This window comes from Enhydra lutris, unplaced genomic scaffold (genome assembly GCF_002288905.1).
Source record: "Enhydra lutris kenyoni isolate GAN:26980312 unplaced genomic scaffold, ASM228890v2 scaffoldscaffold3, whole genome shotgun sequence".
In the NCBI taxonomy this organism is placed as follows: Eukaryota; Metazoa; Chordata; class Mammalia; order Carnivora; family Mustelidae; genus Enhydra; species Enhydra lutris.
Window position 1 is genome coordinate 47,417,113 of NW_019154087.1, and position 105,429 is coordinate 47,522,541.

Genomic DNA, 105,429 nt, shown 5'->3' on the forward strand with positions numbered 1-105,429 from the left:
GTAACACAGATTGAGACTCTGAGATGAGTCTCACCAGATTAAAATCAAAGTGCTGGCACGGCTGCTTCTTTTCTGGAGGCTCTCCGGGAGAATAGGTTTTCCAGCCTTGTCCAGTTTCTAGAAGCTGCACACACACCTCAGTGATAACTCCTTTGCATCGTCCAAGCCAGCAATTCCTGGTCAAGTCTTTCCCATGTTGCATCACTCTGACTCTGACCCTGACTCCCTTGCCTCCATTTTTCATTTATAAGGACCGTTGTGATTACAGTATGCCCATATGGATAATCTGGGATAACCTGCCACATCTCAAGTTCTGTTGACTAGCAATCCTAGTTCTATGTGCAACCTTAACTTCCCCTCCCCCCTCTGCCTCGTGGCATAACATAGTCATAGTTTTCAGGGGTGGCATGGGAACCTTGGGGCAGGGAGGGCACATCATTTTGCCTACCACTCTATTTATTGATAACAAACACCACCGGTTTGAGAAAAAGTATAAACATTTCTGTCATCATTAGAATCTCTTAGAGTCGCAACTGCTTCATGAATGTCGATACCAAGACGAGACATTTAGGGACCCCCCAGCCCTATGTGGTCTGTTTTTCCTAATTGAAACTTCACATTCTTTTTTTTTTTAAGATTTTATTTATTTATTTGACAGGCAGAGACACAATCAGAGAGGGAACATAAGCAGGGGGAGTGGGAGAGGGAGAAGCAGGCTTCCCACCAAGCAGGGAGCCCAATATGGGGTTGATCACGATCTGAGAATCACGATCAGAGCCGAAGGCAGATGCCCAATGACTGAGCAACCCAGGTGCTCTTAAGATTTTACCTCTTTATTTGTCAGAGAGAGAGAGAATGAGAGAACACAAGCAGGCTTCCTGCTGAGCAGGGAGCCCTATGCAGGGCTCTATCCAAGGACCCTGGGATCATGACCCGAGACAAAGGCAGATGCTTAACTGACTGAGCCACCCAGGAGTCCTGAAACTTTCACATTCTAAAACAGACATTTTGGAGTACTAACACAGTCCCAGTAATGACAAGTTAGCAATGTGAAGTTTATCTAACTAGCTGTATTTAAAACAAATTGAAAGTAAATCATCTTAAGAAGAAAAGGAGGGGAAGAAGTCATAAAGAGGAAAAAGATAATGAAGTTATCATTCTTGTGTTTGACAAGTTATCCTGATTTGATAAACAGTACAGTCAAGTGGTTTGTCTGTTTGCTAAAAAATAAAGTGAAGTTCTTCCCCTGACATATTAAAAAAGTATACAATAATATTCAATGTTTTTCATATCTTCCCTCCTGCTACATTGCTCCCATCCTTGTTTCTCTCTCAATTCCCTTTGGTTTATCAATTTGTGTTTGGTTTATGAACTAGACCAAGAACCTATTAAAGATGAATCAATTAGTCCCATTACTTTATTAAAACTGATTTGGTAATAATTTCACAGAAAAAAAAAGAGAAAATACTAGTCCTAAAAATCTCTGGGTTTAAACAGATTCATTGAATCTCTTTCTACATCTAGCATACTTAATGTGTTGATATTAGATCAGTGCTTCTGAAACTGTAATATGCATAGGAATCAACTGAAGATTTTGATAAATGAATATTCTGATTCTGTAAGTTTGGAATGAGGTTCATAACTCTGTATTTCTGAGAGGAGGACAAGTCACGCTGATTCTGCTGATATGCAGACTACACTCTGAATAGCAAGACATTAGATCACATCTCTGGTTGCCATTGTCTTTGGGGAGTGTGAAAAGAATACACATTTGAATGCTTTTGTGCCATTGTCAGTTGTGGGCACAGGAAAAAAACCAAAGCATTTTTTTTTAAACCAAAACATTTTGAGAAGAAAAACTTGTTTTTCTGCCAAAGATGCCAGGGCTACCAAGGATTACTGTCAACCCAACACTCGTCCTTGTTAACATTTCATTAAGTTGTCATGACAAATTTCCTATTCTCAATAAAGTGGAGACCAGTGGGTTTTAACCTACACATTACCTAGAAGACAGAAGAATGGACCTGGAAGATGATGAAATATTCATATATTCATTCATCCACTCTATAGTTATTTTACTGAATTCCTCTTATGAACCATGTTCATTGCTAGGCACTTAGGCTGCAAAGATTCCTTCCTTAACAGCAAGGAACTCTTAGCAATTTTTTAGGGCATATCAAACATCCAGAGTAGAACATATGCTTCATGATCACCCAGCACCCTAGATTGGTTATTTTTCCCACATTCTGCATTGCCTGACAGTCACAAAGGATGGGAGAAGGAGAATACAAGCCCTCTCTCTAGCTGAGAGTCTATTCTTGGTAAAACTGAGTAGCCTGGGGGACAGAGATTACTGAGGATAAATGTAGTACTTGGGAAGGACTTTGGTGTGCACTGGGATATAAAGATGGTGAAGGCAGAAATGAATGAGTTAAGCAAGTCATGTGCCAGGATGAAAGGAATATTGATAAGAGTAAAGGAACACAAAAACAAAAACACAGATTTTATATAAGCTTACAGTCATGTAAGCTTGGCCCCAACTGATTTTTCCACTTTATCTTCCTAGACTTTTGTTTGTTTGCTTTTCATTTACTTCCTATTTCTATCTATTGACATCACTCTCTGTTTTTTGACTATTGGTCTTCATGCCTTCCCACCTCCATGCCCTTGTTCACAAGTTTCCCTCTGCCTGAAAACAAAACAAATAAAACAAGGAAAAAATCTCCTTTGATTAAGGAGTCAATTCCATTTACAGTTGCACCCAAAACCATAAGATACCTCGGAATAAACCTAACCGAAGAGACAAAGGATATGACTATAGAACAGTCATGAAAGAAATTGAGGAAGACACAAAGAGATGGAAAAGCATTCTGTGCCAATGGATTAGAAGAACAAATATTGTTAAAATGTCTATGACACCTAGAGCAATCTACCCATTCAATGAAAGTCCTATCAAAATAACATCAACTTTTTTCACAGAACTGGAACAAATAATCCTAAAATTTGTATGGGACCAGAAAGGATACTAAACAACCAAAGGAATGTTGAAAAAGAAAACCAAAGCTGGTGGCATCACAATTACAGACTTCAAGCTCTATCACAAAGCTTTCATCATTAAGACAGTATGGTACTGACACAAAAACAGACACACAGATCAACAGAACAGAACAGAGAGCTCAGAAATGGACCCTCAACTCTATGGTCAACTAATCTTCAACAAACCAGGAAAGAATGTCCAGTGGAAAAAAGACAGTCTCTTCAACAAATGGTGTTGGGAAAATTGGAGAACCAGATGCGGAAGAATGAAACTGGACCGTTTCCTTACACCACACACAAAAATAGATTCAAAATGGATGAAAGACCCTAATGTGAGACAGGAATCCATCAAAACCCTAGAGGAGAACACAGACAGCAACCTCTCTGATCTCAGCTGCAGCAACTTCTTGCTAGACACATCTCCAAATACAAGGGAAATAAAGAAAAAGAGAAACTAATAATATCTGATAGAACTAAATGTTTTATCAAATAAAGAACTGGTATCCAAAACCTATGAAGAACATATCAAAGTCAACACCCAAAGAACAAATAATCCAATCAAGAAATGGCCAGAGGACATGAACAGACATTTCTACAAAGAAGACATCCAAATGGTCAACAGACACATTAAAAAATGCTCAACATCACTCGGCATCTGGGAAATACAAATCAAAACTACAATGAGATTCCACCTCACACCAGTCAGAATGGCTAAAATCAATAAGTCAGGAAATGACAGATGTTGGTGATGATGTGGAGAAAGGGGAACCCTCCTACACTGTTGGTGGGAATGCAAGCTGGTGTGGCCACTCTGGAAAATGGTATGGAGGTTCCTTAAAAAGTTGAAAATAGAGCTACCCTATGACCCAGTAATTGCACTACCGGGTATTCACCCTAAAGATACAAATGTAGTGATCCGAAGGGGCATGTGCACCCGAATGTTTATAGCAGCAATGTCCATAATAGCCAAACTATGGAAAAAAGCCCAGATGTCCATCAACAGATGAACAGATGAAGAAGATATAATATATCTTATATATATATATATATATATATATATATATATATATATATATATATATAGATATTAATATATGAATACTACTTAGCCATCAAAAAAGGAAAGAGATCTGACCATTTACAAAGATGTGGATGGAACTAGAGGGTATTATGCTTAGCAGAATAAGTCAATTAGAGAAAGACAATTATCATATGATTTCACTCATATGTGGAATTTGAAAAACAAAACAAAGACAGGGAAAATAAAACAGGATGAAATCAGAGAGTGAGACAAACCATAAGAGACTTTTATTTTATTTCTTTATTTGACAGACAGAGATCAGAAGTAGGCAGAGAGGCAGGCAGAGAGAGAGGGGGAAACAGGAGCCCAACTGGGATCATGAACTGAGCAAAAGGCAGAGGCTTAATCCACTGAGCCACCCAGGCACCTGAGACTTCAATCATAGGAGACAAACTGAGGGTTGCTGGAGGAGAGGGGTGGGGGGGATGGGTAACTGAATGATGGACAATAAGGAGGACATGCAATGTGATGAGCACTGAGTATTGTATGATACTGATGAATCATTGATCACTACCTTTGAAACCAATAATACGTTATATGTTAATTAATTAAATTTAAATTTCAAAGACATCTTTTTTTCCTTTTTTAAAAAAAAAATTTAAATTTCTTTTCAGTGTACCAGAATTCATTGTTTATGTACCACACCCAGTGTTCCATGAAATACGTGCCCTCCATAATACCCATCACCAGGCTCACCCAACCTTGACCCCCCACCGCTTCAAAATCCTCAAATTGTTTTTCAGAGTCCATAGTCTCTCATGGTTCATCTCCCCCTCCAATTTCCCCCAACTCCCTTCTCTCCATCTCCCCATGTCCTTGTGTTATTTCTTATGCTCCACATAAGTGAAACCATATGATAATTGACTCTCTCTGTTTGACTTATTTCACTTAGCGTAATCTCTTCCAGACCCATCCATGTTGATACAAAAGTTGGCAGGTGCCTGGGTGGCTCAGTGGGTTAAGCCTCTGCCTTTGGCTAGGGTCATGATCTCAGAGTCCTGGGATCAAGGCCCGCATCAGTCTCTCTGCTCAGTGGGGAGCCTGCTTCCCCCTCTCTCTCTCTGCCTGCCTTTCTGCCTACTTGTGACCTCTCTCTCTCTGTCAAATAAATAAAATCTTTAAAAAAAACAAAAAACAAAAAACAAAAGTTGGGTATTCATCCTTTCTGATGGAGGCATAATACTCCATAGTGTATATGGACCACATCTTCCTTATCCATTCATCCTCTGAGGGCATCTTGGTTCTTTCCACAGTTTGGTGACCGTGGCCATTGCTGCTATGAGCATTGGGGTACAGATGGTCCTTCTTTTCACTACATCTGTATCTTTGGGGTAAAAACCCAGTCGTGCAATTGCAGGGTCATGGGGAAGCTCTATTTTTAATTTCTTAAGAAATCTCCACACTGTTTTCCAAAGTGGCTGTACAAACTTGCATTCCCACCAACATTGTCAAAGGGTTCCCCTTTCTCCACAGCCTCTCCAACACATATTATTACTGTCTTGTTAATTTTGTCCATTCTAATTGGTGTAAGGTGGTATCTCAATGTGGTTTTGATTTGAATCTCCCTGATGGCTAGTGATGATGAACATTTTTTCATGTGTCTGTTAGCCATTTGTATGTCTTCATTGGAGAAGTGTCTGTTCATGTCTTCTGCCCATTTTTGACATGATTATCTGTTTTGTGTGTGTTGAGTTTGAGAAGTTCTTTATAGATCCTGGATGTCAGCCTTTTTTCTGTACTGTCATTTGCGAATATCTTCTCCCATTCCATGGGTTGCCTCTTTATTTTGTTGACTGTTTCCTTTGCTTTGCAGAACCTTTTGATTTAGATGAAGTCCCAAAAATTCATTTTCACTTTTGTTTCCTTTGCTTTTGGAGACATAGCTTGAAAGAAGTTGCTGTGGCTGATATCGAAGAAGTTACTGCCTATGTTCTCCTCTATGATTCTGATGGATTCCTGCCTCACATTGAGGTCTTTTATCCATTCTGAGTTTATCTTTGTGTACGGTGAAAGAGAATGGCCAAGTTTCATTCTTCTACATATAGTTGTCCAATTTTCCCAGCACCACTTATTGAAAAGACTGTCTTTTTTCCACTGTGTATTTTTTCCTGCTTTGTCAAAGATTATTTGACCAGAGTTGAGGGTCCATATCTGGGCTCTCTACTCTGTTCCACTGGTCTATGTGTCTGTTTTTATGTCAGTACCATGCTGTCCTGGTGATCACAGCCTTATAGTAAAGCTTGAAATCATGCAACGTGATGCCCTCAGTTTTGTTTTTCTTTTTCAACATTTCCTTAGCAATTCGGAGTCTCTTCTGATTCCATACAAATTTTAGGATTGTTTGCTCCAGCTCTTTGAAAAATGCTGGTGGAATTTTGATCGGAATGACATTGAAAGTATAGATTGCTCTAGGCGGTATAGACATTTTAACAATGTTTATTTTTCTGATCCATGAGCATGGAAGGGTCTTCCATCTTTTTGTGTCTTCTTCAATTTCTTTCATGAGTGTTCTAAAGCTCCTCGAGTACAAATCCTTAACCTCTTTGGTTAGGCTTATTCCCAGGTATCTTATGGCTCTTGGTGCTATAGTAAATGGAATCGATTCTCTAATTTCCCTGTCTATATTTTCATTGTTAGTGTATAAGAAAGCAACTGATTTCTGTACAGTGATTTTGTATCCTGCCACATTACAGAATTGCTGTATGAGTTCTATCAGTTTGAGGGTGGAGTCTTTTGGGTTTTCCATATAAAGTATCATATCATCTGTGAAGAGAGAGAGAGTTTGACTTCTTCACTGCCAATTTCAATACCTTCTATTTCTCTTTGTTGTCTGATTGCTGTTGCTAGGACTTCTAATACTGTGCTGAACAAGAGTGGTGAGAGTGGGCATCCTTGTCGTGTTCCTGATCTCAACGGGAAGGCTGTGAGCTTTTTCCCATTGAGGATGATATTTGCTGTGGATTTTTCATAGATAGATTTTATGAAGTTCAGGAATGTTCCCTCTATCCCTATACTTTGAAGTGTTTTAATCAGGAACTAAATTTCAAAGACATCTTAAAAAAAAAAAAAAGGAAAATCTCCTTTATTTCATCTTTTCATAATGACCAAATTTTTAAGAACTAACTTTAATGTTGCTCCATTATGAAGTGTTTCTCCTATCAGAAGATATCTCTTCTTCCTCTGGGCTTTTATATCACTGAATTTATTTTTAAAAAATAGTAAGAGATCCTCTCTCAATTATGTTGTCCACTGAAAGAAAGCCACGCTCATTAGGTAGGTTCGTCAATGCGGTATTCATTGTCTCCCTAAGGACTATAGCCTGGGTAGTATTTCAGATTGCTCTGAAGAACTTCTTCAAAGCTTGTGAGCTACAGGGGATTATAGATACAAAAGGCGAAGGGTGCATATGTAGTTGTTCTCCAAATACTCACACATCATAAGGTATAATTCGGTTGTGAAAATATATATGCAGTTGTAAAATATAATACAGTTGTAAAAATTAAGTTTTTCTGCTTTCTAAATAGACACAAGAAAGACCCTTAGTCCTCTTAATACTTTATGTTTCTATCATATTTGATTATTTAAAACTATTGTTTGCATGCCTCTACTTAACTGGTTTTCTAGTTCTTCCTGTTCTTGATTTCTCCTTGAGATAACCTGAGACAATCCCACAAGGCTGACATAGTCACCTACTGCAGATTTAGTTAGTGCACAGTGGTGGTCCTGGGTTTAAAGAAGGAACACATAATAATCAAGCATTAATTATGGATTCACAATGAAACAGCATAATGAGATTTTTTTAAGTCGGAAAACTGACCCAAAATGAATATCAGAACTTACTTTTCTGTGCTGAAATTCTCTCTCTCTCTCTTTCTCTCTGTCACACACACACACACCACCACCACCACCACCACCACCAATAGAATTAAATGCACTGAACGAAGCAGAATCAGGACTTTACTGGGAAGATGCATAAGCTTTGCAACCGCAGAATCGCATTTGCAGAGGCATAGATTGGCTTTAAAACCTGTAAAACAGGAAAAGAAAACCATCCATTTGGTATTAACTTCTCAGTAGAAATGTTGGAGGTTTTAACTACTGTAAATGACAGTTTTTCTGGACGAGTGCATAGTGCAGATTTTTTTTTTCCTAAGTGAGTCAAATTTTCCTTGAGTTTCCTCCCTTTTTTGTTTCCTTTCCTTTGTCCCTGTCCCTTCTCTCTGTAACTGCTGGGCTGGCGATTGGGCGGCCGGAGAGAGGCCAGGACTCAGTTCCCCTGCCCTAGCCTGGGCGTAGTGGGTGGGACTCTAACACAGAGCAGATTTTCCAAAGCAGGTTTCTTTGCAGTTTACCAACTCTTTGGCAGCGCTAAACGCGAGGCCAAAAGGCCAAGAGCAGCCTGGAGCCGCCCCAGGCGACCGACACCTGTCCGGGGTTTGGGGGGCTGGAGGGTGGGGAGAGGGGGCAGGGAGCGTCGCGAGCACATCAGCAGGACCCAGACCCCAGTGACCTCACCATGGTTGGTTTTAGTCGCTACTTTCTTTTTCAGTCTTTCGGTGCAAGGAAGGGGTAGGATTCTGACAAGAACTTGATTGAATGCAGTAGGGAAAAGGATTATAAGGGATCGTTTGGAGTCGTCAGGGAGAGGGAGAGAGATACAGAGACAGGGAGGGACCGCGGCCAGAGCTGATTGAGTGGGAACAGAGCGGGGAATCCGGTTTGCAAGGCACGTCGCGTCCCGCCCAGCCTGTTGAGCAGGTAGACAGGAGTGAGCCCAAGTGTGAGTACCGCGGTCGCGCGTTTGGTTGATGCACTCGCGCCCGGACTGACAGGTGCGGCTGCAGGGTCCCTTCTCCCGCTCACCCTCTCCTGGCCCTGATGCCCACTGTCTTTCCGCGTTCGCAGTGGGGATTTGCCCGGCGCGCCCGGGAGCTGCCCGAGATCCGGAAACGCAGCCGCGGGGTCTGGGAAGCCAGCGAGTAAATGGTCTCTGCATGCCCACGCGGCTCGGGGTTCCCCAGAGAGGCAGTCCTTCTCCCCCGGCCGGTGGCCTGGGCTCATCCCCTTTCCCCTCCCTGGGAAGACTTCCTTGCGCTCCCAGCTGCTCGGCCCCTGGGGGCAGGAGCCCGGTTCCCACGCTGGGGAGGAGCGAAGGAGCAAAGGAGACGGCGCCCGGGGGGCCCTGCTCAAGGCCCGGGAGCGGGGGGGCGGTTTGCGGGGCCTAGGGAAGAGGACTGAAGGGGGTGGGCGCCGGGCAGTGCAGCGCCAGCGCCGGCGCTCGGAGAGCCGGGGCGTGAGAACGCGCGGGGCGCGCTGGGGCAGCTGCTCTCCCACGGCCGGGGCGCCGGGGCCTTGGGCGCACGCGAGGGTCAGCTGCGGCGGCAAAGGGCGGCCGGGACCTTAGAGCCGGCCGGGGCTCGAGGCCGCGCCCCGGCTTCACCGCAACTTCACCCCGCCGGCTGTTGCGTGGGCGAGCCATTCGCCCTTGTAGGGAGCAAACCGCTACGGTCGCGGAATTGCTTAGAGAAAGCAACCAGCAAACTTCCAGCGGGGCTGCTCGGGGCTGAACCGAAGAGTAAGTGTGTGTGTGTGTGTGTGTGTGTGTGTGTGTAAGTGTGTGTGTGTGTGTGTGTGTGTGTGTGTGTGTGTGTGTGTGTGTGTGTACGTGCGCGCGCGCGGTCTAATCTGGCAGACCAATTTTCTGTTCTCATTAAGACCGCAGCACTTGGGGAAATGGTGAGCTGGGGATAAGGGCTGTCTCTGCGCGTCGGGGCTGTGCCTGCAGCCTGTTCCTGCTGAGCTAAGCGGCCTCACGGTGGCATTTGTGTGAGGGGCTGCAGTGCTTCGTGGTCATGTGATTTCAGGCTATGGATTTCATGCGTGTTTCTTTTGCTCACTTATTTCCTGTGGTTCTTCCTTTTGCACTCGATGAGCAGTTTGCATCTTCCGAAGTAATACAGGTTGGACGCCTTCATGGTAACCGGTCAGAGGCACCGGGTTTCCAAGGTTCTGAAAACTCGTCTGAGTTTTAAATACAACAGGCCATATTGTGTGTGTGTGTGTGTGTGTGTGCGTGCGTGCGCATTTATTATGTATCATTAGTGATTTTCCAGGATCAGTCTTCTGATGGTGATATCATTAAATGTCTCCTAAGTAAGTATACTTGAACTAGTCTTGGTGGGAGCATCATTAACCCTCTGGTTACATACATAAACGTTGAAGCACTTAATGATAGAGGTTTTTATAGCTTGGTTCATAATGTGGAAGTAATCTGTTGCTTTTCCTAAAATGGCTGTATTTTTCTTCAGGAGTGGTCCTGTCAAGTGCTTTACTATGAAGAGTGGTAAAAAATCAGTAACAGTAAAAATATAACAACAATCTGAAAAATCTGAAATTCCAAAGCAAACTTTAATTTGTCAAAAAGCCCTATAAGCTTCATTACTCTTTAGATGAGACTATCTGTGTAGTCTGTGTTCGTTAAGTTCTTAAGCGACTGAGTCTGTAGATCTCTGTCAAGGAGTCATGAAGCCCTTGATACTGTATGTAAACATTTGAGTCCCTGCATTTTTAGGGCGATAGTCCAGAGTCCTCAGATATCCAAAGGGATTTTTGACCCAACAGAAAACTAACCACAAAGTTAAAATATAAAAGCTTTACTTTTTCTTGTCAAAACAATAGGCTTTCTACATAAAGCCTGCAGACATAAAATGGTAGGAAAAAATCTTGAATAACTCATGTTACAATAATTAAACATTTCATGTAAGATAGGCTGCCTTGTGTGTTTTTAAATGTATCAGGAAACTTAGGTAGAGGAACTTTATTTAGTAGAAATTTGTGATAGATAAATAGGTATATTCTGTTTCTGCTTGTACTGTAAGATCTCTTGCTAGTATGACACAGAAAATGTTAAAAAAAATTCTATTTTTCTCTATTTGAAACCAAACAGAAATATACTTATACTTGGTGTGGTGTTTCAAAGTGTGTGAATATAAGTAATCCCTTAGAGGCCTTGTTTTTAGATGTCTTGTTTTAGATGGTATAACGTATCTAAGATAGTTTTCTGTCATTTAGAGAATGTGGAAGAAAATGTAAAGGTATTTGACTTACATCTGGTAACAGCAAAGGAAAGAGAAATGTGGGCAACTTCATAAGCCTTAGTCCTTATAGTTCTTATAACTATGGTTTATGAAACAATCTTATTTTAAGGCATTATTTTGAAAAACTGTTTTAATATTGCACCAAAAACTAAAGAAGTAATAACTAAAATTAAATTACTTCTGTTATAAATACGTCAATAAAATATTCTTGTGCCTAAATGTCAACTGTTGTGTCATAGATAGTTTTGAAACAAAAAGACTTAAATCTTTAGTTAATACCAGGTTTGTCTGACTTCTTATAAATTAAAATTGGATAACCTTGAATTTTGTCAGAAACCATATCAGGGAGATTAAATCCTGTATTTACATTTGTAGATTACATTTGATAACAATTAATAATGACTGTAGGGAGGAGAATATTGATTTTTTAAAAAATAATATCAGTACCCAAAAAATCTCTAGTTAAAATCAAATTTGCCTTAAGAATTAATTTCTCCAAGGAAGGAGAAGTAGAAAGCTAAAGCAGTATTTGAATAAACCAAAAAGTATGTTACTGGTGGGAAAAATTTTGGGGGAAAATTAGATATTGAGAATATTTTCTATATGTCAGATCTGCCAACAAGTTGCTTAGCTTCTCTTTTTTTTTTGCTGAAATACATAACTTTTATGGCAGATTTTCATACCATTTAATTATAGATATTCACCCAAGCTACTTTTCTTAAATACTACTAATTTTCAGCATATTTGTAGGAAAAGATATTTTATTTCATAAAATAGCAATAATTTTAGGTTTTAGTCTCTAGGCCACCTGGATTTATTCAATAAGTACTTATTAGGTGCCCTATGCAATAGTTTTGAGTATCTCTACCTTGACCTGATACAAGAAGAATTTTTGACAATTTTTAGGTCTTTATATGAACAAATTTGGGTGTCCATAGACTCGTTGACTTATTTGGGGTTAGAATACTGTTTTGACTATCCTGAATCACATTTGCTTATTTTATTTCTCTCAAACAGTTTGGAAGTGTCTGACCTGTTTCATATTATTTTCTCTCTCCTGGGTTCAGGCCAACAGATTTTATCTTCCTATAGTCATGGGGGTTATACAGTATGAATAGAATTATTTGCAAGGAGTGAAGAGCTGTAGGTAAGCTCCCTCCTCAGCCTACAGTAGGAAAGAATGAATGCTTTATAAAACTTGAGGGTCTCTGGGGCATGGTTACCCCTTGCCACTTCTTGTAGTTACTCCTATCACTTACCCAAAATGCTTTCTGGCAATTAATACTAGTTTTATAAAATGAACCCTCCCTTTCAGAAAATCAAAGGCAACTCAATTTAATTAATTCACATACCACCTCCTCCTACTCATCACAGTAGGAATTAGCAAGAAGCCAACAGAAGACAATGGCTTTGGGAGTGAACACCCTGGGGAAAGGAAGTTGAGCAGACCAGAAAAAAAAAATTCTTAATCCTGAATTTCTTCCAGGTCTGACCTATCTACATGTCTCCTTTCTCTATGGGGCATTACATTAAAAATACCTATAAATATGCCTGTATTGCCTACCAAACTCACATCTCTTTCAGGATACTCATCACTGGGTCCATAGCCTGGCACACAGTAGGTGTCTAATAAGATTAATTGTGTTGTCTTTGTAATTGTTGCATTAAGGTGTTTTTTTTTTTTTTTTAATTCTGTTCAAGAATACAATTTTTTTTAAAGAAATACTCGTCTTGCACTGACGAGTGCAATATTGTCCTGTGGAATATTCTGGTCTTGATCATCCAAAGACTTTGCTGTGCTCTTTTCTCATATGGCTTTCAGCCTGTTCAGAACTGCTTGTAAACTGCTGTTTCTTTCACCATCGTCCAATTACCCTTTGTTTTTTTAATTTACATCTTTAACTTGTGTTACTCTGCCCCCATTACCAGTGCTTTTTGACCTCCTGAACATTCTGCTTTCCTTGGGAATCTAAAATAATGGGAGGTTGTTCAGGGCTTCATTCAACATCTACGATTTGGCTTTCAGAGGACCCTAACCTGCTCTACCTCCCGGTGGGGGTCCACTAGTATTCACCCCCTTGGGCCTTCTCATCCCTCAGGGTTGCCCCAGCTGGACCAAAAGCTAAGCATTTCATATTTCTTACCAACAACATCTTATCCCTCCCCCTCCCCTAATTCCACTCACTCATTACTACCCAACACCCTTTTCTCCCATCACTGTTAGTTGAGCACCCCCAATTTTCTCATGTTTTCCTCTTTACTTACCACACTCATCTTGAACGGCAATGTCAACTCTGCTCCAGACTTCAGATCTCTTGCCACCAGAGCTACCAGAATCTGATTTACTCTAACTTCAGCTTAAGAGCTGGTTAGTAGGGCACCTGGGTGGCTCTGTAAGTTAAGTGTCTGCTTATGACTCAGGTCATAATCTAAGTGTCCTGGGATTGAGTCCCACCTCGGACTTCCTGCCTCATGGGAGTCTGCTTCTCCCTCTCCCTCTCCTCCCACTTGATCTGTCAATCTCTCTCTCTCTCTCAAATAATAAATAAAATCTTAAAAAAAAAAGGAGGTGATTAACAGTGCTAGGAAGCTATTTTATCCTCTCTTGGATAATTCCATATCAAATTCTCCATAGTACTTGTTCCAGATTTCTCCAGATTTTCCAATCTGCCCACTTTAGCCTTACTCTTTTCATTCTTAGCGGATGACCTTATTTCCATATTCACAGAGAATATTAAGTTCAACTTAGGCAAACCATTTATCAAGATTCATTTGGAACTTAGGAGGCATTTCTTTATTTGACCCATCCTGAGCATAAGAACTCTCTTCTTATATTGAACAATACTATTTATCTCTGTAATATTTATGTGCTGATTATTATCTCTTAGAGTACTAATACAAAAGGCTTTTATATATGACAACTCTTGGGTCTCTACGGGTCCCATCCAGTTCCTTCAACTCATCTGTATTTGACATGCCTTGAAAGTCTCATCATCATCAGGGAATTTCTCTTTTGGATACCCTCTTATTTTTCTTAAAGTGTGGTCCCTAGAGCTGAACATAGATGAGTGGACTGATATCATTGAATATATCTGGTTACATCTTCTGGATACTGTATACTAATCATCCTAACTCTAATCTGTCTTTCCCCCACTTTTTTTTTTTTTTTTTTTTTTGCATCCACACTACACTGTTTAATTATGCATCCTTTTATCCATACTCTGATGCAGATATACTTCTCCCCAGTTGTGCATTTGGCCATTTGAGTTGGGATTTTTAAAAATACTTACTGCAATTAAATTTGATCTTTACCTTTAGTCTGTTGTTCCAAAAGGTCAAGGTATTTTTGGATTCTAATTCCTTGATAAAGATTAGCCATTCTTCCCAATTTGGTGGCATTAATAGATTTGATTAGGATACAGTTAAGATCTTCATCCAAATAACTGCAAAATGCTGCTCTGGAGGGACATCTGGCACGATCCTAGATCCTAGACACCTTCTTCTTGCTTTACATTAGTCTGTGAATTAGTAGTCCTCTTTATGAGGATGTCCCCCCAATTATATCCTCAACTAATTCTCTTTCTTTGGCATTTACATTCTTTGTGTAGCCCAGGAGTATATTGTGACAGATGCGATCAAATTCCTTGGAAAAATGCATTTCCACCTTCTGTGGAATAGATACCAAATTATTATTTTTATGTAATGATATGCTCCCTGTGACCCTTCACTAGCTTGTAGGTATCAACACCTCACATTCTGAATACTCACATACCATAGTTTTACAAATCTCTTGGGAATCATACCTATAGGGAATGTCAAGCTCTCTAGGCTAGAGTTCCTGGAATCACCTTCTCTATTTTGAAAATTGAGACAATGGCTGTATTCTTCCTTTTCTACCAACGCTTCTCTTCATTGTAATATTTTTAAAGATGATTTTAACTAGTCCCTTATTTCATCCACAGATGCTTTCAGTACTTTGTAATGCAGTTCCCTCACATGAGTAGATTTAAACTCGTTTAGAATATTTAATATCATTCTATACCTTGGGCCTTAAATTTGTTATTTTGATTTTGGTCTTACTTTTGCCAGTATGAATATTGCTTTCTTGAGGAACGGAGATGAAACAAAACAAAAATAGAGTAATTCTGCTTGACTAGTTCTGTGCCATCTTTTGAATTTCCTCACATCCCCTTGAACAAGTCCTTGAACTCTTCCTATAACCAAATAAATGCCATTATCTCCACTTTATCTGAAAGATAAATTAAAAGAATTGGAAGAACTTTTTTTTTTTAATTTATGATTTTTGGAGGCTTCAGTTTATTTTATATTTTATGACAGCCTTCTCAGAGTCTCAGTCTCTTTTTGGTACTTCTCGCAATAAGGTTTATTATGGATTATGTTCGTCACTGGGCTACATACCAGCACAGTTTATGACACAGTCGTAGCGCTGACTTGAGGGAATTTGAAGTCTGCATGCAGAGATAACAGAACCCAGAAGTAGTCTCAAAATTACACACAGCAACATTTACAAATGAGCTTAATATCAGTGGTGCCTTTTTAGGAAGGTCTGAAGAACTTAAAGGAGAGAACTTGGCAGGATGGAAATACTGAAGGCTCTCTAGAGAAGATCTGGCTCTTCGTTGAGATTTTGAAAGAGGACTGATGTGGGACTTTGCAGGACCTGTAGGATTTAAATATAGAGAAGAGTGGGAAGGGTGCTCTGGGCAGAGAACAGGAAAGGCACAGAGCTGCAAGCGGGCGAGTGGGTTGAGCGTGGGGTGTGCACGTGTGCGTCCACGTGCGTGGATGTCCATGAGGAACCGGGGTCTGGAGGGAGAAGGGGTAACAGCAGGTTTCCTCAAGCACAGCTTCGAAGTATTCCTTTGTGGAAAATACTAATACTACCTCTCCCTCCATTTCTAGATCTCTTTTTCCTTTGTTCAGTTTTCAGGAGGCCAATACCTACTCAACCTCGTAATCTCAAACTAGGCTCTACTTCTCAGAAACTTTCCTTGACCTTCCAGCCTGAGTTAAGTGCTTTGTTATGTTTTTCCTTCAATGCCCTGTGCTTTCCCATCATATTATTATACTACCCTGTAATTGCTTGTTGAATTGCCTGTTTTCACCAGGACCCTCCTATTCGTGGCAGGAGGTACCATTTCTGTCTAGTTCTCATTCTAGTCACAGACACCTAATAGAAGTGTCCCATGGATCCTCAGCACTCAGTAAAAATGAGTCATATGATACAGGCCTTCTTGGAGTGATGAGGCTATGTTGGGGCATATTTATAAAAATATTTAAGGTAAAGAGAGGTTAGATTACAAAAGACCAGGATGCCAGGCTGAGTTTTGGCTTTATTAGGGAATGTAGAACTATCTTGTTTTTTTGAGTTTAGGGACAGGATGCAGCACACGCATGACTTTTAATTAAACCTTCGTAAATCAATTCAAACTATTCAAAATTTGATATGCTTTTCTAGATTTTATGAGGAAATTATTTGGCTCCTTACCTTGCATCAGGTGTTTCCATGTGTGAGGTTGAGAAGACCCTGTAACTTTAATGCCATTCGTTTTATTAGAGAAGTTTTGTTCTTTTACTAGTCTAATTTTATTTGAAGAACACTGTAGCTGCTAATTGTTCTCAATTTTCAATCATTTTGCAGCTTCAGATACTCTCTATTATTAAAGTTGTTAAATGTTACATGGTTTATATTATTAAGTTAGTAACACACAGGGTGAGGAATTTCAGTGTTCCATTGATATAAACTTTTGAGTCGTATATTTGTGAGCATAAAATTTAATCAAGATAGCACAATGGGTGGAGGATTTAGGGGATTAGAACTGTAACATGGAAGAGATTTGGATAAACACATTAACCTTGTCAGTACTTGATATGTCAAAATTTAAAACAAGATATTCTTACAATAGATTAGTATTCATTTGTAAATGTGATTAACAAAAGACTTTTCCCAGTGAAGACTCTTTGGCTAAAATTCCATTTTTTAAGTGTTTTAAAATATTCACAGTCACTAATTGTAAGCAACATTCTTCTTTGTCCACCTCTACTCCCAAATAACAATTTAATGCGCTGTGCACCTCTATTTCTGGTTCTTTTCTCCAGTGACTGGCTTAGAGTAACTCTTAAGCTCTTGTCGTGTGTGTTGTCTTATGCTCTTGAAAAATCAGCTGTGGTATATAGGAGAGCTGCGATCTTTCTTCAGACAGTCTGTTCCTTGGATAGATAGCAAATTATCCGAACCTAATTTGTTAGCTTTCCCCATCTCCTCTTTCTCTGCCACCCTTTGAAGCTATAAGAATTTATCCTGATTTAGACTGGATTACCACCTGCAACTCATTTGATAGCTTGGCCAAGGGTAAGAAGGTTGCATTTGAGAGGTATCATAAGGCCATCTACCACAAAAGTTTTTCTTCCACTGGTTGATTCCTAGGGACAACTGCTTTGGATCAATGTAGTCCTTTGGATTTTATCTTTAGGAGGTCCTGGTATAACTGTTTTACTGGGAAGAAGAGCATTACCTTGTTTGCCCAACAGCAAAAGTCACATTTATTATGTTGCCTTCTATCTTCAAGCAAGAATATGGTTTCTTGGACCATAGACCTTCAAATGCAAGAGAAAAAGAAAACTGAAAGACCTAGCATGTAGCGCCTAAATGAGAAAGGTAGATACAAGTAGGGTACACTGGGGACAATATGGTGTTCAGACAGGAAGCTGAAGGTTAAAAAAAGTTTAGGGTCCTGAAAAGAGTTGTTTCTTTACACTTTTGTTCCCTGTCCTAACTGGGGGTGCTTAGGATGTTTTCCTCACCTACATCAAAGCAGATTAACATCAGTTTAGTTATATTTATCTTAATATTGGGTCTGTTTCAGTACATAGTGGAAATTGGTAGCTGTAGGTTGTCACAGTCTGTTTTACACACGGTAAAATGGTTTTTAGCTCTGTTTCTTTACATTAACTGTCCTTGGTAAGTAATCACTGGTCATTGTTTGAGTATCAAGAATTTGCTGCATGCCATGTATTAAAACCATGTTAAGTGCTGTAGAGATCATGCAGTGTTCATAATTTTAAGTAGTCTGCCAGCCTTACTTACTTTACTGTCTAACTTTGCTGGTCAATGTCTTGGTTATTCTCTTACTTGGATTCTGTGTTATGGAATTGGTCACCAGGCTCTTTTTGTTTGTTTCTGTCATTGTCTTCTGCACATCTTTTTCTTCTTCTTGGAATACCTTTCTTGTTTTCTATGCCTTGTTGTTTCATACTTATTCTAGAAGATGCAGCTTAAGTCTTTTTTTGAGGAAACCTTTACCAGTGTACTGTGTCATATTTAGATGCAGATTTTCTGGGGCACTGGGTGACTCCGTCATTAAGCATCTGCTTTCCAGCTTAGGTCATGATCCCAGGGTCCTGGGATCCAGCCCCGCATCAGGCTCCTTGCTTGGCAGGATGCCTGCTTCTCCCTCTCCCACTCCCCCTGCTTGTGTTTCCTCTCTCACTGTGTCTCTTTCTGTCAAATAAATCAATAAAATCTTTGAAAAAAAAAATGGGTGCAGATTTTCTGTCTTCCTATCACATGTCATGAGAGATCACACTTTAACTGAATTTGTGTGCTTTTAGTCTATCCACATCTGATTCCCTATATGAAGCATTCCTTAAAGGTCTAGGGCTGGTTTATTTTTATTGCTTTTTGTTCTGGGTTTCTGAAATCTCATCTCTTAGAAAGTAGTCATAGATGTTAAATAAATATTTCTAGGATATATGAACAAATGGATGGATGGATGGATAAAATGAAGAATTCAGGTAGAAGAAAGAGGGAAGATTTTTAAGGGAAGTTTAGGTCGAGTAATTATAAAGAAAGGTCCTAGAGAAAGCATGTTGTGATGGAGTCCAGAACAGTACATAGACTTTGAAGAGGAAATATATTTTTTTGTCCAGTATCAGAGACAAAGATACTGAATACAGAATTAGTGTGACATTAAGGTAAATGCTGTGGAAGAAAGAAGTGGTGTTACCCAAATGATTTGTGAAATATAAACCTAAAGTATATTATTTATAAGCACTAACTATGTATTTGGTAAAAGAACCCACAATCATTATATACTTTTTTGACGTAAAAAGTAATATATCTTTTAAAGATTTTATTTATTTATTTATTTAGAGAGAGAAAGAATGTGAGCGGGAGGAGGGGCAGAGGGAAGGGGAAAGAGAGAATCTTAAGCAGTCTCCTCCCTCAGCATGAGACTGATGCAGGGCTTGATCCCAGGACTCTCAGATCCTAACCAGAGCAGAAATCAAGAGTCAGACTCAACCAACTGAGCAACCCAGGTGCCCCAAAAGTAATATATTTTTTTAACATTTAACAAATTCAGGTTGTTTTTGTTGAAGTATATGAAAAAATTCCAGCCTTCCTCTGATATATAGTTGAAAAGGGAGGAGTCATTTAGTAGTATTTTTGGGTAATTATAGATTTTTCTGGTACAAAAATTTCAAAATTTGAAAAATGATCATAACTTAAAGGTTGCTTGCAGTATGGAACGTGAAACTATTAAAATCTATATTCTGTGAAGGGATCTTTATTAATGCATGATTTTGAAACATCATGGTCATTGGAAAATACTGTTTCACTGAGCTTTGCCAAGCCTAACATGTTGATACACTTTATGTTTTATCATATAGTAACCAAAAATCACATTCATCAATATCACCATGGATCTCATCCAGAAAAATTTTTAAGTATTGGGAAGCTGTCGAATTCACCATGGCAGATGTAGAAGGTATAGCTGTGGTGTGGTGTGGAGGCTGAGAAAGTCTTCAAGCCAAGAATCCACCCATAAATATATGAAAAATACCAATAAATTTTCCTTTTAATTGGAATACGTATTATTAAATTCTAACATAGCAGTTTAAGTGAAAATTTACAAGTTAGAAAACAACATAATTTAATATTACTGAAAAACAAAACAGAAAAGTGTAGTTATTTTTTGTGTTTACATGCACGTGCAAGAAAAACTCGGAAATTTCAAAATAGTGATTTGTTGGACAGTGATGAAGTTATTGGAGATAATAGCAAGTATAACCATTGATTTCTGGGAAACACAGAAAGAACACAGCAGAAGTTCTGAGAACAAACCGAGTTAATCCCTGAACATAAATACATTTTTATACTAAATCTACTACCTTACAGTATTCTACACAAGCACGCATTCTGTTAGCTGATAAAATGAGGACATTGTTAGATGTTGTATAGCTTCTGGAAAGCTGCACTCATTACCTTTGAGAGAATGAGAATGAAAAGGGCACCTGTACCTTAGTACTGTTTTGAAAAGAGTTGTGATGTTGCATATCCTTTAAAGGGCCTCAGGGCATCCACAAGAATTTGCAGATGATACTCTGAGAGCTACTGCTTTAGATCAACCAAGCCTGTAACAACGTAACATACAGGTGCTAGAATAGTTTTATACCTAATTTCAGAAACTAGAGTCAACATTCGTTAAATACTTATTATATTCCAAGCATTTTTAAAACTGAATTAAAATGAAAGCATTATTGAGCCCCTGAGAAATATTCTGTGTTATCACTTAATGTACAGATGGGGAAATGGAGTCAAAAGCAGAAAAGTAATTTGCCTTAGTGTCATACCTTCAGTTAGGGGTGGGTGGAACCAGTGTTTGTAGGCAGTGTCCATGCTCTTAAATACTATGTTTTACCACCTTTCCTGGCTATAGAAAAGATTTTCTGGTGGTTTGTAAATGACTTTTGCCTATGATCAATAGCGTATTCGCTTATACAGTAGTCTACTTAGACTCTAGAGCTAGGTTTCAAAGACTTGTGAACTTCCAAAAATATGCATGAAACAAGAGATAATTAAGGCATCTGAAAGAATTTTGATAGAAATTCGGTTAAATTAGGGATACCTGGGTGGCTCAGTTGGTTAAGCATTTGCCTTGGGCTCAGGTCATGATCCCAGGGGTCCTGCGATGGAGTCCTGGATGGGCTCCTTGCTCAGCAGGGAGCCTGCATCTCCCTCTGCCTGCCACTCTCTCTCCCTCTCTATGACAAATAAATAAATAAATAATCTTTAAAAAAAAAAAAAAAGACTCTCTTTTTCCCTCTGCCCATCCAACCCCACTCTCTCTCTAAAAATAAATAAATAAATAAATAGATCTTTAAAACAAAACAAAACAAAAAGAATTTCAGTGAAATTAAAATAATATATCTTTAAATTTTCCACCAGACTAAAGTTGCTATGATTGTAATGTTTAGGCTACTCTTTTTTTCATATGTATTAACTCTTAAAATATTTTTTTTGTTGGGTGTATAATTTAAGAGAAACAAACTTGTTTGTTTTCTTTCTTCGGTTCTTAAATTTTTGTTTCATTGTTTGCTACTTTCCATGATTCTCTGGCTGCCTTTTTTTTTTCTTTTTTTTCTTTTTATGTTTGAATTTCAGAAGTTTGGTAACTAAATGCTTAGGTGTGAATTTCTTTGTATTTATCATGCATGGATATTTGCTGAACTTCTTGGATCTGTGAGTTAATGCTGTTATCAAATGTGGACTATTCCCAGCCATTTCAAATATTTCTTCCTGCATCCCCTCACCTACCCCCCCACCCCGGGACTCTAAAGACCTTTTGATACTGCTGCATAGATTTCAGGTGCTCTCCTTTATTTATTTATTTATTTATTTGCTGTTTATTCTCTTTGTGATTCTCTTGTGGTTCTGTTCACCTGACTTCAAGTTCACTGATTCTTTCCTCTGATGTTGAGTCAATTAAGTGGAATTTTTTATTGCTAGTATTGTATTTTTCATTTTTAGTATTTCCAATTGTTTCTTTTTTTTTGCTAACCATTTCTCAATGGATACTCTCTATTTACACATGCACACATGTGTATTAAACTGCAAGTATGGAGCTGAGTCAATATAAATTCTGGAGTGTCACTGAGTTCTAATCTATCTTGCAACAGTTAAAAGGTTGGTAAACATTTAATCAGCTTTTCTTGACCTCTGCCCTGGGGAGATTCTGCCACCTTCCACCACTTCATCTGGGATGAAAATAGCCATGAGTTTCATCTCTCCCTAGGCCTGTTATTTTATTTATTTATTTTTTTGGAACCTATGTTATTTAGATTTCTCTGAGTTCTCCACTGAGTTTTTTTTTTTTTTTAAACAACTTAGCCAGTGTGTAACTTACATACAATAAATCTCACATATATAAAATACAGAGTTGGATGCGATTTGACAGATGTATACACATGTAAAACCACCACCAGCATCAATATAAAAAAGATCTCTATCACCCCTTAAAAGTTTTCTTGTGTCTTTTTCTGGTCAATTCCCCACTCCTCCTTTGTCCCCCAGGCGATCATTGATCTGCATTGTGTTCCTGCAGGTTTGTTTGCAGTATCTAGATTTTATGGAAAGGTAATGTATTCTTGTATGTGTGGTCTCATTCACACAGTTTGAGATTTATCTTCCTTGTTGTGTATATCAGCAGAGTAATAGTCTTTTACATGTATGGCTATACAACATTTCTTTTTATCTGTTGCCATGATCGGAGACATTTAAATTGTTTCCAGGTGTTGACTATTACCACCCCCCCCCCAAAACTGCTGTCATTGTTTGAAAATAAGTTTACCTTTCTTTCTGGGTGAATACTTAGAAATGGGATAGCTGAGTGGTATGAGAAAGCATGTTTAACATTTTAAGAAACCACCAAACTATTTTACAAAGTGATTGTTCCTTTTTACATTCCCACCAGCAGCATTTAAAAAATTCCAGTTATCCCACATCATCACTAAGTCTTGGCATTGTCAAACTTAAAATTTAGACATTCCAATGGGGTTTTGCTTTATAATTAATATTATTGAACTCAGGAAGAGATATTTATGGGCTATTCATATATATATATATATGTATATATATATATATATTTATATTTGGTGGAATATCTGTTCAGATTTCTTGCCCGTTTTTAATTGAATTGTTTGCTTTCTTAGCGGTAAAATTTATATATTCTGGATTTAATTACTTTGCATTACTTTGCTGATACATGTGTGGCAAATGTTTTCTCCCAGTGTGTGACTTAGCTTTCTGTTTATTTACCGGCATCTTTTTTTTTTTTTTAAGATTTTATTTATTTGACAGACAGAGATCACAAGTAGGCAGAGAGGCAGGCAGAGAGAGAGGAGGAAGCAGCCTCCCCACAGAGCAGAGAGCCCGATGCGGGGCTTGATCCCAGAACCCTGGGATCATGACCTGAGCCGAAGGCAGAGGCTTTAACCCACTGAGCCACCCAGGCGCCCCTAATGGCATCTTTTGAAGAGTAAAACATTTAAAATTTTGATGAAGTCTAATTTATTATTTTCTTTGATGTTTCATGATTTGTTTTTTTTTAAACATCTTTGCTTCATACAAGGTCACAAAGATTTTCTCCTGTTTTCTTCTACAAGTATTATCATTTTAATCTCCACATTTATGGCTGTGATCCATAGAGAATTAATTTCTGTATGTGGTGTGAAATATGGATCAATGTTCATTTTTTTCCATATGCATATCCAGTTGTTCCAACATCATTTATTGAAAAAGCCTTTTTTTTTCCGCCCTCATCGAATTGCCTTGATATGTTGGTTGTATAATTGAATACACAAATCTGGATCTGTTTTGGGGCTTGCTAGTCCATTAATCTCTATGTTACTCCTTTCAAACCAAGACCAAACTCTTTCAATTACTTCAGCTTTATAATAATTTTTAAATAAGGTATGTAAATCTTTAAGTGCTGTTTTTCTTCTTTAGTATTGATTTAGCTATTCTCTATATTCCATGTATTCCATTAAATCCTAGTATCATTTTTTCCATATCTCCTAAAACGATAGCTAGGATTTTAATTGGGATTGCTTTAAATTTATAGACTATTTAGGGAAATTGGTACATTAACAATATTAAGCATGATATACCTCTGCATTTCTTTGGCCTTCCTTATTTTATCTGAACACTGTTTGTAGTTTTCAGTATAGAGGTCTTGCAAACCTTTGGTTAGATTTATTCCTAAGTATTTCATATTAATTGATATTATTATATATGGATTTTTAAAAATAATTAGTTCCCAGTTGTCTACTATTAGTACAGAAATTACAACAGATTTTTGTAGATTAGCATACTTCCATGTGTAGTTGTATTTGCAGCTTTGCTAAATTCACCTCTTAGTTCTACCTGTTAAAGGCACATTTCACTTCATTGTGCTTCACAGATACTGTGTTTTTACAAATTGTAAGTTTGTGGCAACCCCAAATCCAGAAAGTCTTCTAGAGATATTTTTCCAACAGCATTTGCTGACTTTGTGTATCTGTGTCACATTTTGGAATGATCATAGTATTTCAGAATTTTTCATTATTATATTTGTTATGGTGATCGACTACAATGCACTGAAAGCTCAAATGACAGTTAGCATTTTTTAGCAATGAAGTACTTTTCAGGGGTGCCTGGATAGCTGAGTCAGTCAAGCTGCCAACTGTTGATTTTGGCTGTGGTCATGATTGTGGTGTGGTAGGATTAGGCTCTCCGTTGTTGGGGGGTGGCTCTTGCTCAGCAGGGAGTCTGCTTGGGATTCTCTCTCTCCCTCTCCTCCCACCCCTCCCCCCCAAACCCTGCCCTCTCGCTCACCTGCTAAAATAAATAAATCTAAATCTAAATCTAAAAAAGTAAAGTACTTTTCAATTAAGATGTGTACATTTTTTAGACATAATGCTTTTGTGTACTTAATAGATTATAGTATGGTATAAACATAACTTTTATTTGCATTGGTAAACCTAAAATTCACTTGACTCACTTTATTGCAATTTTGCTTTATTGCCGTTATTTGAACCTAAACTTTCAATATCACTAGATATGCTTATATTTGGTATTTACCTTGGGAATTCCTACATGAACAATTATCATAGATACATACAACAAATAGGGACAGTTTTACCTCTCTCTAATCTTTCTGTCTTTTATTTTTCTCTCTTATTGCAATGACTAGGATCTAACTTCAATACAATTGATTAGGTGTGGTGAGAGGAGGCATCTTTGCCTTATTTCTGATCAAAGTAGAAAGTGTTAAGTCTTTAATTGTGGTACGACTTTTACTGTAGTTTATGCAGACCCCCTCTGATAGAATTTTTAAAACTATAATTATGTAGTTTATCTAGCTAGTTTTCATTCTTGGGGCTGGAGTAGGAGGGTCTCTTGTGATTTTCTATAATCTAATCAGAGGTGAAGACACTGTACTTTGACTTTAAGCTAACTTGATACAGATGTGGATAAGTATTTCTATTTATAGAAGACTACCAGTATACATAAATAGAGAACAAGAGATTTCCCATTCTCAAAATCCTTCCTTCAAACTTGATATTTCTTAATGTCATCTGTAATCGATCACACTGTACTATCTCCTCACCATAACTCCTTGTTCCTTTCACCTTTACTCTACTATTTTTATTGGAACTTGTCTCATAAAAGCTATAAATGTCTTTTAAATCTAAAAATCAGATGGCGTTTTCTCAATTCTTCTGCTATGGGTTGAATTGTGTCCTCACCCAAATTCATACGTTGCAGCTCTAAAAATCCCCAACGTATTTGGAGGCCGGGGCCGTTGGGAGATAATTGGGTATAAGGTGAGGTCCTGAAGATGAGACCCTCATGATGGGATTAGTACCCTTAGAAGAAAAGAGAGCAGAGAACTTGCTCTTTCTCTCTCTCCTTGCACCATGTTAGGCTACAGTGAGAAAGTAGCCATGTACAAGCCGAGAAGAGAGCTTTTACCGAACCCAACCATGCTGGCATCTGATGTTGAGCTTTCAGCTTCCAGAACTGTGAAAAATGAATGTTTCCTGTTTAAGCCACCCAGTCTATGATATTTTGTTATATTGGACCGAGCTAATAGACCCCCTTTCCCTCTCAGACTAGCAAAATACACTTCTTTTTGAACATGTGTCCTCTTCTGTTTCCATTCTCATCACAGTTTTCTGATTGCTACTTCTCAGTCTTAGTCATAACAATTCTTCTCTAACTCTTAAATATGAATATTCCCCCAGGATAATGAATTCAGCAGTTTTCTCTCTCTACTTGCAGCCCTTGACATTAAACAGTTTGAATTGAAGTCAACTTTAAGAGCTTCCTCAGTGTGGAGAACCACACACTCATGTCTCTAATGCTTAATTAAAAATTCCAATTTTCAAATATTTCTCTAACTAGATGCCCTGCTAATAGTTCAAGATCCATGTGTACAAAACAGAATTCAATATTCCTTCTCTCAATCCTTCTATTCCCTCTTTCTATTAATGGCACCATTATCTTTCCAGACAAAACCTCAAAGTCATCCTGTTCCTTGGATCTAGTCATTTGCTGCGTGATGCCAACTTTAATTTTATAATATCTCTAGAACCTATCCTTTCCTGCTCCTTCCCACAGCTTCCTTCACTCCGCACATTCACTTACACTGTTTTCCCTCTCTGGGCTGAGTTTTTGCTAATGACTTTAGGGCCAAACCCTAGTCACTTTCAAAACTAAGCTCAAATTCCATGCATTCCAAGAAGTTATCCCTTCCTTTTTGCTGCCACTGCCTTAAAGCAATGTTTCTTATAAATATCATTATTTTTCTGCCTGTGCCTATCCTCCGCTTCTTATTATAGCCATTTATGAAAATATATTATCACCCGTACTAGACTTTGAAGAAAATTAAAGAAAGGAATAATTTTGTCTTTTTCAGAAACTCAATAAATATTGATTGAATTATAAGTTCATTTATTAATCTTTCATTTTAAAACTTGTTTTCAAGAAGCAACACATTTTATAGGCTCCAATCTATTAGCCTTATTTTACTTCAATTTTGTAACTTTTTTTAACTGTTTTGTCTTTTATATTAGATATAATAATGGCCTAATATTAGTATATTTTATTGACATTAGCTCATATTTATTGAATACCAAGTAATATATGATGCTGTGCTCAGTGCTTCTGAAGAGCAGTGAACTGTAGGAAACGTGTGGTTTTTCATTTAGCTACTCTCACAGAGAACTGGGAAAGAGGGTAGGTAATTACCTAAACCTTGTTGGCTTCTTTGTCACACTTTAGTAAACTTCATAAATTTCTATCTATAACAAGATTTCTCCTTTCCAAAAAAGGTACGCAATAAATAAGAAAAGAGAAAAGGAAAGAAATAATAAAAAATAAATAAGTTGGTGAAGGTAGAATAATAAAATAGAAAAGGAAAATATATAGGAAAACATTTTGAAACACTTTTCTTCTCAATTTGTATATCATATATATATATAAATATATAAATATAAATATAAAAATATAAATATATATATATATAAAATCTGCACAAACACACAAGATCCAGTGAAAATAAAATGAAAAGATTGAGTGAATTTGATAATAAAGATTTAATCAGCTACCCTAACCCTTTCCATGTTTATAACAGATGAGTTCAAGCCAGTCGTTCTGTCATTTGATTACAGCATAAAATAACTCATTGGAGGGACTCATGGGTGGCTCAGTTGGTTAAGTATCTGCCTCAGGTCATGATCCCTGCATCCATGGGGCTCCTTGCTCAGCGGGGAGCTTGCTTCTCCCTCTGCCTGCCATTCCCACTGCTTGTGCTCTCTCTCTGGCAAATAAATAAGATCTTTAAAAAATAATAATAATAAAATTTAAAAAATAACTCATTGGAAGTCAAAAATTGAATAAATTGCGATCTACATGGACCAGTTAGATTGAGTCTGGAAACATACCTACTTGTTATTTATTTATTTATTTATTTATTTTTGAAGATTTTGGGCACCTGGGTGGTTCAGTCAGTTAAGCATCTGCCTTTGGCTCAGGTCATGATCTCAGGATCCTGGGATGAAGACCGGCAACAGGCTTCCCTGCTCAGCCAGGAGCCTGCTTCTCCCTCTCCCTCAGCCCCTGCCCCCCACTCCCAGCCCCACCACCCTGCTCATGCTAGTGCTCTTTTTCATTTTCTATTTCAAGTAAATTAAAAAAATCTTTTTTTTTTTAAATTTTTAAATTTATTTTAGAGAGAGAGAGTATGAGAGCAGTGGGTGGGGGGAGAACTTTAAGCAGACTATGCTGAGTGAGGAACTGAGGTGGGGCTTGATATGACAACCCTGAGATCACAGCCTGAGCTGAAAATAAGAGTTGGATGCTCAACCAGCTGAGCCACCCAGGTACCGAGGTGCCCCCATACCTACTTTCTTTCTTTTTTTTTTTTTTTTTAAGATTTTATTTATTTATTTGACAGAGAGAGACACAGCGAGGGGAAGTAGGAGAGGGAGAAACAGGCTTCTTGCTGAGCAGGGAGCCTGATGCAGGGCTGGATCCCAGTACCCTGGGATTATGACCTGAGCTGAAGGCAGACGCTTAACGACTGAGCCACCCAGGTACCCCCCTCCCATACCTACTTTCAATTAAGTGTCAAAGATTGGATCATGAGTAAGGTTATTTAGAAAATATTTTTAGGTAATTGAAAAAGGGCTAAAGATAGCTTCTTGAGAAAGTGCAAAAGGTGATGAGAAAATCATGAAAAAGAGTCTGGGGAAATACTGTAGAAACTACAGACAGCCAAAGCAATGTTATGGTATGTTTTAATATTAATTCATTAATGTTATTAATAATGATGTATGGGTGAGATGTAAGCCTCTGTTTGGACTAAGTAAAAATTTTTTTTAAGCTGAAGTATTTTCAACTCTCAAATTATTAAGGGTGGAACTTGAACTAAAATTACTGTTAAAAAGGGGTGCCTGGGTGGCTCAGTTGGTTAAACCACTGCCTTTAACTCAGGTCATGATCCTGGAGCCCGGGGATCAAGTCCCACATCGGGCTCCCAGTTCCATGGGGAGTCTGCTTCTCCCTCTGACCTTCTTCCCTCTCATGCTCTTTTTCTCTCTCTTAAATAAATAAATAAAAATCTAAAACAAACAAACAAAAAACAACAAAAGAAAAAAAACATAAGAAAAATACATGGACAGTACTGTATCATATTTATTGAAAAACAAATCTGTGCATAAGCGGACCAGTGCAGTTCAAATTCATGTTTCTCAAAGTTCAGCTGTATATTGGAGTAAATTCTGGGCTGTCCATCTGCCTGAGTTCCCGTCTGACCCCATTACCTCAGTAACTTTGGGGTTTGGGCCAACTCATTGAAATCTGACTTCTGTTCTGCCATCTGTAAGTAGGAAGAGTTACAATACATAGTCTCTAACATCTTTCCTAGTTCTAATCTTCTGTTATGTAAATACCTATGTCTTTAGGTTCACTTTCACTTTTGTGTTCAAAATTGCTTGGGGCTTACTATGAACAGGAAGGCTTCTTTTAATTTTTCCCATTTTGAATCAATTAGATGTAAAAATCATTAAAATAATATGGTTGTGGTTTTGGATTTAATGGGAAAGAACTCAGCCTTTCTCAACATGCAACTTTGTGAGTATCTGAATATTTACCTGCAAAGGACACATTCAGAAGCCAAAATTTACTTCTGGTAATGATTTCTTTTCATTTCATCATTATGTAAAATTTGAAAGGAATAGAATCTGTGCTGGACTCTTGCTGGCCTGGTTCTAAGCATGAGCATCAAGGATCTGTACCCTATTGCTGGTGACAGAGGTCATATTCTGTCTCAAGAATCAGAAGATCTCAGCTGCTGAGCTGAGAACTCAGGAAGGCCCCTGACTATCCATCATGTCCCCAGGAGCTTCCAGGGGAACATCTTTCCTGGGGTCTCCAGGATGGGATTTTGGGGTGAATTGTAAATTGTAGAAGAGAGAGGTCTTTTCAAAATACAGCCTTTACATACCTTCTCCTCGCGTGTTACCCACCTAGCCCTTTCATGTGCTCACCATCCCAGAAGCTCTCCAAAACCCCTTTGAATAGGCTTTTTTACGGAGGCTTCATTAGATAGGGATGATTGATGAAATCATTGACCATTAGTGATTAACTCAACCTTCAGACTCTCTCCTCTCTCTAGAGACCAGGCTGGGATAGAGAATTCCGATCCTCTAATCATATGGTTGGTTCCCCTGGCAACCAGGCCCCATCCTGAAGCTATCCAGGAGCCTTATCACTTTGGAGATTCTTTGGGTTTCAGCAGTTGTGTGCCAGGAAACAACAGGCAGAAGCCAAATATATATTTCTTATTCTGTCCCAGCGTGGCTGTGTTCCAATGAAACTTTATGGACACTGAAATTTGAATCTCATATAGTGTACATGTATCATGAAATATTCTTTGGATTTATTCAACCATTTAGTAACATAAAGACCATTCTTAGCTCTAGGGCGGAACAAAAACAGGCAGCAGGTTGGATTTTGCCATTGTTTGCCAACCCCTGCCTTAAGAGGTCCCAAGAAGGGCACCTGGGAGTCTCAGTCACTTGAGCATCTGACTCTTGATTTCAGCTCAGGTCATGACCTCGGTGTCCAAGATTGAGCCCTCCCCCTGCCTCAAGCTCTGCGTTGGCATGGGGCCCGCTTAAGATTCTTTCTGCCCACTGTGTCCCCCCGCCCCATCCACTCTCACACATTCTCTTTCTCTTAAAAAAAAAAGTGAGGAGAATTCCTGAAAGTCCAGTGTTTTCCTGAGTGGTGGTTTAGCTCTATCTGACCTTCCCAGTCCTGGCCCAGTGTAGACCTCTTCAGTGCCTGTGCTTCTACTACTGATATATTTGTTCCTGTTCTTGTTTTTTCTCTTTGTTGAGAGAAGGTACTTACAAGTCTTACGTTTTCATGGCTTTATAGTTTGCAGCCCTTTTTCTCAAGGATCTTGAGAAAAGTTTCATGGGCTGGATTAGAAGACTCAGGAGAGTCACTATTGTGTTTTCTTTCAGAATCTTCTTTCCAAATATAACAGGTTAAATCTATTTTCCTCCACCAGAGGGTGAGTTCTGTACTAGTCCAGTTACCCCTTCCTTCCCACCAAAAATGAGGCCACTTTGATATGATATCTTCTCATTGTTAAAATGTTAATTCAAATGCCCCATAGCTGTGACAGTTAAAACCAGAATCCACTTTACTCTTGTTAGGAATCCCAACATCTCTTATTTTAATCAGACTCTGGGTGACTTAACTTGATTTCACAAATATCCTAAAATTAACATGCTAGTTAATCTCTCCCTACCCATCTCTTAAACCTTTCTACAAAAGAAGTACACACTGAGAAGTTAATACTGAGTCAATATGGAGAACAGTTAACATATGAAAGCAGTGATTGAAGGCAAGATTGGTCGTATAACAATATGAATCATTTGCCAACCTAGCATTCTAGGAAAGGAAATCAGATACCACAGAATTTCTATTTCACCTTGGTTGTTACAGGTTTATTTTGTTTAAAAATTTTCCACATTGGGAGTAAGGTGGGCTTATAGAAAATAGTATGTACTTCACTGATGTAAAGCATGCTTGATTTATATCACAGGTTTGGTTTCATGAGTGGAAAAACAGATTTAAAATTTAGCATAGTCCATCAGTTTTTAATTCTAGTATTTTATTAAAGAAATTTGGCATGCGACTCAGCTAATGGGATTATATATGATAAAACCAAATTAGAATCTTACTCTTCTGGACTATACTGTAAACTCTATTAATTTATAAACCAATAAAAGGCACCCTAACTACTGACATAGATATTATTTTCTTGGTATGCATTAATGTTCTTCAAGTGGAGAATGTTTTGCAAGTTTTTATAGGACCAAGCAGTTGGTGTATATTAGAGTTCCCTTAAACTGGCTTTGAAAGGTAATAGGAAAGGTGTCATAGGTATAAAACATGACTCAGTCTTTCTGAGGAAATAGAATAAATTTGTCAGTCTTTTATTTAGTGACTTCTTTTAGCAGGATTCTCTTGTACAATGCCTTTGCGTAGATTATCTTTCCTAGTCCTTCATACATCCCTGTTTCATCGTCATTTTTACCATTTTACAGTTGAGGTAACAGAAGCTCAATGAAATTAAGAAACCTTTCCATTGATGCGCTACTGCTAAGTAGGAATTGTGACAGTCAACATTAATCATTATGTGTTGGGCACCAGGCACTTTCCTAAGTGCTTTGCATTTATCATTTTGTTTAGTTTCAAAACACATTAATGAGACAGTTGCTATTAGGATCCCTATTTTCCAGATGGAGAAAGCGGAGGTGAAGTTAAGAACTTAACTAAGGTCACAGAGCTGATAGATGGTAGAGGCAAGGACCAGACACAGACCACCTGGTCCCAGAGCCTGAGCTCCGTCACTGCTCCACTAACTCTACTACCTGAGGGTACAGTGGTGTGAACTGATGTCTCCAGGCATGAAGTCTGTCTCCTACCACTCATCTCCAGAGATAGAGGTGTAAATATAAAATCTCGGGCACTTAAAAAAATCGGCATTGTGCAAGAGGGAAATAATTGTGTACATGTATGTATGCATGTATATGAAATGGAAGAAGAGTTTCCAGGTCTTCCTGGCTGGCCAAAATTAAAAAGAAAAGAAAGTAGAGAAGTTCTGATGTTAGATGGTCATTAGTTTTATTTTCCCACTTAAGTGAAATTTATCAGTCAGCCCAATTGTTTAAGCATCATGGACTTGTTTTCATTCTACAAGTTTCGTCAGGCTGTATTATCTATATCATAATGGATTCTGTAGGCTGTTCAAGAATGTGACCTTACCGAGTGCTTTTTTGCAGGTAGTTAAGGCAGCTTTTTACCTTACCTGCAAATTTAAATCAAATATCGTTGAGAGTACAGGCATTTCTAAAACAACACCATATATGTATTCCTGAAAAACCTTGTGTGCTGGAAAACTGCACTAAAAATAAAAGAGCTTGTGGGAGGAAAATGTGTTAGGGTGAAACCAGCCCAAAGTTTGAGCACCAACAAAAGCAGTAACAATTGTAAAAGCTATATATACCAGCTTAGGTAAAAACAAAACAAAACAAAAAAACCAAAACCAGTTGCATTCTAAGGAATTCTAAAGAATACTGTACTGCTGCAATCAACGATGAGTCTGACATGAGGGGAAAGGGTGAAAGTAGTTTGATGGGAAGGAACTATAAGAAAGTGCAGAGCCTGCAGAGTTAGGGCGCCAAGGAAGAATATAGAGGAAAACCACCGCAGTAAGTACTTCCAAGATGGAACATGAGGTCAGAAAGAATGTGGAGTAGTTAGAGATGCGGCATAACTGCTACTTTATACTGACATTATTCTCCTCTTTATGACTGCGTCTGAGCCGGTTCACGTCACAGAAATACACAGCATTTAGCTGAAAATAGATAAAAACAAAATGGCTCTTTATGGTGTAGAAAGGAATTCCATTTTGCATTTAACTCCTTTCATACTAATTGTTATGTTTTCAGTAAATGTATTTTTAAATGACTAAGTCTCTAAGGAACTATTTTAGTAATAAAACAATGATGGGAATCACAGAAATAGCTGCAGGAAATTGTTTTATATATTTCAGGAGCAGAATATTGGAATATTTATCTGATTTCCTTATGACCTACATGACTTACTCTAAGTGGTAATTATATTTAATTTGAAGACATACTAACTGCACGTATTCAAATTTCAGTGATAGTCACACTAAAAGTCTTAAACATAGAGATTTAGGATTTATAATCCCAAAGGTTTTGCTGCTTAGTTATAAAACATTCTGTGAACGTTTTGATATAAAAACTGAGAATCACATAAAACATTCCGTATTGTCATAAAAACAGAAACTTAGAGTTAAAATCTCTCTACTATAGATGATACTAAATTCTCCTATTACTTCAAAGATGTCAGAGAATTGCTCCCAATTCCAACAAAAAAAAATGTGAATCGTACCCACCTTGTTTTTAATAGAGAATTAATACAGTTTGAGGTACCTGGGTGGCTCTGTTGATTGAGCGTCTGACTCTTAATTTTGGCTTGGGTTGTGATCTCAGGGTCCTAGGATTGAGCCCCACGTGTGTCTCTGTGCTCAGCGGAGTCTGCTTCTCTCTCTCTCTCTGTTCTGCCCCTCACACTTTCTCTCCCTCTCTCAAATAAATAAATAAATCATTTAAAAAAAAAAAAGAAAATACAGTTTGTTAAACTAGAATTATCAGTATTAAATATAATTTTCATTATAATTATTATTAAACATAAGTCGTATGGGTACTCTAACTTTAGGGAGGCAGTTGCCATCAGGCGAGGGGGGGTTTCTGGCATTTTGACTCCTAGAACTGAGGTTGCTGTTGCCCTTAGAGTTGACTTCTTTGTTTTGGGAAGGTTGGCAATATGGGCTCTCTAGTTACAAAATTCAAGGTAAGTACCCTGCACTCTTCTTAAAATAGCTGAGGACACCTTACACTGGTGTGCAGATGCAGTCTTGGAAGGGGAACGCTCTGTTGTATAACATAAACTGGAGTCAGCTTTCCCACCTCTGGGCTTTTGAAGAAGGAGAAATTACTTTCCAAAAGGAGATTTTAGCAAAAGAGTTGGAGCACACTGACTCCCACAAGGTGTTATGTAATAGTGAAAACCCAAATTCTGGGCTCAATATGATTGAATAACCAAAGTCATGGGAAATGGATTGTGGACTCTTTGATTGCTCTCCATGAGCCCTAGAGTCTTTCCTTGGCTGCAGTATTGAGAAGAAAATTCAGAGGAAGACGTCTTCAAGGTCCTTCAGCCCCCATATCCAGTCAGTAGCTAAGGGCTGTAGATTCTCTACCTGAAATACTTCTGGAATTGATCCACTTTTTCATGCTAAGGTCATTATTTAGTCCAACCCAGATCAGCCTCCTGGTTGATCTGAAACATTTCTCATTCTCCATTCCAAATCATCCTTTAAAAATACAATCTAATCTATTCACATTCTTACATCTTAGTCTTTCAGGTGGTTGCTCTTAGAATAGTTTTTCTTTGTTTAGCGAGGTCTAGAGAGCCCTCCACAATCCTGACCTCTGCCTGTCTCAGCTCCCTCTGCCATCACCTTGCTCTCCCTGACCCCATGCTCTGGCCATGCTGGAATTATTTCAGTTCCTAGATCATGGCTAGGTCTGGTTCTGTTTGGAACTCTCTTCACCTGGTTCAGGGTCACAGCTCAGCTCAGATGTCTCTGCCTCCCGGGACTGGGTATGGATCCCTGATTTGTGCTCTGAGAGCACTCACTTGTCCTTCCCCTTTCTGGGGAACTGGTATGTCAGAAAGAGTTCTCCTGCCAGACTGTGAACTCCAAGAGGGCAGGCGATGTCCCTTATTCATTGCTCTGTCCCTGTGCCTGGAAGAAGGCCTGACACATAGTAGGCCACCACAAATACCTGTTGAACAGAATGAAAAGTGAATGAAAGTGAAATATCAAAGAGTCTGTGGGAGTGGAGATGATGAAAAAGGAAAGGCAAATGGCACTTGAGATCAAGTATGTTAAAAGCCAAAAGGTTCATGAGCTTTAACTTTTCGGAGATTATCATATCAGGGTGTCAGTGATGCAGCAGAAGCAAAAGCCAGGAATTGTAGACTTAGGAATAAATTATTTTTTAAGGAAGTGAACATGGTACCTAAGTCCTGATCTTTTAAGAAGTGTGACCGTAAGGGACATTGGCTTGCCCTTTTTTTTTTTTTTTTTTTTTTTACCTTAGTCCTGGGAGTGACTTGGATATTCTTACCAGTTTTTCTAATACTTTGGTCTGCTTTCCTGATAGATCACAGGGGAAAGTGCTATAAATAGTTCCCGCTGCAAAATAAAAAGAAACACATTGTAAAAGGCTGATTTATGGGATTTTATTTATTTCTCTCAATTTTTTGAAGAAAAAAACATTTTTAGATTTCTGGTCTACCTGAAAATTAAGCTTGACACCAGTTTATGAAAATGGTAATGGCTTTGTGCTGCTGGATGCAAACTTTATCCTCACTAAGGCAGTTTTTGTTTTCTAAGTTCTCTTCTTCTTTCAGCTACTCTTAAAAATTTAGACTTTGGAATTCACTCTTAAAACACATCCCTTTCACACAGATTGTGGCCTGGCTAGGTGCTAGGCCTGAAATTGGAAATCAGATATAACTATTTGCTTTTACTATGGAGACTTAGTTCTTAGGCTCCTCCCCCCACCCCAGCTTCTAATTTGAAATCTGCTCTTTAGGACATGCTGTCGTAAAAGAGGATTTCGATGTCAGTGTTTCCTTTCAGATCTTTTTATAAGTAGAAAACAAGACTTTTATGTGTAACTCTGGAGTTGGAATCACGGACAGGCCCCTTACCTGAACAATCACACATCTTGGTTATTAATATGAGGACAACAGCTGAGTCATTATTCTCACCATAGCAGAGTTAATCACTTACTAGTAAAAGGAAGAGAACATTTAATACGTTTGAGGGCTGTTTAATCATCAACCTTGAGGATGGCAGATACCTCTCCAAGTTTCTGAGAACATACATCCCACTGCTCACCAAGGCCTTGTCACCAAGTTTATTACTTTAATTAATTTTTTTTCCCCTTACCGTGTTACTCTCACTTCCCCAATCAGCCACTGACCAAGCCATTTCCAAAGTCACTGCTAATGTTACACCTGAAAATCATCCCTTGTTTAGTTGAAGAATGTATTCTGTATTCCTAGCAGGCAAACACAAAACAAGCATAGGTTTCCAAGGTATCAGCTCTGAGTGCATCTGTTTCGTAATGTAATTTCATCGGCTGAGCAGATGAAGAATGCTAATTAGCTTGTTTATACATATGTGATTTAATGAGACTAAACACTTAACTGATCTTAAAGTAAGCACAACTTGTTTCCTGTTCCTGTTTTTACTTAATAAAAAACAGTGTTAGACACATTTTCTGGGAATTATAGTGTCGCGCAATATAGGAGAAAAAAGAATTTCAAGGTGGACTGGTGAGTTTTACCTTGCAGCACGATTGAATAGGAGGCTGAGAATCAAAATATTGGGTTTGGGGACAAAGGTTGAAATTCAACATTAATGAGAAGTTAAACTTAGTGGGAGACTTTATCATAAACTGTTTTATGACAGACTCCTAAGTCCCAAATTGAAATTCTGATATGTTCCAGAAATAACTTATTCTAGGGAGGAGTTCTATACCTTCATCAGATCCAATCTAAAATCTTCTAATTTTTTTGTTGTTGTTCTTGCTTGATTTCTTACTTTCTTTCTTTCTCTTTCTTTCTTTCCTTTTTTTTTGAGTACTCTCTTCTTCTAGTTATTATAGTTAATTTTGATATAACTGAAATCATGGCATTCAGTTAATATAGCTCTTCTTCCTGAAAATTAATTTTATAGTTATTTAATATTATCCACTATGCTGCCCTTTTTTATTTTAAAGTTGTACAAAACTGAATCCACGTAGGTTGCTATGTTTTGGGAGTGAATTGGGTAGAGGAGATGAGAAAGTGACTCTGGCCCTATAGCAGAATTCTGTTTGGATTAAAATGCTTCAGTTAACCTGCTCAGCTTTCTAAAACCAGGAGTCAGCAACCTATGGCTTGATCCAAATTGATAGGGTGAATCTGAGGGCCAAATCCACAGCCTGTTCTTGCAAATAAAGTTTTATTGGAACACATCCATTCCTCCTTTGTGTATCAGCTGTGGTTGCTTTCATGCAGCAATGGCAAGAATTAAATCACTGATAGAAAACTGAATTTATCTACTCTCTGGCCCTTTACAGAAAGGTCCACTGTCCACTGATCTAAAGCATTTATGAGGGTGGGAGTTAGTGAATAGTAATAGTTACATTCAGATGCATTTAAGACTGAGTGACATATATTTTCTCAGAACTGAATCTTAAAATAAATGTGGTTGAAAGCCTGGGATTTTTAGGTCTTTCAGACTCCAAGTAACCATTCCCCTCTGTCACTGAATTACCTTTGGGTCACTCAGTAGCCTGCTGAGAGAACTCCGTATTCTATTCTAGCAGAAAATGTCATCTGCTCATGAATAGATAGGATCTTCCTTATATCTTCTTGAAGACTCATAAATTACATGTGATCACAGATTTGGGGGAGGGCTTCAAGTAACAGAGAGTAGCAGCAGCTTCTACTGACCTGTCAGCATCCGTAATCTTCCCCCATACCTAATAGTCTATGACATTCCCCAAGGGCCGTCAGATGACAAATTTAGCTTCTTTAGTTGTCCCAGTTAAGAAAATGAATTGTCCATTGTTCTAAACTTATTAGAGAACTTATCTGTGACAAATTACAAGCTATGGCTTGTACACTTTAACAACATATTAAAAGCACTGAGGCACACAGAAAAGAAGTCACTGAACTCCAGTTCTAAAGACTGAAATACAAGGCTTTATCCTGGATCATTCAACTACTCCCAGCCTATGAGCAGGAGAATTATGTTCTTATTTGCTTTTTAATATAAACTTGTAAACCATATCTTTAAATGAATCCTGGTTTATGAACTAAGCCTGATGATGTAGAAACTGGTCTAGGAATTTGGGTTCATAGAAAATACATTGGCTCTGGTGTCACATGGACCCTAGTTTGAAACCTAGCTCTGTCACTTTTCTAGCACATCAGAGGAAAGAAAACAACCTCAATTGTTGAGCCTCTGGTGCATTGGGGATAATAATAATGTGCCATATGGTTGCTGTGAGGCTTAACTGTAAATACAGAATCCTCAGCACTGTGCCAGGCATGTCATTGGAAGTAAGTAATCCAGGGCTCTTTTGCACTCTTTGTGTGTGTGTGTGTGTGTGTGTGTGTGTGTGTGTGTTTTAATTTTCAAAGAATGGAAACAATGATCCCGGTTAATCAAGATCGTTAGTATTACTGACAAACTGAATTCCCGACCAGACAGTTTCAAGTGACAGATAACTAATTATCAATGGGCTGTGGATTGTGTGTGGGGATTCACGGCCACAACATCAACACAAACAAAAGTATAAGAGAAATATGCTGGAGTAGCTATATGTGTGATTTCAGCTGGCCTCTGGGAGGAGATGCCTTCTTAGTTTATTCCAGTGTCATCTAGACTCAGATCCAGAGACCCAGGAGTATTTTGAAAAAGTAGTATTTGTTTTTAATTTTGATCTATTTTTAAATTATTTTGCTATTCATAGAAACAAGTATCTTCTTTTGCTGTAATCATTTCAATTAATCTTTTTTCATCTGAAATTCAGAATTTCAGATCCCAAAACATATCCTTGAGCAGCACTACATACATTTTTTTTTCCTTTAAATATCAGGAGACACTGGTTTCTGTTATCCTGATTTTTCAGAAAGAAATGCATAATGAGAATGCAGTGCTTAGCACTAAGACGTAGATTTATTTATACTTGGCTTTTGTCATAAAACTGTAAAGTTCCATTCTTGTGGAATCAAACTAGACCAAATGGGCTATAAAAATGGAAATCAGTAATTGTGGTAGGGACAGTTGGGAGAAAATTATGCTCCTTTTGAAAACTACTAAAACCAAGTATTTTACTAGTATACTAAAATGCACAGATACTAAATAAAGATCTTCACCAAATGGTTCATCCATTTTGTAACTGACACGTCCACCAGAATTTTCTTCTTCTTGAAAATGACACTTGAATGCATCGTCTTTGCTTTTTTACACCTATATTTTTCTGTTTTCCTAAGTATATAAAAATCATTTACCTTTCTATTCTGACTTTCTACTTCCATAGACACCCCAGTCACCAGTATCCTTGATCTGCTAGTGGCATCCATTGGTCAGTCCCACGGAAGAAGAACAGCTCACCCGGAAGTACTCTGTAGTAGCTACTAACACCATGTTCTGCACCAAGCTGAAGGATCTCAAGATCACAGGGGAGTGCCCTTTGTCCTTACTGGCACCCGGGCAGGTTCCCCAGGAGCCAGCGGAAGAGGTAGCAGGAAGCTCAGAGAGTAGCAAAGCAACTCTGCCCATCTGTCAGGATGTCCCTGAGAAGAATGTACAAAGAAGTTCTCCTCAAAGAAAGACCAGTAGGAGCCGAGTCTATCTTCACACATTAGCGGAGAGTATTTGCAAACTGATTTTTCCTGAGGTGAGTGCTTTACCTTTTGAGATTTTACTGATATTGTGAAAATGGTAAAAGAATATTTTTTAAGGAAAATGTTAACCCTTGTTTTCTCACTTGCAAGGCTATAACATCTAAACACACTTCTTGAAAGTGATTGTGTTCTTAAATTGTGTTTACTCTTAATAAATGTTTAAGATCTTGAATTCTTTTCAGCAGGATCCTGCACTCTGATGAACTTTATGACTTTGAACAACTGCTTAACTCCTCTTATCCTCACCTTCCTTATCTGTGAAATGATACTAATAACAGTACCTGCTCCTAGAGTTTTAATGAGCATGAAGGGACTTAATCCACAGCTCTTGCCATACCATAAGTGCCTGGTAGTTGTTACCTATTCTCTTAAAATTAAATTCCTGGAAGAATAACTTACCTCCTGTCCATTTTCTTCTAATTCCAAAGAGCATCATATGTTCCCTGCCAATTTGTTGAGTTGGGAAAATCTCCATTTTCCTTCTCCAGCTCTGTATCTGAGGTCTCTGCGAAAGCCAGTTCTTGACCAGCTTCCTTGAGTCAGCATCATGGCCCTGTGCTTGCTTGCCCATTAGCTTGGACACTTCCTGATGTAGCTCTGTGAGCTTCATAGCCTCATGTCACATTGATATCTGGAGCCCCTTCTGCTAATCCACCTATAAGAGAACCTGGGGACAGGGCAGTACCTTATGAGGTCACATATCTTAGAATAGAAGGGTATGTGGAGAGCTCCTCTCCCCCTGCAGGGCTAACAAGAAGAGTAGCTGACAAGTCTTCATGATGTCTTCCTCCCTCTGGCAGTGTTCACAGTTTTCTATAAACTCACTTTATCTGGGAGATTGGACATTGACCTGATCCGACCCCAATTATAATAATCCACTGAACATTTTTAATTCACCCAACACCCACCCTGTTTTGTGCAGAGCACTGAAAAAACCACGGACTGCTGACTTTTCAAACTTAAAGGAACTTCGGAGGTAATCTTGTTTCATTCCCAGAATGACTTAGGGAGGCTAAACAACTAAAGTCCCACAGCTTCCGAAAGGTAGAGCATTACTGCTGTCAACGGTATGGCTAGAGTGACTGAGAAAGAAGAGACTAGCATTAAAGCTTGAAGATGGAGAAATTAGAATCAACAGAAAGTTGAGGGAGTTTACTTCAGATACAGTATTAGCACAATAGTACTTTGGTTAATGGCCTTTGAAATGGAAATATGTCATTATTCTCACACCACCCCAGTTACTAGACAGCCAGCTTTGGCTGGGATGAGCGATGTCATCCTTCTCAGGGAGTTGGTTGGCATCATCCTCTGGGAAGTGGTTGGGACTCTCATTTCCAAGAACAGAGTGAGACGCACAGAGATGAACAGATGGTGAGGATGGGAAAGCTGGAGAGCTTCCATGCCTTCCCTGGGTCCTGTCATTACCATGTTGGCTTTATTATTTTGTTGGATAAATTTTGAATTCCTGCCATTGAAGTCAGACAAATGTTGGAATCGCTTTTAAAAACATTCTGAATACCAACTCTAAATGATATTTTACCTTTTCTCTTTTTCTTCATTTGGAATAATCTCTGTTGTTTGTGAATTCACAGGAAAAAACATCAAAATTTGACTACAGCATCATGTAGCAGGGAAGGCAAAGCTGTCGGAACTCTAGGGGGTAAAATGGGTACATTTGGCATTAATGACTAGAACTCTGACAACTGAGGCCATTTGTCTTTTAACAGTAAAATGTCACGGTGCTGGATGCGTTTGGACTGGGCGGTGTTCAGTGTGGATTACTTCAACTGTCCAAACATCTGCATGTCTTTAGTCAAATATAACTTTTTTTTCACTGATTCTTTTTCATGTGGATAGATTTGTATGTAAGCCTCCATACTTCATAAATATTTGACGATCTGCTAATCTCTCTTAACAGCTTATTTTCTCTAACTTGTTGATTAGTAGGACGTAGAGCGTTTAGTTTGGCTAAGTTTAGTTTAGTTTCAATTCTATCAGCAACCTAAGGGAAAGACTCAAAACAGCATTGGACAGCATTGTAGTTCTTGCTTTAGATAATTAGATTTAACTCCGCAGTCATGGTGTTTTGAGTTTGTTTGGGGGTTTTCTTTGGCAGGGGAGGGGACAAGTGTCCTTAGCAGATTTAGAACAGGGAGATGTCATTCCAGTTGTGGAATAGAAGGACCTGAAAATGTGTTATTGCTCATCCAATGCAAAATTTTCATTTCGTTTTTTTTTTTTCAATAAATTCCAGATTTTTTTCCCCCTAAGCTCGATATGCTCTTTAAAACTGAAAGTCCTTTCCATAACTCATTTTATTAAAACAGAAGCTTGCTCTATTTTGCTTAACTCTGCTGCCTCACTTGACCAGTGGAAACTGTAAGAGGGATATAAATAGTTCTTAGGGGAAAAGGAATTTCCCAACTTGGAACACAACCAGAAAATCCTTCACTTTCCTCTGGGCAAACTACAGAAAGAATCAACAGTTATATATACACATATAGATACATATGGTTTTTATATGGAATGCAAAACATTGGCAGTCTAGCTAACCAGTACTCTATGTCCAGCTTACCAACTAGTTAGAGAAAACAAGGTGTTAAGAGAGATTAATAGATCATCAAGTATTTATGAAGTATGGAGGCTTACATACAAATAACTTACAATGTGGAAAAACTCATGAAATACTCAGAAATTAAGAGAGTAAAAAAGTAAGGTAAATGCGAGATTTGTTTCAAATCAACGATCAGCTGGCCTTGGTGAAAGCTTGGATTTAAGGGTTTAGAGAAAGGGTAAAGACAGAGATAGCTCAAGTTTTCTAGGCCAGGACCTGTAAATCAAATATGAAATATAAACTTGCATTTGTAGCTGAGAAAATCAGCGGGGGTTGGGGGGGGCGCCAGGTGTAGGGTTTGTGAAGAGAACAGGAATTTGCTTGGCTGGAGCCATACTGAGATTGAAGCCTTGGCAGCACATCCAAGAGGATTTCCTGACCCAGCGGAAGTGGTGCCCACAATTCCTTCATGGAAGACCTGGCATTACCAACTGGAATCTTCTATTTGGATTCCGATTCAGCCTGACCTTGTTTTGTGGCTGTCAGTGAGACCACCCACAAAGGGCGAAGGCTGTAAGCCATAGCCCACATCATCCAAAGTCAAATTAGTTAAAGGGCATTGTTTGTTCCCAGAGCTGAGAAACTTCTAGAAAATCAGTCTCCGTTTCCAAAGTGTAAATTCACCGCACTCATCAGTAAAGTGATCATGTTTCTGCTGGGTAGAAACTTCCAGGACACATTTTTTTAAAATATCTGTCTTCAAGTAAATTATTATTTAAGGGAATGTTTAAAACTTTTCTTTTCACTTTTTAGTTGGAGCGGCTGAACCTTGCACTTCAGAGGACATTGGCGAAACACAAAATAAAAGAGAGCAGGTAAACTGAACCACTTTAGTTGTGTGACCCCCCCGTGACACTTAACTGATACCACTACAAATAACCACCCCTTAGTGAAGGCCACGACATGTTTCGAATCGCCGTGGTATTGGAGAAACTAGACTAAGTGTTTTAACTGCCACTAATCTGAAAGTTAGTGCATTTATTTTTCACACTGAATACATCCCTGAGCTCAGATTTATATAAAATGTTTAGGACTTTACAGCTGTTCAGGAAAAGGCAGAGCTGAGTTTTAAGCCTGTTCTTTCCGGAGTCCGTGATCTTAACCATGTTTCCCTATACTGCTGCTTTTAACAAGCCATAAGACATATTCTTTCCTACTAGAGGTAATGTCAGTACTTCATAGGTAAGGCGGGGATCCCAGGTGATCAGTACAGACTCCTGCCTGAAGGATACAGCCAAGAGGTGGCAAAGGGTCCCAGTGCCCAGTCCAGGGGTGGGGAGAGGAATTCCCACACACTTTAAACTTTCAGCTGGCACAACCAGAGAAGACTGAAGAAGAATCAAAGTTGGGTGGGTGCTTAAAAGGGAGGGGTTGACTCAGGAGGCTCGAGGCAACAGCTGTTTATCAGTCCTAAGGGAAGTGGTTCCACATTTTCATAACCAGTTTGATTCTATTTGTATGCGCTGGCCGAGTATCTTCCGTTTATACTTTTTTCTTGCATGCTGTCTTTGAAATTTTTTTGAAGAAAGCTTTCTGTAAAGGGTTAATATATAAGGGGTTTTTTTTTTTTAAGCTGCTTTATAGAGTTAATTTTGCATAAATATTTTAGCGTGTTTACTGCTGGAGGGTCATTTTATTGGCCTTGTTTTTGATTCCTTGGAATCTCAAGGATTGTTTCATTTGTAAATAATAAAATAAATACTTGTGTTCAAATTCGCAGAATTGAACATTGCAGCTTTGCAAACCAACGCCATTGTTGGGAATATTTTACACGTTCATTCATCTATTTCTCATGAGTGGATTACCTGTCCTTCATTTTCCCTGTTGACTAACTGGCCCCGGACTGCAGGCAGCAGGGGAGCCAAGAAAGGGTCAGGAAGGGTCCAGAAGGAGCGAGTGTGACTCTCTGTGTCTGACAGAAGCTTTGTTTATACAAGTGATATGAAAAGCATTCCAGAATGCCTCTGACCTTAATTCTCAGTCAAGCTGATAAGACAGCCAAGTCATTGTAGCTCCGCTGCTGTGTCTGTCTGCTTAAATCCTTGACAGCCAGTCGGCTCAAAATTGATTCTCAGGGCTCTGTGCTCTGAAATGTTCCTAAGCTGGATGCCGCAGGGGCTCAGTTAGAATGTATTCCCAGTTGTGCAGCTCTTTAAAAATACCTCAAAACTTAAAAAAAAAAAAAATCTTTTTTTTGGAAAGCTGAAGTTTTTTTTACTGCTTCCTTGATTTCTTAAGGAGCTGATCATACTTTTAAATTGTGCTAATGATCATTATTCAGTTGTTGCAATAAGATGACAAACTTTTTTTCTCATGACTGCCTGCTGATATGCTAAATGGCTTCTCTCTGCTTTGCTTTTTTAGTTCTTGGATCTATTTTTTGTTTCCTTTTTTCTCCCCGTCTTCATTTTGGAAAGTGTGCTGTCGTATCTACTGCTCTCAACCTGCCAACCACTGAACAGAACTCTTTTTTTGGACTGTTTATTATAGTATTTGAAAAGCAAAAAAATCAATATATTAAACAATAAACTGTCCCTAAATGAAGACTGGAACCCCCTGCCCCCCACCTTTTAAGTGAATTAATTTTAATACAGTCATTGTGATATCTCTCTGGGTTGGTTTCACAGAGAGCTTTTGCTTTGTCTTTTCTGGGGATCTTCTGATCACATCAGCATATCTGTGCAAGGCTGGTGTGTGTGTGTGGGTGTGTGGGTGTGGGTGTATGTGTACGTGTGTGTATAAGCACACACACATTTGCTGGCACATATGCAAGTTTAGTCTTTTTTTTTTTTTTGAAGGTAAAGCTTAGAGGACTTATTTTTAATTGCATTATTCGCTGTTTGCACCAAGTTTTGCTCACATCTCATATCATGGGTTCAGGAAATTGGCAGAATTAGGGTACCTGAGCAGAAATGCTTTCATTTCTTTAGGTAAACAAAACAAAACAAAACAGAAATTGAGCAAATGAGAAAAATAAGCAAGTCTGAAGATGATTAATATAAAATATAATGAGAGCTTTGGGGATATCTAGACACAAACTAAATAGAAAATTAGATAGTGAGCCTCAACCAATTTAGATAAGGAAGTATTTCTACCTAGCATTTTAAACAATTATAAGCAACGTACCTTTATGTGATAAAGTAGTGGACTGAGCAGTTTTCCTTCTTGAAAATATTTCCTTTTGAAACTTCCGTACATGTATTGTGTTTTATTGAAATCTGTTTAAAATTTAGATTTTTGTCTGTTTGTAAACTTGGCTTATCTAATGGCAAATTGAACTACAGATAGAATCTTAGGTGTCTTTTAACATGTGTTAGTAATTTGGCCAATTTGGTTATCATAAGTCATCTCTGTCAGAAATCATCAAAACATAATTAGGCAAACATGAATCAGTAAGTCATCTAGTGGAAATTACTAAAACTTTTTATTGGTCAAAATGTATGCTATTATATTATCAACTTCTATGCTTCTTTACTTCTATGGTAAAAACCAGTGCAGTGATTGAATAAAAAATAGATTTCTTTAGTTACTGATTTTTATACACATAGCTCAATGTAATAATGCCTGAGAGTTAAATATATAGAACCTTAAACTCAGCAATATATGCTACATATTTGCTTTAAAAAAGAAGATAGCAGGGGTGTCTGGGTGGCTCAGTCTGTTAAGCGTCTGCCTTTGGCTCAGCTCATGATCCCAGCGTCCTGGGATCCAGCCCTGAGTTGGCTTTCTGCTCAGTGGAGAGTCTGCTTCTCCCTCTGCCCACTTCTCCCTCACCTGCTGCTCCCCCAGCTTGTGCCCCTCTCTCGGTCAAATAAATAAATTTAAAAATCTTTAAAAAAAAGAAAGAAAGAAAGCAAAGAAGAAAGATAATGGAACTTAAAAAGGGAAATCCATCAGTGCATGAACTTTTCTTCTTGGTTGTACTATCGGAAGAACCCTGGGCAGCTGTATTACCATCCCCTATTCTGATTCCCCGCCAGTGTAAACCTCTATAGTATTAGCTTTCTAAAGTAAGGTAAATATGGTAAATATGCTTCAAAAAATGAGGAAACACTCCAAATCAGGCGTATTTTGGGGTTGCACATGTCATTGCTCCTTTCTTGTAAACTTGGTAGTCAAGATTTGCCTCTACAGAAAAGGCAACTCCGACTATTTTCTGTCGTCATGTCTGTATGTTACAATCAGAAGGTGTAGCATGCATTTGTCAGTTTGTAATTTAAGATGTTGGCATATTTTCAGGAAATCTTTGGAAAGAGAAGACTTGGAAAAAATAATTACAGACCAAGCAGTTGCAGCAGGTAATAGAATTGTTTAAGTATATGTAATTAGGGAGTAATCATACTTACAGAACTAATATTTTACCTGTAAACTAATATTTTCTACTGGTAGAAAATATTTACCTGTAGAACTAAAATTTTCTCCTAAAATATTCATATTTATTTTTGGTGACTTCCGGTATGAAGTATTCAGTATAATATATTGTGTTAACATAAAGAGTAATTCTTTTTCATGCTGTGTATTTTTGTTTGACAGAAAACATTTCCTCTTCTTTATAACGTTTATTTGCTGAGACATAGATAAGGCTGCATGGGAAGCTGACTCATAGACATTTACATGCTTTGGCCTTGAACATAACTAAGTATTATTTATTCATGAAAAATCTTATTCAACAAAGTAAAATAAAGAAATTTTTTGAAGGTTGGAAGCAATCCTGGGAAAAAGGATTAGCAGTGTTCTCATATTAATAATTAGTTTATGGGAAGGAAGTAGATGAGTAACTTTGTTGTACTGTCCTTTTTAAAGTTGGAGGACATGGACCAATGGGTTAAATCTTTCCAAAGCTACAAGATATTAAGAATTTAATGATGATGATGATGGTGATGGTGATGGTGATGGCTAACATACTGAGTCCTTCCCAGGAGCTGGGCACTATTCTAAATAGTCTCTACACATCACAACAGTGCTATGAAAAGGGCACTATTGTTTTTCCAAATTATAGATGAGGGGGAAAAAATGACACACAGAATTTAAAAAATAAGGAAGATTAAGGAAGGAGAAGTTACAGGAAGTAAATGAATTCCAACAAATATTCATTCCAGTAACATTTAAACAACAAGAATGTTGTTTTGCTTTAAAAAAAAAATTAAAATGACTTTATATCATCTCTAGAGAAAAATGATAAAATTGAGTTTCATGACCAGTGATTTCAAATTCATTCCTGTTAACATTTCTACTGAGGGAGGGAGGCCCTCCAGGTATGGACAGTGCCCCTTCATCAAAATGTCCTGTGTTTATCATTAACAGAATGACGGGAGAGCTTTTTCTGAAATGAACTTGATTCTGTAGTACTGATTGTTCTTTCGTAAGAACAACAGTCTCTTCAGGGAGATTAAAAGTTGTGTATTATACTTAATTTTCATGGTTTCATAATTAACTGATGGGGAATTTTTATTTGGAGTTTCCAGAATTGTGGAAACTCATCAATGTGGGTAATTTGAATATAGATGGTTAATTTTGGTCAGAACTCTTGTTACCAGAAGTAAAGGGCACTAAATCCTCAAATCAAACGGTGTTAAAAATAGTAGTAACTGTGCAGCTCTTCCCAGAATGATATAGAATGGCAGAAAATGTATTCTTTGCTTTCAGGAGTTCCAGTGGAAATCGTCAAAGAGTCTCTCGGGGAAGAGCTTTTCAAAATATGTTACGAGGAAGATGAACACATTCTAGGTGTGGTTGGAGGAACCCTCAAAGATTTTTTAAATAGCTTCAGCACCCTCCTGAAACAGAGCAGCCACTGCCAAGAAGCAGAAAAGAGAGACAGGTTTGAGGATGCTTCCATTCTGTGCCTGGATAAAGACCACGATTTCTTAAATGTGTACTATTTTTTCCCTAAGAGAATCACGTCCCTGATTCTTCCTGGCATCATGAAGGCTGCTGCTCGCGTGTTGTACGAAACCGAAGTGGAGGTGTCCGTCCTGCCTCCCTGCTTCCGGAATGACGGCAGCGAGTTCGTCAATCAGCCCTATTTGTTATACTCCCTCCACATCAAAAGCACCAAACCTTCCCTGTCCCCGGGGAAGCCCCAGTCCTCGCTGGTGATTCCCGCGTCCCTCTTCTGCAAGACCTTTCCTTTCCACTTCATGTTTGACAAGGACTTGACGATTCTGCAGTTTGGCAATGGCATTAGAAGGCTGATGAACAGGAAGGACTTCCAAGGAAAGCCGAATTTTGATGAGTACTTTGAAATTCTGACTCCCAAAATCAACCAAACGTTTAGTGGGATCATGGCTATGCTGAACATGCAGTTTGTCGTCCGAGTGAGGAGGTGGGACAACTCTGTGAAGAAATCTTCAAGGGTAAGGAAAATGTCATAGTAGTTGGAATATGAAATAAATCACTTCTTGTTTAAGGACTAGAAACAAAAAAGTAAAGAGATACGCATCACTTCAAACGTTTTGATAAAACATCCATTACGTTTAAGACAATTCTAGTAGCATTTTAAGGCTGAAATAAACTTAATCCTTTCTTCATTCATGTGCTGGTTACTTGATTCATTACTTCACAAATATTTATTGGATGCGGTCTACCTTTTAAAATCCTCTCAGGGTATTTTATAACCCAAATTAGATAAATATTTATATAAAAATGTGTTTTTAGTCGTCAAATACCTAACAAGAGGCATTATTCTGCAACAAACAAACAAAAACTACTTGTTTCTTAGAGGAGACAACTAAATGGATTTTTAAATCAATTTTTTAAAGATTTTTATTTATTTGTTTGACAGAGATCACAAGTAGGCAGGGAGGCAGGCAGAGAGAGAGAGGGAAGCAGGCTCCCCGCCGAGCAGAGAGCCTGACTCGGGGCTCGATCCCAGAACCCCAGGACCATGATTCGAGCCAAAGGCAGAGGCTTTAACTCACTGAGCCAACCAGGTGCCCCTTTAAATCATTTTTTAATAGACTTGGAAAATCAGTAACTTTTTTAATTGTTAGAGAATGTTGTGGGGCTTTTTCTCATGGTAGAGAATCTGGGTGGTCATTTAGTCCAAGGAAGAAGTTTGCAAAATCATAGTTGATTGTATGAGCAAAGCTAATGTTCAGGCTTATATGTATGTAACTATTAAACATGCATAATTGCAGGAGATGTGCAGTTTGTTCCCAAAAGGGAAACAGTTTTACCACTCTTCATCACAAAAGCAATGTAGCTAAATGCTCAAAATAGGTAATACTTAGAGATATTCCTTGCAGCCAAAAAATCAACGACATTAGTTGGATACATTTTTGTGTGTGAAACAAAACAAAATACTACTTGCAACTTCCTTTTTCTCACTAAGCAACACATTTCGGGTATTCTTCCACGTCATGGTGTGTAGGCCTGTTTCCTTTTTCCAGAGACTATGTAGAATCCCATCGTATGCTTATCCTCTATTTAACCAGTCCCCTACTGAAGGGCATTTGGGTTGATTTTGACTCTTTGCTGCGGAGAACACACTTACATGTATTTGTTCTCACTCATACAGTAAACCAGGATGATCACCTACCCCTCACATCTCTCAAGGCTTCCTTGGTACAATCCTTTACGCTATCTGTTACTACTAAAAGAAAATAATAGCAGAAATACAGCCTTCCCTCTAGTGAGAAAAACTTGAAGCAAGAATTTTTTGCGAGGTTTATTGAAAATCATGATCTCTATGCAGAGTTACTCCACTCTACCCATTCTCCAAATGTCCATGTGCATTTTACAATGCACAGTCAATTGGAACTATATGAAAGCATATTGTTCTTTTTTAGCAGGTAGGGGAAAAAATCGAGTTTAAACACAAAGGGATCGTCGCCATATCTCTGTCTTTCCTTTTGTCTCAAAAAGATGTTGGAGGGCGCCTGGGTGGCTCAGTGGGTTAAGCCGCTGCCTTCGGCTCAGGTCATGATCTCAGGGTCCTGGGATCGAGTCCCACATCGGGCTCTCTGCTCAGCAGGGAGCCTGCTTCCCTCTCTCTCTCTCTCTCTCTCTCTGCCTGCCTCTCTACTTGTGATCTCTCTCTGTCAAATAAATAAATAAAATCTTTAAAAAAAAAAAAAAAAAAAAAGATGTTGGAAACTAAAATAAACCACAGTTGGTTTGCCTTTACTTCCCAGGTTATGGACCTCAAAGGCCAAATGATCTACATTGTTGAATCGAGTGCAATCTTGTTCTTGGGGTCACCCTGTGTGGACAGATTGGAAGATTTTACAGGACGCGGGCTCTACCTGTCAGACATCCCGATTCACAACGCACTGAGGGATGTAGTCTTGATAGGGGAGCAGGCTAGAGCGCAAGATGGCCTGAAGAAGAGGCTGGGCAAGCTGAAGGCCACGCTCGAGCAAGCCCACCAAGCCCTGGAGGAGGAGAAGAAGAAGACGGTGGATCTCCTGTGCTCCATATTTCCCTCCGAGGTTGCGCAACAGCTGTGGCAAGGGCAAGTTGTGCAAGCCAAGAAGTTCAGTGACGTCACCATGCTTTTCTCCGACATCGTGGGGTTCACGGCCATCTGTTCCCAGTGCTCACCGCTGCAGGTCATCACCATGCTCAACGCACTCTACACTCGCTTTGACCAGCAGTGCGGTGAGCTGGATGTCTACAAGGTAGGGGCAGAGGAGGGCGAGGCCCATGGGACAGGCAGAAGTCACTGAGAAAAAGCACCAGAGCCAGGACCCCCTAGTTACTGAGTTACCACGCAGATGAAAGGCTTTCTCTGCAAGCCGCGTCCTGGGAGCAGACATTGTGCCTTAATCCTGTGGGTGTACTCTAGCCAGAAATAGCTCCGAATCTGCTCAGAAACTGAGATCATTATTCCATTAAAGGACTGCCCATTGTCTTCTCAAAGAATAAGCATAGCGTGGAGGGGTGATAGGCTGAGTGGAAGATGGGACATAGGACCCCTGAACGGGGACAATTTAAAAGTCAGTAAATGGGACACTTGATGGTGGCAACTGAGCTGAATTATCAAGCATGGGATCATTCCAAGTATGACTTGTAGGGAGAAAAGTGATCCTCTGTAAAAGGAAAAGTAGAAAAAAAAATGGGTCTTATACAAACTATCTTCAAATAGGTTAACTCAGTATGGAGTTAATGTGATGCTTTGAATGGTTGAATCAGAGGAAAAAACCACTGACTTAAGGCATTATTGAAGATTTGAGGCCAAAGGCAGAGACATAGGTGCAGAGAGAGGCCTGGCTTCAAATCTTGTTCTCCGCTTGTTCGGTAAGCTGAGAAAGTGAAATAGCCTTTCTCATTTCTAAAACAGAGAAAGTAATATCCACCTACGGAGCTTATACACATGAATAACATACATTATGTCCTATAAGCTTCAGGAACAGGCCTGTTGCAAAGATGATGGTAAATCGTATCAGTTATTCATGATGTGGCAGGACTTACTGGATGAGTCTACCACATACTGGGCATCATTCTAGGCACGTGGAAGCTCATTAGGGAAGTAATTATCCCTAATGTGTACTAGCCTTTTTTTTTTTTAATGTAACTTGATTAGCTATAAGAGAACTAGTAAAGTAGTTTTAGTGTTCTGTGTTTCTAGAATTAAACCCCCCCCTTTTTTTTTTTTTACTAATTTAAAGTCTTTCATATTATTTTAGCCACTGGCATTAAGAACAAAGCACCCCTCTCATTTGTGTGGCTTGAATCCCATTTTAGTTTGCCATGTACAATCTGGCATTTCGGAGATTCAGCCAACGTGAACTAAGTACATCATTGAGGAGAAAACAAATATTATTTATGAGACTACATAAGCCTCTGCTTTGTTCCAATCTAGATGTCCAACTTAAAACCTTCCTTTTAAAAATTTCCAGCAGGAAATTCCAGACAGAGCCATGATCCCCTTTGGGGGGGGGGACTCCATGTATAATTCCTGATAAAATAATTGGCTTTAGTTAGGTTAAGCTTGATGTCCTCTTGTGCAAGTTACTATAGTTATTTGTAGATAGTTTCTATCTTGACATTGTCTCCTCTCAGAATTTTAAGAAGAAAGCCTCACTCTCCCTTGCGACTACCACGGTGGCTAGCAGAGGTAGTAGCCCTCTTCTACAAATTTCAGCTTGTTGAAGCTAAAACAATTCAGTTATTCCAATCAAGTATTCAGAATCTGTGCTCCTTACCATGTGGATAGTAGCCACAGAGTTCCGTGGCTAATCCAGCTACAACCCAAGCTAAATAGTGAATCATCTGCTCTGCCCTTATTTCCACCTTCTCTTTGCTTCTGATTTTGCATGCAAATACCTGGAGACAGCTGTGAGTAGATCAGGAAAGGTCTTCACCAGGAGATAAACGTAAGATGCACAGTATGTGTAATCATACGCTCGCCTGTGAGTGTGGTGGCTTCCAAGGAATAGTCTAGCTTCCCCTGCCACACCCCAGGACCTGTTTATACCAGGACTTTGTTTAATCTCATTTGCTTATTGTCTTTTCATCTTCTGTTCATTTTTCAATTTATTCAGCTTTCATTTATTGATTGTTATAGCAGATATTCATTGTCATCCAGGATTGGTCAACTTGAGCGAGAAGATCTCATATGTGGGGAGATAGGAGGGCGGGGCTGACCAATGCCAGATTTCCATGTGACAAGGTGAATGCCTGGTTGGGAACACAGGTGTACAGGTGCTATGATAGCAGAGAGAATAGGCATCTAGTAGGAGTGAGGGCGCCACTTCTTTTAATTAAATAAGGTGCACTTATTGGGCACCTGAGATATGTCAGCCATTATTTTAGGCACTTCTTATATATTCATTGCTGAAGAAAATCTTTATAAGAGGCACTGCCACCTGGTTCACTTATTAGCAAATATACTGGGCACTGGTAATTTAGGAGTTAGTAAAACAGGCAATTTGAGAGAGCTGACATTCTACTGGGGAAAAGAAGGGAAAATGAGCAAATGAGTCAACTTTTAGCATTCCAATGGGTGTGCTATTCTGGATAAAGTTAAGGAAGGAGGAGAAGAGCAGAAGGTAAGGGTGATTGCTATTTTACAGAGGGCGGGTGGGATAAGTGTTTCTCGCGTGGTAATGTTTTAGCGGGCACTGGAGGAAATGAGGGATATGCCAAGTGGCCGTGTGCAGGAGGTTGTTCAAGGCAAAGGAATAGCAAGTGGGAACATGTTTGGTATATTTGAGGGATAACGGGAGGTCAATGGCACTGGGACAAAGTAAGCAAGAGAAAGGATGAAGTAAAATCAGAGATTAGCAGAAAGGTGAGAAGGACTTTGGAGGCATTTTAAGAGTTTCAGCATTGATTCTGAGTGAAATGGAGAGTCACTGAAGGTTTGTCTCCCTTTCTCATTTTTCCTTTCTCATCTCCATCCCTCCACACTAGAAAGTTTGGATAAGAGGAGTGATACGATCTAGTAAGTTACAATAAATATTTAGAGGAGAAGAAAAACTCAATGATTATGATTTGGTGGATTATTTGTGGATTCAAATTAACTGGTAGCTTTGCCATCAGCATTGCGGACAGATAAAAATTCCCCGTTACAACAACTGTAATGACAATTATAACACTTGGAATTTATATAGCAGCTTGATTTTCAGCAGCCTTCCAAGCACCATTGTTTGACATCTTGATTTCTATACCTCGTGACTGATACTCCTGTAGATCCAGTTATAGTTACTATGAGGGTCCCCAAATCCTTTTGAAAAACTAGAATATCTTAGCTTTATAGCATACATTTTTACTCAATTCATATGAAATGATTGAGCAGCGACTGTTCAAAACACTGTATTCTAAGAGGCTATAAAATCGGCAAGTGATTCAATATCTTTAAGTTAATTGTTACAAACATGCAATATCATTTACATTACATCATTGGCCTCTACAGAGCTCCTTACATGAGGTGGAGGGAGTGAAATGCTCCGCTAGTCTGGGAGGAGACGCCACCTCCTGACGTTGTGCTCCCAGGACCACACTGGCTTCCAGAGCAGCACCTGATGTAAGGCGTCTCCACTTGATGAATTTCCTGAAAGGGAGAGCCATTTCTGAGAGTATCTGATTTACTCTGATGTTCCAGAGGGCCCAAACACTACGGTGTCTGCTCTATGACGTGCACTATCATTCTTTCCGAACTTGTATTTGTAATGCGGAAAATCTGTTACGTGCAGGTGGAGACCATTGGCGATGCGTACTGTGTGGCTGGGGGACTACACAAAGAAAGTGACACCCATGCTGTTCAGATAGCGCTGATGGCCCTGAAGATGATGGAGCTCTCGGATGAAGTCATGTCTCCCCACGGAGAACCTATCAAGGTAAGGGAGATCATATATTGCCCAGCAAATGTCATGGAGAGTACATGCTTATTAATTATTTATAATTAAAGATGAAAAGAAAATTATAATTATATATATAGAATTTATATATAATTATATATATAATTGATATATAAAATTATAATTATAATTAAAAATGCAAAGAATAGTGCATCAGTTGGGGGCAGTTGCAGAGAGCAAAATCTCTGAAGTTGTTGAAGCCAGAAGAAATTTATGATAGGGTCTTAAGGGGTGTGCAGAATCACTGAGAGGACTAACAAAGCCATCCATAAGTGAAACCTTCCAAAAAAATGACTCCCAGAGCTGCACTTGGGTCCTTGCTTTTTCTGAGATGGAGAAGCTGGCTCCAGAACTCTACCACCCCAGCCGCAGCAGGAAACCACTGTGCTCAGAGAGCTGCTGCCTCTATTACTGGCTGCAGGACAAAACTGCACTTAATATAATTTGAATCAGTAACATGGAAATCCTGCATCACGACCCTCACAAGACGAGTGACTGGAAGCTGGGCTCTGTGCTAAGCACGCCATAGGAAACCCACAGGCTGCCACAGCTGTCCATGCTCTTGGAAGCCCCAGAGGTGCAGTCACAGCAGAAATCCTGGCTTCCAAATCTCTTGCAAGTGTATCTGATTCACCAACCGAAATGCATCTAGAAAATGCAAACAAGTTTAGAAAACATCATTTCTTCTGTAGGACAGGACATTACACTCTAATGAAAATGGACTGCTACTCCACCCCAATATTTTCCAAAGCATGTAATACTCTAAAATTTCTACGTTATCTCAAAATAATGTGTTATTGCAGATGAGAAGATAAAATGACCATGCTAGGCATTAATTTCGTAGAATACAAGATCTCCTTAGATCTCCTTTGTTTGTCCTACTTGTAGTGAATCTGCCACTTAATTTTTATAAAACAGTCCTCGATTGATGACCCTCAGAAATGGGACTTTGAGGGCCGCCTGGGAGGCTCAGTCAGTTGGGCGTCTGCCTTTGGCTCAGTTCATGATCCCAGGGTCCTGGGATTGAGCCCCACTTTGTCTTCTTCCTCTCTCCCTGTTCCTGTTCTATCTCTCATTCTCTCTCAAGTAGATAAATAAAATCTTAAAAAATAAAAATAAAAAGAAACGAAAAGAAAGGGGACTTTGAAATCCTATGGAATCCTATCTGGCATGCTATAAAATAATAGAGAAAAGAAAGAAAAAATGTAAAATACAAAACTATAATACTTAGAAGTGTAGCCTTGGCTCTCTTCATAATAGAAGCCTATGTTGAACCCAGCCTTTTCCCTCCTTCTTACCCTGCTACCCGATGGAAGGGAATCAAAGTGAAAGAATAGGAAATATTTCCTTTTTTTTCAAGCTCTATGTGTTTCTCCAACATGCCATTTGTATAAATCGCCTATCACTGCTGATTTCCTTACTACTGTCCACACACTCTGGCTTAGAAAGCTGCAGGTGGAGTGTTGATAGAAACCAGAGGGCCGAATGCGACAGGGGAAGTCGGTCAGTGCAAAGTGAATTTGGAAAAGTACTCCTGTACCCTTCTTCCTATTCTCAAGGCATCTGTGATGAGACATGTGCTGTGTCAAACGTGGTCCCCAAATGGAAGATTGCACCAGCAGCTTTCCGTTCAGGACGTGCTGTGCGTCTTCAATTTAGGGTCTTTTTCTTATGAATTTGAAATGAAATTTGTGAATTTGCTGGTGAATATGAAAAGTTCCCTGATAAGAAAGTTGTGGAGTTGAGAGCGAAATTCAGAACCGGAGAAGGGAAGAGAAGGAGGGAGAGTGGCATGGGAAGAACTAAAGGCCATTTACTTTATCTGCCTTGTTTGGATTGATTGATTATGAAATAGAAAAAAAGTCTTATCATAAATTTATCAAGACAAAGCTAGAATAACTAAGTACACAGAGAGAAACAGGTTTAACCAGGAGAGTGCCCAAAGAGGGGAGCCTGATCAGAGAAGATAGACTTTTGCTTATATTGATCAGTTGGTATATGTACAAAACCATATTCTCCTAAAGAAGAAAATACCAGATTTAACAGATATCTAAGCTTTGCTGATTAAGATGAAATTGTGACAAAGAAGGGACTCTAAAACTAATTCAATCCTGTATTTTATAGATGAGGAAACACTGAGCAAGACCTAAAGAGACTCATAGAAAGTCACAGATTTTTGTGGCAGATGCAGGTCTCTTGATTCATACTATAGTGCTTTTGTTTGAAAATTATGCAAAATTCATGATTTGACATTTTATAAGCAAATGATTCTGGAACATTCTTAGCAGATACCTAAAATCAGTTGTAGAACTACTCAAAACTAGAGTCTTCTGAATTCTGAATAACATTAAATCGTTGAGTACTTGACCTTTGTTTAAAATGCATATACCTGGGGCACCTGGGTGGCTCAGTGGGTTAAAGCTGCTGCCTTAGGCTCAGGTCATGATCCCAGGGTTCTGGGATCCAGCCCTCATCTGGCTCTCTGCTCAGCAGGGAGCCTGCTTCCTCCTTTCTCTCTGCCTGCTTCTCTGCCTACTGGTGATCTCTCTCTGTGTGTCAAATAAATAAATAAAATTTTTAAAATAAATAAATAAATAAATAAAATGCATATACCTAACAAAACTTTTTTTAAATGGTCAGCTGAACAGAGGACTTGAAAAGAATGAATGTGGCGCCCAGTTGTCATACAGAATATCCCGACTTTAGCTTACTATATTGTAGCAGCAATTTCAGAATTTGTACATCCCCTGAGGTCATCAAGAATTCAGATCTTATAAAAGATGCCAGTTTAAAATATTGTTTTAATTGTTCTCCAAGTCACTGGTAACCTTCAGAACTCCTAAACTTTTACCCCAGCATATCCCAGACCTCACCTTACTTCTGGATATGGCCCAACTCTAGTTTTCCACGCATTTGGGCGGGTTTAACAAAAATGTGTATGTAGTCATTGTGATGTGGGTCTAAGCCACTTCAGCTATGCTTCCTCTGTCTGTGATGTGTTCTACTTAAATATCACAATTCCTTTCTCCTTTCATGTTCGTCATTAAGAGGGGGGAAGTGTTTGTCATAAAGTTCTTTTCATCCTTTTATTCTAAGAGCCGTCATCTCCTGCCCTTCTCTGACCGTGCATTGGGAAACAACCTTTGGGGGCCAGGATACTGTCTGTCTCCCTTGATGGACAGAGCAGGTTCCCATAAACAGAAGCTCACAGACGCTTCACCTTGTCATTCTGGTGACCGTGATAGGAATGCATAGAAATGTGGTTCAGACATTGAAGGCAGCTAAAACAAAAATGCTTTGTGGAACAGACCTAAGTGCATAGTGGTGAAGAGTTAAGAAGTCCGACAGATTTTGTACTAGGAATTTTTTTTTTTAAAAGATTTTATTTATTTATTTGACAGTGATCACAAGTAGGCAGAGAGAGAGAGAGAGAGAAGAGGAAGCAGGCTCCCCGCTGAGCAGAGAGCCTGATGCGGGATCCTGGGATCATGACCTGAGCTGAAGGCAGAGGCTTTAACCCACTGAGCCACCCAGGCGCCCTGTACTAGTAATTTTTAATTGGATGTGAGTAGAGGGAAGCAGGCAGGAGTTCTTGCAGAAGAGCAGAATGGTATAGGGACAGCAGAGGGTAAAATCATATGAAGGGCATTCATCCGGTATGGACCAGTGAGCGAGAAGTATTTTACCAATGACGAGGACATTGTGTGACTTTGGGCTTTCAGATGCGAATTGGACTGCACTCCGGGTCAGTTTTTGCTGGCGTTGTTGGCGTTAAAATGCCTCGTTACTGTCTTTTTGGAAACAACGTCACCTTGGCGAACAAATTTGAGTCCTGCAGTGTTCCACGGAAAATCAATGTCAGCCCAACAACGTACAGGTACGGTTTGCACTAAATGCCTCAAATCCCTTCTTTTCACTTATACACTGTTGTCTTGTTTTCCCATTGGTTTATATTATCCTCCATAGCATTTTCTTGCTTAGATAATCTGACAAGAAAGAGAAAAGCAATAACTTTATCATCCTCGCCTTTTTTAAAATTACTCAGCCTCATGAGAACAAGCCTGAGGTGTTTGTTGCCCAGGTGGCTCCTTGACTCACGTCCCATCCTCCCCCTCTGTTCTTCTCAAAGCACGGATTCATGCTCTCCATACTTGGATGGCCGTTCTGATAGCAGCACCTTCTTGGCGCTGGCAGACTTAGCATGGGCCCCACAACTTACAGGGCATGGTCCTCAACACGCCTTTAGCTCAGATGCCAGACGGGGAGATGTTCCATCTCATTTTAAGAATACAGTTCTAACAGAAAAGCTTGAATAGCAAAACGTGTTCCAGACACAAGTGGTAGCTAACGTACCAAACTATACCCAGAAAGTTATCGTTCCTGTTCTCAGAGAAAGCTATTTTATAGCATCTTCTTTCTCCTGCAAACTCCACAGCCTTTCCTTTTAGAGTTGATAACTTCTTTTCCTGTTTCATCAGAGAAGACACGAATGCATCTGATAAGTGCATCACCACCTTCCCCTGGGGGCAGACCCCATCAGCCTAGTTCCCCCCCTCCCCAGAGCCCTGGTCACAGCCTCTTGCTCTGGTGACAGTGCCGCCATCTTGCCTGCTCCTTCTCCAGACGATCCCCCCAAGTTTGCTCTGAGTGTGACCACTTCTCGCTTTCTCAGGAACTTGTCTCCTGAAAATACCTGGTTTCTCTCTGTAATTAGTTTCTCTAGTGAAATGATTATTCCCATCAGAAAACAGATGTGTCTTCCTATGAGACTTCCTAAAATAGTATCTTCCTTGTTTCCAAGTATATTTCAGCTACCCACCCCCGACACCGCTGCCATATTTTTGTTCTTTTTCCAGCAAAACTCATTGCAAGAGTTCTTCATACTCACTGGCTCTATTTTTATTTTTTTAACTTCCTATTGGCTCTCTGACTCACACCAATCAGCATGTGTCCCTTGCACTCCACTGACATGATTCTTAATGGGGTCATCAGTGTTTCTTGCTAAAATCCTGGTCAGTTCTTCCCCCTTATCTTCCTCAACATCTCAATGGCAGCTGAATAGCTTGAGCAGTCCCTCTGTTGAACGTTTTCTTCCTTAGGCTTTTGTGACTCCATACTCACCCGGTTTCCTCATTACCCCCTGATTTCACCGTCTCAGTGTTTTGTTTTGTTACTCTTTTCCCTACCATACCTTCGAAGTGCCCAGAGCTCTGTCCCCATTGTCTTCTGTGTCTGAACTTTATTGACACACAGGTTTTTTTTGTTGTTGTTGTTTTTGTTGTTTTATCCCTAGCCCCTCCCACAATTCTTCACTAAGCTACAGACTCATATATCCTATTCTATACTTCTTCTCAGATGACTAATTGACAAATTTAAATTATCATGATCGTCTTAGAACAAGTGATTTCCTACATACAGCAACCTGATGAAATCCACTCCCCCCACAGCCTAGCTTGCTTTATCAATCTCCTTAAAATGGCACCACCATCTTAGACTCTAAATCTCAGGGCGATCATCGCTTTCTCCCCCTCACAGCTTACCACATCCACCCACAGATTATATCCTGAATACATCTTTTTTCACTTTCTTCTGTACCACACCCCAACGCAAGCCTCCCTCCTCTGTCCCACCCCAGCCAACCCAGGATCACCCTCACTCTTCTGCTTGCTTTCTTGTACACCTCCTCCCCATATTCCATCCCCCACACAGCAGCCAGATTGTTTCTCTAAAGTATAAATCCAGTCTTGTCACTTCTGCATCAAACCCCCCCCCAATGGCTTCCCATTGCAGCCAGAATAAAATTGAAGTATGTTACCACAGACCAAAATGTCCTCTTTGATCAATGTCCTGCCAGCCTGTGTCACTTTATTTTCTTCTACTTTCTCCTTCACTCACTGCCACCCTGCCACCCTGGCCTTCCTTTTTTCCTTCAGACTTGCAAAACCCATTACTGAATCGAGGATAATGGCTGTGCCTCCGCTTTCTACTTGTTCCCTGGATCATCCTGCATCTTCTTCTTCCTCATAATTAGACCTTAAGTCAAATGTCACCCCTTCAAAGAGACACTGGTTAGTTAACTGCCATAGCTAGAGGAACAACTTTCACCTCACACCCTCATGTTATTTTATTTTTTCATCTTCTTAGCTCATACCTGTGTCTGAAATGGTCTTTTCTTTCAGTGTTTATTGCCTACCTCCCCTCGGAGTGTGTCAGCCTCCGGTGGTCTACACTTCATAGCCCCAGTTCCCAGATCAGTACCTGGGATGCAGTAGGAAAGCAATGAATATTTATTGATTGAAGGTCCACTCTTTGATATGAAAATGAGTCACTCTAGCATGAGAATTAGAAAAGTCCTCGGAGATAGTTGTAATGGTAATAGCCTCGGAGTCTTCCCAGATAGGCCATGTAAGGAGAAGAACTCAAGTCCTTAGAGGATATGACTCTGCTCTTTGGAGGAAGTGAGAGTGATAGTCCTGAGATAACTTGAGTAGTTTCTCATCCTTTCACTGCTGTTGAGTGTTCAATAACGTAATATATGTGCATGGACACCAGAGGAGTCCCTGGGTGGGTATGTATCCTTAAAACCAAAACTTCATATAGAAAAAAGTGTATTTTCTAGTTCTTCTATTTTAATTGTTTCCAGGAATTTCAAGACAAAACTTTTTTCAAATTCTTCCTTTGTTTCATTTCTCAAAGTCTGGTTGTCTTAAATCTTGATAGGAGACATTGATATCCGCTACTCTTTTTACTCCCGAAATGTACTTTAAGATCTCATGTCTTCCAACAGAGTATTATGACACTTCGATATACATTTTCAGCAACAGGAGAAGGCTCATAGCTTAAATCCTTAGGTTCATCATACAGGCAATGTTACTGGGCATGCACGTACAAGATTTTATACCATACATAGTGCCACCTTCCTTTTAATAAATTATTTTTTGACTATAATAGTAATATATGCTCTCTCATTTTAGAAAATTTACAATGTCAGAAAGTTTCAAAGGAAATAAAAACAGTTCATAATCTCACTATCCAGAGACAGTAACTATTCACATTTTTGTGTTTTTTTTTATTATTTCTTAGTATGTATTTTTATGCACATCTATAAAGGATAATGAAAATTTAATTGATACTGAACATCAATGTTTTTACTAAATTTCTATCTTTTGTAGACGAATAAGGTACGGTTTTTTTTTTCCTTTTTCAATTTACTTACCTCTTACTTTCATATAAGAAATATATATGTCTTCTCTAAAGGGCAAGTGGTAGTTAAAATGCTTTATTTAGGCAAGAAATAAGTATTTAATGTGAAATATGTTTAGCCACATTTTAAAAGTCTTTCTTTTAAAAACTATCTTATTTTTTTCCCCAAATGATAGGAAAATTTAGAATTGATAATATAAATTTCAATCAAAAGTGCACGCTTTGTGAAATTTAACAACTGGATTGTGAAATAGAGACATAATTCCAGTTCTGTCAAAGTTTGGGACAAACAGTAGACTCTACTAGAAGTCATTCAAGTATAAAACCTAATTATTTCTTTGGAGAACTTCACTGGTTGAAATCTGGGGTGACATTTGTCAAAAAAAATTTATATGTACACATGTAAGTGTATCCTTGATACACTTATAAAACTTGTAAATTCAGGACACAGAATTCATATCCCACAAGCACAAAAAAATCCTTAAAAATCCTTAACTTCAAATATTACCTTTCACTTCAAGGTCTAATCAGTAATTTAGAATGTTGTTGTGTTATGACAGTTACACATTCCTTCATTCTAAATGGCACCAGGAGTTTTATTTTCAGGGACAATGTTCTGCCCTCTTGTTTGATCTCACTGAAGTGCAGAAAACTGAGACGAGACTAAATATTGTCCAAGTTTCAGGTCAGTGGATTAATGAGACAGGTTTATGTGGTGATCCAGGGATTTAAAGACAAAAATGGCAGGTGAGGGATATAAATGGATACTGCCCAGGGTGGGTGGGAAAGTACAACCAGGAACTGCTGTTTGCAAGAGAGATCTGAGAACCTAATAAAAGACAAACAAGACTTCAATTCTATAAAGGGAAGGAACAAAGAGAAGAAAGAGAATATGGAGAGCTGACAGAAAAAAGGAGAGTTAATAAAGCAATTTGGGGAAAATGGTATCTGGTCAAGAGAGAGTAAAGAAAACTCCCACCATATGTGGATATCTGCCCTGAAACTTTTGTTGCTTTTCTTGGCTTTGGCCTCCATCAGACTTTCATCTAAATGGTATTATTTTTCCAACCTCTTTTCCTTAAAAATTCTGATCTTTTTGGGACACTAGGGTGACACAGATGATTAAGCATCTGACTCTGAGTCTCAGCTCCGGTTGTGATCTCAGGGTGGTGATCTCAGTGTCTGGAGATTGAGCCCCACGTCAGGCTCCACGCTCAGCACGGACCCGGCCTAAGATTCTTTTCTCCCTCTGCCGCTCTCCCCAGCACGCTCTCTGTCTCTCCCAAATAAATAAATAAATCTGTAAAAAAAAATTTGATTTTTTTCTTAAAGATGATTTAATGAACATTTCTAACTCCGTGACACTCTAATTGTGTTTACCTGTAAGTTTCTTTAAAAAGGATAGTATCTGTATTCAGAAGACCTGCTGTATAGTCCTAAACACAGAGCTTTTCAGAGGTGTCTTCGTGAGCAAGGCACTTAAATTCAAATGGTATACTTTAAGGCCACTTCTAAATGCTGAATATTCTATATAAATTCAAACATAAGGTTATGATTATAATCACCATATTCATTAGGAAAGGCTGGGTTGATATAGACAGAAAAAGAAAGGTCTTAATTTTATATATTGTTATTTATCAAACCTTTATAGTTTTATGCACTTTATAAGTAATTTTTAAACATTTTAAACCTACAGAAAGAAAAATCAAAGAAAAAAAGAAAATAGGACACCCATGGCCACCCATGTGGCTAATACTAATATTTAATAAATGTCAGTATTTTGTCATTTTCTTGCAGATCCCTGTTTTATTTTTTTTTAAGATTTTATTTATTTATTTGAGAGAGAGAAAGACCACAAGTTGGCAGAGAGGCAGGCAGAGAGAGAGGGGGAAGCAGACTCCCCACTGAGCAGAGAGCCTGATGTGGGGCTTGATCCCAGGACCCTGAGATCATGACCTGAGCTGAACCCACTGAGCCACCCAGGGGCCCCCAGATCCCTATTTTATAAAAAAAAAAAAAAAGAAAGAAAGAAAGAAAGTATTTTCCCCCTCTTCCCCCAACCCACTGCTGTCTGACAGGCTGAACTCTGTGCCCCTTAGGGTTTGTAGGAGCAGCTGAAAGCATACATTTCCCGCAGACAGGAGGGCTCCCAAAGAGAGGCAGGAAGGCACTGAGAAGAGCATGCTCAGCAGCTTCTCCCAAACTCACTACCAGGAAAGAAACTGGGCAGAGAGAGTCCAAGAGTGTCACTCTCATTTAGGTCCCTCCAGGTAGAAAAACAAAACCAGAGAAAAATAAATGCCCGTTCAACTTGTCCATATCCTTTCACGACTTGCCTTAAATCTGCGGCCTATTATGTTTTTGAGATTTTTTTTTGATGAATTGTAAACTTAGTTCATTTATTTAAGCTGTTCCTAATGCAGCATTGTGCGGGTAAGCCAGCATTAAGAGGAAAGTAGAGAGTCTTTGATTTTTGGCATTTACCCATTTCTATGACATACGTACTCCCACCACAGCAGGTTTCAGCCACAGATGGTTTAATTGGCTCATAAAAATCCCTGAATGTTTAGCAGTTGGCTCTCATAGGCCAGTTTGAGCCAGGTCTAGCAGTACAGGTCTGTGTACTCTAGAGCTTGAATAAGCCATGGAGAGCTATACTACACCCCACAGATTCCCAGATCATAGGCTACGTCCAGCCCAGCTTTACTAACCATCCATTCGCTGTCCAAATTGGTCTTACCAATTTATATCCCACCAACAGTATATGAAGGTTTCTATTCCCCAGATGTTACCAATATGATGAGTGTGAATTGATAACTAATTGACGCTTATCCCATCATGTTTAATCTATTTATTTAATCTTCACAGCTGTCCTAAGAGAACTGTACTATTATTACTCCATCTTAAGGGTTAGAAAACAGACATCTTTGCTGCTATCTCAGCCTAGATCTACCAGACTTCGAAGCTTATACTTTTAATACTATGGAATTCGGAAACTTCTTATTATGTATTACCAAATATTATGCCTTATAAATAATAGGCACTCAGATATTTATGGATCATGACTAAAGCATCATTTCATTAATTATTTTGAAGATTGCATATTTATTGATGAGGCTTTTTGAATATTCACATGTTCTTTTCTACTTGAGTTCTGCCATTTTTGAAACCTAGATTTCTATTTGGTTGGTTTCTTCAGTACATAGGGTGTCAAGGTACCAAATCTAATGCAGCGCCATCTTCTGTTACATTAAGGCATGACATCACAAGCTGATGAGGCGGAGGTCATGGTCTGGTTGGGCATGAATAATATGTGGTTTGTGGAAGTTGGTTTAGAGCCCAGAACTACCAACATTTCCTGTCCTGAATACATATACCTGAATAATAGGTTAGAGAAATGCTTACTAAGTTTGCATTTGGGACGCCTGGGTGGCTCAGATGGTTGGGCGTCTGTCTTTGGCTCAGCTCATGACCTGGGATCTAGTCCTGGGATCTAGCCCCACATGGGGAATCCCTGCTCAGCGGGGAGCCTGCTTCTCCCTCTGCCTCTGACTCTCTCTCTCTGTGTGTCTTTCATGAATAAATAAATAAAATCTTTTAAAAAAATAAAAAAACTTTGCTTTTGACAGAAAGTTAAGGAAGGAAATAGAAAGAGGAACAAGTAACTTCATCAGTAGGATTGGAACTTAAAATGCATTTAACTTATATGTGGAATTTAAGAAACAAAACAAACGAGCAAAGGGGAAAAGAAAGAGAGAGAGAGATCAGGCAAGCCAAGACCCTTAACCACAGAGAACAAACTGTTGGTTACCAGAGGGGAGGTCGTTGGGAGAGTGGGGGAAATAGATGATGGGGATTAAAGAGTATACTTGTGATGAACACCGGTTGTTGTATGGAAGTGTTGAATCACTATATTATGCACCTGAAACTAATATTACACTGTATGTTAACTACTTGGGATATAATTAAAAACTTTTTAAAAAACTGAGCAAATACAATAAAGTGAGTTTACTGCAATGGACAAGTAGTTAGTAGCAAATAATAAAATGTGGTAAACAGATGAATATAAGAAGAAATATTTCAAATAGCAGACAGAAGAGTGTTAATTTGTATAATTAAATTTCCTTTTAGTCTTACTAACCTACAATTCATAAAAATTCTATCGAGAGATTCATACGTTATTTTCACATCATATATATGTATGTCACATTATATATAGAAATATATATCACATTATATATATAAGATATGTGTGTGTGTGTGTGTGTGTGTGTGTGTATATATATATATATATATATATATATCTTTTTTTTAAGATTTTCATTTATTTATTTGACAGAGAGAGACATAGCAAGAGAGGAACATAAGCAGGGGGAGTGGGAGGAGGAGAAGCAGGCTCCCACAGAGCAGGGAGCCCTATGTGGGGCTCGATCCTAGGACCCTGGGATCAAGACCTGAGCCGAAGGCAGATGCTTAAAGACTGAGCCGCCAGACTTCTATATGTAATATATCTTATATAGAACTTTTCTTTCACAACTTCTTGTCCTAGATTACTTCCCCATAATATATACAAAATAAATGAACCAATAAATGGACAATGTCTTTTCTCTTTCAACTTAGGAAGCCTTATTCTTTTTTTTTTTAATTTTTTTTAATTTTTTTTTAATTTTATTTTTTATAAACATATAATATATTTTTATCCCCAGGGGTACAGGTCTGTGAATCGCCAGGTTTACACACTTCACAGCACTCACCATAGCACATACCCTCCCCAATGTCCATAATCCCCCCCCCCCTCTCCCAACCCCCCTCCCCCCATCAACCCTCAGTTTGTTTTGTGAGATTAAGAGTCACTTATGGTTTGTCTCCCTCCCAATCCCATCTTGTTTAATTAGGAAGCCTTATTCTATAACACTATGCTTATGGATGGGGTTGGGGTTTTTTTGCTATTATTAGACTTTTGGATTATTTTGCATTTTTTCCCACTACTATGAATTTACTGTTATATGAATTATTGATTTTATCTTTACAAAAATATTTTATATTTTTCCTAATATGAGTGAAATACATTATTTGGAGAATTTTCTTTTGTTATTGTGAATTGATTCTTCTGTGAAGATATTTTTAAAATCATTAGGATCTTTCTGCCAATCACACTGAAAATGGCTGGTTTATTAATACAGACAGTCCCCAGCTTTCGATGGTTCAACTTAATGATTTTTCAACTTTATAATGGTGGGAAAACCATATGCATTCAGTAGAAACCATAGTTTGAATTTCAAATTTTGATCTTTTCCCTAACTAGTGATATGCCACATGACAGTCTTGTTCACAATCAGGGGGATGAACAATTGATAAACTTAACTATTCTGTTTTTCACTTTCAGTAAAATATTAAATAAATTACATGAGCTATTAAACACTTTATTATAAAATAGGCCATGTATTAGAGGATTTTGCCAAACTGCAGGCTACTGTAAGTGTTCTGAGCACAGGGATGCCTGGGTGGCTCAGTTGGTTAAGCAGCTGCCTTTGGCTCAGGTCATGATCTCAGGGTCATGGGATTGAGTCCCACATCAGGTTCTGTGATCGATGGGTAGTCTGCTTCTCCCTTTGCCTGTGCTGCTTCCCCTGCTTGTACTCTCTCTTTCTCTCTCTCTCTCTCTCTGTCAAATAAATAAATAAAATATTTTTTTTAAAAGTGTTCTGAACACATTACGGCAGGCTAGGCCAAGCTATGATGTTCCTAGGTTAGGTGTATGAAATGCATTTTCAACTTATGGTATTTTCAGTTTATGATGTTTTCAACTTATGAAGATGTAACCACATCATAAGTCAAGGAAGATCTGTTTGTCAGGAATATTGATTTAGTTAAGTTGTTTTTTCTTGAGCAGACAGTTACATCTGTATTAGATTCTAATTTTAATATTTTTATTTTAATCTTTTCAGATTACTCAAAGACTGCCCTGGTTTTGTGTTTACCCCTCGATCAAGGGAGGAACTTCCACCAAACTTCCCCAGTGAAATTCCTGGAATCTGTCATTTTCTGGAAGCTTATCAACCAGTAACAAATTCAAAACCGTGGTTCCAGAAGAAAGATGTCGAAGATGGCAATGCCAATTTCTTGGGCAAAGCCTCAGGAATAGATTAGCAAAATACATATCGGCTTATTAGTCTTTGGGTTTTGACTCCTATGAGCAGGTGCGGAATCTCTGAAAGCACTTTATGATTGCGGATGACTAAGAACAGTATTAAAATTTTAGGAGCTAAATCACAATCTACTTTTTCTTCCACTTAACATGATAAAAATGTATTCACTTCAACACTTCAAGTCTTCAGAGGGAAAAAAAAAAAAAAAAGGAAAGGAACCTCAAAAATGACCTCTGGGGGATATTTCTGTTACCATCCCCATCACTTTTTACCTGTACTCACAATTCAGCATATTGTACATACGTCAGATAGGTGTAGTGCCCTGACCTGCGCGGTCCAATGGAGTGACCCGTAGTCTTGTGTCCTGGTGGAATGCCGTGGTTGTGAAAGTGCGTTTGTGATAGTGTGCCCCCCCCCAAAAGCTTTCCAAATAAAAATTAGAGTCTTTGGTACCATTAGCTCTTTGAACCTTTCAGCTCTGCATTTTATTATATTTCTTCATTTCACTGTTGGTGTATGTAACAAAATAGGTTGGATATTTTTTCTGTTGCACTTTTTTTTTTTTTAAGGAAATAAGCAATTATGGGTTAGATGCAATATGACTATAAAGTAGTTCTTCTATAAATATCAAAGATTGTTTTATAAAAATATCTGCCATAATGTAATGTATCATATCAATAAATACTACCTTTTGTTTGACATTTTTCTATTCTGAACTTTGGTAAATTCATATTAGTAGTTTAATTCCTAGTAATTCCTTTTTGTGTCATGATATTTGGGATAAATGAGGGTTATAGCCTATATTAAAATGCAATAATATCATTCTACTTTAATTTAATGAGAAACAAATGAGAGTAAAGTGAGATTCCAGGGGATATGGATATACCATAATGTCCAGAAGTAAAACATTTAAGCACACACACCCAGAAATTTGGATTTATATCAGCAGATATCCTGCATTGCTGTGCTGAGCTGTACAAAGTTCCAGTGAGAAAACCTAAGTTCAGAAGTGGGAAATGAGACTTGTTCTTTTTGTTAATAGCTTATTTTTAAATTTGTGTTGGACACTTTGGTGTGTCCTTTGGTGTGTACTTTGTACACTTTGGTGTCCTAAGAGTCATCAAGTTTTTTTCTCAAATACACATTTGTGAATTTTTTTTAACTCTAGTTAAATGATCTCAATCTTTTTTTGAAGAGAATGTTAGTATTGATGAAGGAAATGATGCTATGGTTTCATTAAGAAAATTCTTAAACATTTTTCTGGAGTTGGAACTTCTGTTTTTAATGATACTAGTCTAAGCTCTCTGAAGAGCTAAATAACCTGCAAGTTTGGGTTGGGATAGGGATCTGATTTTAAAAAGAGCTCAATTTCAAAGCAAGAGAAAGATGAACATTATAATTTTAAAATCAGTATTTCTAGAGTTTAGATACACTAGCCTGGTGACCTCAGGAATAAAAAGTCATTATTGATTGGCCTCTAGTACCCAGGTTTACTATGAGAGCTACATGACAATTTATGTACTAAATGATAGCCCAGCATCTTGAAGCACTGACTGTAGCTTGTTAAATTCCAATCCTATTATTAGAAAGTACCATAGGCCTTGGGAAAATAGAATTATAGTCTCACAATTATATGGAGTTAATAAACATGTTTAAAAGAAAAATAAAAAATACATTTTTCTTTCTGGAACTGAACCCTTAAAATTACAAAAAAGATGATATGAATTAAAGGAAATTAAAAAGCATAAAACACAATGTCTTCTTTATCAGACCCCAATTTAGTAATAATTTGTGTTCTAAGTTTGTAAGTTAATTAAAATTCAAAAAAATACAAAAAATATTTTCTCTGTATACACACATACAATGTAAACAACGTTGAGTAAAAGCTGTATGAGAATTCCTTGTACTATTCCTGTAACTATTCCATAAGTTTGAAATCTTATCTAAATAAAAGTTACCAAAAAGGTAATTTCACAGAGAAATTAAATCTTCTGTGATGGATACCCCAGGCCAGCCTACAAAGGCTCATTAATTATGGAATACTTTATGGCTCTTAGGATGAACACATATTTCCATGATAGGATCTATTCAAAATTCATAGTGTGGATGCTAAAAAAAAAAAAAAATTAAGGACTCCCTTTTTTCTCTCTAGCTTATCCACTTTGGAGGGTAGCAACTATGGATACATTTTCTAATCTAGACCTCTGATGGTAGCCAGAGACAGAGAGCCTAGAGGGTAAGTTTTCAAGGAAAGTAAGGGATCCGACTTGCAGCTCTGAAGTTAGGAGTGGAATTGAGGATGGAGGAAAGAATGGACAGAGGGTTTTTGGCAGGGTTGGGGGCTGTGGGTCCTGAATATTGTTGCCAGGTTAACTATTCTATAAAGAAATGTAGGTCCCAAGAGTGCTTCCCAATCAGCCTGTTTCTCCTAATATCTGGAATTCCAAGAACAGTTTCTTCTCTTCTGGTCTTATTGTTTCCATCCATGGCTTCTTGTTCCTTCTATATCTCGAAAGAAAATGATACATGCTTTTTCCTGGGTTTGAAAACAGGTATGAGCATAAAGCTGGCATGTCTGGTATGGAATTTCGTATTACTCTAAAGGCCATTAGTCCTTCAGATCCTTTGATGGGAAGGAAGGAAAAGTTGCTTTAACATTTTACTAACTTTTCCTCCAAATTACTTCTCTCTCATATTGCCAGTCAAGCTCAGGCAGACCCTTCGAAGCATGTCCTATGGTTAAGTCAGAAGCAGTCATAGAATGGAACAGAGTGTTCTATGGTGGGTCTAGCAAGTGAATGAGGTGAACAAAGGGGAGGTCTACTCCACATGGTGTCTGAGGGTTAGACATGGCTCCCTGAAACTTCCCAAATGGGAAGGTGCCCAACTAGAGCTTTACATGCAAAGCCCCAGTGAGGTCTGGGGCTATTCTGGGGCTATATAATGCTTTTTTTTTTTAATAAGATACTTTTTTTAAAAAAAAGATTTTATATATTTATTTGAGAGAGAGAAAATGAAAGAGAGAGAGCATGAGAAGGGGGCAGGTCAGAGGGAGAAGCAGACTTGCAGGAAGCCTGATGCAGGATTCGATCCTGGGACTCCACGATCAAGAGCTGAGCCGAAGCCTAACCAACTGAGCCACACAGGCGTGGGTTTTATGATACCTTAAAACAACTTTCAAGTCTCTGTTGAAACAACAGTTAACGGTCCCAAAAAGAATGGGTTAATAAATTATTGTAGTAGTTTTAAGTGCATGGGTTTTACCTGGATAAGCATTATTAAAAAGTGGAAAGGAATCTCTCACATATACTCATTGGGGTAGCTTGAGCGATCATTCACCTTCACTGAACAATAAAGCATGAAGTGTATTTTGTCTGTGCACCTTGGTGCTGCTTCACTCTTGAGTGGCTGTACCTGGAGAGTTCAATGAAGGCAGAGCTGAAGGGTAGAAGACTGGGGATATGACCTGTGTGTGAGATGGGAAGGCTGTCAGTGCGAGGAGCTAAGCCAGGGGTGCTACAATCCCGGTGTTGATGGACTTAACCGTCTTCTGCAAAGCAAGAATGCAAAGCTGCAGACACCATAGACAAGTTGCCATCCCCTTGTCTAAATACAAGCTAAAAGCAGGGCCAACTTGCTTTATCATGCAGAGAACACCAAAATGTACTTTAATCGAAGTTTACAGCGTTAAAATGTACATTTGTGGTTAGGCTTCTTCCCAAAGTCTGGGAAATCTTTGCATTCTCTAGTGAAAAGGGGAAGAATCACACTTGTCCTGAAAAGCATACACTTATGGGAGTAATTAGTCCTTCTTTGTCTTTGTTGAACTCAGTTTCCTTCTGTTCTTAGTATGTGTGCTTCCAGATTTTAGACAAAGTTGGCTTCCTTTTAAGTGCTCCTTTTATTATGCTGATGATCTGCACTCATTTGGTATTCTTTCTTTCAGCCACTTCAAACATTTTACATTTTGTTGCCATCTATACATTTCCTTTGAAGCAGCTTTGCTCTTAACCTGTCACACCTGCATCTGTTTTGACTATAGCTCACACAACCTATGCACTCTTTCATCCAAAGCTATTCTCCTACCTGTGCCCATTTCTTCTATTCAGTGCCTGCATAAATAAATAAATAAATAATAAAATTTTTTTGAAATAGCATAGGATCATAAATGCATAGATTCTCATTTCAAAAAATAACAAACTAAGCAAAAGGAGGAAAAAGGTGAAATACTTTTTTTTGTGGGGGGGAGGTGATATTCTAAAAGCCAGGTTTCTTTTATCATTAGTGCAGACTTTCTTTCTTTCTTTCTTTCTTTCTTTCTTTCTTTCTTTCTTTCTTTTTTTAAGATTTTACTTATTTATTTGACAGACAGAGATCACAAGTAGGCAGAGAGGCAGGCAGAGAGAGAGGGGGATGCAGGTTTCCCCACTGAGCAGAGAGTCTGTTGCAGGGCTCAATCCCAAGACCCTGGGATCATGATCTGAGCTGAAGGCAGAGGCTTTAACCCAATGAGCCACCCAGGCACCACATTAGTGCAGACTCTTTTTCCACCATAATGAACTTCATTTCAGGAAAATGTTAATATTTTAGATTTAAAACTGGAATAAAAATCAGGACAAAATTTAAATGGCAGGTCAAGGACTTCTCAGATATTCTAGTAGAAGATTTTGCCTTTCAGTTTTTTTAGTATTTAATGTCAACATATTACATTGCAAATAAAACTTACAGATTGTGAAGAAATTTGCTTGGCAGAAAAATGACTTTGTACAATGTCCAAACCGTAAAGTATCTACTAAGATGGTGGCTTAGTCTGAAATCTATTTGTATCAAAGAAAGATCTCTGAAGTAGTCCCAGAGAAAATTAAAACACAGTGAAACAAAAGTGCACCTACAGCAATTGGACAATCAGGTATTACACAGTAGGAATAAGAGGGGCAAAACTGAAGCCATCTGGAAAGTTATAGTGACAGTGGTCACAGAATTCTATGCCTTCAGTAATAGCAATGCCCAGTGAAGCAGGGATATGCAGCATCTAGGCACAGTTCAGTCACAAGAAGCTACCTTCTTTTCCAAACAAATTGTGTCTTGGAAAGTTGAAGTGAATAAAAATATGTTAGTATTTGAGAATGCACTGTTCCTTCACCTCCTCCCACATGTTAATTAAAGATGCCTTGCAAAATCTTATGACAACTTGATATTCACTCATCTAGAGCCATGTTCTTCAATCTTTGGATACCTGCACACTATCAGTAAAATATTTTAGCACACTGACAATATATTACATATACATAAGCATAAATGTAAATATTACTAAGATTTGTGATTTATAAATAAAATATGCTGCCCTCAATCTGATATAGTGGTGAAGCATATTTTATTGTTTAAATAAGCATGAATACAAATAAAAATGCTAGTATTTTCTTCACTTAGCCCCAGTGAATTATCTTTATATTTTACTTTGGAAACTGCTGAAATAGGCTAGTGGGTCTTCATTTTCACTGAGTCACGTTATCACTATGAATACAGGATAAAAGATGAAGGATACAGACCATTATCCTTCCAAAACTGTACATATGACCTTATCTGTATTCCCAGAGTTTGGGGGGCTCCCTGAATTCTAGAGCTAGAACACCCCTATGAGGTAGCATAACCCTCAAATTTTAGAACTTATTATCAAGAGAGGAAAAAAGTGTAAATAATATTTAAAATGAGAAGTGTAGGGGCACCCAGGTGGCTGGGTTGGTTAAGCCACTGCCTTTGGCTCAGGTCATGATCCCAGAGTCCTGGGATCCAGCCCCACATTGGGCTCCTTGCTCAGTGGGGAGCCTGCTTCTCCCTCTACCTGATACTCCACCTGCTTGTGCTCTCTCTCTCTGTCAAATAAATAAATAAAAATTATAAAATAAAATAGGGTGCCTGGGTGGCTCAGTAGTTAAGTGTCCGCCTTCAGCTCAGGTCATGATCTCAGGGTCCTACGATCTAGTCCCGCATCGGGATCCCTGCTCGGTGGAAAGCCTGCTTCTTCCTCTGCTCCTCCCTCTTCTTGTGTTCCCTCATCTATCTGTATCTCTCTCGGTCAAATAAATAAAATATTTAAAATTTTTTTAAAAAATTAAAATTAAAAAAATAAAATGAGTGTATAACTAGGAGAAATCGGTGACTTTTGCTTTAGGTGAAGCCACTTGATTTTTGAAGAATAAAGGGAATTAGTTTAGTTGGTCCTGTTCTATGGAATGATTCACGGGGCTTCACATATAGGCAACTAAAGTTTTCTTTTTATCAAGTATTTAACATATCAACCTATTTTTCTCCAGGTTTTGGTAAACATGTGTTGCTATAGGTATCCCAATTTTTTTTTCTAATTTACATATTTCTTTTCATTTTCCTCTGTGTCAAACAGAATCACTGTTGGACCTTGCATTGAAAACCTTGAAACTAATAACACTCCTTTTATTATTACTTTCACAGTCGCTTGAAATAACACATTTATTTTGAGTTTGGCTTCTGGCAGTGTTGCAAAGTCTATCAAAAAGCTATCCTGTGTCTCAGAAGCTTGTTAGATATTGCTGCCACATAAATATTATAATAAAAGTGTTAAATAAAAATGTTTCTAAAATTTAAAATGAGTGCTGTTTAAAAAGAAAAAAATAAGGGGTGCCTGGGAGGCTCAGTGGGTTAAAGCCTCTGCCTTCGGCTCAGGTCATGATCCCAGGGTCTGGAATCAAGCCCCACATCGGGCTCTCTGCTTAGCAGGGAGCCTGCTTCCCCCCCCCACCCCTGCCTGCCTCTCTGCCTACTTGTTATCTCTGTCAAATAAATAAATAAAATATTTAAAAAAAATAAAAAGAAAAAATGAACTGTCGGGTCAAGTAAAAGCAATGTTGTTCCAAGTCACACAAACACATTTGTTCTGATGTGGGTCTTGCTGTTACAGATATAAGAAACTTCCAACACAATAATGTGGAAAACAGGATGAACAACTGTTACCCCTTTTCAAAAAGTTACTGTCAAATACAGCACTAACATAACCAAAATACACTTCTTCAGATATGTAAAGCTCCTATTTTCAACAAAATCCATACCCAAGTTTTCATATCACTCATCAAATCAACTTTTAAACAAAACAAAAACCTGAACTTAACAAAACTCTCTTCTGCCTATCCAAGTGTAATGGTTAGTAGCACAAGCTCTGGGGACAATTTGTCTCAGCTACATTCTGCTAAAAAACAATTTTCCATCAGTGCCTTTGTATTTTGTAGAGAAATAAGAGTACAATCTGCCTTTGGTCTACACTATCTTTTTAGGATGTTTGTATAGGAAACCGTCTTAGAAAATCAAGATGAAGTTTCCCTTGAGCAAAAAGGCAGGCATATTTAGTAACTGTTATAAAAATTTGTGTTCCTGAACTCAGGGTGTCTTTCCTATAATGCAACCCATTGTGTGTGCAGGTCACTTGGTTCTTTTTACATTGTCCTGTGGAAACTGGGGTCCAGGGAACCAGTGCAAGATCAAGCTGATTCTCTCTGTCTGCTATCATCGTTGTGAGAAGTGAAGTCTTTAATCTCTGACCCAGGAATCTTGTGTCTTCTGCCAACATCCATGAAACTGTGGCAGTTTAACTTGTTAATTTGTAACCGAAGTAAAATCTCACTCCTCATAGTTATTGACAGTTTCGGCAATGCAAATGGGATGCTGACAGAGATATGACTTCCTGGAAGAGGGAGTATGAAGGTCTTGTGGGCTGATTCACAGGATTAGAGAGAAGAGTCTCTGGGAATCAGTGACAAGTATGGTAACCAAATCATATGTTCAGCAGGGTGATAAATGGTCCTCCATTTTGTTGTCTGCTAGTGAGGAAGAAGTAGGGAGGAATTTGCATGTCAAGTATCAGAAAGAAGGTTCAAAGCCAGTTGCCTGAACAGTGCCTTGGTTGTTGCTTGTACTCCTCCCAGTGAGAAAACCTCCTCCCAGTCAGGCTACCAGCCTCAAGTCTACCTCATTATCCTCACTGATGCAAAGATCAGTCCTGGGTTAAAGGAAATTTACAACCCTCTTTAGACAATAGTTACAGAGGTGTACACTTACATTCAAAGCAAAGGAGGGAAATTTGCATGACCTATAAGCGTAAACCAGGTGAATTATTAAAATTTCAGCTAGTTCACTTGGGAGATGAGCGTGCTAGATGCACAGTGCTTGTTAAGGAAGAATGGCAGCAGCTGGGAAGTCTTAAGGCTTGGCGCTTCTTACAGGCTTTCATGCTAACCTGAGATCTTTTAGAGATGACAAAGTATTTGAAGTGCTTTTCAGTAGTCTCGGTTGCCATGGTGGAACTTGGTTCTTTTGGGAGATTTCCCTGAAACAGACAAATGCCCATGGGAAACCATAGTAAAACATTGTTACAAGCTGAATTGTGTTACTCCAAATTCATCTGTTGAAGTCCTAGTCACATCAGAATGTGACCTTATTGGGAAAAAGGTCAGAGCAGATGTAACTAGTTAGGATGAGGTCATACAGGAACAGATAGACCCCTAATCCAATATGACTGATATCCTTATGAAAAGGGGAAATTTAGACACAGACACACACAGAAAATGCCATATGAAGATGAAGGCAGAAATTGAGGTGTTGCTTTTACAAGTCAAGGGATACAAGTTATTGACAAGAAAAACTAGAAGCTAAGTGAGGGCCCTGGAACAGATTCTTTCTCATAGTCTCATAAGGAACCAACACTGCTGACACCTTGATCTTGGAAGTCAAGTCTTCTGCCCTGGGAGACAATAAATTTCTGCTGTTTAAGTCACCCAGATACTTGTTTCAGCAATCCCAGCAACTAATACAGGCATCAGCCTTTAATACCCTGAACAGATTTACAGTGCTGATCGAAGTGACTCACTGGAGAATGAGAGACTGACACAGATCAATTATTGAAGTCAGGCATGCAGCCCCAGAAAACGCCTCTAGACTTTGCACTTAAATTGGTTAAGAATTTAAGGATATATTCCTAGTATGGTGCAACAATTGCCCCCAGATTAAAGTGATCTCCTTAAAAAGAAGTTGCTGCTGTCCATGTCAATCACTTGTCAGTGGAAGTGAGAAAACTCCACGCTCCCAGTTGGAATACAGTGTTGCTGTGGCTGCTAACAGGGACCCCCACTGCTAGAGTGTTGTCCAGGTCAGACTTTGGAAGTTCACTGTTAAGCCATGAGCTGGCGCTCTGTGCTCTAAACTAAAAGCAAATGCTCCTTGCTTAGGGATTACAGCCACTCTTTCCCTCTTTACCCCTTTACCCAACCTTCTCTACTCTGACCTCAGCAGCTTTAAGGAGAAAGACAATTACGGGTGACACCAAGGTCATAAGCACCCATGAAGAGTCAAAGGTCATAAGCACCGATTTAAATATTTGAGCATTGGGAGTCTTTGGGGAGGGGTAAGGAAGGAAATAAAAATTTTATACCTGTGTACACAAGTCACCATCCTACCTGTCCTTGCTAGAATGGGGCAGTGAATTCAATTAGTGAGATTCAGGCAGGAATCATAGTGGAGAAAGGAAGCAAATGTGCCTTGTGTTTGGGGCCTTTCAGGCTAATTCAGTGCATTGTTGTCACATCAATATTTGAATGTATAGTAGGAATTGACGCATTATATGCTCATTAATTCCTTGTTCCTTTAATGCCAGAAGGAATTCTCCTGATCAATAAGAGCAGCGCGTAGTTAAGTTCTAGTAATTTGGTGTCCTGCAACTTGAACCACATCTCTGAGCTACAAGTCTCTCCTCTGACAGTTTTTTTGACTACAGCCTCTGGTAAGAAGAGTCAGCCTTCCCCAGAAGTCCTCTCTGAGGTTTAGATACGTTGCCTTCCTGACAGAGCTACTAAACAACTCTTACTCTCAAGCCTCTATTGGTTTACCACTAGGCTCTTGTCAAAACGGAATGCCTTAACCAGGAGGGTCTTGAGACTGTCCAGCCTGATATTCCCACTTCAGAATACGTTGACTCAGACTCAGTGATTAACAAGGTGGGAATGGCTCACCAGCTTCACTTGGTAAATAGAAACAGGATGTCCAAGCATGCAGCTAGCCTAACCCCAGCTTTCCATGGGAAAGTGGCAGCTGTCACCACAGGGGAAACCTCATATCCTAGTCTGCTGCTTAGAGCACAGCTATATCAGCGGAGCCCTTGGTCCCCAGAGGCTTCCTATGTGTCTGGGCCTAGCTCGCTGATGGTTCAACTAAACTAAAATCCACTGGTGCCCTAGTAGAGTTTTACTAATTCCTGGGTTGTTGCTATTGGCCTAGCTCTTTAAACTGCTATATATTAGCAGACTAAAGATACCCGTCTCTGGGGCCACCAACAGTCAAACAAATCACAATTGCTGAATCATTCCTGTAAATGCCTGTGATAAGGACTGATTCTCTAAAGATATGGAACGGAATGCAGAGACTGAATGAAACTGCACCATTCACATTTCCATCTTCAGCACCCTGTATCCATCATCATAGTGAACATGGCAACGTGCTCATCATCACAGGCCACACCCAACAACCTGTTTCAGACCTTCCACCCCTTTGTGAAGCTATCCATGGTTCATCACCAATGTTGACACTTTTTTTGGATCACAGATGCGTTCCAGCTGGATCAGCTCACAGCAGTCACATTATTGTAGCTCTTGGAAATATGTTCTATATTGTCTTAGTTTTCTTGGAACATTTACAGTCTAACAATGCTGTACTTTTTATTGCAAAAGCTACTCAACAATGTGCTGCTGGTCGTTATTCAACTCCTTATGTCATTGACCACTTGAACATCATTGTATCATTGATACTAGAATGTACTTGTACATTTTCAAGTACTTGTATCATTGACCACTAGAATGAACTTCTCAAAAATTGACTAAAATCTTTTTGACTCTACTCCCACATCTCCTCTTGGCTTACACACCTTAATAAAGAAGTTTTAGTACTGAATGCGGTTGTCTCAAGAAAGGAATCATCTCTTCAAGGCTGCTTCTTGAGTAATGAGCAGAATGAAAAGGAGAAGGAGCTGCCAAAGAGACCTAATTTAAAAATTCAGGACTTTGGCTCTCACTTTACCCTGGCCATGATCTTCTTTCTGTTCCTAACAGAAATCCCAGGCCAGCATAACTCCCTAGCCTCCAGGCTGCTGGCCCAGATACCATGGGACCTAGAAAATTCAGACTAAATTTGGATTTGGCTACTTGGTTTCCCTTGTGGGGTTAACATGGTCCTATATCAGAAGATGACGTCTTGATTGAGTATAATTTTTATGGAGTCCCCATATAGGCCAAAGGGGAGAATTCAATCAATTTCTCTAAATTATATTTAAAAATGCACTTGTCTTTCACCATCTAGCCTTTCTAGGTGAATGGTCTGGATGAAATTAGGGGAAGATTTACAAAAGGTGAAGTTATAGCTACTCAAATAGGATCCAGATTCATGGTGATGAAGGAGGAGCAAAAACTGTGGCCCCTGGGGCGTGAACACATTGATTCCCAGGAGATGTGGCTGAGGGAAGTATATTAATGATCTTTATCATCCAGAGCCACCCCTGGATCCTTCCTCATAAAACAAAATGCCTTAGTTTGGCTCCAAACTGTTTTAAATGCCTTAAATGTTGCTGACTACTGGCCTGCCATTTCCTAGGAGACAACTCTAAACATGAATTAATTACCATTCCCTTAACATTACCAAATCCGTCAGACACAGAGGATGGCTCCAGCCCATGCATATCCTACACAAACCATCTTTCCCACCCCGGACCTGTAGCTGCTGCTCAGTCATATCACGGCCCTAATGAACACCATTGGCTGATGGCATGGATTTATGGGACAGGTTGGGCCAACGGTGCTCAGTGCTTCCACAAACAAAGACTAGACTCATGTATTCAAATTGAACTGGGAACCCCACAGTCTACTATCTTTTTGGGAAGCAACAGAGGAGGCTTTATCGACCTGTTTCCCCTGACTAAAGTAGGTTTCACTTGAGAGATTCCAAGAACAGTAAACAAAATCATTTTCTTTCCAGGGGGTGCCACATGCCACCTGGTACTGTGCCCCTCATGTTGGAAGCCCAGAATTAATTTTCCTTCGTTCTGAAAACAGTGATTTGTACTGTAGGGGTATGGGGTAATAAGGAAGGAATATGGCACCTTGCAGTACCAAGAGTAGACACCTGAAGAGGAGTACAGAGATCTTTCCAAAGTGGGACCATCCTTGATTATTCAGGGAAGCTTCCTGGAGGGATAACAGGCTAATTATTTATGCATACCCTGGAAACAGACAGGAGTCATACAGTTAGAATAGCGCAGTAAAATTTCTCCCAACTTTAGCTGAAGTCAAAGTCACCACATACACCCTTGAAGGCTTCACACCCAGCCTCACTGGTCTGGGTGATTATGAATGATGATAAAATTGCCCTAGACTTTCCTCTTGCAGGTCAAACTGGAGTCCATGCAATCTCTAACATGACCAAGTGGAGAGGTCACTACAGAAACTTGAAGAGAAGGCCACTTGGCCTTCTAAATTAGACTTGGTGGTTTATGGGGCTTGTTCAGCTGTTTGAGTCTGGGATTCCAGGGCAAGGCTGAGGTCAGTATTCAGCATGGCCTCATTATGCTGCCCAGAGTGCTGTTGATACTAACTATAATTAAATGCTGTATGAACCAAACTGAACAGATTTGGACTCCGTTCTTTCAATAAGATTAATCAGGGTGCTATACTTATAAAATTAACCAGAAGCCAAGATGGATTGGAAACTAGCAATGAGGGGCGCCTGGGTGACTCAGTGGGTTAAAGCCTCTGCCTTCGGCTCAGGCCATGATCCCAAGGTCTTGGGATCGAGCCCTGCATTGGGCTCTCTGCTCAGCAGGGAGCCTGCTTCCTCCTCTCTCTCTGCCTGCCTCTCTGCCTACTTGTGATCTCTGTCTGTCAAATAAATAAGTAACACCTTAAAAAAAAAAAAAGCAGCTAGCAATGAATATTGTTGGGAGATAATTTTCTATGCACCTCATGCTTATGTGTATCTTATGAGTAGAAGCTCTGACTGTCTTTTTTTCCCCAGTACCTTTTTCAAGGTCATTTGTATTGCAAATTACCTCAGAAGGTACAGATAGTATCTCCCTCTAGAGCAAAGGGAGATACTATGCCTACAGTCCAGGATAAAATATTCAAATTCCCTTAAGTCAAAGTTCCTAGGTTATAATATAACCTACTGCATGCCCATGGGCCTCCTAACCCACTGTGCATTATCCTGTGGGAATTGGAACTCAAGAAATTGATTATTGACGTTGCTATGGGTAATACCATCCTTAGTCACAATCCCTAGTCACGGTCCCAAGAGTGTGATGTCTTCTGCCAGCATCCTTGGAACTTCTTCAGGCTAACTTGTTAGCTTGCCAGTAGGAAAAGGTTAGAACAGAATGCCAAAATTTAAAAATTAGATGATTCTGCTCAGAAATCTAGATCATAGATCTCACTAAGGAATTTCAGCATACTTAGCATTACTGGCCCACAATCTATCCTGTTAATGAAAGGCTGTCCCTGAGTAGCAGCTGCCTCATTTGGGCTAGAAAAATACTCACTGGCTCACTGCATTCCCCAACACTCCTTTTGTCTATAATGTATCCAATCTGTCCCTCATTTTCTATTACTTAGCCAACCCAGTGGGCTCTAGAGATGGGGCTCTTGCATATTTCACTAGGATAGCAAACCTGCTTTAAGAAAATAATGATAAAATTGAATGTTCACTGTGTCAAAAGAGTCTTTCCTTTATAACTCATAGCTCATATTAGGATTTTATTAAATATCTACCTTTGGTACATCTAAATGTGATTTCATATATGGTCTCCAGAACTGTATGTAGTTGTCGAGAATACAGTTTCTATAAAGTGGTATTTAGGTTAGTACTGTTCTCTCATAGTTCTGATGTGAGATAGCTGTGTCTTTATTTAAATTGTAGATGGCACAGTGTGGTAGCTTTGCATCCTAGAGCTGGCCCAGTAGTACAGACATTAACTTTTGGATTCAGTCCCCACAGAACTGTTGTGTCAATAACTTGAACATGATGACTCATGATGGTATTTCTGCCTGATGATTTTGAGACCAGATAAAGTCCACATTACACCTTGTCTTCCTGTTTACAGAAGCAGTAATCTTCATAACTGGAATCTTGATTTTTAACCCAAGGGTAAGGCATAGTCCCACACCCATTTGGATGGACAGTGTATAAAGCAAATAATTTCCTCAGCTTCCTGTCCTGTGAAGCCTGTATATGATACAGGAGGCAGAAGTATTACTAGAGTGAGCAGTCAAGTATGCGAGCCCTCAGCTAGTACTGTTTATTTAAGGTAGGCTAACCCTCAAGTAAATAAAACCTAAAATGTTAGTAGCCCACATGAGCTGTTTATCTCTTTAAAAATTGGGTGGGGTGGGGGGGTGATGCTTCACTAGTCATTCAGGGCCCAGATGGACAACCCTCTCATCTTCAGCAACACCCTTAGCATGTTATCACCCAGCAAAGGCAAGGAAATGTCTCTGACTCATAGATTGTTTATGCGGATAATGGGTGTCACCACTTTTTGCTACAGCATAGGCTATGGAGGGACTCTGGAGGGGTTCATTCTCCTTTAATCAGATGCTCTGGCCAATCAGTTCTTGCATGTTCTCCCACTCAACCAGTTGCACACTAAGGGCAATTTTTTTTCCAGGGCAAGTTTTACACTAAGAGCAGAAATCTCATATAACAACTGCTAACAGGAGCTCATCACTACCAGAGCTGGAAATAGTCTGTGCAGAATTTTCTTGTGGCCGATGCAACCTGCATAGGAATCTCTTGTAGGTTTTTACAAGGTGTTCCCTGAATATTGGGTGTCATTCATTTTTCAAGCCTGAAAGCAAGTGAGAGGAGACCGAGAGGACCATGCATTAGACTTCACCTGGAATCCAGACAGTGGACCACTTGCTTTAGAATCGTTGGAGGAATAGGATGCTTGCTAAAGTTGCAGAATCCCAGGGAAACAATCACAGACCTAACAATTAGAGTAGGAGGACTGGGGCCCAGAGATCTGTATTTTACACAAAATTCTCAAGAAATTTTTATTAGCATTTTCAGTCCTAGTAACCTATTATAGTTGTTCCCAAACTGTTGGGGTCACTTAGGGTTTACCCCTAGGTGTCAAGATGTGCTAACAACTAATATTTCTCCAGCCCCAGGGATTGCTTGGTAAGCATTTCAACCCACAGTTCCCCTACTTCCTGGACCATAGTGATATTTACGGAGGCAAGGAATATGCAGCTTCCTTGGATTCCTTCTATCTTGCTTATTCCTCGCTCTCCAAAGCTTGACAAGGGAAAAACTAAGATGTCAAGGAGCAAGAAGAGCATCCCCAGGACCTAACACCACCCACTCCAGATTTCCCCACGTGTCTCAGGTGAAAATTGACCAGGGGGGAAGATCCAGGTGGAACATAATTCAGCATTTAAACTAAGTTTGTTGGTTTAGATAAGATAGATGTGTCTTTTAAGCTAACAGTGGTAAATGTGGAACATTTATTCTATCAAGGTTTACTAAAGGTCAAATAACCTCCTGTTATCTCTGTTTGGTTGTTAGTAAAAAGATAACTAAAATGATTAATTGTCTTATCAAAATTTTCATGGGTAATTGTTAAAATAGCTTTCAAAGTCTTTGGTAACCTGAAACTTTAAGGTTTTGGTTGGGTGACAAATGGAATTAAATTTGTTGGACCTCTAGGTCTTTTCCAGATGGGATAAAGTGCTATAGCATTGTTTACTGGACATAGGTTTATGCTTTTGACTTACTGCAAAGAACTAAGAATACTTAAATCTGTTAGTAAGCATGTTTTCTGCTTAACTGATTCACAAGTTTGCTATTTAATAATTCTGGTCTAAGTTCACAATTGGTTTCTCCTTGGTCTTTACTGGAGATTAAGGTTTTTAAAGAGTGCAAAATTCTGCTAACTGTAGCTAAGACTGATGGAAATAAGGGAATCAAATCTATATGTGGAAAAGTAGGAGATATGTAAGAAAGGCAAGGAATGGGAATGCAATTTGTTGAAGGTAAAAGAAGGTAATTCTGTCCTAAATGAGGTGGTTGTTTGGAATGAAATGGCTTGGGACAAAACCTGAATGCAAAGGAGAGTTGTAGAAGGTTTGTGACGGGAAATCTTTGGAAATGAATATTAAGTGTGGTCAGGATGGACTAAGATTGAAATGAACTTTAGAAAGACACTCGTATAGAAAGTTGGTTTTCTTTCTGTTCAAAAAGACAAAGTATTCTTGCGGATCCTGGATGGCTTAATAGGTTAAAGCCTCTGCCTTTGGCTCAGGTCATGATCCCAGGGTTCTGGGATCGATCTGGCTCTCTGTTCGGCAGGGAGCCTGCTTCCTCCTCTTTCTCTCTGCCTGCTTCTCTGTCTACTTGTGATCTCTGTCTGTCAAATAAATAAATAAATAAATAAATAAATAAATAAAATCTTAAAAAGAAAAAAAGACAAGGTATTCTCAATTGTTGGTCTGTTCTTGATAAGAAAATGCAAATAGTTGTTTTCTCTCCACCTGCTTAGAAAAACCAGTTTCTATGTCTTGCCTTTATCAGGTTTTTTGTTGCTGTTGTTTGTGTGTGTGTGTGTGTGTGTTTGCCTTTATCAGGTCTTTAACATCCCTAATCCTATGTAGGCATGTGCTTTAAAACTTCCTCAGGTTTTAACAAACTTCCCCAAGATTTAAATCATGAACAAAGTCTTGTTGACTAATTAGGCTTACTTGTTTGATATGTAACATTCTGGTTCTGGCTATTGAAATATTAGGTATATTATGTATCACAGAATAACTGAGTTTTCTTGTCATTCGTCTCATGTCTATTCTGAGTTTTTATCATGTAGCATTGTTCTAATTCTCTTGTAAAGGGAGTTATATCTTCAAGGAGATTCATATAAAGGACTTTTAGGACAGATACACGTATTCAGTATATTAAAAATCCTAAAACTGAAATGATTAAGAACTTCCAGAACTAAGAAGCTGCATTCAGACTGAACAAGAATCAGTAACATGGGACTAAATGAGCTGAAAAGATGATTATAATTTTGTGATCCTTGTTTGAAAAACATTGCTGGTTCCTAAAGGTTCACTCTTCCTTATTAAGGAAACATAAGATTTCTAGGACATATAGAAACATGATAAAATAATCATTTGTAAGCACATTAAAGCATTAACTTTTCTCTCTATCTGAACCCTCTGAAACTCAAAAGGTCTCAGTAAGTATACCTTCTTCCATGGCAATCCTAGTCATTTGCATAAGTTCAGTAAGAATCTATTCTCCTTGTAATAGGACACCATTGGAAACACTGGTTATTTTACCAAGGCTTTGACTGGAATATCATATTTGAGCAAAGACATGCATAGACTCAGATATGACCAGACAGCTTTAAGGAGCTAAGGTTGACTTTATGAAACCTAGAGACATAAAGCCTGATACCTTACTTACAGAGGTCCCAGGAACCTCACCAGGTGAGTAAAGAATCTCACTTCCTTGCAGGTGCAGGAACCTCAGGATACTTTGGGGATCTCAGGAAGAGGAATCTGCCCAAATCTTAGAGGTATTGCAGGCATGTCTGATGGAAAGTACATGGCTTGGCTTCTGGCCAGGAAAGTCTACTAAAAGTTCAACTTAGAGATTCTTTATAAAGTTCCAGGAAAGCAGATTCTTTTTTTTTTTAATTTTATTTTATTTTTTCAGTGTTCCAAGTTTCTTTTTTTTTTTTTAATTTTATTTTTTATAAACATATAATATATTTTTATCCCCAGGAGTACAGGTCTGTGAATTGCCAGGTTTACACACTTCACAGCACTCACCATAGCACATACCCTCCCCAATGTCCATAACCCCACTCCCCCTCTCCCAACCCCCCTCCCCCCATCAACCCTCAGTTTGTTTTGTGAGATTAAGAGTCACTTATGCTTTGTCTCCCTCCCAATCCCATCTTGTTTCATTTACTCTTCTCCTACCCCCTTAACCCCCCATGTTGCATCTCCTCTCCCTCATATCAGGAAGATCATATGATAGTTGTCTTTCTCCGATTGACTTATTTCACTAAGCATGATACCCTCTAGTTCCATCCACGTCGTCGCAAATGGCAAGATTTCATTTCTTTTGATGGCTGCATAGTATTCCATTGTGTATATATACCACATCTTCTTTATTCATTCATCTGTTGATGGACATCTAGGTTCTTTCCATAGTTTGGCTACTGTAGACATTGCTGCTATAAACATTCGGGTGCGCGTGCCCCTTCGGACCACTATGTTTGTACTTTAGGGTAAATACCCAGTAGTGCAATTGCTGGGTCATAGGGTAGTTCTATTTTCAACATTTTGAGGAACCTCCATGCTGTTTTCCTGAGTGGTTGCACCAGCTTGCATTCCCACCAACAGTGTAGGAGGGTTCCCCTTTCTCTGCATCCTCGCCAGCATCTGTCATTTCCTGACTTGTTAATTTTAGCCATTCTGACTGGTGTGAGGTGATATCTCATTGTGGTTTTGATTTGTATTTCCCTGATGCCGAGTGATGTGGAGCACTTTTTCATGTGTCTGTTGGCCATCTGGATGTCTTCTTTGCAGAAATGTCTGTTCATGTCCTCTGCCCATTTCTTGATTGGATTATTTGTTCTTTGGGTGTTGAGTTTGCTAAGTTCTTTATAGATTTTGGACGCTAGCCCTTTATCTGATATGTCGTTTGCAAATATCTTCTCCCATTCTGTCAGTTGTCTTTTGGTTTTGTTAACTGTTTCCTTTGCTGTGCAAAAGCTTTTGATCTTGATAAAATCCCAATAGTTCGTTTTTGCCCTTGCTTCCCTTGCCTTTGGCGATGTTCCTAGGAAGGTGTTGCTGTGGCTGAGGTCGAAGAGGTTGCTGCCTGTGTTCCAGGAAAGCAGATTCTTAAAGATCTATATGATCGCTCACTGTTCTTGCTGAGCTTATGTAAATAATTAGGCTAGGCTTGTTGGAACTGGACTTGCTTCTCAAATAAATTAGTCCTAATTTGGTTATCTCTGGAAATGAGGGCTATTTGGAGAGAAAAAATGACATTTAAATAATCCACTTTTGTAGATGTAAATTCTAGATTTGATTGTCTTTAAATGTTTGTTGTTTACCTAAGCTAGATAACTTGAGGTAAACTTCAGAGAAGTTGCACAATAGCTCATTTAGACAATCTTCTTGTTTTTATTCTATGGGGCTAATAATAACAGGACCCCATGGCACATGATTAAACACCTGGACAATAGGATTGATTCCCCAACAATTGTATAACTTATCACTTTGACCAGTTCTATGTGGCTGGGATAATGAAATCATTCCCTAAAAGCCAGAGCATACCCCACTCCATAGGGTTAACTGTGGACTTGTGGAGATAATGGATGACCCCACTTTATTTATGATTGGATTAGGTAATGCACTTGGGGATAGCCTTACTTCTTGAGACAAGTTTTCTCCCACTTGCCAGTGATCCTTTGTAATTAGGATGTTAACTATTTACCTCAAACAAAGAGGTGGTCTTAATAGTATTTTTCAGTCATATTTATCCTAGAAGCCACCATTATTGAGGTACAATTGCAAACAAAGGCTTTAGCTAAGCATACAACAGCCCTCCTGGTAAAAGGAGTCTCAAAGCTCACTATGGGACAGTCTCTGACTGTAATGATTTCACATCAGGTCCCGAGTGTCTTAGAAACCAAAGGCCACCAATGGATGATGGAGGCTGACTTATTAAATACCAGTTACACTGATAGATATACCTGAAATAATACCTAAAACCTGTCAAACTTTAAATCCAGCTACGCTTAAGCCTGGACCTGAACATAATATTTCCATGGAGGATAACTGTTGGAGGTCATTGATATTGTTTATTCTAGTCAACTGGATTTAAAGGAGTGCCACAGCTATAATTCATCTCAAAGGTTCTATGGTGGGCCACCCCCTATAATAAGTAGGCTCAAACAGATTGGAAACTTAGAAGTGTCCCAACACCACCAAACCTTGGGAAAATCTCCAAAGCACATCTCTTGAGAAGCTTTAGAAAGGACCCCCTCAAACCATGGTGTACAGGGCCTCACATTATTGTTCTAACCACCTCTACTGCCCTCAAGGCCATCTGTATCATACAATGGGTCCACTGCTTTAGAGTAAAGAAGGGTCTCACTTATTGGATGAGTCACACCAGTGCAAAGCCCAACCAGATCCTACAGACCTGTTCCAGCTCCACCTTTGAAAAGACCCCACCTACTGATGGACATCCGTTCATTGTGATACCTGGCTATTGTTGGTGTGATATCCCTCACCTCAGGAGTTGGACTTTATGCTGCTGCCCCTTCTGACTGGACTTCTCCCAGAAACTTATTATTGTTATTGTTTACTGGGCAGCCTTAGGAACCTTAAGATGGATTGCTAAGTCCATAGAAAACATTGTTGCAATGAATTTTGGAACACTGAAAAAATAAAATAAAATAAAATAAGTAAAATTTAAAAAAAAGAAAGAAAAGAAAAGAAAACACTGTTGCCGGGTGAGCTGTTGCACAGGGCCATCATAATAGATAATGATGCCCTCTAAACTAGGTGTTTAAAGGGGCATCTAAGGGGCGAATGATAAGGGGAAAACTATACTCCAAGATGGCCGACCAAACCAGCAGTGGAATTCCAGTCCCTGTCTCAAAGCCCTTTCGGGTTCTTCTTTCCTACCCTGTTTCTTGCGTGCACCAAAAGTACCAAGTATGCGGAAGTAGAAGGATATAAATTCCCCTCCCTGCTTGTGTTCAGTGCTCAGACCTTTGAAGAACAGCCTCCTCTGAGCCCACTAGTGTAAAATAAACCCCCAATCCTCCAAACTCTCTGAGTGCTGCTTTGTTCTTCTGTCAGGATCTAGTCTAGGTTCCATAACAGGCTCGGTAGGTACAATGAGTGTGGAGTAAAAGAGGCCCTAAAATGCCAGACCATACACCATTGGATTACACCGGGGACCAAGACTAAATAACAGTTACTAAGAATCTGTGCCAAGGAATGATAGGGAAGCCATGAACCAGAAGATAAAATGGTAGAACTGAGACTTGGAAAAGCCTATTAATTGTTTTTCAGTGGTTTCACTGCATTTATTCTCAAATGTATAAGCAATATCTTTAGTGTATTCCATAATAAATAACCTTTTGATTTTTATTCACACACTCATCACTGAAATGTGACTCATCTCCTACGAAATTTTTTCCTACCCCCAAGATGATTAGTTTCATATGTTTCTCCCTTTTTCCTTTCCCAGACTTCTAGTTTCACTGCTGGCTTTTTCTCAAACCTCATTCTCAACTCTCAGGATGAAGTACCTCCCTCTGCATATTCCTGATGTTCAAATGCAATTTAAAAAATAGAAAAATTAATTAGTGTTGGGAAACAGACCAAATATTTTGGTAATGATAGAAGGAAGGTTTCTAGCTCTAAGAAGACTGACAGAAAAAAACCTGCAGACCCTATAAGGCACCTACCAGCACAATGAGCAAAGATAACTTTTTAGTTCCCCAAGTCAAAAAACTATTAAATAATGCTATCTATTTTGTAAAAAGGAAACATCCCCATATCTACATACTTATGTAATATATACAGTTGACTCAAATCAATATCTTTTGGATCACTTTTCATGCAGGAAATGAATAGAATTACACGTAATTGATGTTTTTTCCCACTATTTTTCCAGTCTTTGTGATTCTGTGAATTACTCAGTATTCATGTTTCTTTTTATGTTTACGTCAGCCACAGCAAGTTTCTGTTGCTTGCAGTGTAGAACTTTGAGGAGCAGACCAGCAATTTCTGTATCAGTTAATTCTGGGGAAGATAATTCTTTAGAAGAAGGATGTGGCTAACCATGGGGCAGGGTGCACATGATCCTATATTATATATGAACTATATCAGTATGATCCTTTTCTCAGTAAAACACAACATAGCCAACAGGCGAAGAAGAGACCAATATACATAGTAATAGGATATACATGGATATAGAATGGGAGATTTGCTGCTATTACTAATATCTCTGAAAGATTAGTATAGCAATATAACTTATAAAAATGGGGGGAACAAAATCATAAGAGACTCTTAGCAATAGAGAGCAATCTGAGGGTTGATGGAGGTGAGTGAAGGATGAGCTAGATGGGTGATGGGTATTAAGGAGGGGATTTGTTATGCTGAGCACTGGGTGTTGTATGTAAGTGATGAATCACTTAATTCTACCCCTGCAACCAATATTTCACTCTATGCTAACTAGCTAGAATTTAAATAAAAATTTAAAAAAGAAAAATAAAAGAAATACAACTTAAAATTCTATCTAAGTCAGCTTGGGCTGTTATAATAAAATACGATAGATTGGTGGCTTAAATATCAGACATTGAGTTCTCACAGTTCTGGAGGCTAGGAAGTCTAAGATTAAGCTGCTGACAGATTAATTTCCTGAAAAGGGCCCTCTTTGTTTGTAAATGTCTTCTTGTTGTGTCTTCACATGGCTGTCCTTTCCCTCTTCTTATAAAGACACTAATTCCCTCTTAGGGACCCACCCATATGACTTATTCTAAACCTAATCACCCACCAAGGGCCCTAGTACCATTCCATTGGGAACTGAAAAAGTTTCAACATATGGATTTTAGGGGACATAAATATTCATTCCTTAATAAGGTCTTCAAGAGATCTCAAAATTTGACTCAGAAGATACTGAGAAAATTGTATTAGTATCTTATTGCTGCTCTAACAAATTATCAAAAAGTTAGTGGCTTAAAACAAAAGGCTATTACATTATAATTTTGAAGGTCAGAAGTCCTACAATCAAGGTGTCCACAGGGCTGCCCTCCTTCTAGTGGTTCTAGAGAAGAATCCATTTTCTTGTTTATTCCAGTATCTAAAAGCCACATGCATTCCTTGACTCATGGCTCCTTCCTTGAATCACTCCCACCTCTGCCTGTATCATCACATCTTCTCTGACTTTGATATTTTTGTCTCTCTCTTATAAGAACCTTTGTGATTATATTAAACCCATTCAGAAAATCCAAGATACTCTCCACGTACCAGTATCCTCAACTTAATCATGTGTACAAAGTCCATTTTGCCATATAAGGTAACCTATTCACAGGTGCTGGGGATAAGGACATGAACATCTTAAGGTGAGGAAGAGGATGGGGAAGGGAGGGTGTGATTCTGCCCACCACAGCATATCAAATATTGCATATGTGGGAAGAGCCACGTTACAACTCAGGACTCCCTATTCAGTTCACTGTACCACTTTTTTTTTTTTTTTTCCATATGGGTTAACTTTTGGCTTCATTAACATCATCTATACCTAAGATACTTTGGAGAAACGACAGATTTCCATAGCAGGTCGAGAAAGTTGGTCTGAGTGATCTTGAAAATTATAGCCATTTATTTGTGGCCTTTTTTAATGGGTCTCTTGGCAGAGATGAAAGAAAAGGAAAGGGGAAGGGAGGGGAAAAGAAGGGGGGGAATAAGAAAGAAAGAAAGAAAGATCAGTGCAATAAAATGAATGCACATTATTTTTGCTGATAATAGCTATGGGTGGTTTGATTTCCTTTCCCTTAGGGTAATAGAATGTAGAGCAGCTTTATTCTGCTGACTTCGGCTCCTATTGGTTGGGCTGGACTGATACAGGAAGGGATCAGGAAACCATGGCTTCTATTCTCTATAGTGTCATTTAAGATTCAAAGTGTTACCTTACCTCCTGTTAAAAAGGGACTATTTATATTTTTATGAATACATTTCTTAAATGGATTGTAAACTCACATGTGATGAGTATTTACTGTGTGCCAAACACTGTAATATGTCATTTACATACACTATCATATTTCTTCTTCACAATTGCCTTACTTCACAGGTTAGACAATTCAGCAGCTTGTCATAGTAGGGCCAAAGGCCAGGAGTCTTATTGAGCCCATTCTCATATCTCCTTTGTGGTATTTTCTCACAAGAATGTTCACAATTCATGCAATTCAGACAGAAAATCATATAATAAAAATAGCAAATCCAATGTGCATTAAGTTGTACTGTACATAAAATGCATTCATATGTATCTACTCATTTGGTCCTTACCAAAACCCTACAGAAGGTATAAAAGTTACTGCCTATAATGTCTTTGTTTTAAAGACAAGAAAGGTGAAGTTTATGTCAATTCTTTCCAACCTACATAGCTCATTGCAGATAACTTCTCCTTTGATTTCTTTTTATTCCATCATCCATTATGACAAACACCAACTGTTGATTTCTCTAGACATATAAAGGAGAAGAATGATATCATAAGGAAAGAGCTCTACGTTTGGAATCTAACGATCTGCCTTGGGGTCAATGACTAGAGCCCTGGGCCTTATCATTGTATGACTCTGGGCCTTGGGTCCCCAGATCTAAAATGAACAAAACCATCTCCCTCATAGACAAGAGAATAATGTGTATGAAGGTACTTGGTAAACTGCAAAGGTTACTTAAGGCAAGATTTTTTTTTAACTAAACAGCTTTAAAATCATTTTAGTAGAAAAAGTGTTGTTTCACACTCTAATTTTTCAATAAGGTTTTGATGCTTCTCAAGTGAAACCTCATTGCCAGCTTTTGAATCTGGTTAAAACACTTCAGGAATTTTTGTGTCTGTATTCCAATTTGACATTCTTTGCTATATAGAGAGCTATCATACAGAAACACCAGAAATCATAAAGATTCTTCAAAATGCATTCTAAATGACATTTTATTGAACACTTCTGTTTTGTAAACATACTCATGATTACATTTAATGAAATTGTTTTGTTGCAAATGTCAATGGAAATGAATATTGTCATATTGGCATGGGCTAATTTTAACTTTTTATATTGCTGATAAAGTTCTAGTTCAGAAAAAAAAGCTCAAGCTCTATGTAAATGGATCAATGGACAATTTACTTCCTTTTCATTATTTTTACTCAGGTTACATTTGTTAGAAAATGCATAAATTGTTGTACTGATAGAGAAAAACTATACTCTAAGATGGCTGACCAAACCAGCAAAGGAATTCCAGACCCTGTCTCAAAGCCCTTCTGGGTTCTTCTTTTCTATCCTGTTTCCTGTGCGAGCCAAAAGTACCAAGTATGCAGAAATAGGAGGGTATAAATTCCCCTCCCTGCTTGTGCTCAGGGCTCAGACCTTTGGACAACAACCTCTCCTGAGTCCACTGGTGTTAAATAAACCTCTGATCTTCCAAAGTCTCCCTAGTGCCGCTTGATTCTTCTGCCAGGATCCAGTCCAAGTTCTATAACAGTACCATTTAGTTAGGTTTGGATTTCATTTTCAACAAAAAAGAAAACAATATGAATGTCAGAGGTAAATGCAGCTGTTGGGAAGAAAGAAATTTCCTATACCCTCAATATCCTTCTAGCTGGATTAAGAATCAAATCAACATGAGAGATCCCATTAACAGGAAGAAATCAAGTTGAGTTTCATACACACAGGGAAGTCACATAGACATGAAATTCCAAAGACAGTGAGGCAACATGAGGTTTATATGAGCTAAGGAGAGCAGTAAGACTCTGAGGAGTTAGAGAAAAAAGACCATTAAGAGGAAGGTGAAAGGAGTGCCCGGGTGGCTCAGTGGGTTAAGCCAGTGCCTTCAGCTCAGGTCATGATCTCAGGGTCTTGGGATAGAGCCCCACATCAGGATCTCTGCTCAGCAGGGAGCCTGCTTCTCCTTCTCTCTCTGCCTGCCTCTCTGTCTACTTGTGATCTCTCTCTCTCTGTCAAATAATTAAATAAAAAAATCTTTTGAAAAAAAAAAAAGAGTAGGTGAAAGAAGATGTTTGGAAGACAAAACAAAGAGTTTGCATACAATTATACAAATAAGTATCTTAAAGAGGAATCTCTGTTAATAGGTATCCTCCTGGTACCTGCAGGCAGTTGAGTGGGAACTTCAAAAGCTTTTTCTGAATCTGCTGGGTTTTGTTTTATTTTAACTGAAAACAATGTTTACACCAAAGTGGCCCATCTTGGGGCAGTCTGCCCTTGACCCCTACACAGCCAAGAGATTGTCTAGTTGTCACTTGTCACGCAGTGCTTCTTATGTGAGTCTTTGATTTATTCAATTGCTAATTTCCTACAATCAGTAACAGGGTAGGGTAGCTCTTTAAGGTTTATGAGAAGCCTTCAAACATGTCTTATTTGATTCTCCTACTACCTTACTTTAGGAAAGTGGGCCAAACAATGCTATCATCATTATAAAATGGGGAATTTGGGACTCAGGTTAACTTGCCAAGCAGTAACTGACAAAGCTGATCTAGATCTTCTAATTGCCATGTTTTGGTTCTTTTCACTATGCGTTCATTGACAGTGGATGCCAGTTAACTTTAGGGCTGGCTAAGCCTACATTTCTGTAGGGGGGACCCAAGGAGTTTAGTCACATTAATAGTTGATTATAAAAACAGCAATAATAGAAAAAACATTAAAAAATAATATTAACTGATAGTTTCTCAGTGCCTATGGGTGCTACTCTTATTTTAAGTACCACATTTGCATTACCAATTTCTATTCACAATAAACCTGTGAGGTAGATACTATTTTTAATCTTCTCAAGACAGGAGTGTATTGACCTACTATTTTTCCCATTATATATCTGATGAAACTGTATTCAAGAACTCAAGTGACTTGTTCAATGTTTACACCACTACCAAATCATGGGAGGGTGGGGAAAACCAGTCTGACTGAAGAATCTATGCAATTAATTACTTTACCATATTGTTCTCAGAGCTGACTTTGTTTGTTGTTGTTTCTTTTTTTTTTTTTTTCAATACAGAGAAGATAAAAAGAAGTATTCAAACGAATGAATTAGTGGCTCATTCTCTCTTATTTCCTTTTGTATCAGTAATACTCAGTCACGTAGCAGGACATAGACTAGAAATATCTAGAGGCTTTTATGAATTGTGAACTGTTTTGGAATAGATACAGGTAGCTCAAGTAATGGAGGCTCCGTGGAGAAACGGTAATTGGGCTTGGAACCATGCAGATTAAGAAGCATACAAATATAAATAAAATCAGAATTGTTGAAATTAAAGGACATACTGCTTCATGAAATGATCCAAAACTAGAAGCCCTGATGCCTTGGTAGGAAAAACTGGCAAAACAGCCAAACCTTGAAAAACGCAGACACAGATCTGAGAAAACCCTCCCAAAAATGTGTTCCCTATTATTACCAACCTAAAGCTTATTATTTTCACATTTCTGGAAAAACCTTGAAAACAGTAGTTACAATACATTTGATATTTAACTTACTCAACTAACTTATGGTGAGTATTTTCAGGTGATATTTCTGAAGGCCACATACTGCCTTTGTATTTATTTATTTATTTTTATTTTTATTTATTTATTTATTTATTTTTGTTAACTTTAGGGCTGGCTAAGCAATTCCTTAAGCTCTTCCTATTCCTACATAACTAATTCTTTTCAGCATGGGGTACACAGAGAAGAGAGTATCGGGGAGTAAGAATTCCTTTCCCTTTTAAGGATCCTTCTAGCTGGACCAAGAGTCAAGTTGACATGAGATTAACAGGAGATAATCAAATTTAATAACTTACATATAGGGAATCCACACAGACATAGGAATTCCAATGACAGTCAGGAAAGTGAGACATATTTGTCATCCTGAACTAAGGAGAGGGGGGCATTGGTCTAGAACTTGAAAGGAATGCAATTCACGGGGTAATAAGAAGAGTAGATGTTTCATAATTAGGTGTTTTCCCTGCCATACAGATGGGTCACCCAGATAACATTTATGTCTGCTATTAACCCTTAATCTGGAAAAATCCCCAACTTAGATTTCTCTATGTAGTTAAGGGAAGGGCAAAAATTTCTCAGGAAACTGCCCTCAGCTCCAACAGTCTGCATGCCAAGTGGTTCATGTGGGGGCAGCCTGCCTTTGGCCCCTACAGCTCCCTCCTCTGAAACTTCCCAGAAAGTGAGCTGGTATACTGTTCCATGTCCTTGAACTGATCTATTACTGTTGACAATAGGTCAGTTCTGTTGGGTTCATTTCAGGAGGCAGTGATGCAGTCGTGTTCTCAAACTTAGGCCTATGGTTCCAGTAGTCAGGTATTAAATGAAAGGTATTTCTACAGAAACAAAAGAAAAACAACAGCTAATGATTGGATCAATCATTAAAATGAAATCAATAAAAATTAAAATCAACCGGTTTCTGAGTTCTCAAAGACAGCTGGTCAAGATTTCTGGATGTCAGGCTCCAAGCATCTTCAGAAAGAGAGGGAGAGAGGGCAGGCAGTGGCAATCTGACCAATTGTCCTAGTGTGTAGTTTAAATGTCTGGGGATCTTTTTGAGTGGCCCGCAGAGCAATAGACACAACGATCATCGATACATCAACTATTGTGGCAATTTCTCTGAAGTTTTAGATCAAGTTGTTTATATTAAGTTTTCAGGGCTCTAGGAAAAAGGTTAGTGTTAACTCTCAAAGGATTCCAAGTCAAAAAGATGGGGGGATAAATCAGATGTTAGTTTAAAGAATTGTAGCCAGACATTGGAGGACACTAGAATAAATCAGGATTTAGTCCAGTTTATAATGAATAGTATTCAAATCGAATATCTACAAAAATGCTCTATTGAAACAAATTTTCTCTCTAAAATCATTCTCATTTCTTTTTTTTTTTTCAAAGATTTTATTTATTTATTTGACAGAGGGAGAGAGATCACAAGTAGGCAGAGAGGCAGGCAGAGAGGGAGGAAGAAGCAGGCTCCCTGCCGAGCAGAGCCGATGTGGGGCTCGATCCCAGGACCCTGGGACCATGACCCGAGCCGAAGGCAGAGGCTTAACCCACTGAGCCACCCAGGTGCCCCGAATCATTCTCATTTCTACTAAAGATAGGCAAATTAACACTAACCAGCAAAATAAGTCTTTCAAAAAACAAAAACAAAACTTGGCCTGATTATCTCCATAAGTTCTGCAAGAACTATGTAGACTCTTTAAAAACGACTTTACTGGAAATTTTCATTAGGAATCTCTAGATTGAACTTTTAACAGCCTCTGAAGGCCAGAACCCAAGCCAAATACTTGTCATCAGACTATGCCTGCAGAACCTTTAGATCTGAGTGAATGCCTTTCTTCTCGAGGTCCTCAAAGTATTATTTCCTGTACCTGCCAGGAATGACCTTTCTTACTCACCTGGCAAGGCTCTGGGAATTCTGTAAGCAAGGTACCAGGCTCTTATTTCCAAGAGGCTTTACTGGCTCTATAAAGCTCCCGAGTTCCTCAAAGCTGGTCATATCTGAGTATGCATGTCTCTCTCAAATATCACATTCCAGTCAAAGCTTTGGTAATATAACCAATGTGTTTAGTTGTGTCCTATCATGAGCAATGCAGATTCTTATTGAACTTATGCAAATAAATATTTTGCCGTAAAAATTTAAGAATACTACCTGAGAGTTTTTGAGTTCTGGAGGTTTCAGGTAGGGAGCAAGATAAATGTTTCAATTTATTCACAAAGGTATATTTTATCAAATCACTATCAGTTTGCCTAAAAGAAAAATTTTTCTTAAATTGATAAAAACAAAGCATTTTTAAAAAGTCAGCAGTGTTACAAACAAGAAGTTATATAAAATTTATAATTATTTCCTTAGTTTATTCAAGTCCCATGATATTACTTCTTGTCCTGCTTGAATTCAGTTTTTCTAGTCAAACCAGAATTTTTTACCTAGTTCAGTTTTATGATCTTAAGGCTATCAGGAACCTGCACTCAGAGTTCTTTCTATGAATCTCATTAAAGTTGAAACACATCTGCAGGAAGATTTTACAAGAGTATCTGAGTAACAGTGTAACTCTCTATAAATGAGAAAAGACGTAAAAATGGCCATGCTTAAAGAGCTGATTCGAGTTCATTATAATGCAATTGGTAAGAAAATCTGGTTATTTTGAACACACAACACTTCAAGATAATAACATTCAAGATAATAACCTGGTTATTATCATCAGCTTTCTAGTTTTGTACAATGTTTAGAAAACTTATTTTAATAACATATCTCTAGAAATAGAATCTAAGAGGGTTTACTATCACTTACTCTTCCCATGTAATTTGACATACAAAATTAGCCTAATTTGTTTAATTTCTCACAATGTTATTGTTTGGATAGGTTTCAGGGACCCACTTGAAAATTTCAGTAGCTTGTGGTCCAAAGGCCTCATTTAAGAGTTTGATTTTGGGAAGTATCTCGATAAATATTAAAAGGTGTGAAATTTGATTAAATACAAACAGAAATCATTATGAAACGATACTGAATTTTACATTTAATCAAAGTGACAATAAAAGGTATCAAAGGCAAATACAGAAGGTTACACAGTTCTGAGCAAAACTGCCTTTGGCTCAGGTCATGAACCCCGAATCCTGGGATCAAGTGAGCCCCACATCAGGCTTCCTGCTCAGCCAGGAGCCCAATTCTCCCTCTCCTTCAGCCCCTCCCCCCTGCTCTTGTGTTGTTTCTTTCTCTAATAAATAAATAAATAAATAAAGTCTTTAAAACAAAAGAGAGAAATGCTACATCACAAAGACACAAAGAGATTATCTGAGATTTTTCCAAGGTGGATATTTGGAACATACTTGCCTGTCAGAGGAGCTAGACTGTATTTTAAAAAAGCCTCTGTCTTGGGGCTTCTTGGCAGCTCAGTGGGTTAAGCCTCTGCCTTAGGCTTAGGTCATGTTCTCAGGTCCTGGGATGGAACACTGTCTTGGGCTCTCTGCTCAGCAGGGATCCTGCTTCCCCCTCTCTCTGCCTGCCCCTCTGTCTCCTTGTGATTTCTCTCTGTCAAATAAGTAAATAAAATATTTAGAAAAAAATAAAAAGGCCTCTCCCCTCTTTTTTTTTTTTCTTTCTTTCTTCAGTCTCAGGCAACTGTGAGCTGTGTTTACATTTCAAAGATATAATAATTATAATTTGAAGGGACAGAAAAAGAACATAATAAAAAAAATTCCCTAGAGTTTCAGGGTAATTGCTATTTAAAATTTACGTTTTTTTTTTTTAAAGTACAAGAAGATTTGTACCAATATCCTGATCTTTTATAATATGCACAAGCATTTTGATAGGAATAGGTGAGCTTTATTTTATTTTATTTATTTGACAGAGAGAGACACAGAGAGGGAACACAAGCAGGGAGAGTGGCAGAGGGAAAAGCAGGCCTCCTGCTGAGCAGGGAGCCCTATGCAGGGCTATTCCAGGATGCTCAAGGACTGAGCCACCCTGGCGCCCCAGTAGGTGTACTTTAGTGAATGGTAAAGATAGGTGGGTTTTTGGCTTGCTTCCAGAGTTATATTTCTGTTTTGCAAAAATCTGTAAGACAAAAACAGTTATTTCTAATTCCACAAAGAACCAGATTACAGCCGCTTCTTATTATCAAGAGATAAGCTATTCTTTTTAACTAAATTTGCTTCTTTATATCAGAGAGAATTTTTAAATAAAATAGGAACCAAAAGATCTATGCCTTTGTAAAGTCTGTGCAATGCATTTTAACAAAAGCCTTTTTTTCTAGATCAACTCAATAATAATTTGAAGGGACAGAAAAAGAACGTAATACAACGCAATTCAGTTCAATTCAATTCAATTCAATTCAATTCAATATGCAATATCAGCTCCTGAATATCGGCCTTCCACTGTCCATTTGTAGGAGGCCTATCAAAAATTTTGGTCATCTTGTTTCCTCTTTGAGAGGATGGTTGTGAATATAGCCAAAAAATCTAATCTTTTGAAAGTAGAGGTAAAAGGCCTTTATAATTTGAAAGATCTGCTGCTGTCCAGGGAACACAGATTCTTTTGCTGTGGGGGTCGAAGGTACCCCTAGATAGGATATTGCATAGTAATAAAGTCTGAAATTGGCAGAGCCTGATTACAAGAGCCCTGGAAGGTAGGCACAAAGCAAGCCCTATGGCCAGTCTGGGTGCTTTTGTTAAATTCATTATTGGCTTTCAGCATTTACATGAACAACCTGTATACTTTCCACCTAGGGATGAGACCAGAGTGGTCTCTGTAAATCTTCTAGGGAAATGAGGCTGGATTTTAAGAAGGGGACTTTACATTGGATGAGGACATTTATCTTTGTCCTAAGTCTAATTTCTGTTCCTGTATCTTGTCAAGGGAGTCCCTAAGGCTAACCATTATACTAATAAGACAACAAGAATGGTTTATCTCTGGTCTCCCATGAAAACAGGAGACGTCTCCAGTCCCAGGCCCACTAATCTGTGACACCAGGGGGATGCTAGTGAGATGAAACTTTCCAGCACCAACAAACAGGGAAGGTTGAGACAACAAAGGTTTCTATTGATGAAGTTTTGGATATAGGTGAGGTCCAGAGCCGACAACCAAGAAAGAATTCTTCAGACGTCTCTGGAGCAAAAAGGTGATCTTATTAAAGCATGGGGACAGGACCCGTGGGCAGGAAGAGTCGCTGCTCCAGGGTTGTGAGGAGTGGTCCATTATATACCTGCAAGTTGGGAGGGGGTCAGGAATAGCTTGTCAATAAGGAATTTTGGAAGCAAGGTTTCCAGGACCTTGAGGAGCTAGCTATTGTTGGGAAAAGGTCATTTATTACCGTCTAATAAAAGCTTAGTCATGAGACCCTTCAGATGTATATCGGTGGGCCATATGCTTGGGGATGATTGTCAAAACATATCTTGGGGGGATTCAGAGATAAAGGAAGTTTCCAAAGGAATTTTTATATGTTAAAGTAGACCCCCAGGATCCTGGTTGGGGTGGGGGGAGCAGTCAGGCTAGGATTGCCTTTTGCCCTTTGCAAAGGATTGAGGTGGAGGTAGTTGAGTCCCTACAGGAATGTCACTCTGCCTGTTACAAGGACTTTTCAGTGGGCTCTAGATAGTAAGGAAATTTAATAACTTTTCTTCTGCCTCTGTTTTCCACATCACTATGGGCTCATACCTCTCATGAAAAACTCCCCTAAGAGCTGGCACAGCAGGACAGAGAGACTCAAAACCCCAGTGTACTGGACCAGCCATCAAAGCGCACCCTAGTAAGTGGACTCCCAGAATGGTGGAGACCAAAGAGAATGTTCTCACTGGTCACAAAACCAAGCTTTGAAGACACAGAACAAGATGAGAGAAAAACTCCTATGTGCAATATGTACCTTAACAGCTTTATCTAAGCCTTGGGTCTCTTGGAGCCACACTCATACCTAGGAGGGATATATCATGGGCTTGGAGACCACTTGATGTTTTATAGTGTACCTGGTCGAATGGAAGTTTTCTAGAAGGTGGTGAACATCCTAGTGTCAACCCATCTCTGACCAACTTATCCTATCACGGGAGTCTTTGAATTTGGTGGCAAGCGCTCTAACAGCTAAAGGCTTGACTCCTGCCCACCAGTTTTGTAGTTTTGGCTTCCATGGTTGTCCATGGGCGACAGCCTTTACCTCATGCTCACACATTCCAAGTCCCTTTGACAAACCACCTGAAAGACACAGACAAAAGAAAACAAAGATCATCTCTGGGAAGAAAGGGATCAGTAACCAAAGAGTAGCTAAGCCTGAGGAACTATTTTCTCCAGTTAATCTAAATTTAGGAAGAGAGAAAAACGACTGTCTCCACTCTTGCTCCACTGGACTCCCCAGATGGATTCCGGGGGCTGACATGGTGTGCCTAGGGCACGCTGTGTCCGGCAAGTGAAAGGATGCTGTCCATTATGCCAACTGTCCTGGAGCAAGAATTCCTGTTGTTTTCAAGTGTTTTTCTACCTGGATTAATGGAGAGATTCACAGGAGATGATAAAATGTAATTGTGTATGAACCGGCAATCCACACAGCACGGGAATCACAAAGATGGTCAGGCAAAATGAAGTATCTATGTCATTCTGAACTAAGGAGAAGGGGGTAGGGGTCTGGGACATTAGAAGAAAGTATTAAAAAACAAAGACGGGCCCCAAATTGTGTCACTTCATCAGAGTTCTCAAGTCAGTGCCCAATACCTCATCTTATTGCAATTCAATATTCCCCCAGAAATGTAGAATTTTTCCATCTGTGCCACTGAGTCTGCCACCTGGGTCCTCTCCATCCCCCAAAGAAAGATGAGGTAATCTGCATGAGGCATCTTGCTTTCTTCCCTAGAAACCACCCTCACCTGGCACAATCCTGTTCTTTTTCTAATAAGCTTGCCCCCCACCATTCTTCTATAAAAATCTTCCATTTTGAACAACTCTTGGAGTGCTTCTCTACTTACTGGAGGGGTGCTGCCTGATTCATGATTTCTTTAATAAAGACAATTAGATCTTCACACTTATTTTTAATCTTATTTTTAAGATTATTTATTCATTTATTTGACAGAGATCACAAGTAGGCAGAGAGAGAGAGAGAGAGGAGGAAGCAGGCTCCCTGCTGAGCAGAGAGCCCGACTCGGGGCTGGATCCCAGGACCCTGGGATCATGACCTGAGCTGAAGGCAGAGGCTTTAACCCACTGAGCCACCCAGGCCCCCCTTAATTTTGTTTTTTAACAGAAGAAAAGCAATTTACAGGGCAATAAGAGGAGCAGACATTTCATAACTAGATGTTTGTTGTTCCATACAGATATGTCACTCAGATAAAATTTGTCTTTACTGGTCACCTTTATTCTGGAAAAAACAAAAACAAAAACAAAAAACCCTCAATTTAGATCTTTCTAAGCAGTTAAGGGAGGGGTAAAATTTCTCTTGAGCTTACAGGATCTTAGACTGCTTTTGGTTCAAAACAGTCTCCTTACCAAGGGCACCCCACTGGCTCAGTAAAGCATTTGACTGTTAATCTCAGAGTTGTGAGATCAAGCTCCATGTAAGGGTAGAGTTCACTTTAAAAATAAATAAAATTAAAATTATTAAAAAAGAAACAACCTTTAAAAAAATAGTCTGTACACCGAAGTGGCCCATCTTGGAGTAGCCTGCCCTTGGTGCCTTCAAAGGTAGTACATTGTTTCTGAGAATACAACATAGACTATTTGTGACTGTATCCCTATGCTCCTTTGTCATGGGAATGATGGTGGCAACAATCGGTAGGTGTTGTAGAAACAGAGTGACCTTCTTTGGGATCACCCACAGCTGATGGGCACCCCTATTTCCTAGACCATCATATCCGTTGTAGTCTCTTCTGAGCCAAACAAAAGCAGACGAAGATTTGGTGAACAGAATTTCTTTTGGATTCAGAGTGAATATGAGACAATTAGAAAACAACACTGTAAAATATATTTACAAATGCAAATAGGTGTTGGACAGAAGGGCAATCAGTACAAAAAGTTACCGGACAGAAGAGCAATGATAGAGGAATGTTTGAACTTCAGGGAGAGAGAACAAAAGTTGACAGAGACGCTCATTCTTCATTTTCTCTCATATCTCTCTCCAGGTGGACTTTTCTTATTTTTTCATAATTAGAGAGCAGTTTCCTTTCTATCTTTTGCCTGGGAAAGTCTAAAGTAGAGGACACCAAAGCACACTCCAGACTGAGATGCAACAGGGGTCTACTGCTGGTCGAAAGAAGATAGGTCAAGATAAGATAAAAATTCTTTCCAGCAAGGTAAAAAATTATTACATCTTCATAGAGAAATATCAAAAGGTACAGATGGTCATAATACAAAATGTAAAAGCCTTGGTCTGTCCAACCACTAGTTTGAATTACAGACAATAGGCATATGGAAGTTTTCCTATGCATTTCCCAAGGTTATGCTCAAGGCAGTGTGTGTGTGTGTGGTCTTACTACCCAAATAGCATTTTATCCTATATAACCATGAAAAAAAATCTAGGGTCATTACATTCACGTGTCATTTGTTTATTTAATAATAAGTTTTTTCTGTATTGTTATGTATCTATCTTTTTCAGAGTTGTAGAGAGTAATAGGCCATTTTAATGGTTAATGATTAATAGTTAGGCGTGCCTGGGTGGCTCAGTGGGTTAAGCTGCTGCCTTCGGCTCAGATCATGATCTCAGGGTCCTGGGATCGAGCCCCGCATCAGGTTCTCTGCTCAGCAGGGAGCCTGCTTCCTCCTCTCTCTCTGCCTGCCTCTCTGCCTGCTTGTGATCTCTCTCTGTCAAATAAATAAATAAAATCTTTAAAAAAAATTAATAGTTAATAATAAATAATGGTTTAGTATTTTATTTATTGTGTAAAGTATCCCATTGTATGAATCTAACTTATTTGATCATCATTGATAAAGTTAGTTTTTTTAAATAAGTTATTTGTTGTTGTTTCATTTTTTATATATTAATTCTTTATCAGTCACACTTCAGCATAGGTTTCTGGGTACCAATGTAGCAGTTTTCTTGCTTTGACATTTTCTCTACCATATTGAAATTGTTCTCACAGTAAACTCTTCACGTTACAGAATACTATCCTGGCTTCTCAGGTCCACTTGAGGCTGGCAACCTAGTAGCAATGCTTCTTTCTCTTCCTCACTTTGGACCTAATACTATTTAACCATATCCATGCACCTCAGGCAGAGTTTTAATCAACAGAAAGCTCCTGTTCCTTTCATATTTTCCCTGTGGTGGGGCTCAGAGCAGTAAGGAACCTAAGTGCCTGGTAGAATGTAGACTGGGAGATAGATTAATGAAAAGATTATTGCTCACTTTGTTTTGTTTTTGTTTTGTTTTGTTTTCCAACTCAACTGTTAACCTTTGGGAAGGGGGAAAGGAAGTCTGTTCTGGGCAGTTAAAAACTCCCATGGCTCTTCTCTATGGTACAGGGTCAGACGTCTCACCAGGAAAAAGCACAGATCACTGAATCTCGTAGGGAAGGGCAAAGTTGGGTTTAACAGGTTGCTCACTGTATTATTACACTTATCAAGCTGAATACTTTACCTGGCTCACTCAACTAGTCTCATTAACTATAAGTAATATGTGTTAAGCTCAGTACTACTA

The 105,429-nt window shown here is 38.9% G+C and overlaps 1 protein-coding gene across 1 annotated transcript; it reads left to right on the forward strand.

The window, feature by feature from the left end:
• The first annotated feature begins 9,030 nt into the window (after positions 1 to 9,030).
• LOC111155838 (guanylate cyclase 1 soluble subunit alpha) lies at positions 9,031 to 68,857 on the forward strand. The gene is made up of 9 exons (XM_022516258.1): positions 9,031 to 9,096; positions 39,844 to 40,203; positions 43,578 to 43,639; positions 47,064 to 47,122; positions 48,471 to 49,180; positions 50,960 to 51,445; positions 54,965 to 55,108; positions 58,852 to 59,006; positions 68,281 to 68,857. The coding sequence occupies exons 2-9, from the start codon at positions 39,949 to 39,951 to the stop codon at positions 68,480 to 68,482; spliced, it is 2,073 nt and encodes a 690-aa protein (XP_022371966.1). The 5' UTR covers positions 9,031 to 9,096; positions 39,844 to 39,948; the 3' UTR covers positions 68,483 to 68,857.
• Positions 68,858 to 105,429: the final 36,572 nt, after the last annotated feature.

Excerpts from the sequence above, each read along its gene's own strand:
- LOC111155838 (XM_022516258.1), top strand. The coding sequence starts at position 39,949 with ATGTTCTGCACCAAGCTGAAGGATCTCAAGATCACAGGGGAGTGCCCT. Across the intron at positions 40,204-43,577 it reads GCAAACTGATTTTTCCTGAG|TTGGAGCGGCTGAACCTTGC; the intron begins GTGAGTGCTTTA and ends TTCACTTTTTAG. Across the intron at positions 43,640-47,063 it reads CACAAAATAAAAGAGAGCAG|GAAATCTTTGGAAAGAGAAG; the intron begins GTAAACTGAACC and ends GCATATTTTCAG.